This window comes from Solanum stenotomum, chromosome 5, assembly GCF_019186545.1.
Source record: "Solanum stenotomum isolate F172 chromosome 5, ASM1918654v1, whole genome shotgun sequence".
In the NCBI taxonomy this organism is placed as follows: Eukaryota; Viridiplantae; Streptophyta; class Magnoliopsida; order Solanales; family Solanaceae; genus Solanum; species Solanum stenotomum.
This window is the reverse complement of record NC_064286.1, coordinates 28,843,059-28,987,237: the sequence shown is the minus strand read 5'-3', so window position 1 is coordinate 28,987,237 and position 144,179 is coordinate 28,843,059. Positions and strand designations below refer to the sequence as shown.

General features: G+C 36.6%; 1 protein-coding gene across 2 annotated transcripts; it reads right to left on the bottom strand.

The window, feature by feature from the left end:
- Positions 1 to 77,946: 77,946 nt before the first annotated feature.
- On the bottom strand, positions 77,947 to 139,681 carry LOC125864890 (uncharacterized). Of its 2 annotated transcripts, none has more exons than XM_049544984.1 (20): positions 139,612 to 139,681; positions 139,326 to 139,385; positions 139,171 to 139,252; positions 139,006 to 139,083; positions 138,835 to 138,894; positions 138,647 to 138,751; positions 138,245 to 138,355; positions 136,811 to 136,852; positions 127,281 to 127,394; positions 126,987 to 127,162; positions 122,119 to 122,255; positions 121,938 to 122,047; positions 121,790 to 121,832; positions 121,548 to 121,639; positions 104,865 to 104,913; positions 104,675 to 104,745; positions 98,391 to 98,510; positions 86,272 to 86,360; positions 85,405 to 85,450; positions 77,947 to 78,379 (listed from the first exon to the last, which is right to left on the bottom strand). In XM_049544984.1, exons 3-20 carry the CDS (start codon positions 139,237 to 139,239, stop codon positions 78,347 to 78,349), a joined length of 1,545 nt encoding a protein of 514 aa, XP_049400941.1. In that variant the 5' UTR covers positions 139,240 to 139,252; positions 139,326 to 139,385; positions 139,612 to 139,681; the 3' UTR covers positions 77,947 to 78,346. The 2 variants fall into 2 exon arrangements, with proteins under 2 accessions (XP_049400941.1, XP_049400940.1); XM_049544983.1 differs by having other exon boundaries at positions 139,326 to 139,526; positions 139,612 to 139,680.
- Positions 139,682 to 144,179: the final 4,498 nt, after the last annotated feature.

Here is a 144,179-nt window from a genome sequence, read left to right as displayed (position 1 = left end):
ATGGCAGGGTTATATGAGGTGTATATGACTTGGTATCATACATTGGAGATTAAGATTGCAAATGGGTGGCAATATCAAGGAACTAAACTAAAATTTTAGGTCAAAGGGACCCCTCAAACAAAGTTCAGGATTAAAGAAATGGCTCGGGTAGAAGTTCACCCGTTAGAAAGGTTTAAATTATCCCATACCTTGGGGATAAGCCTATGATTGTCTAACATAGTATAAATAGTGTGTTATGAGGTATTATAATAGTACAAGGGTCGTATGTTACGTTTTGAAGTCAAGAAAATTAGTGAAACTAAGGTCGGCAAAAGTTATCAAAGTTTCTTTAATAATATTTTATTAACTTTGGGTCAAATGTCTTAGATGTTTTCTCCCAATATGTAAAGTGTTAGAAGGCCCATGACCTATCAAATCAAAGGCCTACGAGTCTAGTTTGCAACACATAAAACCCCGTATCCAACCGACATCAGAGTTAAAAGTTATGAGGGTTTTAATACAGATTACATGGGCAGAATATGGATTGCGATTTGGGTCGGATCGAAAATGTGGTATGTCGGCTTACTCGATGTTTTAAGCCACAAAAAGATTTTTTTCACTCCCTAACCGGAAAGAAAGATATAAATATGTAGTTAATGGTGTTTCTTCAAGGTTTACACTTGGTTTTCTAAGGTAATCATCTCAGGACTCTTTTATGATTGTTTTTATGAAGTTCTACGGACGTTTCATCAAGTTTTGGCCATATGGCAAATATTCCGATTTAAGCTCAATTATGAATTGTTTATAGGTGCGTACCAGATGTGCATATATAATGTTTGCAAAGATTAGACATAAGGAACAACTTTCGTGACGGAACTACAGGCATTCGAGCATTCATTGGAAAGGTATTTAAGGCTAAGCTCAGTCCCTCATTTTAGCACCACTCCTAAGAAATTCCTAAAACGTCGAATGTGATATTTTGCTATTCTCTTGCTAGAACATTCGGTGAAAGGCATTGGGATCTCAGCTTAATTATTTTCATGATACTATCACTTTGATATTTCACTCATTCGGATGAATAGAGTATTCGACATCTACATGTCATTTTATCGATTTCCTTGATTATATGTCCGCATGTATGAATTCTTAATCTTCTTTGGGTGATGTGACTTAAAATATCATGGAAGACCCTTATTATTTGTAAACAGTCCTCTTTCCCCACTAAAGCTATTATGAAAAATATTTAAGGTAACTCACAATCTTCAAAACTCTCAATATAACTTAAATGTTTAAACTATTAGAACACTTGATTTTTGAAATACTATTTTTATAAAATATGTAAGAACCAAATATAGGAACTAAGTAAATCACCTTAAACATGTTATGAATATCTGCAAGTCTAGGTTATCTTTTTTAAATTCGAATTAACTTTTCAAGCTTATTTGGAATAACATATGAGGTTCCATGAGATGGTTAAATGTCATTCAAAAGTTATTATGGGGTTGAGAACAAGACTAAAAATGGGCCAAGATTGGCAACAAGACAACAATAACATATAGGGGTTATAAGTCCATGACATGACATGTTATGCATACTACTCCCGAGCTATAATCGGGAGGTATGTGGCCTATTGCCTATATTTATACGTATGAGACACCGATTGCCACAGGTTGGCGAATATGATGTTGGTTAGCAACCGAGAAGCACCGCCATTGCTAGCATTTGGTTGGGTATGTCATGCCTTTGAATCTATATATATGTATTCACAACATACGATTGTACGAGCATACTATGCATATTTAAATAGTAGGAGGCCAAATGTAGGCCATGGAGATTATTTGAGTTTCAGTTTCAAGTGGTATCTCTATTATCCTTTTACAGTAATTATTTATGATTCTACTTTCTGCTTTAAATACCAATACATTTATATTCATATTGGCGTCCCATTGTCTGGGGACGCTGCCTTGTGTTTCATGCAAGCAGATTCAGGTAGGGATTCTGATCGACCCATCCACTAGGATTCAGGTTCAGTTGTTAGCTGGTAAGCTCCATCTTATCCTAGGGCTATCAGAAGATGTGTACTTTCGTTTTACAGTTTGGATATAGTCGGGGCCTTTTCTCGATAGTGCTTATGTCACTCATAGAGGCTAGTGTGGACACAATATTATGGGTTTTCTTATGTATGTTTCAATCTCCAGCCACCTAACTTGGCATGTATATATATGTGTGTGTAAGTAGGTATGTCTTCAGTTGTGGCCTCGTCGTCTAGCTAGTACATCTTTATTTTTTTTTGGCTTGACTACCATTGTTTTGATGGTTTATTTTCATTCAGGTCATGATCTTCAGGGTCCAAGCTTCACTTTTTAGAGGTTGTGTTGCCCAATCTTTTTGTCTCACTGTTTGATTAGCTAGTATGTTTTAGTTGGTAACTCGATCTAATAGGGTATCGAGCGGCAGTTACGCCCCTATTTTGGGGTGTGACAGTATACATCGGTCTCAATGTTTAGCTCACATGGTTTATGTCGGTTAATAATATCTCCCACAGTCACTCTTATTTCATTTAACTAGGTTTTCAACAGTTATATCAGTATATAGTCCAATATTTTATCTTCATGATTAGTGTTTGGTCATTTCATTCAGTTTAGTTTTTTTCAATTATATTTCAGTGTTTATATCTCTGCTCAAATTACGTCATTGCTCACTTACGTAATGTGTAGCTTATATATATTTTATTCATCTTAGCATCTATATCATGCAATCTTAGTACATTCCAAGTACTGACGCATACGCTACACTACATGCTTTTGTGATGTAGGTTTAGGTACTTAGCATCCAGATCATGCTTAGATCGATTCCCGGTCCATATTCAGCAGCTTCAGTGGTGTGTCCTCTTATTTCGAGGACAATAGATATGCTTTAATTTTAGTCATTATTTTTAGTTTCAATTTTGTTAGAGTTAGCTGAGGGCATGTCCTAGTAACTTAACTCAGTTAGAGGCTTTTCAGACATAGCAATAAATTCAGCTTGAGTTATTAAGTAATTATCATTTATCACTAAACTCTAATATGTTTTATATACTCAAACTAGTTGGGTTTTTCCCCATTTTCAGATATCCACTATTTTAGCTTCCGCATAGTATATGTTATTCTTAGTTATTTTTAGTATGCTTATGATATGCCAGATTCAGGGTGAGCTTGGGGTCACTCGTGATCCTAGGTCCCGTGTTACGTCAAGAAGGTAGCCTCGGGGCATGACAGTTAGATTTTTACTACTTTTTGTCAAACTCTTTACGAAATGAAATTATTTTTTCAACTCTTTAAATTTTATTATCTTGTATGATGTATGCTAAGTGGCTTGTGTAGGGCCTCTCGAGGTCATATACGTCATGTTACGTCTAGGGTGTACTTTGGGCCGTGACATATATAGGACATGTTATGCCCAGGGTCTACTTTGGGTTGTGAAAAAGTTGGTATTCAGATGACAATGTTTATAAAGGTCCTAGGATGTCTCATAAGCCACGTCAGGTAGAGTCTTGTTAATTAGTGTGAAGCGCGCCACATTTATGAATGAGAAGTTATAAGATGTTTAGGAAATTCCACTTCTTTCATAACTCTAAACTCGTAAGATAGAGTATTACTCTATATGTCTCTCTCCTAATCCTTATCCGATACTTTTCAAGATATGGCCCCTCAAAGAGCATACGTTAGGAGGAATGTGAAAGAGAATATAGAATAAGAAGCTCCTCAAGTTCTGAATGAACCTTTAGCCGAATAAGTGACTAATGCAAAGTTTAGGGCTACTTTTCTACTGTTGGCTCAAGCCATGACGGCTCAAGCCAATAGGGAGGTTGTGGTCCCTGTGAATCCAAATATGGGGCGGAAACTAGAGTGAAGGACTTCACTAGAATGAATCCTCTGAAATTTCATGGTTTTTAGGTTGAGAAAGATTCCCAAGAGTTCATTAATGAGGTGTATAAAGTGTTGATGATCGTGGGAGTGATGCCCGTGGAAAAGGAAAAATTGGTTGCTTATCAACATAACGGTATTGCTCAAGTATTGTTCAACTAATAGAAAGAAGAGACGACGGTTGATGTGGGTCCTCTTGATTGTGAAAAGTTTAAGGTCGCTTTCCTTTATAGGTTATTTACCCTTGATATGAGGGAGGCAAAGGTACTTGAATTCATCAACCTTTGTTAAGGAAATATGAGTGTGAAGGAGTATTCCTTGAAGTTTACTTAATTGTCTAGATATGTTTTTACTATGGGTGTCGATCCTAGCGCAAGGATGAGTAAGTTAGTTTCAGAGGTGTTCGAGATAGTGGTTAAAGAATGTCGTAACACTGTGCTCATCAATGATATGGACATTTTTTGTCTAATTGTTCATCCTCAAAATAGAATATGATAAAATTAAGGAAAGATCTAGGGAGGCAAAGAGGGCAAGGACCGATAATGATGACTTTGCACATTCAAGGACCGATGGACATGGTCGTTCTAAGTTTTGACAAAGCTTTTCGGTCAAGAATTCTCCAATGATTTGGCTCCTAAATTCAACAAAGATAGTGTGTCTAATCATAAGCCTTAAAGAGAAAATTATGGTGGATCTTCATTGACTACTTGTACAAAATGTGGAAGAAAGCATAAGGGTAAATGCCTAGCCGGTTCCAATGCATGTTTTGGTTGTGGCGTGACAGATCATAAGATATGGGATTGTCCCTCAGTTTCTAAGAATAAAGGAGAGAATCATTGATGGGCGCAACCTTACCCTTAGTCCGGTTCTAGTGGGAGCTAGAAGCAAAACAGATTTTATGCATTTCAAACTCGTCATGAGCAAGAGGGTTCTCCCGATGTGGTTACCGGTATGTTGAATGTCTTTAATTCTGATGTTTATACTTTACTTATCCTGGTTCTACCCTATCTTTTATGACACCATAAGTGGCTATGAGGTTTGATGTTCTTCCGGATGTGTTGATAGACCCTTTTTCCATGTCTACTCCTATTGGTAAATCTATTGTGGCTAGGAGAGTCTATAGAAGTTGTCCCATCTCCTTACCTCAAAGAGTCACTCATGTTGATCTTGTAGAGCTTGATATGTTGAATTTTGATGTTATTCTTGGTATGGATTAGCTTTATTTTTGTTATACTTTTGTTGATTGTAGGACCCGAGTGGTCAAGTTTCAATTTCCTAATGATTCGTTCTATAATGGAAGGGGGAAATTCTATACCTAAGAGTCAATTTGTTTATTGTCTTAAAGTTAAAAATGATTTCTAAGGGTTGCATATACCATCTTCTTCAGGTTAGGGATACGGATTTTGAAACCCCTACTTTTGAGTCGGTCTCTGTTGTTAATGAGTTTCTAGAAGTGTTTCCCGATGATTTACCTGGTGTTCTTCCTGAAAGGGAAATAGACTTCAGTATTCACCTTCCACCAAATATGCAACCTATCTCTATTCCCCATTATCGTATGGCTCCGGCAGAACTTAAGGAGTTAAAAGAGCAATTGAAAGTTTTGTTCGATTAGGGTTTCATCCGACCGAGTATCTCTCCATGGGATTCTCCAATTTTGTTAGTTGGAAAGAATGATGGTTCACTTCGTATGTGTATTGACTACCGGCAATTAAACAAGCCTACCATTAAGAATAAATATCATCTTTCAAAGATAGATGATTCATTTGATCAACTACAAGGAACAAGTTACTTTTCTAAGATTAAACTTTGGTCACGTTATCACTAATTAAGGGTAAAGGAAGATGACATTCCGAAGACGACTTTTAGAACACGGAATGGTCATTATGAGTTTTTAGTAATGTCATTTGGTTTGACTAATTCTCTGACCTCATTTATGGATTGATGAATAGGGTAGTTAGAAAATACTGTCATGACCCAATTCCTCGAGCCGTGATGGCAACTACTATATTCCACCAGTAGGTATGCCAACCCGAAACCCAAAACAACTAGTAGTGGGTAAAGGGGCAGAAATAAAGTGGCAGAAACAATAACAACAAAAAGGAATAAGGCAAGCCAAAAGAATACATACATAGGAACGGCATCCCTCCCAGAACCTGGAAATCACAAGTACAGAGCCATACTAAGAGTACAAGTCCCAAAAGTGGACCAACATACAAAAATATACGCAACTACAAATGACCTATCTCAAGTACAAAAGACGAGCCACAAAATATATGTACAGAAGGAGACGACAATCATCAGGATGTTGTGCTCACCCTCGCCTCTGGATGCTGGTTGCTACTGGCTCGTATGGCGGCGCTGATGACTGGTGCTCGATCCTGCATCACGAAAATAGATGCAGAGTGTACTATGAGTACTAGTGAAAAGGTACCCAGTAGGCATCATAGGCCGACTGAGTAAGAAAGGTAAAAGATATAGGAAATGCTAGAATAAACACAGACAGAGGTCACAAACAAGAAAAGTAAAGGTATGCACACGAATGTAAGGCAAACAAACCTAAGGTGAATACTCCAACAGGGCCCATAAGCCCAGAAGGTACACTCGTGCGCAAATTGAAGTAAAAACCTGAACGGACCCCCATAAGCCCGACAGGTACACAGAAAAGCTAAACTAAGACTCGAGGAGATTTGTAATCTCGAATCCTTACAGAAATGTCAGTATTTGTGAGCTATGAAAGAAAGGAAATACAGAGCCTGGAACCTCGAACAGCAGGTGAGTCTTCCTATACTAGATACGCCGATAAAGCCCAAATCTGTAAGGGATAGCACAGAGCCCGGACATCGAACCACGAATGTTGACTACCCGTAGATAAAGTGATATAACCCAAGGGGGGAGGGGGAGAGAGGGACGGATATTGTATGTCGACTCCACTATAGGAGGGTAAATAAGCAGCAGCAGGAAGAACAAAGCCCGAACCTCGAACCGCTGGTGAAACCTCATGTAAAGTTACCACGATAGCATAAAATTTTCAAATAAGCCATCCAAGGATTCCCGCATCAAAAGTCATGGGAAAATCTTTGTAACCATCTTCTATCTCCTCTAACCATCTCACGATGGCAAGAGAACCGAACTAAAGTCGTATCTATCACCAAACGGGCTCGGAGGGCGGCCGAAAATACAGAAAGTTTGGATCATACGAGAATTATGGATGAGGCCCCACAGCTGAGTCACTGTCTAGCTAAGGCTCATCTCTATCAGACCCAAGTCTGCTATATCAGTCTACCAGGACCTACGCCGCTCAAAGTCACACTAGGACAGAAATAATATAATTCATCGACTCTTGAACAATCGTGAGTCTATGGCATCACTATTCTAAGTCTAGACTAAGGCCAAACAAGCTCCAATATAACTCATAAGTCAAAACCAGGCCAAACAAGTAAGCGAGGGTGATAAAATATAACAATTCAAGTACCCGCTGAACCTTGAGACAACCTAAATATGAATTTTATTGAACGTAGCATGATAATCTAGTTCTCTGGCCCAATATTAATGGAAATCCACATATGGTCACACATTCAGACTCAATCTACAAGAAAAGAGAAGTCGTAGCCTACTTGTAGATCGAACACGCGCGCTCCAAACAGGCTCGGATCTCTGCCATACTGTCAAAAACAGAATCACAATGTTGTTACGTTCATTTAGACACTAAATTCACAAGAAATGGAAGCGGACCAATTTTGGGGTCAAAAATGGAGAAAGTGGAACCCGCGTTGGAAATTCTAGAAGTAACCCCAAAAATAGGTTCTAAATATCTCCCCGAACTTGTATTCCAAATTAGAAGACAATTCGGGGCTCGAAACAGTCCCAACACAAACATGCAACGAAAAACTCAAAATTATGCTAAAAAATGAACAACAATGGAAGCTACTATTTAGGAGAACTTACCAGAAACGAGGGCCAAACCGCTGAAACCAGCAACCCCACGACGATCCTCACGAAAAACCCCACAATCTAGGCTCTTGAATCACCAAATTCGGACCTAAAATGATCAAGAAATCATTTTCCAAAATTTCCCAAAAATTGAGCTCGAAAATGAGCTATGGCAGCAGCTAAAACATAATGTTTACCTCCAACGAAGCTTTAAATATAAATTCAACCATGCTAACACGTTCTCCTCGAAAACCCACTCAAGATAGCCCCAAGAATCACCGAAATCGGACCTAAAATGGCTGAGATATCAAGTTTCAAAAATTCACAAAAAGGGTCATGGAAGCAGGTATTTCATAAAATTTACCTCAAATGGAGACCCCCCAAATCAGTTTCCGAGCTCACCAACACGTTTCTTGCAAAAAACCACCACAAGATGGACCTTTGAATCACTAAAATCGGACTTGAAATGAGAGAGTTATGAAGGTTTGAAGTTGAGAAATAAGGCTGAAATGGCCTGCACCAGCTATATATATCAGCTGAAAAATTGATATTTTTTATGCCAACTTTAAAATCTCTAACGAGGTGCTCGGGATTTGTTCGGAACTAGATAAAAATAAAACAGATATGCTACCCTACTAAATTCGATATTCCAGATACAACGGCGCAGTCGAAATTTCCATCAGAGGTCATCTCGATAAAAATGGGTTCCACTCCCAAAGGTCATTTTCAACCAAAATCCACTAAGGGGCTCAGAATGAGTCCGGAGGTCTCAGGAGTCAAACAAAAGGTCGTACTGGACCAAACTCGACATTCTGGGGCTAACCGCGTTGTCAGAATTTTCATTTAGACACGTTTTCCAAGAATATTGACCCAAGTCAACCGCTGGCCAGTCTAAAATGCTAAAATTGTTTAAACTCGCACCGAAAGCCTCGAGACTCTAGTCAACCACGCTTCTTGCCTAATTTGGTCATTTCGGAGCTGATGAAACTGTCATAATTCTGTTCAGAGGCAGTTTTCATGATGAACCGACTAAAAGTCAATTTTGAAGCTTCAAGGCCTCTAAAACACGAAAAGTTGCACAAAATCTAAACGAACGACCAGGCGACCGAACTGCCAGTGCCAGCAAGTCACTGTAGGAAATCTCTAACCGAAGAAAAGAAGGTGGGTACATAGAAATGACTTGGAGGGCATTACAACAAACTTTCGTCCACTAAAGTAAGGATTAGGGTATACTTGAGGGCTCAAATAAGCTGGGAAACTACTCCCGCATCTCCTGATCGGTCTCCGAGAAAGCCTCCTCGACTGGACGGTGTCACCTTTGGACCTTAACTACAGGAATGGACCGGAAACGGAGATGACGAACATCTCTAGCTAATATGGCTACCGGCTTCTCAACAAAGGTCAGGCTGTCATCCAACTCAACTGAATTGTACTGTAGCACATGAGACTAATTTGGAATATACCGGCGTAGCATCGATACATGAAAAACCAGGTGTACAGCTGAAAATGCAAGAGGTAGGGCTAACTCATAGGCAACATCACAAACCCTCCTCAGGATCTCAAAAGGCCCAATATATCTGAGGCTAAGCTTGCCTCGCCTAGCAAACCTCATCATGCCCTTCAAGGGTGACACCCGCAAGAACACTCGGCCACCAACACCAAAACACAAAGGACGACGCTTGTGGTCACATAACTTTGGTACCTGCTCTGAGCTGTCCTCAGCCTATCTTGGATCACCCGAACTCTCGCTAAAGTCTCCTAGAGTAAATTTGTACAATACGGCCTAGGCTCCGAGGACTCAAACCAACAAAATGGAGTGCGACAACGCCTACCATATAGGGTCTTAGACGGGGCCATTTGAATGCTCGAGTGGATGTTGTTGTTGTACGAAAACTCCGCCAAGGGTAAATATCGATCCCACTGACCCCAAACTTCAATACACAAGCCCACAACATGTCCTCCAGGACTTGAATAGTGTGCTCCGATTGGTCATCGGTCTGAGGGTGGAAAGCATTGTTGAGATCAACCCTAGTGCCCAACTTTCTCAGAAATGCTCTTCATAAACTGGATGTAAACTGAGACCCTCTATTTGATATGATGGACACCGGCACACCATGAAGACAGACTATCTCCTGAATAGTAACACAGGCCAACCACTCTACACTGAATGTAGATCGAACTGGGAGGAAGTGAGCGAACTTGGTCAATCGATCAACGATGACCCAAATACTATCAATGTCCCTGGGAGTTCGAGGCAATCCCATCACGAAGTCCATGGTTATACGCTCCCATTTCTACTCGGGAATGGGTAATCTTTAAAATCCCCAACAGGCCTCTAATGCTCGGCCTTCACCTACTGACAACTAAGGCAACAGGATACATACTCAGTAATATCTCTCCTTATGTCGTCCCACCAGTAATGTTGCCTCAAGTCTCGTTACATATTTGTTATGCCCGGATGAATAGAGTATCTGGAATCATGGCCCTCGTGAAGAATCAACTGAATCAAGCCTCCAACTCTAGGAACACACAAACGGCCCTCAAACCAGAGAACCCCATCTAAGCCTATACTAGCCACCATCACCCTGTAACACCCGATCTCTGAAGGCTGCCAATGACTCATCCTCGTAATGTCTGGCACGGATTCGATCAAATAGTGAAGATTGAGCCCCGATAAAGGCCAATACTCGCCTGGAGTCTTAAATATCTAATTTGATTATCATATTAGCTAGAGACTGAATGTCTAAAGCTAGGGGCCGCTCCACGGTAGGCAAGTAAGCCAAGCTACCCATACTCCCTGCCTTTCGGCACAAGGCGTCCACTACTACATTCGCCTTGCCCAGATGGTAGGGAATAGAGAGGCCATAGTCTGCCAAAAGCTCAATCCAGCATTGCTTCCTAGAATTAAGATCCCTCTGACACATAATGTACTATAGGTTGCGGTGGTCGGTGTAAATCTCACGGTGAACCCCATGTAGGTAGTGCCTCCAAAGCTTGAGCGTTAATACTACTGCTGCAAACTCTAGATCATGAGTGGGGTAATTGCGCTCGTGTACTCTCAACTGTCAGGAGGCATAAGAAATAACTCGGCCCTGCTGCATCAAAACACACCCTAGAATAACACCATAAGCATCACAATATATGGTAAAGCCCTCGCCCTCAACTAGAAGAGTCAGGATAGGAGCGATAGTAAGCAACTACTTGAGCCTCTGAAAGCTCAACTCACACTCCTCAGACCACACAAAAGGAACACCCTTGAGAGACAATCGAGTCAAAGGTGCAGCGATAGTGGAGAAACCCTAAAAAAAAGCTTGTAGTATCCAGCTAGTCCAACCAAGCTCCTAACCTCAGTCACAGAAGTGTGCCTAGCCCAACCACGAATGGCCTCAATCTTGGTCGAATCCACCATAATACCATCCTTGGACACTACATGCCCCAGAAATGTCACAGACTCCAACCAAAACTCACACTTTGAGAACTTGGCATAAAGTCGTTGGTCTCTCAAAGTCTGGAGCACAATCCTCGAATGTTGCCCATGCTCCTTTCTGCTACGCGAGTATACAAGAATATCATTGATGAAAACTATAAGGAGGGAGACTAGATAGGGCCTAAATACACAGTTCATAAAATCCATGAAGGCAGCGGGGGCATTAGTCAGCCCAAAGGACATTAGTAGGAACTCATTATGGCCATAATGAGTCCTAAATGTGGTCTTAGGAATATCCGCTGCCCTAATCCTCAGCTGATGGTACCCGAACCTCAATTCGATCTTAGAAAACACAACAGCGCCCTGGAGCAGATCAAACAAGTCGTCAATGCGAGGTAGGGGGTAACGTTTCTTCACCGTCACCTTGTTTAGCTGCCTGTAATCGATGCACATCCTCATAGACATGTCTTTCTTCTTAACAAACAGAACGGGGGGCCCTAGGAGATACACTAGGCGAAATGAATCCCTGATCCAGGAGACCCTGAAGCTAAATATTGAGCTCCTTAAGCTCTGCAGGGGCCATCCGATAAGGTGGGATAGAAATGGTCTTAGTGCCCGGCTCCAAGTCTATAGCAAAGTCGATATCTCTCTTCGGGGTAGGCCAAGCAAGTTAGAAGGGAATTCGTCTAGAAACTCACAAACCACCAGAACTGAGACAACAAAGGGGGCTTCGCTAGATACATCACAAAGATAAGCCAAATTGTCTAAGCACCCCCCAGCTACTAACCTCTAGGATCGAACATAAGAGATAATCCCAATCGGTGTGCGACTAAAAGACCCCTGCCATACCACCTGGGGTATGCCAGGCATGGCTAAGGTAACGGTCTTGGCATAACAGTCCAAAATCACATGATGAGGGGCTAACCAATCCATGCCTAGAATGGTGTTGAAATCAATCATATCAAGCATAATGAGGTCCGCCCGGGTATCCTTACCCAGTAAAGTGACCACACAAGATCTACACACCTGATCAACTACAAAAGAATCTCCTACCAGAGTCGAGATGCGTAACGGCACTGCTAAGGGCTCATGGCTCATACTCAATCATGGAGCGCAATAAACAGACACATAAGAATAAGAGTGAAACAAATGAGATTCATGAAACCAATTTTGACATATGATGCACAAAAATGATACAAAACAAGGAATCTTCCTAACGACATCATGTAGCCTCCCAAAGATAAGTCACACACGTCTCCGTAGTGATCCGCAAGACTCTACTAGACATTAGCTCTGTACAAGTGAGACCAGTGAACCTGAGGCTCTGATACCAACTTGTCACGACCTGATTCCTCAGGTCATGATGGCACCTACTATATCCCACCAGTAGGTAAGCCAACCCAAAACCCAAAACAGCTAGTAGTGGGTAAAAGGGCAGAAACCAAGTGGCAGAAACAATAACAACAAAAAGGAATAAGGCAAGCCAAAAGAATACATACATAAAAATTGGATCCCTCCCAGAACCTGGAAGTCACAAGTACAGAACCATACTAAGAATACAAGTCCAAAAGTTGACCAACATACACAAATATACGCAACTACAAATGACCTATCTCAAGTACAAAAGACGAGCCACAAAATATATGTACAGAAGGAGACGACAATCATCAGGATGTTGTGCTCACCCTAGCCTCTGGATGCTGGTTGCTACTGGCTCGAATGGTGGCGCTGATGATTGGTGCTAGGTCCTGCATCACGAAAATAGATGCAGAGTGTAGTATGAGTGCCAGTGAAAAGGTACCCAGTAGGCATCATTGGTCGACTGAGTAAGAAAGGTAAAAGCAATAGAAAATGCTAGAATAAAACACACACAGAGGTCACGAACAAGAAAAGTAAAGGTATGCACACGAGTGTAGGGCAAACAAACCTAAGGTGACTACTCCAACTAGGCCACACAAGCCGAGAAGGTACACTCGTGCACAAATTGAAGTAAAAACCCAAATGGACCCCTATAAGCACGACAGGTACACAAAAAAGCTAAACTAAGACTAGAGATTTGTAATCCTAAAGCATTACAGAAATGTCAGTATTCCCGAGATATGAAAGAAAGGAAACATAGAGCCTGGACCTCGAACCGTGGGTGAGTCTGCCTATAGTAGATACGCTGATAGAGTCGAACTCTACAAGGAATAGCACAGAGCCCGGACTTCAAACCAGAGATGTCGGCTACCCGTAGATAAAATGATATAACCCAAATGGGGGCGGACTCCGTATGTCGACTCCATTATAGGAGGGTAAATAAGCAGTAGCAGGAAGAATAAAGTCTGGACCTTGAACCGCGGGTGAAACCTTCTGTTAAATTACCAAAGCAGCGTAAAGCTTCCAAATAAGCCTTCCAAGGGTTCCTGCATCTAAAATGCATGGGTAACTCTTCGTAACCATCTTCTATATCCTCTAACCTTCTCACGGTGACAAGAGAACCGAGTTGAAGACGTATGTATCATCGAATGGACCCGAAGGGTAGCTGAAAATACAGAGAGTTAGGATCATACGAGAATTATGGATGTTCAGGCCCCACAACTGAGTCACTGTCTAGCTAAGGCTTATCTCTATCTGACCTAAGTCTTCTATATCAGTCTACCATGACCTACGTCGGTCAAAGACACGTCGGGGAGGAAATAATATAATTTATCGCCTCTTGAACAATCATGAGTCTATGGCATCACTAGTCTAAGTCTATACTAAGGCCAAACATGCTCCAATATAACTCATAAGTCAAAACCAGGCCAAACAAGGAAGCAAGGATGATCAAATATAACAATTCAAGTACCTATTGAACCCGGGATAACCTAAATATGACTTTTATCGAACATATCATGCTAATCTAGTTCCCCTCCCCAATATTCATGCAAATCCACATACGTTCACATATTCAGACTTAATCTAAAAGAAAAGAGAAGTCGTAGCCTACCTGTAGGCCGAACACGCACGCTCCAAACTACTCCGCCAGAGCTTTTCCCTTTTTAACGGCCTTGGATCACTATCACACTGTCAAAAATAGAATAACAACATTGTTACACTAAATTCACAAGAAATGGAAGTGGACCAATTTCTCGGTCAAAAAGGGGAAAGTGGGACCCACGCCGGATATTCCGGAAGTAACCCCAAAAATAGGTTCTAAACAGCTCCCCGAAGTAGTGCTCCAGATTGGAACACAATTTGGAGATCGGAACAGTCCTAACACGAACATGCAATGAAAAACCCAAAATAACGCTAAAAATGAACAACAATGGCATCTGCTATTTACGAGAAATTACCAGAAATGAGGGCCTAACCACTTAAACCAACTACACCACGATGATCCTAATGAAAAACCCCACAATCTAGGTTCTTAAATCACCAAATTCAGACCTAAATTGGCCAAGAAATCATCTTCCAAAATTTCCATAAAATAGAGCTCGAAAATGAGCTATGGCAGCAGCTAAAACATAATTATTTCCTCCAACGAAGCTTCAAATACGAATTCGAACCACGCCATCGCATTCTCCTCGAAAACCACTCAAGATAGCTCCAAGAATCAACGAAATCGAACCTAAAATGGCTGAGATATCAAGTCTCAAATATTCCCAAAAATCAAGCTCACAAAAAGGGTCGTGGCAGCAGACATTTCACGAAATTTACCACAAATGGAGACCCCAAATTAGTTTCTGAGATCACCAATGCGTTCCTTGCGAAAAACCACACACGATGGACCTTCAAATCACTAAAATTGAACTTCAAATAAGAGAGTTATGATGGTTTAAAATTGAGAATGCGCCAACAATATGTATCAGCTGAAAAGCTGATTTTTTTATACCAACTTTAAATTCTCCGACGGGCTGCTCGGGATTCATTCGGAACTTGATAAAAATAAAATAGATATGCTACCCTACTAAATTTGACATTCCGTACTTAAGGGCTCAGACAAAATTTCCTTCATAGGTCATCTCGATAAAAAGTGGGTCCCACTCCCAAAGGCAATTTTAAACCAAAATCCACCGAGGGGCTCGAAATGCGTCCGGAGGTATTGGGAGTCGAACGAAAGGTCATTCTAGACCAAACTCGACATGTCAGGGCTAACTACACTGTCAGAATTTTCATTTGGACACATTTTCCAAAAATGTGACCAAAGTCAACCGCTAGCCAGTTTTCAAGGCTAAAACGCTAAAAATGATTTAAACTTGCACCGAAAGCCTCAGGATTAGAGTCAACCATGCTACTAGCCTAATTTGGCCATTCTGGAGCTGAGGGAACAATCACAATTCCATTTTGAGACCGTTTTCCTGATGAACTGACTAAAAGTCACTTTTAAAGCTTCAAGACCTCTAAAACATGGAATGCTGCACAAAATCCAAACGAATGACCAGGCAACCAAACTATCAGTGTCAGCAAGTCATAAATGACTTGAGGTCACTGTAGGAAAGCTCTAACCGACAAAAAAGAAGGTGGGTACACAGAAATGACTTGGAGGGTCATTACAAATACTTGGATATGTTTGTGATTGTACTTATCGATGATATTTGATTTACTCAAGGAGCGAAGATTTGTATGCTGATCATTTATGGATTGTGTTGCAAGTTCTCAAGGACCAACAACTCTTTACTATGTTTAATAAAAATGAGTTTTGGTAAGATTTGTGGCTTTTCTTGGCCACATTGTTTGCGGTAAGGGTGTTGAGGTAGATCTTAAGAAAATTGATGCGGTTGAGAGTTGGCCTATACCTCTATCCCCTTCGGATATTCAAAATTTCTTGGTTTTGGTTGGTTATTATAGAAGATTTTTTTGAAGGGTTTTCTTTGATTGTCTCTCCATTGATGGCATTTACCCAAAATAAGGTTAAGTTTGTATGGTCTGAAGTGTGTGAGAAGAGCTTCCAAGAGATGAAAGATAGACTTAACACCACTCTGGTGTTGACTTTACCGGAAGGATCCGATAGGTTTGCGGTTTGTTGTGATGCTTCAAGAGTTGGGCTAGGATGTGTCCTTATGCAAAATGGGAAAGTTATTACTTATGCTTCACAACAAATTAAAATTCATGAAAAGAACTATCCTACCCATGATTAGGAACTGGCAGCGATTATTTTTGCCCTAAAGATTTGGATGCATTACTTATATGGTGCTCATTTGATGTCTTTACTAACCATAAAAGTTTGCAATATATTTTTAGCAAAAGGATCTAAATCTTCGCCAAAACATGTGGCTTGAGTTACTAAAGGATTATGACATGAGTGTCCTTTATCACCTCGGTAAGGCGAATGTGATGACGGATGATCTTAATCAGTTATTAATGGGTAGTGTTGCTCATATTAAGGATGGTAAAAAGGAGTTGGTTCGAGATGTTCATAGATTGGCTAATTAGGTGTTCGGTCGATTGACTCCACCAAAGGCGGTATTATGGTACATAATGGTTCGGAATCTTCTTTTGTGCCAAATGTGAAATCCAAGCAAGGTCTTGATATGAATTTTATTGAATTTAAAGGAAGCAGTGCTTAAGAAGTTCGTTGAGACAGTCTCCTAAGAGGGAGATGGTGTGCTTTGGTATCATGGTCATTTATGTGTTCCCAATGTTGATGATTTTAGAGAGCACATTTAATTATAAGACCATAGTTCTCGATATTCCATTCACCCGACAGCTACCAAGATGTACCATGACTTGCGGGAGTCCTACTGATAGATTGGGATGAAGAAGGTATTGTGGAATATGTGGTTAAGTGTCCTAATTTTCAACAAGTGAAAGTTGAGCATCAAAAGTCGAAAGGTTTATCCCAATACATTAGCCTTCTTACTTGGAAGTGGGAAGATTTGAACATGGACTTTGTTGTATTGTTACCTCGCACCCGGTGGCAACATGACTCGATTTGGATTATTGTGGATTGTATGATGAAATCGACTCATTTTATTCTTGTTGAAGTTTCTTATTCTGCGGAGGACTATGCTAAGTTGTACTTGAGGGAAATGGTTAGGTTGCATGGAGGGGCCTTATCCATTACCTCTGATCGTGGTTCCCAATTCACTTTTAAGTTTTAGAAATGTTTCCAAAAGGGCCTTGGTACTTGTGTTAAGCTTAGTACGATCTTTCACCCTTAGACAGATGGGCAAGTGGAACCTACTATCCAAACTTTAAACGATATGTTGAGAACATATGTGACTGATTCAAGGGAAACTGGGATCAATGATCATTTTTCTTTGATTGAGTTTGCTTACAATATTAGTTATCATTCCAGCATAGGTATGCCTCCATTTGAGGCTCTTTATGGTAGGATGTGTAGATCTCCTATAGGATGGTTTGAAGTTGGTGAGGTTGCCTTGATACGCTCTGAGTTGGTACATAAGGCTATGGAGAAAGTTTGGCTTATAATAGAAAAGTTGAAAACGGCTTAAAGTCGACAAAAATCTTAGCCAATGTTAGAAGGACAAACCTTGAGTTTGATGTTGATGATCGGGTCTACTTGAATATTTCACCATGAAGGGTGTGATAAGGTTTGGAAGGAAAGGGAAGTTTAGCCCCCGTTATATGGACTCATATTTGATTTTGAGGCGTATTATTAAAGTTGCTTATGAACTTGATTTGCCCAATAATTTGGCATCGCTACATCTTGTTTTCCATGTCTCTTTTTTCAAGAAATTTGTTGGAGATTTGACACCCATTGTTCCCTTGGAATGTTTTGGAGTTAAATAGAATCTTTCTTGGGAAGAAGTTTTGGTTGAGATTTTGGACTTGCAAGTTAAAAAGTTGAGTAATAAGGAAGTTGCATGCGTGAAAGTATTATGGAGGAATCAAGGAGTTAAGGGTGCTATTTGAGAAGCCGAGGCCAATATGAACTCATGTTATCCCCATATCTTTCCTCCGACCGTACTCTAGCTTGAGGTGTTTAGTTCCTAATGGTCCATCCTTATGTCTTAGTCATTTTCATTTTTCCTCATGCATGCATGCTCATGAAAAAATTGATTTTTGAGAAAATGAGGTAACTTGATTGATTTCTTCATGTATATATGCATTTGAGTATGAGCTGCATATAGGCCTTGAATATGCTTTAGCTTGAAGTCGATTTTTCCTCCTCGGATATGTGCATTTATGTTGGGCAATTAAATAATCTACCTACCCTCCTTACGATGTCTTGAGTTCCATTCGAGGGTGAATGTCCCCAAGTGGGAAATACTGTAACACCTCAGAATTTTGAAAGGAAGGAAAATGCAGATTTTGGCAGGTATTTGTTTCTATGGGTCCTATCTACGGACATAAAAGCTTCTACGGGTCGTAGATGGCAACCATAGGGAGTGGGAAAATATTTGTTTTTAAATTCCAGAACCCTTTTTACGATTCACCAGGATGGCCTATCAGTCCATGTACGAGTCGTAAATAGGTCCCATAGATGACCCCAGACTTAGTGAAATTCTAAAGCTCAAAGTTGGTTTCTACGATTGGCATGTACAGACAGTAGGAAGACCTATGAACCATAGATGGGATCCGTCAAATAGTTGGCAAAGTAAGAGTCTCTAATCATTTTCTACGGCTGACCAGTAGAGTCCGTAGAATGACCTACGGATCGTAGGTCCAAACCATAGATATGGGTCAATAGTTATTTTTAAGGGATTTTTAATCTTTTCCCTAATCTACTAATGCCTAAACTAGGTCGTTCAGATCCTAATCCTAAGCCCAATCCAAGTCTTCTAAGCCTAAAACTACCTTTTTTAAATCACTTTTATAAAATTCCTGAATCCCCTCCAAGATCACCCCTAAATTTCTCTCACGAACTAAGGAAGGAGATAGCTAGCATTTGGCTTGAAGAGCTCCAATTCACCTTTTTATTGTGGGCATTGATTGCTAGGGTATGATGGTATTCACCTATTGAGTCCTAATTTCTCCACTTTTTACAAGTTAGATTCTCCAATGAAAGTTAGGGTTTTATTCAATCTTCATGGATTCTTTTCAATTATGATTCAATTGATTGTTTTCTATCTTTTCGTGCAAGAATTGAAGTAATTACATGGTTTTAAGTTGAATTCACATGAACCCATGCATTATCCATGATTTCTAGACTATGATCATATGATGAAGCTTATGAACTATAAAAGATGAACTTATGAAGATATCCATGTTTCTTTATAAATTGATACTTAAGGTTTCTTTGAGAGTAAAGCATCGATTTATTGTTGTTGTTGTGAAAGGATTTCCCACATACTACTCAAAACATGATTGTGAAAGGGGTTTTTTACAAAAAAGGATTCATAAGGTTGAAAGGTTTTCACACCTAAGTTGAATCAAGATTAAGGAGATATTCTAAAATGAATTATATCTTGGATTGGCTACTTAATTGTGTTCCGTGGGAGTATTGCTTATCACCAACTGGACAAGTGGCGATTACCCATGTCCCATAACTATGTGTCACCATAGTTTTATCCTAGATAGACATTAGCTAGAGGATCCACTTTAGCTCAAGTTTATGGTTATTACCTTGGCAAGTAAGGAAATCTCTTTTCAGGGTGAGATTGACACCGTATTCCATATTATTGCCCTATGGTCTATGTCGATTAAAGGCAAACTTCCACAATAATGAACTTAGGTTACTTTCTAAAGTATCCCATATGTCTTTTATAAGATGTTTAGATTGCATTGTCCATGATTATGACTTATGATTTCTAACATGTTCTTTTATGCTTTAGCTTGGTCACTTTATTTCATATAAAGTCCTTTTAGCATGATTTCATAACTCTTATGTATTGCTATCATACTTGGTACATTTCATGTACTAACACATACTTGAGCCTACATTGTTTCAATAATGTAGGGTTTGACGCTCATATCCCCCATTCGTGTGGCTAGTTGATTCATTTGAGATTTTGAAGATTGGTGAGTCCTCATGATCCGAGGGCCAAGATTCGTTTATTGCTTTCATGTCATTTTTGTTTTCAGACTTTGTATGTGATGTATGAGTTAAGTTCCAATCACTTTCCTTATGTAGTAATAGATGGCTTTGAGATTTGTGTTTGAACTTCTGCTTTTGTCAAACTCTTTTGTATGAAATGTTGTCTTTTAAGATCTTTACGTCTATTATCTTGTATGATGTATGGTAAGTGGCTTATTTAGGGCCTCTCAAGATTATATAGGCTATGTTACGCCTAGGGTCTACTATGGGTCATGACACTGGTGCAATTGTAGTTGGAGCCTAATGCATAACCCGAAGCATGATTAAAAGTTGAGTTATGGTTATTTAGAGATGGAGAGCCATAACAGGTGCAGGTAGCGGTTGGGATAGCCCTGGGCCCACTGGGTGAACAAGAACATGAGCTACTTGAGGGTCCATTGATGTCTCTAGATCCCTCTCTCTATCTAAGGCTATTGTTGCATCTTTGGCCAACTAGACTTTGAATCATTCAAATAGGGGTTATATCAGAGGGTAAATCACCAATGGAAAATTATAATTCCTTGTTGATAGAGTCTGGTCTTCAAAAATAAAGACCAAACCAAAATCCTTCTTCGCAAACGTGGCTACAAGGGCCACGAATATGGAGGATCAACATTTAGATGGTCGTACGAATATGAAAGGTAAGGAACCAGGGTCCCAAGAATACGTAAGGTCCCTGCAAATGTGGAGAGGAGGGAACCAGCCCATCACAAATAAGACACGTATCCCACAAACGCATTGAAATAATTCATTGGTCTCTACAAACGTGGCCCTTTGCCCACTAACACAAAGTAAAAATGTTTCCTGCACCAATTGATGCACATCAGCTAATTTTGGCAACTCAAAATCTCTAACGGGGTGCTCAGAATTCGTTCGAAATCCTATGCACGCAAATACGATATGCAACCCTATCAAAATTGACATTCCAAACTCAACAGAGTTGTTCAAACTTTCATATGAAGTCATGTTGACAAAAAGTGGGTCCCACACCCAAACTTTATTTTAAGCCAATCCACAATAGGGCTCAAAATTAGCTCAAGTATCTGCGCGAAGGGTTGTTCTAGACTAAACTTGACACTCCCGAGCTAACTGCGCTGACATAGTTCTCATCCAGAAACGTTTACTAAGAATATTGATTAAGGTCTAATTTAGGCCAAAGGTTAAAATCTAAAACCCCTAATGACACAGACTCGCACCGAGAGCCTTGGGACAAGAGTCAAGCATGCCACTAGCCTAATATGACCCTTATGGAGCTAATGGAACCATTAGAATTACATTTTGATGCCATCTTCCTGAACTTTTGATCGAAATCAACCATTTAGGCTTTAAAAGCTCCAAAACATAGAACTTTGCAAACAAATGAAATGAATTGACCAGGTGACCGAACTATCAGTTCCACCAAGAGTTAGGTCGCTATAGGAACACTCTAAACGACAAAAAGAAGGCATAAACAAAAAAATGACATGGAGGATCATTAAAATATCATTTACAATTCTATAGAAAATCAACATAAGTTTCATAAATTAATATAATTGGTCGCATTACTGTGTTAATTAGTGTATTAGTCTAGGAGTTGTGCATTTAATGGAAACAACATAAATTGTATATCTGATACAATTATGCCAAACTTTATTACCAAAAAAGGGGAAAATAGCGATATTTCTCATAGTTACTTCAACATCTCTCCCTCACACATAGGGGAATGCTCAAACTCCATCAAGCTTATTAGGAAAACACTCCTTTAAATTCTCTTGCATCATTTCATATCTATATTATTTTAAAATATGAATGTCTTTGGAAATGTTTATTGAACTTATTTCATTCATTAAAAGACTCTACAATAGAAAAAACTGTCCTTACTATTTTATCAAATTATTATTTAATTATCTCTTTGTTTAAAAATTAAAATTAGTTATATGTTCAGATTTCCAATATTTTGGTAGTAACTAGAAGAAAAAAATTTATATTGTAACTCAAATGTCTTTTTCTAAAAGATAGGACTTTTTTTTATTTTTGATAAACAACGTTGAACGATTATAACTTTGTTAAATATAATTGAAGAATTCTTGTTCCTAATTTAAAAATATTTAGCCAACAAAATAACAATTTGACTAGGAATAGGTAATTAACAAATCTACATTAACCTAAGCTATAGAATTTTTGCATAATACATAAATATGCTCTTTAAGCTTATTTTACTCGGTATCTATCCCCTCCAACTTTGGGTGTGCACAAGTGGTCACTTAAACTTATATAAAATTGAACAAGTAGACACACATGTCCTACGTAGCATAATCATGTAAGACGCAACATAGGACACAAAATTGTCATGTAGGATGAATGTGTCTATTAATTTATTCAATTTTATATAAGTTTAAGTGTCTCTTTGTGAATACTCAAAGTTGGAGGGCGTAGATGACAGTTGAAGCAATGTTAAAGGATATATTTATATATCATGCCTATAAGGGTTCAGGGGTGCAGACAAAGGACGAACAAGAAGCCTTTCAGCGAGTCGCTGAGTGCTTTTGGCGACATTAGGCTACTCGCTGAAAGTTACAGAATCCTTCATCAAATGAAGCATGAAATTAAGGGCGAGATGGGGACATTAGGTGAACCACCGAGTGGTTCGGCGAGCTCGACCTAGCTCGCCAAACTTCCCAAAGTGCCTATTTTCAACACAACCTCTCGAATTCGATCCCGCAATCCCCCAAAAAACTAAATCAGAACATGCACAACTCAAATTAAGTTAAGACCCATAGCACCTATCCTCCTAGGATATTCAGATTTCTTCCGGTTCTGCCAAACTAGACAACATGCAAGAATAGCCACATAAAATTTAAATCACTTCAACGCACAAGCATACGGGATTTCAAATTAAAAAAGGCATTTGCACAATCAGATCTTATCAGAGAGGCTCAGCACACGACAATATAATCAGATTATTTGCATACGAGAACAAATAAAAATAAGTTTGGGGTTCATAAGACTAACCTTATTTGCCAATTAAAATGATATTTGAAGTGCTAGGTGGCAATGTAATCCAACTCCAAGCACAAATCAACGACCAAAATTCTTGGAATGCAAAAGTTTTGAAAATACTTACTAGTCGTGAATTTACAATGTTTGTAAACGAGGAAAAATGAAGAGTTCGAAACTTTAAAATCATTGGCTATTAATACCCATCCATTCGACGACGTTAGTCGCAATCGCCGATCCACTCGACGACGCGTCGAGTGGTCACTTACCTCGCCCAGTTTTACCGGACCTTCAGTCAAAGTGAGGGTCCAAACGACGATTTACATCGGGATCACCAACCTAGTCGGTGATTCACCACTAATGTCCTGTGCTCGTCGATTATTACAGACTCTTATGTGAGAGTTTCCTGAGTCTAACGGCGGTCTGGATCGGCGTCGCCGACCTCTTCGGTGATTCGCCGACTGGACTTATAATCGCCAACCTGCACTTTTCAATCACTATCCACACTTCAACCTGCAAAATCAAAATACCATTATTTCTAAAACAAAATTAAAGCATTTAAGGGTTTTAGGTTGCCTCCCAACCAGCGCCTTAGTTAACGCCGTGGCATATAATTGTAACTCAAATGTCTTTTAATAAAAGATAAGACTTTTTTTATTTTTGATAAACAACGTTGAATGATTATAACTTTGTTAAATATAATTGAAGAATTCTTGTTCCTACTTTAAAAAGTTTTAGCCAACAAAATAACAATTTGACTAGGAATAGGTAATTAACAAATCTACATTAACCTAAGCTATAGAATTTTTGCATAATACATAAATATGCTCTTTAAGTTGATTTTACTCGGTATCTATGCCCTCCAACTTTGGGTGTGCACAAGTGGTCACTTAAACATATATAAAATTGAACAAGTAGACACACATGTCCTACGTAGCATAATCATGTAAGACGCAACATAGGAAACAAAATTGCCATGTAGGATGAATGTGTCTATTAATTTATTCAATTTTATATAATTTTAAGTGTCTCTTTGTGAATACTCAAAGTTGGAGGGCGTAGATGACATATGAAGCAATGTTAAAGGATATATTTATATATCATGCCTATAAGGGTTCAGGGGTGCAGACAAAGGACGAACAAGAAGCCTTTCAGCGAGTCGCCGAGTGCTTTTGGCGACATCAGGCTACTCGCTGAAAGTTACAGAATCCTTCATCAAATGAAGCATGAAATTAAGGGCGAGATGGGGACATTAGGTGAACTGCCGAGTGGTTCGGCGAGCTCGACCTAGCTTACTAAACTTCCCAACGTGCCTATTTTCAACACAACCTCTCGAATTCGACCCCGCAACCCCCAAAAACAAAATCAGAACATACACAAGTTAAATTAAGTTAAGACCCATAGCACATATCCTTCTAGGATATTCATATTTCTTCTGGTTCTGCCAAACTAGACAACATGCAAGAACAACCACATAAAATTTAAATCACTTAAACTCACAAGCATACGATATTTCAAATTTAAACAGGCATTTGCACAATCAGATCTTATCAGAGAGGCTCAGCTCACGATAATACAATCAGATTATTTGCATACGAGAACAAGTAAGAATAAGTTCGGGGTTCGTAAGACTAACCTTATTTGCTGATTAAAATGATATTTGAAGTGCTAGGCAGTAATATAATCTAACTCCAAGCACAAATCAACGACCAAAATACTTGGAATGCAAAAGTATTGAAAATACTTACTAGCTGTGAATTTTTGAAGTTTGAAATCGAGGAAAAATGAAGAGTTCAAAACTTTAAAACCTTTGGCTAATAATACCCATCCAGTTCGTGTCCATCCGACAATATTAGTCACAACCGCCGATCCACTCGGCGACGTGTCGAGTTGTCACTTACCTCGCCGAGTTTTAAAGGACCTTCAGTCAAAGTGAGGGTCCGAACGACGATTTACATCAGGATCACCGACCTAGTCGATGATTCACCACTAATTTCCTGTGCTCGTCGATTGATACGGACTCTTATGTGAGAGTTTCTTGAGTCTAACAGCGGTCTGGATATTTCCAAGATCAAAATACCATTATTTCCAAAACAAAATTAAAGCATTTAAGGGTTTTGGGTTGCCTCCCAAACAGCGCCTTAGTTAACGTCGTGGTACAACGCAAGTCACCACTCAAACCTCATTGTTGGGGTTGAACCTAGTGCAACAAGGTGACCCCGATTGTTCATTTGGGTGGAGCGGAGGCAATATATGACCCAAGAGAGTTTCAATTAATTGGATAGATCTAGAGTGAGAACTGTTCATCTGATTTTGCACTTCGACATTTTCCTTCATTTCCTTTAACATTCTATCCTGTTCATTGAGTTTTTGGAGAATGATTAATAATGTATCATTGATACGCCTACTCTCATTTTCTGTAGACTTTCTCCACTTTTGAGGGGGTATGTATCTGCCATCTTTTTTTACAGCACTTCTAGTTCCTCAACTTTTTGGGCCAAGGTATCCATCTGACTTAGGAAAATGACCAAGTGATGGTTCTTCTCAGCCTCCTTATTGGTGTTGGCCACAAGATAAAGGAGTTTGGTTGCAGTCTCATAAGAGTATCTTCTAAAATCACCAGGGACAAATTGATCGATTAATCTTTTGTTTTCGGAATTAAGGCTCCTATAAAAGCATTCCAGTAGAACTGGATCAAAAATCTCATGAGTTGGGCATTGTAGCAATAGTGTTTTACACCTCAGCCACGACTAATGAAAAAGTTTTCCTTCTAGCTGCTTGAAGGTCAGGATGCTATCCCTGAACCTCATCACTTCTACCGGGAGGTGCTCTATTGGTTCACCATCTCCACCATGTACACTTATTATTTTGTCTTAACACACAAGCAAGCAAGACAGAACTAAAAATTAAGGAAGTAAACTATGACTAACAAAAGTAAAATTCAACTCGACTCGAAATTATCAAGTAACACCACTCCCCGGCAGTGCCACCATTTTTTATGTTTGTGTAACCAAGACACAACTTCCGATTCAAGTGTCTACGATCGTACAATAGTAATATAACCCAACTAAATGGGTTGGGGTCGAGTCCCAAGGGAATGGTTTTTGAGAATTAAGAGTTAAGCGCGAATATGCTAGAGTTAACCATAGCTAAAAACATTAACGAATAAACACATGATAAATTAAGGGGTTGACACGAATGTCAATTATCAATGGGGGGTTTGTATTCAATTGATGAACAAAAACAGTGAAATTACAAAGGTGCAAATATAAAAGATAGGATTCTTGGGATGTGATAGGAATATGGGATAAACTACACAATCTCGTAAATGTTATTTATAGTCAATTGCTAAAAATTTGTAACTAGGCTAGACTTTAGTAGGGGTAAATTCTCTCTCGAGTAACTTACCCCGAATCCGATTTCACTCGAACACCGAGTTGCCGCATTTAAGCACAGCCTCCACCTTAGCCCATTCACTTTCTCGAGCTGAATGTGTGGGAAAACGCCTAGGATTCACTCTCTCAAGTTGAACCCATGATGACCCAATAACCACCGGCTATGGATTTAGTAGTCTTAGTTTTAAAACCTCTCTCTCAAGCAAGCTAAAAACATTAAGATGAAATCGTATTTGCAACTACAATCCTATTAAGTTCAAACACAACTACTAAACGAAATCACATTTAAACAGTAAATATACTACAAATAAGCAATACCCAATAGGAAATTTAACCCATATTCACAAAATCACACCCCAAAAATTGGGGTTTTAGCTAGACATAGATAAAAGGAAGAAAATGATACCAAATCGAAGTAACATCAACTGGGTATGTTTTATATTCACTTAAATCAAGTCTAAGATGAAGAATCTTCAACACACACTTCCAATTTCTTGGAATTGGAAGTCTTCAAATCTTCAAAAGCTAAGCAAAAATATTCTCTACTTGAAAATTTAGAAAATAAAATATTGTATTTGAAATTGCATGCTAAGATAAAAATTCAAACTAGTATTTAGAGTTGTCAAAAAAATGTGTTGCGAAGGATCACTTGGCTCAGTTAGTCGGGATCGCCGATGCACTCGGCAATCCGCCATTTGGTCTGCTTCATCGCCTTTCAGCTCTTGCCTTCAGCATATTCGCGTTCTAGATCATTGGGCGATATAGTACTGCCTCGCGGAACTGGTCGATGACACGCCGACTGCTCCTTTTCATCACCGACTTGATCTTTTCCTTCAGGGCTCAGCACACTGGAACTTTGAGCGAGGTAAAGGCCCTTCGGCGACTCGCCGAATGCATTAGGTGATCCGCAGGCCTTCTTTTCTTCGTCTTTTCAGCTGTTTTGTTCCTTTTTGCCATGTAGTGTCCATGCCTTATCTCAAACTCCAAATACCTGAAACTTAAGGATTTACATAAATTATTGAGACAAAATATGCATTTGAGGACACTAATTCTATTAAAACGAAGCCATAAATGAGTCCAAATTGTGGATTCATCAATTATATCAATGTATGGCATAGTTTTCACCCTCGCACTAATTGACATTAGACTATTAGATAGTATCACACTAAATCTATGTTAATAATTATGTTCTTATTAACTACCTCCTTGGTCCGGCAAGTAGCAACAAGGCGAGTTCTAATGTGTGCACTGGTTAAAAAGACTTCTAAATGAAAGAATTATCAATGCATGCAATAACACTATTCAAGAATTACTTAGTTACTATTCATACGTTGGTATTCGCTCATGGTTTCCACAATCCTAGTTATAGATTTAGTTACCCATAGTAGAAAGAACACAATTCATATTTTTCGATGAAGAAATCATGAACTTACGTAATGAGAAGAATAAACCCAGAATCTCAACTTGAATTTCAAAGTCAACATTTTTAAAACGAACGTAGAAAATCAAGAATTGCTAAATTTCAAGTAAATCTCCAAAGCCAAAAACTAGAATAAAAGTAATAAAGTCTAACCCCCAAAAATGAGGTTTACATGCCCTATATATAGGAAAACAAGTCCCAACTAAAAAGGAAACAAAATAAGGAAATAAAGTTTCAGGAAGCGGTTTTGATCTACGACACTGACCTACGGACCATGGATTGACCTACGGTCTGTAAGTCCCTTCCGTGGTTTAGGACGTAGGCAAATTTTCCAACTTCAAAAGTGTAACACCCCGACTTTCCGAAACGTCTAAACTTACTCGTATCTCCATGGAAAGACAAGGAGGGTGGATAATAAATTAAGAATGATGTGGTATGTCCTATTTTAAGTGTTCAAGTGTTGCATCTCAAGTTTTGAAGTTAGGTAAGTGGCAAAATAAAAGTTGGCGGAAGTTATCGTAAGTTTCTTCTTAAAGATTTCTCTGAAATTTGGGTAAAATGTCTTGTTGCTTTTATCCCAATCTCTAAAGATTTATGGGGCCCACAAACTATCGAATCGAAGGTATATGAGTCTAGTTTTTAACGCATCAAACCATTTGTTCATACGACTTCAGAATAGAGAGATATTTGCGTTTTCGTAGGACTGCGCAAGCAAGCACGTGAGGTGGGGCCCTAGGTCGGTGGAAAGTTGCATATATCTTCTCCTTCGACATTTTTCTTCATTTTTAAGCTAAAAACTAGAGAAATTAGAGAAACCCATTTCTAGGATCAAATGAAGTATAGATTTTCTCGACTTAAGTCCTTGACGAAAGTTGTTCTACGAGTTGGGCTCATCATCGTGGTATAATTTGTTTTATCGATTGAGTAGCATATCACACTTTAGTGTTGGGACAGTAGGGGTTTGAATATATTTGAAGGTTTTGAGGTGAATTACGAACCTAAGATCGAGCTAAGACCCTTCTTTCATTGACTCTAGCTTTTATAAGCAGCAAATAGCAATTTGCGACGGAAATACATATCTTTTATTGTATTGTCATGGTATCTTTTATTTTGTGTTTTGATTATCGTCCTACCTTGTTGTAGCATCGAGGGAGTTATGAGTTAAAGTCTTTAGGCCACGTGAATTTAGCGAAAAAGGTATGTTAAGGCTATTCTCTTCCTACAGCATATTTCCTTAAAGCTTAGGGGCAATGTAATTGAGTGTTATTGTTGTTATACTTGTAGCCATTATTGTTGATTGTTGGTTGCTCGAGTGCGTATAATCCTCTCTTATCGTGATTCTTATTCAGTAGTAGCATTCGTATGTTGGACACGATTTAGAGGTTATTTGTATAAGTTGCATATAACTAAATTGCTGACTTTTAGTTGTTGGATTGTTATTGTTGCCTTTGGGCTATTGTGGTTAGCTGCAGGAATGTGATCTATGCCTAGCAGGGTAATGTTCTGCCTACAGGGCTATATGGATTCCTAAAAGGGCTATGAGTTGCCTACGGGGCTATATTGATGCCTAGAAGGGCTATAAGTTGCCTACAGGGATATATATTTATATCGACGCCTAAGAAGGTTATGCGTTTCCTACAGGGCCATGTTGTTGCCTAAGAGGGCTATGAGTTGTCTATAAGCTATGTTGATGCCTAAGAGGGCTATGTGGCTGCCTGCTGGGCTAGGAGACTACCGATAGGGGTATACAGGCTGATTGGCACCTTCCGAGCTTATGGGGGCCTGAGTAGGTGGTCTTGTGTGCTGTTTGTACCTGCCGAGCTTATGGGGGCTTGGTTAGGTTGTTGTTTTGTTATTTTTGATAAATTTGGATTTAGAAGCAGGTCAGTACAATTATCTTATCCTTAATTTATTTATCAGATTATTCCAGTATATCAGGATACCTCATCATAGTCTATTGCCTTTCATACACTGTACATTATTTTGTACTGACGCCCCATTGCCTTGGGGGTGTTGCATTCATGCATGCAGGTCATAACAGACGACCGAGTAGACCTCCTTATCAGCAGGATTGACTTTTATCCGGTTGGTCAGCCCATTTCCTCCGGAGCTGCCAGAGTTGGGAGGTTTGTTACCTTTTGTTGTATATATTCTCATGGGTAGGCTGGGGCCCTGTCCCACCAATCTTTACTACTCTTAGGGGCTTGCAGACTAGTTTGTGGGGTTTATAGCTAAGTTATGGCTATGCTGGCCTATGTTGTTGGTTTGCTGAAGCTTGTGAGCTGTTTGATGTATTGTACTGATATTTACCTGCTTTTAGTTTCGGTATAGATATCATGGTGGCCTCGACGGCCCAATCAAGACTTCTGTTCTAGTTGGCTATTTATTTATATGATTTCCTGGGAGTAGTTGTTTCCTTTATAGATCAGTTGACAGGGGCCTTGCCGGCCGATGGCTTAGTTTTAAGCGGAGATGTACTTGTTTGATTTCTTCATTGTGTGTGGCTGTCATGCGCTAGTAGAAAATGGTTCAGCAGGGTCAGCTCAGGCTTGAGTTTTGGCATTAGGAGCCAGTTGCGCCCCTCGAGTTTGGGGCGTGACAAACTTGGTATCAGAGCAACGTCGTATCCTAGGGAGTCTGCAAGCCATGTCTAGTAGAGTCTTGTTTATAAATGTGTTGTGCACCACATTTGATAAGCAAGATGCTATCGGGCATGTTAGAATGACTATCCTTCTTTTGCTCACCTCGTGCTATAGAGCGATGTCTTAAGGGTTGAGGTTTCTAGCTTATAATTGATACTTGTATGCAAATAGAGATGACTGACACTAGACAGACCACAACTAGTTAGGGGCTAGATACAAATGCAAGCGAGGGTACCGACAAAGTACCACAGGTGGAGGTGGCCCATTGCGAGACCCAGGGGGAGACATCTTCTCAGCCCCCTATAGCTTCTCCACAGCTTCAGGAGCCTCTGAGGGCTACAGGACTTCCGGCTCCACCAACAGTACCACCTCTAGTTCCTCTTATTCCATCTGATCAGGATTTCAAGAGTGCAGTATATATGTTAGCATAGTTAGTAGTTGCACAGTGCCAACCAGTTGCGCCAGATATTGCCGGACCTTCTGAAGGGCCCGGAAGTTCGAGAGTTCATGAATTTCTTGCCTTGAATCCTCCACAGTTTACAGGGACAGATCGCAGAGAAGACCCTCAACACTTTGTTGATTAGCTTCATAGGATCTTCAGAGTCATGCATGCCTCAGCGACTGAGTCAGTTGAGTTAGCAGCATTTCGATTGCGTGATGTTGCAGTATTGTGGTATGAAAGTTGGGAGAGATCTAAGGAAAAAGATACATCTCTACCCACTTGGGATAGCTTTACAGAAGCTTTCATAGATCACTATTTGCCTCGAGAGATTAGGGATGGCCGGGTGGACTAGTTTCTGAACCTCCGACAGGGTGGCATAAGTGTCCGAGAGTACAGGCTGAGATTTGATTCATTGGCTAGATATGCACCAGCATTTGTTGATACGATGCATGACAGGGTGCGTAGATTTGTGGGGGGGCTTGACTCAGACTATATCGAGGCTTGTTCTACCGCTGCGCTAAATGATAATATGGATATCTCACGGATTTAGGCCTTCGCACAGGGCATAGAGGATCACCAACATCTACAGTATACGAGTGAGAGGGTCGAGAGAGAGACAGAAGAGGGCTAGGCCGCTGGTTCGCAGGGAAATTTTCAGGGTGGTCCCAAACCCCGATATTTTATTAAGCCACCTAGACCTCCACCACAGCAGTTCCAGGATAGTGGATTTTATAGTCAGGGACAGTCAGGCCTAGGTGAGGGCTCACGAGCATCAGACTCTCATCAGCAGAGAGGCTCAGGCCAGGCTAGGACAGCACCGCCGCGTTGCGCAACTTGTGGTAGGCTGCATTTCGGGAGGTGTAAATAGGGTTCCAGAGGTTGTTATTCTTGTGGACAGGAGGGGCATGTGTGGAGAAACTGCCCGACCATAGGTCAGGGTGGTATAGGTCAGTCGACCAAGTCAATTGTTCTTCTTCATCAGCACAGTCTACAGGGCGTGGACCCCAGACTTCAGCAGGTAAAGGTAGAGGCAGAGGCAAAGAGGGAGCATCTAGTCCTAGTAGTGGCCAAAATCGTACATATTACTAGCCGGCCAATAGGACTCAGAGTCATCACCAGATGTTATGACAGGTACATTGATTGTTTGCTCCCATTGTGTTTATGCTTTGATAGATCCTGGATCTACTCTGTCTTATGTGACTCCATTTATTATGGGGAAGTTATGTATAGTAGCAGAGTCATTAGATCGACCCTTTATTGCATCTACCCCAGTTGGTGAATCTATTGTTGCCAAGAGAGTCAATCGAGGTTGCACGGTAGAAATTATCGACCGCCAGACCTCTGTAGATCTCGTAGAGTTAGAGATGGTCGATTTTGACGTCATTATGGGTATGGAATGGTTAGCGTCTTGTTATGCTAATGTTGAGTGTCGAACAAAGATTGTTAGATTCCACTTTCCAGAAGAGGCAGTTCGGGAATGGAAAGGCATTACAGTGATGCCAAAAGGTAGGTTTATTTCCTATCTTAAGGCGAGAAGGATGATTACTAAGGGTTGTATTTATCATCTTGTTCGTGTTCATAATATAGATGCAGAACCACCGACGCTTCCGTCTATTTCGATAGTTAATGAGTTTCTAGATGTATTTCCAGACGAACTTCCTGGTATCCCTCCAGAACGAGAAATTGATTTTCTATCGATATGCTACCAGGTACACAACCCATATCTATCCCTCCTTATAGAATAGCTCCTACTGAACTAAAAGAGTTGAAGGATCAGCTGAAAGACTTGCTGGATTAAGGCTTTATCAGACCTAGTGCTTCACCATGGGGTGCACCAGTATTATTCGTAAGGAAGAAATATGGATCACTAAGAATGTGTATCGATTATCGACAGTTGAATAAGGCGACTACAAAAAATAAGTATCCCCTTCCGAGGATTGATGACTTGTTTGATTAGTTACAAGGTGCTGAGTGCTTCTCGAAGATTGATTTAAGATCAGCTTACCACCAGATACGAGTTTGGGAGAAAGACATTCCAAAGACAGCTTTTAGAACTAGATATGGACACTTTGAGTTCTTGGTGATGTCTTTTGGATTAACTAATGCCCCAGCAGTGTTCATGGACCTGATGAATAGTATATTCAGGCCGTATTTAGACTTGTTTGTGATTGTATTTATTGATGATATTTTGGTGTATTCACGTTCAAAAGCTGAGCATGCAAATCATCTGCGAGCAGTCCTTCAGGTTCTTCGAGATCAAGAACTTTATGCAAAGTTTTCTAAGTGTGAGTTCTGGTTGAACTCTGTCGCTTTCTTAGGCCATATTCTATCAGATGCAGGTATTGCGGTTGATACACAAAAGATTGAGGCCGTAAAAACTTGGCCTAGACCTATGACTCCAACTGAGGTTCGTAGTTTCTTGGGGTTAGCTGGGTACTACAGAAGGTTTGTAGAGGGGTTTTCTTCACTTTCAGCACCATTAACGAAGCTGACTCAAAAAGCAGCTAAGTTCCAGTGGACTGAGGCTTGCGAGCATAGTTTCCAGTAGCTAAAGGACAGGTTGACATCAGCACCAGTTCTAGCCTTGCCAGAGGGTTCAGAAGGCTATGCGGTGTACTGTGATGCTTCTGGGGTTGGGTTGGGATGTGTTCTAATGCAACATGGTAAGGTTATCGCATATGCTTCAAGACAGTTGAGGAAACATGAGAAGAACTATCCGACCCATGATTTAGAGTTAGTTGTAGTTGTGCATGCATTAAAGATCTGGAGACACTATTTGTATGGTGTTCATGTTGACATTTTCACAGATCATAAAAGTCTTCAATATATATTTAGACAGAAGGAGTTAAATTTGCGACAACGTCGATGGCTTGAGTTACTGAAAGACTACGACGTGGATATTTTATATCATCTAGGAAAGGCAAATGTGGTAGCCGATGCCCTCAATCGAAGATCTATGGGTAGTTTATCCCATTTAGGTGTTGAGAAGCGGGAGCTAGTGCGAGAGCTGCATCAGTTAGCTAGCTTAGGAGTCAGATTGTTAGAGGCAGAAGATAGTGGGGTAACAATTCAGGACACAGCTGTATCATCTCTAGTTGTAGAAGTAAAGTCACGGCAATAAGAGGATCCTAGCTTAGAGCAGCTTAGAGCCAAGGCTCAGAATCCACAGTCTTTAGCATTTGATATATCAAAAGATGGAGTCCTCAGATATAGCAGTCGATTGTGTGTTCCAAATGTTGCAGGGCTTCGACATCGAATTATGGAAGAGGCACATCATTCCCGTTATTCTATTCACCCTGGTTCGACGAAGATGTACCATGATATTAAGGAGATCTATTGGTGGCACGGGATGAAGAAGGACGTTGCTGAATTTGTGGCACAGTGTCCTAATTGCCAACATATGAAGGTTGAGCACCAAAAGCCCGCTGGGCTAGTTCAGGAGATAGTCATTCCTTTGTGGAAGTGGGAAGCAATTAATATGGATTTTATTACAGGGTTACCTCGATCGCGTCGCAAGTTTGACTCTATTTGGGTAATTGTTGATAGACTAACAAAATCAGCCCACTTCTTACCAGTCAGGGCTACATTTTTAGCCAAAGACTATGCAGGGCTCTATATTAGAGAGATTGTTAGGCTACACGGTGTCCCAGTATCTATTATCTCTGATAGAGGAGCACAATTTACCGCCAATTTCTGGAAGTCCTTCCAGAAAAGATTAGGGACATAGGTTAATCTTAGTACCGCCTTTCACCCTCAGACAGATGGTCAGGCTGAACGAACAATTTAGACACTTGAAGATATGTTACGGGCGTGCGCGCTAGACTTCAAGGGAAGTTGGGATGACCACTTGCCTCTTAGTGAGTTCGCATACAATAATAGTTATCATTCCAGCATCGGGATGGCACCTTATGAGGCTTTGTATGGGAGAAAATGTAGATCCCCCATTGGATGGTTTGAGGTAGGTGAGTCAGGGTTGATTGGACCCGACTTAGTCCAGCAGACAGTGGAGAAAGTTAAGCTCATTCAGGAGAGGTTGCTAACAGCTCAAAGCCGACAAAAGTTATACTCAGATGTACGACAAAGGGACTTAGAGTTTTGTGTCGATGATTGGGTATTCTTAAAAGTCTCGCCTATGAAGGGTGTTGTGCGATTTGGCAAAAAGGGAAAGCTTAGTCCAAGATTCATTGGGCCATACCAGATCTTTCAGAGGGTAGGACGTGTGGCTTATGAGTTAGAATTGCCTTTAGGGCTAAAATTTGTTCATCCAGTTTTCCATGTATCGATGTTACGGAAGTGTGTAGGAGACCCTTCATGGGTTGTACCAATTGAGGATGTTCAGATCACAGAGGAGTTGTCCTATGAGGAAACTCCAGTTGCCATTTTAGATTGGCAGGTCCGTAAATTGAGGACCAAAGAGGTGGTTTCGGTTAAAGTATTGTGGAGGAACAAAAATAGAGAAGAGGTGACCTGGGAAGCTGAGGATGGCATGAGGTCCAAATATCCTCACTTGTTTCATACCCCAGGGTGATGACATATCAGTTTATATTAGGGCAGTAAGGTCAGATACCTATCTGATTTATTTTTTTATATGTACTATTGCTTATTATTATTATGGTTGTCATTGTATATCTGCTCGCATGGTTATGGTGGAGCTATAGTGCTTAGCTATTTATGTCATCATATAAGACGCCTAGGTTAGAAATTTTGCATTTCAGGTTCCTGGATAGTGACATTTAAAAAGGTTACCTGCCTAAATTTTGGCAACTCCTAAGAACTGAACCGCGTGACTCAAATTTTTCATTCGAGGACGAATGTTTCTAAGGGGGGAAGAATGTAACACCCCGACTTTCCGAAACGTCTAAACTTACTCGTATCTCCATGGAAAGACAAGGAGGGTGGATAATAAATTAAGAATGATGTGGCATGTCCTATTTTAAGTGTTCAAGTGTTGCATCTCAAGTTTTGAAGTTAGGTAAGTGGCAAAATAAAATTTGGCGGAAGTTATCGTAAGTTTCTTCTTAAAGATTTCTCTGAAATTTGGGTCGAATGTCTTGTTGGTTTTCTCCCAATCTATAAATATTTATGGGGCCCACAAACTATCAAATCGAAGGTCTACGAGTCTAGTTTTTAACGCATCAAACCGTTTGTTCATACGACTTCAGAATAGAGAGATATGTGCGTTTTCGTAGGACTGCGCAAGCAAGCACGTGAGGTGGGGCCCTAGGTCGGTGGAAAGTTGCATATATCTTCTCCTTCGACATTTTTCTTCATTTTTAAGCTAAAAACTAGAGAAATTAGAGAAACCCATTTCTAGGATCAAGTGTAGTATAGATTTTCTCGACTTAAGTCCTTGACGAAAGTTGTTCTACGAGTTGGGCTCATCATCGTGGTATAATTTGTTTTATCGATTGCGTAGCATATCACACTTTAGTGTTGGGACAGCATGGGTTTGAATATATTTGAAGGTTTTGAGGTGAATTACGAACCTAAGATCGAGGTAAGACCCTTCTTTCATCGACTCTAGCTTTTATAAGCAGCAAATAGCAATTTGCGACGGAAATACATAGCTTTTATCGTATTGTCATGGTATCTTTTATTTTGTGTGTTGATTATGGTCCTACCTTGTTGTAGTATCGAGGGAGTTATGAGTTAAAGTCTTTAGGCCACGTGAATTTAGCGAAAAAGGTATGTTAAGGCTATTCTCTTCCTATGGCATGTTTCCTTAAAGCTTAGGGGCAATGTAATTGAGTGTTATCGTTGTTATACTTGTAGCCATTATTGTTGATTGTTGGCTGCTCGAGTGCGTATAATCCTCTCTTATCGTGATTCTTATTCAGTAGTAGCATTTGTATGTTGGACACGACTTAGAGGCTATTTGTATAAGTTGCATATAACTAAATTGCTCACTTTTAGCTGTTGGATTGTTATTGTTGCCTTTCGGCTATTGTGGTTAGCTGCTGGAATGTGATCTATGCCTAGCAGGGTTATGTTCTGCCTACAGGGCTATATGGATGCCTAAAAGGGCTATGACTTGCCTACAGGGCTATATTGATGCCTAGAATAGCTATAAGTTGCCTACAGGGATATATATTGACGCCTAAGAAGGTTATGTGTTTCCTACAGGGCCATGTTGTTGCCTAAGAGGGCTATGAGTTGTCTATAAGCTATATTGATGCCTAAGAGGGCTATGTGGCTGCCTGCGGGGCTAGGAGAATACCGATAGGGGTATACAGGCTGATTGGCAACTTTCGGGCTTATGGGGTCTTGAGTAGGTGGTCTTGTGTGCTATTTTTACCTGCCGAGCTTATAGGGGCTTGGTTAGGTTTTTGTTTTGTTATTTTTGATAAATTTGGATTTAGAAGCAGGTCAGCACAATTATCTTAACCTTAATTTATTTATCAGATTATTCCAGTATATCAGGATACCTCATCATAGTCTATTGCCTTTCATACTCTGTACATTATTTTGTACTGACGCCCCATTGCCTTGAGGGTGCTGCATTCATGCATGCAGGTCCTGACAGACGACCGAGTAGACCTCCTTATCAGCAGGATTGACTTTTATCCAGTTGGTCAGCCCCTTTCCTCCGGAGCTGCCAGAGTTAGGAGGTTTGTTACCTTTTGTTGTATATATTCTCATGGGTAGGCTGGGGCCCTGTCCCACCAATCTTTACTACTCTTGGAAGCTTACAGACTAGTGTGTGGGGTTTATAGCTACGTTATGGCCATGCTGGCCTATGTTGTTGGTTTGCTGAAGCTTGTGAGCTGTTTGATGTATTGTACTGATATTTACCTACTTTTAGTTTCGGTATAGATATCATGGTGGCCTCGATGACCCAATCAGGAGTTCTGTTCTAGTTGGCTATTTATTTATATGATTTCCTGGGAGTAGTTGTTTCCTTGATAGATCAGTTGACAGGGGCCTTGCAGGCCGATGGCTTAGTTTTAAGCCGAGATATACTTGTTTGATTTCTTGATTGCGTGTGGCTATCATGCGCTAGTAGCAAATGGTTCAGCAAGGTCGGCTCGGGCTTGAGTTTTGGCATTAGGAGCCAGTTGTGCCCCTCGAGTTTGGGGCGTGACAAAAAGTCTTCAACTCTGACACAATCAACGGATCAACAGTACGGACCGTGGTTCAATCCACGATCCGTAGATCTTCCTCCGTAGCTCCATACTTAGACTTGTCGAAATCAGGTACTGGAACCCCCTCTCTGAATCATTTGACAAAACTGCAGGACGACCTGTAGGTCAACCTACGATCCGTCGTTTGTAACCGTGGTTCCACACTTGGTCAAGAATTTCCTGATTTTCCTTCAAGCCTTGCCTGCCCATCTATGTCTACCATCTACAGGGCGTGACTGGACCTACGGTCCATAGGTCATGTACGTAGATGCCCTTTTATGCACATTCTTCAGTTGTGTCTTTCAACTTCCACATCCGAACTTATTTCCTACAAACATGATAAAAACACATTAATACCAATACAAAATGTCCCTAGACACACACAACTCTTAAGTAAAATGTATTAAAAATATTGTAAACTCACGGTATATCAACTAGTTGAATAGATACATGTGACAAGTGAAACTATGAATACAGATGATAACTTTACAATGTCTACAAAGCCTCTACTGGAATCCATGATTGTACCACTATGAAAATACGCATAGTAAAGACTCGGCAAAGCCCCAAATCAACCTGGAGCTCACCGACAACCGCTGAGTATCTACTAGTTGAGTACTTGTACCTGCAGCATGACATGAAGCATCCCCAAGAAGGGACATCAGTACGAAAGAATGTACTGAATATGTAAGGCATAATACAACCATATGTAAAATGAGAGCTCAAGTGAAACCAAATACCAATAGATAAAGATTAGAGACCACCTCTGCTTATACTTGTGGAATCGTGTAGGTTACATTCTTTTCTTTACTTTTGGTGCATTATAATATTTATAAGACATATGATACAAATGACCAGCTGATCAGTGGTATAAGAGGATGACCCATGCTAGGCATTTAAACCCCTGGGATGCTATCCTCATAATTCCAAAAATTGGGATCAGCCTATGCTAGGCTTTCGCCCCTGAGCTTCCACCCTTCCATACTAATTGGGATCGACCCATGCTAGGCATTTCCCCTGGGCTGCCACCCATAATTATACAGATTGTTTCACTTAGATTCTTTAATCTTTGAGGTTGTTGTTTTGATGTTCATAACTATTTTGAGATTGTTCTTTTGATGATCATAACTCTTTTGAGATTGTTGTTTTGGTGGTCATAATCATTGTTGAGATTTGGAACTATGGACCAGTTGTAGAAGACATGAATATGGACTTACGATAATAGCAATGGCATGGGAAGCAAATGTGACATGAATGTGTAATACTTAGGAGCTTATATGACTCAGTAAGCATTTTGACATTTCAAATTGAAGCACATAACAAGTGAAGACATTTAACATTCAGCCAAGAGATTTGAACTCTATATGATAGCCAAATACTCACTAACTAAAATCAAATATAAGGTATACATGAACGTGGAACCAAGGGAGAACGTGGGCAGATTCAACTTAAGGACGGATACATATTCCAAGTAAGTACATAAAAAATGTACAATAGAGAAAGTGGGGATCTTGTGAGGTAACATTATAGTCTAACACAATGGGAGTAATAACCAATAAAGGGAACATATGAACATGTGAAAAAATGACATATATGATGGAATAGACAATTGAAGCAAGTTGGCAAGATATGTGCAGATCATATATCCAACATATGAACATATGTACCATGTGTAATCTAGGATCATTTTGATTTGTATACGGGGAATACGTGCCAAGGGTACTTTGATGATGAAATAAGTTTAAATCCTGCATGCTAATACTTGGCAGAGTAAGCACGTACATTTAGTAATAAACTCGTATTAGAGTACTCACTTTGATGCTCTAGAGAGTAGGAACTGCAACTATGGATCAGTCACTACCAAGGGCACTTAGAAAGGTTACTTTGTAATACAGGTGTTGGATTCATGCCAAAGAAATAGGAAATCGAATAGCCTTACATACCTCAATTCCCAATTCATATAGCTTATGAAGTGTCAACCTGTCCTTTAACGTCACAGTCTTCATCTACTACAACTAATCATTAAGGCTAATATTAGCAGCTTACCAACCAACTAGGGATATTTCAACTCATCAAAACAGTAGCCGGGCAGCCAGCCCATAATCCTTCTAATTGACTGTTTTCTTTGACAAATTCTGTCTATTATAGTTATTTACACGAAACAACCTTCCCATGGAACGGGCAGTGAGCTTTCCAAAACTTCAATTTAATAGTGCATCACCATAGCTTATAAATTTGCCCCTACAGCTTTTCGCAATCATTCTCTAAGTACATCCATGACCTCCTATAAACAAATCAATACAATAGTAGTCCTTAACACTCAAAAATAATCAAAAGACTTGAATTTATGATTTTCAATCACCATCCCACGAGTTGCAATAAACAAGTAAGTCTAGAATTCTCAAATAAACTAGTAATTTGAGGTTGTGGCAGCACCCTTACCTTGGCTATCTAAATCTGTTATTCTCCTTAAATTACTGTTTTTGTAACCTTCTCTTAATCTTTGGAAGAGAGTGCCAGAACCTTGGTTGCCAACACATATAGCTATCTCTAGTTCACTCCCCTTGAAGAACTGTCCAATATACTTGAAACAATAGAGGAGAGAAGGTGATCTTGTGGTTGCTTTGGAAGAAACAAGATGAAAAATAGTTAGAACCCTAGTGGGAATATTGGGTGGCTGTTTCATCTTGAGAGAGAGAAATATATGAACTTGAGAGCTTAAAATTTTGATAAGAGGAAAATGAGATATTTGTATCATATTTTTGGCCTTAATATGTTCTCTTTTGCCACCTTTCTTGTACTTCATTTGCAACCAACATGTGTCTTTAATTTAGGCCACACATTTAAGTAGGTGATGCACCTACTTTTCCATTCAAATTATTTCTTGTGGGCTTGGAAAGATTGGGCCCTTGGCTGTCCATTTTCCCCTTATTTTTCTATTCAACTTGGGCCAGATAAATGCAAGTAGGTGTAGTGTACTTGGCCCAATAACATGGTCAAAAGAGTCTTAGTAGGTGATGCACCTACTTGGTCCTTTGGCTGGTCAATAAGTCAAAGTAGGTGATGCACCTACTTGTCACCTACTAGCTTAGTTAAGTCAAGCAAGCACCTCAATATTTTATTCCATTTCTAGACCTTAATACCTTTGACTTAACTTAAAACTTATATACACTTTGTCACTTTAAACTTTAGACTTAAATACCACTTTATGATCTCAAGTTTAAATACTTTCATCGACGTCAACTTAATCGGGTCGCGTCAAAATCTACAGATAGTTCACTTTAAACCTATTCTATTGTCACTAGTCGCATAGGAACCGAGTCCATAACTATACCACAAGGCAATTTATAAGCATCATATAAATAAAACTAATACACGTAGAATACGGGGTGTTACAATTACGCAATTGAAAATGAGGGCTGAAAACTGAAATGGGGCTTTTAAAAGACAAATCTAGTCGCTAAAAAGACAAAATATGGTCGTTAAAAGCCCAAAATCTAGTCGCTAAAAGGGCTGCACCAGATTTCAGCTTTTTATTTTAAAGTCTCCCACGGGGTGCTCGAAATTCGTTCGAAATCCCGTGCGCGCAAACGGACTATGCTACCCCCACTAAATTTGACGTTTCGGACTCAATGACAAAGTCAAAATTCCCATAAGAGGTCATTTTGACTAAAAGTGAGTCCCACACCCAAATGTCATTTTAAGCCAAATTCTACAATGCTCCTCGGGAAGCGAATGAAGGGTCGTTTTAGACCAAACTCGACATTCCGGAATTAACCCCATTGACGGAATTTTTATTCAAGCACGTTATCCAAGAATGTTGACCAAAGTCAACCTTAGGCCAAATTTCAAAGGCTAAAACACCAAATGGTCCCAAACGCTCGTCGAAGGCCTCGGGACTCGTTCCGACCATGCTTCTAGCCTAATTCGATCATTTCGAAGCTGATGAAATAGTCAGATTCCATCTTGAGGTCATTAACCTGATATTTTGACTAGAGTCAACTTTTCAAGGTTCAAAAGCTCCAAAATAGGGAAACGAGCCTACAACCCAAATGAACGACCAGGCGACCGAACAGTTAGTGTCAGCAAGTCATAAATGATGTGGGGTCGTTATAGGAACGCTCTAAACGCCAAAATAAATGTATTAACTCAAAAATGACCTGGAGGGTCAATACAAAAAGACACCTCAAAAAAATTTCGACTTGCACCAATGACTTTAGAATATCAAAACGAAAAAAATATCAAAATTTTACTTCTCTTTATAATTGTCCGAAAAAGATAAAAATCAAGAAAAATACATAAGAAGTACATAAAATACCTCAAAAAAATTTGACTTGCACCAATGACTTAAAAATATCGAAACGAAAAAAATATCAAAATTTTACTTCTTTTTGTAACTGTCCGAAATTTTTTTATATTTCTTCATAAATGTCCGAAAAATATATAAATCAAGAAAAATGCATAAAGAAACAAATCACACCTCAAAAAAAATTCGACTTGCACCAATGACTTTAGAATATCAAAATGAAAAAAATATCAAAATTTTATTTTCTTTTCGTAATTATCCAAAAAAAAATTATTTTTCTTTGTAAATATCCGAAAAATATAAAAATCAAATAAAAATACATAAAAATTATAAAAAATATTTCAAAAAAATTTCGACTTGCACCAATGACATTAGAATAGCAAAACAAAAAAATATCAAAATTTTACTTATTTTGTATTTGTCCGGAAAAAAAAAATATCTTCGTAAATGTCCGTAAATTTTAAAAATCAATAAAAATACATAAAAAAATACAAAAAAAAAACTAATAAAAATTTTGACTTGCACCAAAGACTTTAGAATGTCAAAACGAAAGAAATATCAAAATTTTACTTCTTTTCGTAACTGTCCAAATTTTATATTTTTTATCTTAAATTTTGGAAAAATATTAAAATCTATAAAAATACAAAAAATAACTCAAAAAAATTTCGACTTCCACCAATGACTTTAGAATACCGTAACGAAAAACATATCAAAATTTAACTTCTTTTCGTCACTCTCTGGAAAAAAATTATTTTTCTTCGTAAATATCCATAAAATATAAAAATCAAGAAGAATACATAAAAACACCTCAAAAAAATTTGACTTGCACCAATGACTTAAGAGTATCGAAACGAAAAAAATATCAAAATTTGAATTATTTTCGTAACTGTCCGAATTTTTTTTATATTTCTTCGTAAATGTCTAAAAAATATAAAAATCAGGAAAACTACATAAAAATACCTCAAAAATTTTTGACTTGCACCAATGAATTTAGAATATCGAAACGAAATGAATAAAAGAATTTTACTTCTTTTTGAATCTGTACGAATTTTTTTTATTTTTCTTCTGAAATGCTCGAAGAATATAAAAATCAAGAAAGATACATAAATGATATCAAAAAAAAATTGACATGCACCAATGACTTTAGAATATCGAAACGAAAAAAATATTCAAAATTATACTTCTTTTTGTAAGTGTCCGTAAAAATTTTATTTTTGTTCGTAAATGTCCATTAAATATAAAATTCAAGTCAAATAAATAAAAAAGATAAAAAACACTTCAAAAAAATTCCGACATGCACCAATGACTTTAGAATATAAAAACGAAAAAAATATTATAATTTAACTTCTTTTCGTAACTGTCCGAGAAAGATTAAAATCAAGAAAATACATAAAGAATACAAAAAAAAACAACTTTAAAAATTTTTGACTTGCACCAATGACTTAAGAATATCGAAACGAAAAAAATATCAAAATTTGACTTCTTTTCTAAATGGACGATTTTTTTTAAAATTTCTTCATAAATGTCCAACAAATAATAAAATCAAGAAAAATATAATAATACAAAAAAAACCTCAAAAAATCTTTGACTTTCACCAATTATTTTAGAATATCGAATCGAAAAAATAACAAAATTTTACTTGTTTTTGTATCTATCCGAATTTTTTTATTTTTCATCGTAAATGTCCGAAAATTTTAAAAATGAAGAAGAATAAATAAAAATTATAAAAAACATTTTAAAAAAAATTCGACTTGCATCAATATCATTAGAATAGCGAAACAAAAAAAATATCAAAATTTTACTTCTTTTCGTAATTTTCTGAAATTTTTTTATTTTCAAATGTCCGTAAATTTTAAAAATCAATAAGAATACATAGAAGATACAAAAAATACCTCAAAAAATTTTGACTTGTACAAATGACTTTAGAATATCGAAAAAAAATGAAAATTTTCTTCTTTTCGTAACTGTCCAAAGTTTTTTTTTTCTTCATAAATTTCGGAAAAATAGAAAAATCTTTTAAAATATAGAAAAATAAAAAAAACACCTCAAAATTTTGAATTTCACCAATGACTTTAGAATATCGTAATTAAAAAAATATCAAAATTTTCTTTCTTTTCGTAACTGTCTGAAATTTTTTATGTTTTTTTGTAAATGTCCGTAAAATATAAAAATCAAGAAAAATACATACAAAAAAATACAAAAAATACCTCAAGAAAATTTTGAATTTTACCAACGAATTTAGAATAACGAAACGAAAAAAATACTAAAATTTTACTCCTATTTGTAACTTGCCGAATTTTTTTATATTTCTTCGTAAATGTCCATAAAATATAAAAAAAATAAACAAAAGATACAAAAAACCACTTCAAAAAATTTTGACCTGTACCAATGACTTAAGAATATCGAAACGAAAAAAAAATATTAAAAATTTTACTTCTTTTTTGTAAATGTCCAATTTTTTTTCTACGTAAATTATTGTAGAATAAAATAATCATGAAAAATACATTAAAAAAATACTAAAAACGCCTCAAAAAATTTTGAGTTTTACCAATGAAATTAGAATATCGAAACGAGAAAAATATAAATTTTACTTCTTTTCATAATTGTCCAAAAAAAATTATTTTTCTTCTTAAAAGTCCGTAAAATATAAAAAACAAGAAAAATACATAAATAATACAAAAAAAACATCTCAATTTTTTTTTGATTTGCACCAGTGACTTTAGAATATCGAAACGAAAAGACTATCAAAATTTTACTTCTTTTCATAACTCTCGAAAAGTTTTTATTTTTTTTCATAACTGTCCTAAAAATATAAAAATCAAGAAAAATACATTAAAACTACAAAAAACACCTCAAAAAAATTTCGACTTGCACCAATGACTTTGGAATATCAAAACTCAAAAAATATCAAAATTTTACTTCTTTTCGTCCGAAATTTTATTTTTCTGCTTAAATGTTCGAAAAATATTAAAATCAAGAAAAATACATAAAAATACAAGAAACACCTCAAAAAAAATTTGACTTGCACCAATGACTTTAGAATATCAAAACGAAAAAAAATATTCAAAACGATACTTCTTTTCGTAACTATTCTAAAAAAATTTAACTTTCTTCGTAAATGTCTATAAAATATAAAAATCAGGAAAATACATAAAACATATAAAAAAACACCTCAAAAAATATTTGACTTGCATCAATGTCTATAAATTATCAAAATTAAAAAATATCAAAATTTATTTCTTTTCATAACTGTTCGAGAAAGATGAAAATCAAGAAAAATACATAAAAAAAAAAATACAAAAATCACCTCAAAAAAGTTTCTACTTGCACCAATGACTTAAGAATATCAAAACGAAAAAAATATCAAAATGTTACTTCTTTTCTTAACTGTCCAAAAAAAATTTATATTTCTTTTTAAATTTCTGAAAAATAAAAAATTCAATAAAAATACAAAAAATACCTCAAAAAATTTTTGACTTGCACCAATAACTTTAAAATATCGAAACGGAAAGAATATCAAAATCTTACTTCTTTTGTGTAATTGTCCAACATTTTTGTATTTTTCTTCGTAAATGTCCGTAGAATATAAAAATTAAGAAAATACATAAAATATATAAAAAGACATTTCAAAAAAAAATTCTACTAGCACCAATGACTTTAGAATAGAGACACGAAATAATATTAAAATTTTACTTCTTTTCGTAATTGTCTGAAATTTTTTTATTTTTCTTCGTATATGTCTGTAAATTTTAAAAATTAATTAAAAAAAAATACAACAAACACCTAAGAAAATTTACACTTGCACCAATGAATTTTGAATATCGAAACAAAAAAAATATCAAAATTTTACTTCTTTTCGTAACTGTCTGAATTTTTTTTATTTTTCTACATAAATTTCTGAAACATAGAAAAATATATAAAGTTACAAAAAACACCTCAAGAAAATTCGACTTTCACCTATGGCTTTGGAATATCGTAACGAAAAAAAATTTAAAATTTTATTTCTTTTCGTAACTATCAGAATTTTTTTTATTTTTCTTCGTAATTATTCGTAAAATATAAAAATCAAGAAACATACTTAAAAATAAACACACAAAATAACCTCAAAAAATTTCAACTTGCAACAATGAATTTAGAATATTGAAACGAAAAACATATTAAAATTTTACACCTTTTTGTAATTGTCCGAATTTTTTTTATATTTCTTTGTAAATGTCCATAAAATATCAAAATTTGACTTCTTTTCGTAACCGTCCAAAAATAATTTATTATTTCTCTGTTAATTGTTAGCTTCATATAATCGATAAGTTTTAATAATGACAACACTTAATTGACTCATCACTTGGTGCAGGAAAAGAACGAGGTACAAGTCAAGCACAAACACTCTTAATAAAGGAAAGTAGATGATTTGCTGATTGAGCCACTTAAGAAAGGAAAGTACATATTTGCTCAATCAATCAAGAGGAACAACTTGCGGGAATCAAAGGATGCATTCAAGGAAACAAGATCAGCCAAAGAGGAAGTTATCCTCTAAATCAGTCTAGTAGGACAATACGCATAAATCAAGGGACACAATCAAGGAAGTAAGATCAGCCAGAATTCAAGATCGCTTAAGGAGAAATCAAAATCAAGGGATAAAGTCAAGACATGAAGATCAGCCAAGATTCAAGATCATCCCACAAGGAAGGATTTGATTTGTCATGCACATATCTGACATGGACATGACTCAGCATATCAATCACGATCGAATCAAGGATAAAATCAATTATCCTTGATTCAAACATCATTGGGTTTCTGAAAAGAGAAAAACTATACAAACCTCTCTTAGACATAGTTGTGGAGTACGAACTTCACTTGAACTTGTACTATTCTCTTCTACCATCTTACATAAAAGCATTGTATTCTTGTGAGCATGCAATCGAAAAAGAAAAGAGAGAAGAAACTGAGTGTAGGTTATACTAGTTGAGGTTGCGTCACAGTAGAGGTTCTGATTTGCATACCAGACATGCTTTTCATTTAAAATACCTTGTAACACCCAAGTTCACTTCAAGATCTTAAGGAAACCCTTGAAACCCAAGGGGACTGGAAGTAGGCACCATGTCGGTGTTCCGAACCAGTATAAAACTGTTGGTGTTATTTTCTTAGTGCTCTTACAATCTTTGTTTATCTATGTTGCTAACGTACAGGTGCGTCGACTGACCAATATAGGAAGTCAACTGAAGAACTTTTAATTCACCCCCCCCCCCCTCTTCACTTTCAATTGGTATTAGAACAGGTCTCACTATTTCAGTGTTTAACCACACGTGAGCAAAGATCCAATGACATACTATCAGATCCTTGATACTTTACTTCAAGATGGACATTCTTCACACCGATCACCATACTTCAGTGGACAACATTACTCTCACTGGAAAGACAGATTCAGTATATTTGTCTCTTCAAATGATCATCAAGCATGGATAATGATCAAGAAGGGCCCAAAGCCTATTTCTAGATTGACTGAAAAAGATGACACTGAAAAGTCATTTGATCCTAAATCATTTGATATCACTAAGGAACAACAAGAGGTAATTCAAACTAATGCTAGAGCTATAAGTTTGTTATATTGTACAGTGAGTGGAACCGAATATGACAAGATATCAACATGTGAAACTGCAAAAAAAATGTAGGACAAACTAGAAGTGATTTATCAAGGAACCACTAAAGTAAAGGAAGCTCGGATCAGTTCACTTGTAAATGAATATGAGTTGTTCAAAATGGCCGAAGATGAAAATGTTGAATCCATGTTCTCGAAATCACTTGGAATGGTGTATTCAAGTGCACTACAAGTCGGGAAACTCGTTAGAAATCTTCCCAAGGCTTGGGAAACTAAAACTGCCATTCTTGAAGATGGAGATCTGCAGAAAATGACATACGATGAACTTCGAGGCAACTTAATGGACTATGAACATAATCATATTAATAGGTACAACAAGGATGATAAAAAGAAGAATGCGGCATTTACAACTGAAACATCTGAAATTGGAGAAGAAGTTGATGAAAATCAAGATGAAGGAATGGCTCTTATAAATCGAGGAGTAAGATAAATGCTTAGACAGAGACCTCAACAGGACTTCAAGAACAATGATTTCAAAAGGAATGATGATCGTTGTTACTACTGCGGAAAACCAGGACACATCAAACAAAACAGCCCAGAACGGAGAAGAAGAAACAATCGAAGAAACGAAGATCCTAAAAGTCTTGAAGCATGGGATCAAGGAGAAACAACTGACGATGACCATGATGAAATGGAAAATCTATGTTTCATGGCATTAGGTGAAACAAGTGAGGTAAGACCTTTTAACTATCCAAATTGTAATGACTTACAAAATTCTTTGGATATGGTTGCCGATGAATTACAGAAGGTTATTGATGAATACAATAAAATTGCTCAAGAAAAGAAATATTGGCAGATTCTTCTTGAAGCAAGTCAGATTGAAGTCGACTTACAAACAGAAGAACTAGAGGAAGTAAAACTATAGTTGAACAACATCAGAAAATCTCCAAGTCACAGTTCTGTCATATCTAACAGAACTATGTTTTATAAGAGAAACTCTCCTAATCATAGTTCCAACAGATCAAACAAATCTATATAAAATTCTCATTCTCCTGATAATTCTGTTAAAATTACTTGTTATACTTGTGGAGAACTCGGTCATAAATCCTTTAACTGTAGAAAATATTCTTCTGGAAAGTAGATTTGGAGACCAAAAGTCACTAATCATCAAGGACGCAAAAATACTTTGGTACCTACAAGAAACTAATCTTTTTTGTTTTCAAGAGCAGTCTAAGAAAACCTACAAAAAGAGAATGTAGGTACTTGACAGTGGATGCTCTAGACACATGTGCGGAAAGAAATAAAATTTCAAAACCATAAAAAGGATTGATGGAGGTTGTGTAAGATTCGGGGACAATGCTAAAGGAGAAGTAACAGGAGTAGGAACCATTACTCTTAGCTCTTCATGTGATATAGTTGAAGTGTACTTAGTTGAAGGACTAAAGCACAGCCTTCTTAGCATCAGTCAACTATGTGATGTCGGATTTTAAGTCACGTTCAGCACTTCAAGCTGCATCATCAAACATCCTGAGAAAAACCTCACTCTCATTGGAGATCGAGTAAATAATATATATGTCCTAAATAATGTTGATTTCAGAATTATTTATAACTTGGAAGGGAGGTGAGATATATACATATTGGGATATATGTATACTTTTGGGCAACAAACTTTTTACTTTTGGGCAGCCAACTTTGACTTTTGGCTATATCTAGTAAGTGATAAACATCACTTTGATAATATATATTTTCACACCTCCTCTATAAGAATTGGGGGGTTCCTTAACTCTAAGAAAGGGGTAGAACTTCCTCTAACGAGATTACTCACAAAGTTTCAAGAAAACCTTGGTCCTTTGGCTGGAATTCGAGGCACACCTTTCTCTTTGGTAAGTGATGAAATTTGTTTCTGAGTTTGGTAGTGTTTGGTAATTTATGCATATCTATTTCTCTATAATTTTGTTTACAGTGAATAAATATGATTTGGAAAGCTGATTCGTATACCTACAACTCATATGTTTATGTAAAACTCTAATTTAGCTGTTCTGGATTCGGAATATGGGACGCAACATAGGGCCAGTTCTGTCAAGATTTTGAAAATTGAAATCCTATATAATCAACTGTTACTGTTTTGAATATATCTTTTTGTACAAAATATATTTTATGATGATTCTTGTTTATTTGAAACCTTTAGAGATGTACCTACATCTTTCATGAAGGATATAAAGTCCAGTTTTGCGTTTTTCCTTTACAAATCTAAGTTGCGACTTGAGGTACCAGGTTGGACAAATTCACTGTTTTGGGAGAATAGTTGTATTTGTACCTGCCAGGCTTACTTGTGATGATGATCCTGTTTTACATCAACATTTTTGACCTAATAGAAGTTAAAGAAGTTATTTAATTGTATTTTTAAGGTTATATATACTCTTGTACAAGTTGAGAACCTTGATACGTTGGTCGGGCTACGGTTTGAATTATTGAAGTTTTGTTGGACTGTTTCTATGCTAAAGCCAGAGGTTTGGGTATAAACTTGTACTCTTGTTATCTGCTTGTATAATTGAAGGGTTATCTCGATACCTTAGTTACTTCTTGTCACATTGTATTGTCGTATTGATATTCTCTGAGACTTTCAAGACACTTGTGTAACTCGCCCACTTGTACGGATTGCTTGATCACTTGGCATTCTTTTTGGGACTTTGTCCTTCTTGTGGATTTGATTTTGCCGCTATTGGCATGCCTATTGATTCGGATTATTTGCCATGTTGACTCTGGATTTTTGGTTCGTCTTAAGTATGGAAGTTGTCCATTTTAACTATAATCTAGGAAGCCATTTTTAATATGGTTCTTGATTCTCTTAATTATTGGGCTTTGACCCTTGTTGATACAGGGCTTCGGTCCTTCTTGATACTTGGTTATGCTGGGTGTGACGGTATGTTGTATATATTGGGTGAGCCTTGGTATTGGATCTCTTGGGAAATGGTGCTATGAGTGTTCTTGACACTTGGATCTTTAAGTATAGAAGTTGATACCCTTAATTCATTGTTTACTTGATTTATTTATTATGCTTCAATTGTGCTGCCCATGACTTATGAATGGTAACTTGGTGAATCTAGCGGCTCCACGTATATAGTTTTTACACCACTAAACTTTATGCTTAGCGATAATTGTTTCTATCGTAGGGAACGTTCAAAGGGATACTTGAAGCTAGCCATTAGAGACGGATTTTTTGTAAGCTTTATGGGAAGATCACATTTGCATATAGGCATCTATAGTTTGCATAAATTGGGATTTGTACATGATCTATATGTAGTACATTTACATGAAATTTTGAAGGCTAATTTGTTCATGTCCCCATGGGTTGTAAAATAAGTATGACTACATGTTTTACTGTATTAGGGAACCCAAGTCTTGTAATGTATTAAATTTATAGTTTATTTTGAAGGTTTGTATGAAGCATGAACCAATCAAGCTTTGGTACCCCGAAGTTGGTAATGATTTATAACGTGTCTTGTTGTAATATAGATAATACATGAAAACCTCTTAGCGTATTTTTTTAAAAATTATTTTGAAAGATTCTTCCGCCATAAGTTTGAACTTTTGCCTTGTTAAATTTGAGATCAACCAAATTTCTAAATGACAAGCATTTATACCTTTCACTTGTTATTTTGGGCTAAATTCCTCTATTGAATTATAATCTATATATCTTAGATTAATCCTTTTTAAATGGGCAAGTATTATATTAGCTTTCTTGTTAAGTAGTGGCATCATTCCGAGAAGGTTGTTACAACATGTATGAAAGGTTTAAGTCTCGACCCATTGTTCCTGGCAGGGTTGTAAATCTCAGCCAGTTGTGAGACTCCCATTATCCGGTAAGTCCTTTTCTTAAGGCTAAAAAATTATCTCTGCTTTTTACCCTATGTGGTCTTAAATTGTTTGAGGAGGCTGTTCGTTTATTCTATGCAAATCTTTGTGTGTCAAACGATAGTGGTGAGTTGTAAGCTCTTATTTTAGGAAATCGTCTTATCATTAATGAATTGTTGTTTGAAGATGTTTTTGGAACAAAATTTTATGGGGTTATTCCGTACATGAATAGTTCTTGGCCTGATGATTTTGAGGTAACCCTGGAGGGTGCCAAGACCGCCGTGGCTGAACCCGGGGCACAGATATCTGAATTTGGTCCTTTATCTATTTGTTTTGAACATCGTATCTTAGCGCATATTATTGCTACCACTTTTTTGCCCGGGAAGGGCTCTCTGAGAAACATCTCCAACAGGGATATGTTTGTACTCTATTGTCTGCTTAAGAAATATCAGATTAACTGGGCAAATTGGTTTAAGGAATATATGTGGGAAAGCGCTGAGGAATCAAATCCATCTACAAGTTTACCATATGGTTTTGTCATCTCTCGAATACTGGTGGACAGACTCATTGACCTCTCCATGTTCAAACCTATTGAAATGAGTGCCACCTATGACTCTCATACGTTTTCCAGCATGGGTTATGTGGAAGTAGGAAACATATGGGTTAAAAAGGACTCCGTTCAAGAACAGGCTGCTGCTGCCAAGCCAACCAAGATCTCTGCAAAGTCAGTTGCTCTCTTTCTACAAGACTCTGATGAACTGAAAACTCGCATCATGGCTGTGGAACGAGGATTGGAAACTCTTCATGATGCCGTTGAGAAGGTGTTTCGACTTCAGAAGGAAACTAGCACTGATATAGGTAAGCTTCGTATTGCAATGACATGGATAAAACAAGAAGGCATCACAACAGTTCATAATTCCTACTCCAGCCTATCCAGGAATGTGGAGCGTTCCTACAACTCTTTTAGTGAAAGGGTTATCAGCACCCTGAAGTACTTTTGGAGTTCAAATCGATAGATCTCTGGACTTTTTGCTACTTATGAACAATTTCTAACAGGGGTCTGTCCCTGTGTCTTTTGGATGGTATATTGAAGGATCATAGCCTTCCTATATTGCTTTTCTCCTATTTTGTTATTATCTAGTCTATAGTTTGTGCTTTCCATTGCTCTTTCTTTTTTATTATGCCAAAGGGGGAGAATGGTCCAGGTTCACTTAAACAGAAGGCAGTCAAATCAAGGGGAGCTTCACACGAACTTCAACATATCAGGGAAGTCTTATTATATCTCTATGTTTATAAAATTAGTTGTCATTATCAAAAAGGAGGAGATTGTTAGCCTCATATAATCGACAATTTTGATAATGACAATACTTAACTGACTCATTACTTGGTGCAGGAAAAGAACGAGGTACAAGTCAAGCACAAACACACTTAATGAAGGAAAGTAGATGATTTGCTGATTGAGCCACTTAAGAAAGGAAAGTACATATTTGCTCAATCAATCAAGAGAAACAGCTCGCAGGAATCAAATGATACATTCAAGGAAATAAGATCTGCCAAAGAGGAATATATATCCTATAAATCAGTCTAGGAGGACAATACACATAAATCAAGGGACACACTCAAGGAAGTAAGATCGGCCAGAATTCAAGATCGCTTAAGGAGAAATCAAAATCAAGGGATAAAGTTAAGACGTGAATATCTGCCAAGATTTAAGATCATCCCACAAGGAAGGATTTGATTTGCCATGCACATATAGGATATGGAAATGACTCAACAAATCAATCACGATCGAATCAAAGATAAAATCAATGATCCTTGATTCAAACACCCCTGGGTTTCCAAAAAGAGCAAAACTATATAAACCTCTTTTAGTCATAGTTGTGAAGTACAAACTTCACTTAAACTTGTACTATTCTCTTCTACCATCTTTCATAAAAGCATTGTATTCTTGTGAGCATACAATTGAAAAAGAAAAGAGAGAAAGAAACTAAGTGTAGGTTATACTAGTTGAGGTTGCGTCACAATAGATGTTCTGATTTGTATATCAGACAGGATTTTCATTTAAAATACCTTCCAACACCCAAGTTCACTTCAAGCTCTTAAGGAAACCCTTGAAACCCAAGGGGACTGGAAGTAGGCACCAGATCGGTGTTCCGAACCAGTATAAAACTGTTAGTGTTATTTACTTAATGCTCTTACAATCTTTGTTTATCTGTGTTGCTATCGTGCAGTTGAGTCGACTGGAGAATTTTTAATTCACCTCCTTCCCTCTTCACTTTCATAAATGTCCAAAAAATATTTTAAAAAATACATAAAAATACAAAAATAACTTTAAAAACTTTCGACTTGCACCAATGACTTTAGAATATCGAAACGAAAAAATATAAAAAATTCACCTCTTTTCGTAACTATGTGAAAAATCTTTATTTTTCTTCGTAAATGTCCGTAAAATATAAAAATATCAGGAAAAATATATAAAAATAAATACAAAAAACACCTCAAATTTTTTTGACTTGCACCAATGACTTTAGAATATTGAAATGAACGAAATATTAAAATTTCACTTCTTTTCGTAACTGTTTGAAATATTTTTATTTTTCTTCTTAAATGTCCGATAAATATAAAAATCAAGAAAAATACATAAAAAATACAAAAAAACACCCCAAATTTTTTTTGACTTGAAACAATGACTTTATAATATCGAAACGAAAAAAATATCTAAATTTTACTTCTTTTCGTAACTGTCCAAAAACTTTTAATCTTTCTTCGTAAATACCCGTAAAATATAAAAATCAAGAAAAATACATAAAGAATACAAAAAACACCTCAAAATTTTTTGACTTGCACCAATGACTTTGGAATATCGAAAGGAAAAAGCAACCAAATTTTACTTCTTTTCCTAGCTATTCGAAATATTTTTTTCTTCGTAAGTATCCGAAAACTATAAAAATCTAGAGAAATACATATAAATACAAAAAATAGTTCAAAAAAAATTCGACTTTCATTAATGACTTTAGCAAATTAAAACGAAAAAATATAAAATTTTTACTTCTTTTCGTTACTGTCCGAATTATTTTGTTTTTTCTTCGTTAATGTTCGTAAAATATATAAAAAAATACAAAAACACCAAAAAAAATTCAACTTGCACTAATGAATTTAGAATATCGAAACGATAAAAGTATCAAAATTTTACTTATTTTCATAACTGTCCATTTTTTTTTCTTCATAAATGTCTGAAAAATATAAAAATCAAGAAAATATACGTAAAAAATACAAAGAAAACACCACAAAATATTTCGACTTGTACCAATGACTTTAGAATATCGAAACGAAGCAAAATATCAAAATTTTACTTTTTTCGAACTGTCCGAAATTTTTTTATTTTTCTTCGTAAATGTCTGAAAAATCTAAATATCAAGAAAAATACATCAAAATACAAAAAACACCTTAAAAATATTTTGACTTGCACCAATGACTTTATAATATCCCAACGATAACAATATCAGAATTCTACTTCTTTTCGTAACTGTCCGATTTCTTTTCTTCGTAAATGTCCTTAAAATATAAAAATCAAGATAAAGACATAAAAAAAATACATCAAAATACAAAAAATACCTTAAAAATATTTTGACTTGCACCAATGACTTTATAATATGCCAACGATAAAAATATCAAAATTCTACTTCTTTTCGTAAATGTCCGTAAAATATAAAATCATGAAAAATACATAAAATATACAAAAAACTACTCAAAATTTTTTTTACTTGCACTAATGACTTTAAAACATCGGAACGAAATAATATATTAAAATGTTACTTCTTTTCGTAAGTGTCCGAATTTTTTCTATTTTTCTTCGTAAATGTCCAAAAAATATAAAATCAAGAAAAATACATAAAATAATACAAAAAACACCTCAACAAAATTTCAACTTGCACCAATGACTTTAGAATATCGAAACGAAAAAAATATCAAAATTTTACTTCTTTTTGTAAGTGTCCGGATTTTTTTTATTTTTCTTCGTAAATGTCCGATAATCTAAAAATCAAGAAAAATACATCAAAATACAAAAAACACCTTAAAAATATTTTTATATTTTTAATTTTAATACATTTTAATTAAAAAATAGAAAAAAATTTAATTTATTTTAAAATAAAAAAAATATTATACACTTTTTAAAATTCTGGCCAAATTTTCTATCATTTAGCTTTACCCTTTCTTGCAACTCCTTAATTATAGAGATAATGGAATATTTAAAAAATAAAATTAATCCTATTAGAAACTCAAAAGATTTTATCACAATTTGTAACATATAAAAAGAGGTTTAGAGTAAATTGAATCAACATTGACTGAAGACCCAAATAAAGAGATAAGAACGCACTGAAGGTGAATCTTTGTATCAATATGTTATGCAATAATAGAAAATACGGTTTCATTTTCATTTTTATTACTTTAGCTGCTATATCCATATTATGGTATAACTTTTCATTTCTTTTAATTACTTTCTTATAATATCAACATAAAATAGAGGAAAACATAGAAGTGGTAAACTTATAATCAAGAACAAAATAGTATGGTTTAACATTTTATTTTTATTTTTTTGATTTTCCACTCAGTGTACATTATCCAATTGGAGTTTGACTAAATTCAAATTCACACCGAAAAGTTCCACATTGGAGGTAAAACGCTTCCTAACAAAGACGACTTCATATCTAACATTTCGATAATTGATTAGTAGACATTGTACTCTTCTTTTAATTAGAGTTTATATATTTTTGGTCAAAATTTGGATCAAGAAATAACATTTCCATGTCCCTTTTTAGGTACAAAATGTAAGCCAAAAACCTTTCTTTTAAGTAAGAATATAAGAGAAATTAAAAAACTCTTTTTTCCTCATTTTCAAAGTTCTTTATCTAAGTGAAACTTTTATTTTATTTATATTCTTGATTTTATTTTGAGATTATAAAAAGGTAAAAAATATATTAGAGCATATAAGACACATTGATCTTTTTATTTTATTTTATTCTAACTTTTTAATAAGTCATCATTTCTTATCTTGTGGAATTAATTTTTATTACAAAATTGAAATTGCACTTAAATTTGTGATAATTTCTAAGTTCTTTGATTTGGATGTTAATACAAACTCATATTTCTAAATTTAATTCTTATGAAAGAATTCTTATTTTTATTTAAATTCATTTATAGAATTCAATTTATATGTACACACATGAAAAATAATTAATCCCCTTCTATCTAAACTAAATCTACAATAACAAAAAGAATATTTCAATAATTAACTTATGTTATTTATGCAGAGTATGAAGCATGAAAAATATATAGCCTAATTTAAGAATAGTTAAGAGTAAATTAAAAGACGTTATAAATGTGGTGTGAATTATTTGATAGAATATTCTCCGAGGAAGTAACATATGATCTAATTTCTCAATTTCAAATTTGAATTTACATACTCAACAACTTTCTCTTTTATTAGGTATAATATGCATTTTGTAAGTGCTTTTTTTGTTTTTTGGTTTTAGCTTTGGGAGTATGTTTTTAAAATTTGTAAGTAGTAAATCACTATACCCTAAATTCTTTGTCCACTCTCTCCTTCTCTTTAATACAATTCTTTTAATCAATTTGTAAATCTATTAACTTCAAAAGACATATTTTTAAATTTTAATTAATTTTATCATTGTAATGACCCTCCTGGTAATTTCAGTGGTTTGCTTTTTTGTGTCGTTTAGAGCGTTCTTGTAGCAAATGACTTGCTGGGACTGACAATTCGGTCACCTGGTCGTTCGTTTGGTTATTGTGCGAGTTTTAGTGTTTTTGGAGCTTATGAACCTTGAACGATCATTTTCGATCAAAAGTTCAAGAAGATGACATCTGAATCCAATTCTGACGATTCCATCAGCTCTGAAAGGGTCATTTTAGGCTAGTAGCATGGTCGTCATGGCTCCCGAGGTTTTTAGTGTGAGTCGGTGCAATTAGACGTTTTAACTTTAAAGTTTAAGCCTAAGTTTGACTTTAGTCAACATAAGTACAATTAATAATAAGATGCACAAATGATAACTTTTTTTGTTGATATTCTGATAATTAAATTTTGAATAACATATATTTATTTATAAGTGTCATGACCCAAAACTAGTCATGAGTGGCACACACACTTAACCTCCTAAATGAGCGAACCAACGAATTCAACCCCAAACTATATCAATTGTTCAACTACGAATAACAACAGTAATGCGGAAGCTCAAAACTTATTAAAGCAACCAATCAAATAAACCTCTAAAATCTATTACATATTGTTGGGTTTTAAAATGTGTGAATGGAAAATGAAGAGTTGCGACTTTTATGAAGAGTTGTGACTTTTATGAAAAGTTGCGACTTTTATGAAGAGTTGTGACTTTTATGAAAAGTTGCGATTTTTATGAAAGGTTGTGACTTTTATGAAAGGTTGTGACATTTTCGAAAAATTATGACTTTTCCAAAGGTTTGTGACCTTTCTAGTAAGGCACAATAAGAATCTTTTCACACTACCCTTTGTTTTCTATAAATTGAGGATTTCCTCTCATTTTAAAAGAACGATTTTTTCTAGACTTCTTCTACTACTACTAAATCTAGTATTCTAAGTATACTTTACTGTCGTTGAGTGGTTCACTGACACCATGGTTTTAGGTACCGATACACCGGTGAGTAATATCGTTCTATCCTTGGAGGGAATATTCCATTAACCTCGAGTACTTGTGGGGAATAATTTCCTTAAGGGGACACTGTGCATTCAATGGGCTCAATTTTCTTCTTTGAGAAAAATATTTTGTGTATTGTTTCTAATCTGTTTCTGATTCTATTTTCTCTACTAGTTTTTAATTTTCTAATTTTGAAAATACTCTTTAAACTTTTTTGTTTCTTTCCAAGTTCTTCACAGTTTTGTTCTAAGTATCTTAGGAATACAGGATGAACAACAATCTTAAGGAAATTTTTATATTGTTGGTATTTCTTGTATTCTACTGATTGAGAGAAACAGATCATGGAAGTAGACGATTAATACATTACTTCTCCAGAATTCGGTGCTTTGTTTAGCAAGGTCGAAGTGATAATGTACTAAAAGAATTGGTGGTATTTTGGTTAAAAATTACACCAGGTAACCTTCTTATTATTTATCTAAGGAGAAAAATCTAAAAGTCAACAATTTGTATGTCTTTGGAAAAAGATCTGCAAACCATATGATTTTTGAATGAATTTTCTTTGGCAAAAAGCGTTGCCTTTAAAATTCTTTAGTTTGCAGAATGAGAGATGCACATTTTTGTTTGATAAAATAGTATGTCAAAATGTTATAGTTGGAAGGCTATTTGAAAAGAAAAACATATATATGTGATAATCTAAGATATGCTTAATTCTATTTGGAGACAAAAAAAAAACTTTTGTAGTTTTGTACTCCATGTGAAATTTGATTGTGTGTGATTTTTGTAGACTAAAAACTTTTGTAGTTTTCTACTCTAGATAAATTAGACTATGCTATTGGTTTGAAGAACATGAAAACTTCATATAATAAGTCAATGTTATTGTTTTTGACTTTCTATAAACTTCACTGTTATATATAAACATTTTGTACAAAGTTTTTTTGTCTTTATTATTAGTATTCTAAATACTAAGTGGTATGTCTATTTGTGATAGAGGAAATATACTAGTGACTTAGAGTTTGTGATTTTGTGCCTCTATATATGGAATGAACTTTGACATTGTGTAAAGATTGTCAAAGAGAATTGAAGCACTATAATTCTTTTGTAGAATAATATTTTCGAAAGAGGTTTCATGTTGCCAATCACACTTTGATAGCATGAGAAAAAAAATGTGGAAAACTATTTTCAAATACTTGAAAAATATTTTTGAGATCATATTTAAAATGTGGGGAGTTCTATGCTTATGACAAAGATAAAATTAGACTTAGTGTCAAATTTAAATTTGGAGCACAAGATACGAAATTTGATGATACTTTTGTATTATGCTAGACCCACAAAATTCTTGAAGTATATTTGATATTGTGGTCATTGAGTTTCTCTTTTACTAGTATATGATATGACTAGTATGAAACTACCAAATTATATGTATACTTGTTCAAAATGATTGAGTTCTTTTATGAAAAAGTGACAATTAAAATGTTGTGATTTTTCATGAAAAGATATGTCTATAAAATATAACTATTTGTATAGACGTGAATATTGGTGAATAGTCATTTGTCATGTTTTATAAAAGAAGCATTTGGACTATATTGCCTTTATTGGATCCGATGAAACTTTGTTCATGGGTAGTTCTATAACAATCAATTTGAAAGTTATGGAAGGGTCTTCTGAAAAGGACATTTGACAAGGTGATGACTCTAAACAATGTTTGTATCACACAAATTGTAAGAAATGGGAACAAATATTTGTGAGAAAAAGCTACCTCGCGGAGAGCTTTTCAAACTCAATATTTTTATTTGTTCTTACTTGCTTGAGTCAAACTGTTTGTGACATGAACACTTGGGACATGTCAATTACAAAACCTTGTAAGGAAAACTGATCAACTTAGGAGATTTGTCTAACTTTGAGTGCAATAAATAAAAATGTCAAGTTTGTGTGGAATCTAAGTATGTTGAGCATTCTTACAAATCTTATGAAAGGAATTCTAATCCCTTAGAGTTGATTTACACTGACATTTGTGATATAAAGTCAACACCATCTCGTGGTGGAAAAAAGTATCTCATAACTTTCATTGACAATTGCATTAGAAACGACTATGTCTATTTGCTGAATGGTAAGGATGAATCTATAGAAATGTCTAGACAATATAATATTGAAGTTGAAAATCAGTTGGAAAAAAGATAAAGAAGTGATAGGGATGGAGACTATAAATCTCCTTTTGTAGAAATATGTTTGGAAAATGGATTTATCCATCAAAACTATTGTCCTATTCACCTATATCTAATGGAATTGCAGAATGGGAAAAAAATAACCGAACTTTGAAGAAATGATGGTTACATTACTTATAAGTTAAGGTTTACCACAAAACTTACGTGGGAGAACAATCCTTACTGCAAAAGGAAATGACAAAAAGTTTTGTCTTTTCAGAAAGAAAGCAATTTTGTTTGTTCAAGACACAATCTATTCCATATGAGAAATGGAAAGGAAGGAAATCCAACTTGAAATATTTCAAAGTGTGGGTGTGTCTAGCCAAAGTCTAAGTTCCTATTTCTAAAATAATTAAAATAGGACCTATGATCGTGGACTATAAAATTAGACTTGAGTAGTCTAGTGAAGGATCTAAAAGACATTGGAAAGAAAAAAATGAGAATGTACTTAATAAAGAGATTCAAAGGTGTAGAAAATGTCAAAGGACATCTACTTCCTTCGAATATGATTTTGTAACATTTCTTGTGTCTTCTGTAGACTCATCCTTTTGGAAAGATGGTGTCAATAGTGAGATTGATGCAATCTTGAGCAACCATTTGAAAGTTAATTGATCTTCTTTTAGAAAATAAACCTTTGGGTTCAAAGTGAATTTTCAGAAGGAAAATGAAGGCCGATGGAACTGTTGACAAATATAAAGCAAGACTTTTTGTCAAAGGCTTTAGACAAAAACAAGATCTTGATCTTGTCGATATATACTCATCAGTAACTAGAATTACATCCATTCAGATGCTAATATTATTAGTTGTGGTATATGACCTCCAAATTCATCAAATGAATGTGAAAACAACTCTCTTAAATAGAGAATTGGAGGAAGAAATTTACATGGAACAGCCCGAGGGTTTTGTGGTTCCTGGTAAAGAAAAGAAACTGTGCGAACTTGTTAAGTCACTTTATTGACTAAAACAAGCACCCAAACAATGACATAAAAAAATTGACCATACCATGTTGGCAAATGGATTTAAGAATGATGGAAGTGATAAATGTGTTTACATTAAAATCACACGATCATTGTTTGTTTGTATATTGATGACATGTTGATCATCAGTAGAGACACTAATGGCATAAGTGCTACTAAACGTATACTAAAAAATAAGTTTGATATGAAAGATCTTGGAGTTGCTAATGCGATCTTAGGTATAAGAATCCTTAGAACTCCATAATGTTTAGCATTGTCACAGACTCATTGCATCGAAAAGGTACTTGACTAGTTCAAATATTTGAATTTCAATATTTTCAAGACTCCAATAAATGTGAGCTTTGCATTCCAAATGAGTGAAGGCGAAAGTGACTCACAATTGGATTGGGCTAGAGTATTGGAAAGTATGATGTATATCAAGAAGTGTACGCGATCAGATATAGTATGTGCTATTCGTAAACTAATTTGATTCACGAGTAATCCCAATCAAACTCATTGGATGGCAATAAAAAGAGTTTTGGGGTATTTAAAACATACTCAAAATTATGTCTTGTATTATAGCAATATCCAACAGTATTGAAAGGATATAGTGATGCAAATTGGATCACCGGGATCAAATGAAGTAAATTTCACGAGTGAATATGTATTTACTCTTGGTGGAGGAGCAGTCTCTTGGAAATCTTCCAAAAAAGACACATATTGCTAGCTCTACAATGATCTATGAGCTAGGTGCTCTAGATAAGGTCGGTGAATAAGTTGAAAGACTCTGGAATTTCTTGATAGATATTATTTTTTGGTCCAAACCTTTGGCATCAATATGCATACACTTTGATAGTCAAGATGCAATAGGTAGGGCATGGAGCATGATGTATAATGGAAAGTCTTGTCATATAAGAGATAGACATAATACCGTTAGAAAACAACTATGCTCTAGTGAAATTATCACAATTGACTATGTAAAGTCAATGGATAATGTGTTGGATCCACTTACATAAAGGCCTAACTAGAGAGAAAGTTGAAACATCATCTAAGGGAATGGGTTTACGGCTTAGGACAAGTCATCATGTCGGTAACTCTATATAGTAGACTGGAGATCCCAAGAGCTAGATTCAAGAAGAAAAATAAAGTTGTGAATGATGGTTCGACATTGTCAATAAACTCAATCCGTTCTCATGATGAAGACAATGTTCAGGAACGAGGTTAAAGCATTAAGACTTGTTAATGAGTTAATAAAGCTTAATTTTTTAATGATTCGCTAAGTTGGGCAGACTTGACCAAATAGTGTATCTACACGATGGCACGGTTAGAAATCACCTATGTGAGTGTGAAGTGTAAGCCGCTTCAAAGAGAATTATTGTCAAAAACCTATTCTTTATACACTCATGAAACCAGGAGGTGTTCATGGTTGAAACGAACACAACCGTAAGAACCATAAATGGTAATGGGTTAATTGTGTGACATATGGTTGTCTAGGTATACACTAAAGCTTGACAGTTCAAAGATATAATATCTACCGATTAACCGAGTATATCCGACATATGTTCACTATGGAAAGTCCAAGGGGAAACCTACTTATCCAGATGCAATTAATTCTTGCTTGTAAAGTACACATACTTGTCCGTTTCTTTGTCTTGGAGTAATTCCCCATTCATGCGGGGGATTGTTGGGTTTTAAAAGGTGTGAATGGAAAATGAAGAGTTGCGACTTTTATAAAGAGTTGTGACTTTTATGAAAAGTTGCGACTTTTATGAAAAGTTGTGACTTTTATGAAAAGTTGCAATTTTTATGAAAAGTTGTGACTTTTATGAAAGGTTGTGACATTTCCGAAAGATTGTGACTTTTCCAAAGGTTTGTGACCTTTCTGGTAAGGCACAATAAGAATCTTTTCACACTACCCTTTGTTTTCTATAAATTGAGGGATTTCCTCTCATTTTAAAAGAACGATTTTTTCTGAACTTCTACTACTACTACTAAATCTAGTATTTTAAGTGTACTTTACTGCCATTGAGTGGTTCGTTGGCACTGTGATTTTAGGTACCGATACACTGGTGAGTAAGATCGTTCTATCCTTGGAGAATATATTCCATTTAACCTCGGGTGCTTGTAGGGAATAATTTCCTGAAGGGTATACTGTGCATTCAGTGGACTCAATTTTCTTCTTTGAGAAAAATATTTTGTATATTGTTTCTAATCTGTTTCTAATTCTATTTTCTCTACTAGTTTTTAATTTTCTAGTTTTGAAAATAGTCTTTAAACATTGTTGTTTCTTACCAAGTTATTCAAAGTTTTGTTCTAAGTATCTTAGGAATACAGGATAAACAACACATATTACCCCCAAAACCTGAAAGTCATCATATCAAGGACATCTATTATCAAAATACCAAGTCTAAGAGTATTAAAGACAGCAAAATAAGTAAATAAGATGGTTTATGTCCAAATTTAAGGACATCATGCCATGATCGAGAGAATCCAGCACGAGCTAGAAGAAGTAGCTCACCCTGAAATCTGATGAGCTGGAGACTGGCTAGAGCTGAGAACGAGTCGAAGTCGATGGTACACTTGTTGCACTCCACAAAACAAAACGAAGAAAACACAAGTAGGGGTCAGTACAAGGAACATGTACTGAGTAGGTATCATCGGCCAACCCAAAATAGAAAATAATATGCAATGAATAAATAGTATAAAATCAACTATGACACTTAGCAGGTGGCAAGCAACAAACAACATGAATCAGTGAGAACAACATTTAAGTAAGTACATAATCAGTCAACAATATCAAGAACAACACTTGAGGACTCATGCCTCCAAACCAAGCAATTTTGGGAATTGGGTTCTTTGAGATTGAGTACATTATGTTGTTTATATATGTTTTTCTTTAATGTTACCGTGCCGGAACATGACACTCAATCCAATAATACCGTGCCGAAACGTGACACCCGATCCAATAATACCATGCCTAAACGTGACATCCGATCTAATAATATCATTTATTTTCACCACTTTTCACTTCATTAACAATAGTTCATCAAGCCTTCTTTATTCAAGGCATCACTTCGGTAGAGAGAGTTCACAGTCTCAGGATTTCAGAGCAATAATAAATCACACAACCAAGCCACACAACCACACAATCAAGTCATAGAGAACTTCACAATATCACTCAATGCATATCAATCACTATTAAGAGTCTATCTATTAAATAGAATAAACCATAACCTACCTCCACCGAAGAACCGAAGTCAAGCAAACTACTTCTCCAATGTTTTTCCTTTTCTCAATGCCTCCGAACCTTTCAAATCTATCAAGTATATATGCATAATTTGTAAGTTACCAAGCCTATAAACATTCATATTATTCTATGTCTAGCCTATACCCAAAAACTCAACTAATTCTATAATCAATTTCCTAAAGTTCAAATCTAAGGGTAAGTCTTAATTCCTCTCATTAGCATAACTTTAATGTAATTCATATAATATACTACACCTTATACTTAATTAAATATCTCAATATATCAAATTTTAGTTTATAATATGGTAAAACTGAAGCCACTGGTCACGATACCAGTGGCAGCCAACACATGAAACCACAAATTAAACTAACCAAAGAAAATACACGAAACCCATTTCAAAATTATAAGAACATAACAGTGACAATTCAATTTTATAAAATTTTCGCCTGCAATCCACTCACTAAACTCAGTAAACAATAATTTGCCATCTATTGTTTTAGTACTTCGCAATAATTTAATCAAATAATGGACAGGAAGACAAGTTTGTCTCCACCAAAGTTTTCAACCAATTATTCAACCCAAGGCAACAATAATCAATACCCACAATTTCCCTTACAGTTTAACGACAATCCATCTCCATATTACTACACTTGCACTTCATAATTTCCTTATATCACCACTCAGAAACTAATCACAATTCAACCACCTACGTATAATACATATAACAAGAAATATTGAAGAGAACTCCAACCTAAAGTCGGCCATGATTTTCCTTCGTTATTCCCCTCTCCTCCTCTTTTCTTTTCTTCTACACATTATCTACTACCCTAACTATTTAAAGACTAATTATAAAAGAATGAAAGTGACCCACTATTAATTTTTATGTTTCTTCTTTAACCACCAACTAAATTAATTATTAAAATTACCCCAATAAATTCATAAATGTAGTTACGAATAGTCCAAAATATCCATTTAGAATCTATCGAAAAGTATTTTATGAAATAAAAAGCTCTAGTACTCAAAACGACTAAAAGGGTCATTACATTAGGTACCAATTTACCCATCGTTCGTCCTCGAACGATCAAAAGAAGTCAGGTGAGAAAGGGTACCTGAATCGATAAAAAGGTGTGGATATATTTCATGCATATCAGCCTCACTCTCCCAAGTGGACTCTTCAACCGGCCGATTCTTCCACTGAACCTTGGTAGATGTAATCTCCTTCGACCTCAACTTGTGGACCTCCCTATCTAGAATAATTACAGACTCTTCCTCATAAGATAGATTCTGATCAAGCAGGACTGAATCCCAACGAATAATATAGTTTCCATCACCATGGTATTTTTTCAACACGGACACATGAAATAACAGGTGCACTCCTGACAACCTGGAGGCAAGGCCAATTCATAGGCTACCTCCCCCTCACGCTTAAGAACTTCAAATGGCCCAATATACCTCGGACTAAGATTACCCCGCTTACCAAACCGCATCACACCCTTCATGGGTGAAACCTTCAGCAAAACTTGCTCACCTTTCATAAACTCGAAGTCCTTGACCTTCCAATCTGCATACTCCTTCTGCCTGCTCTGAGCTGCTAGAAGCTTCCGTATGAATTTCACTTTCTCTAACGATTCCCTCAAAAGAACGGTACCCCAAGGTCTCACCTCGAATGCATCAAACCAACCAATGGGATCGGAGACCTACATCTTCTCCCATACAATGCCTCAAATGGGGCCATATGAATACTCGAGTGATAGCTATTGTTGTACGAAAGCTTTGCTAAGGGTGAGAAATGATCCCAATGACCACCAAAATCTATCACGCACTCACGAATCATATCCTCCAGCACTTGAATTGTTCGCTCTGAGGGTGAAATGCGGTACTAAGATCAAATCTAGTACCTAATTCAGCATGCAAAGTCCTCCAAAAGTTAGAAGTAAATTGCGTACCTCTATATGATATGATGGAAATTGGAATTCCATGCAATCGAACAATCTCACGGATATAGAGCTTGGCTAACTTCTCTGCATTGTAAGTCATCTTGACCAGAATGAAGTGAGCAGACTTAGTTGACCTGTCAACAATTACCCAAATAGAATCAAACTTACCCAATGTCTTTGGAAGATCAACCACAAAATCCATTGCAATTCTTTCCCACTTCCATTCAGGAATGGTCATTCTCTGAAGTGTCCTTCCAGGCCTCTGATGTTCATACTTTACCTGCTGACAATTCAGACATTGGGCAACAAAATCAACAATGTCACGCTTCATTCTACTCCACCAATATTGTTGTCTCAAATTACGATACATCTTGGTTGCACCAGGATGTATAGAATACCTCGAACTATGAGCCTCTATCAAAATAGTATGAGTCAAATCATCAACACAGGGCACACACACCCGCCCCTTAATTCTCAAGACGCCTTCCTCATCAATCACAACCTCTTTAGCCTCTCCCCGCAATAACATATCTCGAATTCTGTTCAGCTTCTCATCATCAAACTTCTTTCCCTTAATCTTGTCAAGAAAAGAAGATTTTGCCTCCACACAGGCCAATAATCCTCATTTTTCAAGTACTTCCAGCCTCATAAAGTCATTAGCTAAAGTTTGAACCTCTCTAGCCAATGGGCGTCTAGAAACTTGTAAGTGGGCTAAACTTGCCATGCTCCCTACTTTTCTACTTAGGGCATCTGCCACAACATTAGCTTTTCTCGAGTGATTAAAATAGTAATATCATAGTCTTTCAATAACTCCATCCACCTCCTCTGCCTCAAACTGAGTGAACACATATTGTAAACTATGATGATCTGTATACACTTCACACTTGACCGCATATAAATAATGCCTCCACTGCTTCAAAGCAAAAACAATTGCAGCCAACTCCAAATCATGGGTTAGTACATTCCTCTCATGCATTAGCACTGCACCCAAACCAGAGTAAGATGCATCACAATAAACAATGAAATTCTTACCTTCCACTGGCAAGGCAATAATCAGTGCAGTAGTCAACAAGTTGTTGAGTTTCATTAAGATTTATTCACAATCATCTAACCATACAAATGGAACATTCTGCTTGGTCAAATTGGTCACCTGGGAAGCAATGGAAGACAATCCCTTGACGAATCGGCGGTAGTATCTAGCTAGACCAACGAAGCTCCTTACCTCAGAAACATTAGTAGGCCTTACCCAACTCTTCACTACTTCAATCTTAGTGGGATCCACCATCACTCCATCCTTAGAAACCACGTGCCCTAAGAAGGACACTAAATCGAGCCAAAACTCCTACTTGGAGAATTTGGCATAAAACCTTTTCTCCCTTAACAACCCCAATACAATTCTTAAATGTTTCTCATGTTCCTTCATGCTCTTTGAGTATATCAGTATATCATCAATAAATACAATAACAAACAGGTCCAAATATGGCTTAAAAATTTCGTTCATCAGGCTCATGAAAGCAGCAGGGGCATTCGTAAGCCCAAAAGACATTACTAAGAATTCATAATATCCATACTTGGTTCGAAAAGTAGTCTTTGGCATGTCTGTTGCCCGCATCTTCAATTGATGATAACTAGACCTCGAATCAATTTTAGGGAAGACACAAGCACCTTGTAACTGATCGAACAAGTCATCAATGCAAAGAATAGGGTACTTGTTCTTAATAGTTACCTTATTCAGTTGTTTGTAGTCTATGCACATCTGAAAACTACCATCCTTCTTCTTCACAAATAAAACTGGAGCACCCCAAGGAGATGCACTCGATCTAATAAAACTTTTACCTAACAATTCCTGAAGTTAGGCCTTTAACTCCCTTAACTCAGCTGGGGCCATTCTATAAGGTGGAATGGAAATAAGGCGAGTCCTCGACTCCAGGTCAAAACAAAAATCAATATCTCTATTTGGTGGCACACTAGACAGGTCTGCAGGAAAAATATCCACAAAGTCACGAACTATCGAAACAGACTCAATCGAAGGCACTTTGAAAGTATCATCCCTGAGATGTGCCAAGAAAGCTAAACAACCCTTACTCACCAACTTCTTAGCATAAAGAAAATATATAATACGAACTGGGTGGAAATATAATCACCCTCCCGCACTAGTTGATCTATCCCAAGCTTGGCCAATGTCACAGTCTTAGCATTACAATCTAAGATAACAAAATTTGGAGAAAGCCAAGTCATACCCAAAATTACATCAAAATCAACCATCTCTAGAATAATCAAATCTACATAAGTGTTGCTCCCCACAAAAGTCACAAAGCAAGACCTATCCACCTTCTCAACTATCACAGACTCACCAACAGGAGTAGAGACACGAATAGGCATGTCAAGCAAATCACAATGCAAATCAAAACCAGTAGCGAACGAGTAAGATACATAAGAAAATGTGGATCCAGGATCAAACAATACAGAAGCCATGCGATCACAGACCAGAAGAGTACCTGTGATAACAACATCAGATGTCTCTGCCTCTAACCTCCTGGGGAAAGCATAACAATGGGCCCTATCACCTGTATGTCCATTGGCCCTTTCGGGCTGCGCTCCAGTAGTTCCAACCTGCCCTCCACCCCGGCTGAACTAGTGACCACCATTACCTTGGCCACCACGTCCTCCAGAATGACGGCCTCTACCATGACCACCTCTACCTCTAACTACTGTGGACCTGTAATTCTGATTGTACCGAGCCTGACTGCTAGGGAAAATATTTCATGTTATGTCTGGCCTCCCCACATCCATAACAAGTCCTGGGGTCGAGTGTAGGTCTCTATAAAGACAAAGAAGACTGAAGATAACTCCCAAACTCAGAAAAAGGTTGGCTGGTCTGTGACTGACCCTTAGCTGAAACCTGCAATGAAGACTGAATAGGACGGGGTGGATAACCCCCTGTACTCTGCCCTCTGGAGTAAGAACCACTAAATTCACCTCCCTTACGGAACTTCTTAAATGTTAACACCTTAGTGAACTTATTCGACTTAACCCCCTCTACCTCTATCACAAAATCAACCACTTCCTAAAAAGATTTTGCAGAAGCAGCTACCGGTAAAGCTGGAATATGCAAATCTGACCTCAATCCCTTAACAAGCGGCGAATCTGCTCTTGCGGATTGAAGCAAAGCTGAGTGGCATACCTGGATAATGCACGAAATTTGGCCTCATAAGCTGCAACAAACATCCTTCCTTGCTCTATGGTCAGGAACTCATCTCCCCTCCTGTCCCTCAACGTCCAGGGTATATATTTTTCCATGAAGAAGCTAGAAAATGTTGCCCAAGTCATAGGTGGTTCCTTTGTTGGTCGACACTCAACATGAGACCTCCACCACATTTTGGCATCCCCTTGAAACTGGTAGGTCACAAATTCAACACTGAATTACTCCACTATCTCCATATTATGTAACAACTCATGACAATCAACCAGGAAATCATAAGCATCTTCAGATTCAGTACCCTTGAAGACTGGAGGTTTCAACTTTAAGAACATAATAAAGAGGTCATGTTGGTCACTAGTCATTATAGGCCCTGTAGTCAATCGGGTAAACGTATCTGTTTCCAAGGACGCATCCATGCGGGGAGCCACAAATGTTTCTCTAGTTCTGACCATCTGCTAAATAGAGTGAATAAGGTCAGATACCAGTTTGTATCACGTAGATACCAATTGAATTCAAGTAATAGCACGAAAGAATGAGTTTTCCTGAAGTCTTATAGCCTCTCGAAAAAAGTATAGGCGTCTTTGTACCATTCCGCAAGACTCTACTAGACATGTCCTTGTGTGATGAGATCATCGAACCTAAGGCTCTGATACCAAGTTTGTCACGACCCAAAACTAGTCATGAGTGACACCCACACTTAACCTCCTAAGTGAGAAAACCAACGAATTCAACCCCAAATCATATCAATTGTTCAACTACGAATAACAACAGTAATGCGAAAGCTCAAAACTTATTAAAGCAACCAATCAAATAAACATCTAAAGTCTATTACATATTACCCCCACAACCTGAAAGTCATCACATCAAGAACATCTATTCTCAAAATACCAAGTCTAAGAGTATTAAAGACATCAAAATAAGTAAATAAGATGGTTTATGTCCGAAATTTAAGGACATCATGCCATGACCAGAAGAATCCAGCACGAGCTAGAAGAAGTAGTTCACCCTGAAATCTGATGAGTTGGAGACTGACTATAACTGAGGGCGAGTGGAAGTCGATGGTACACTTGTTGCACTCCACAAAACAAAACGAAGAAAACAGAAGTAGGGGTCAGTACAATGAACATATACTGAGTAGGTATCATCGGTCAACCCAAAATAGAAACTAATATACAATGAATAAAATAGTATAAAATCAACTATGATACTTAGTAGGTGGCAAGCAACAAACAACATGAATCAGTGACAGCAACGCTAAAGTAAGTACGTAATCAGTCAACAATATCAAGAACAATACTTGAGGACTCATGCCTCCAATCTAAGAGATTTTGGGAATTGGGTTCTTTGAGATTGAGTACATTACGTTGTTTATATATGTTTTCCTTTAATGTTACCGTGTCGGAACGTGACACCCGATCCGATAATATCATGCCGGAAAGTGACATCCAATCCAATAATACCATGTCGGAACGTGACACTCGATCCAATAATGTCGTTAATTTATCATTTATTTTCACCACTTTTTACTTCATTAACAATAGCTCATCAAGCCTTCTTTATTTAAGGCATCACTTTAATAGAGAGGGTTCAAGATTATAAGTTCACGGTCTCACGATTTCAGACCAATCACTAACCACACAACCAAGCCACACAACCACACAATCAAGTACATAGAGAACTTCACAATATCACTCAATGCATATCAATCACTATTAAGAGTCTATCTATTAAATAGAATAAACCATAACCTACCTCCACCGAAGTCAAGCAAACTACTTCTCCAATGCTTTTCCTTTCCTCAATGCCTCCGAACCTCCGTTTCAGTCTATCAAGTATATGCATAATTTGTAGGTTAACAAGCCTATAAACACTCATATTATTCTATGTCTAGCCAATACTCAAAAACTCACCTAATTCTATAATCAATTTCCTAAAGTTGAAACCTAAGGGTAAGTCTTAATTCCTCCCATTAGCATAACTTTAATATAATTCATATAATATACTACACCTTATATTTAATTACCTATCTCAATATATCAAATTTTAGTTTATAATATGGTAAAACTAAAACAACTGGTCACGATACCAGTGACAGCCAACACATGAAACCACAAATTAAACTAACCAAAGAAAAGGCGGAATGGTCTGATATACTTGTATGAGTTTGTATTCTGAATCATTCTACTTGATCATTTGTCAATTGAACACTTAAACTCAGTGAGACTAAGTATTTTAAACTCCTTTTCGTTGTGTGTGAACTTTAAAGGCTTGACAAAAATGACATATCATCATCCACATCACATTTTAAATGACACATCACTTATTATTTCATTCCTCCTTCATCCTTTCACCTCTCTCCAATTTTTAGTACATTAGAGATACCACAATCTTCCATTCTCATGAGTATCATTACATTCCTAAATAACTAACAATTATCATTCAATTTTTTTTTTCGAAATTTCCTTCATTCACAACTTTTAATCGTATTTCTTTTACTAACATTTACATCTACCGCTTGAACCACCATAACTCTCTTTTCCCTATTGATCTTAACGAATAGCCATTAAAATACATTAATATACTCTAATATTTGCACACAATTTTACATAACACATTTTACTTGATTTCACAAAGACATTCAACAATCACTTTTCATCTTTCAAGACTATTGAATCTTATCACTTTACGAGTTATAAATTACCTTGAAAATAAAAGAAAAATACAGATAAAAAACAACAATACAATTTTGTTTCTAATTCCGGGAGGAAGAAAATGTGGAAAAAAAGAAAGAGAAGCAAGAAATTGAAAAGGGCTGGAAAGGGGAGAAAGAAGAGAAGTGGGGGTTGAGAGTAGAAAGAAAAAAAGAAATGGGAAGGGGTGAGGTGGAAAAAGAAGAAAGAACTGAAAAAAATAATTAATTTTCTTATTTTTGATCTTTTTATTCTTATTTTAAAAAGAAAAAAAAATTATTTTTAGTCTAAAATTTGATCTTTCACGCTCCTTCTACGCGTGCTATCACGCATTCATGCCAACTTAATAATTAAGTTGCCACATAAGCTTGGTCAACGGTCAGAAGGGCTTAAAATGTAAAGTTTCATTTAGTTTAAGGGTTCAATTGATAAATAGTCAAATAAAAGGGCCCAAATACAAACGCATACAAGTAGAAGGGTCCATCAACCATTTTACCCAAAGAAGATACACGAAACCCATTTCAAAATTATAAGAACATAACAGTGACAATTCAATTTTATAAAATTTTCGCCTGGAATCCACTCACTAAACTCAATAAACAATAATTTGCCACCAATTGTTTTAGTACTTCACAATAATTTAATCAAATAATAGACAGGGAGACAAGTTTGTCTCCACCAAAGTTGTCAACCAATTATTCAACCCAAGGCAACAATAATCAATACCCACAATTTCCCTTGCAGTTTAACGACAATCCATCTCCATATTACTATACTTGCACTTCATAATTTCCTTATATCACCACTCAGAAATTAATCACAATTCAACCACCTACGTATAATACATATAACAAGAAATATTGAAGAGAATTCCAACCTAAAGTCGGCCGTGATTTTCCTTCGTTATTCCCCTCTTCTCCTCTTTTCTTTTTTTCTACACATTATCTACTATCCTAACTATGTAAAAACTAATTGTAAAAGTGTGAAAGTGACCCACTATTAATTTTAGTGTTTCTTCTTTAACCCCCAACTAAATTAATTATTAAAACTATCCCACTAAATTAATAAATGTAGTTACGAATAGTCCAAGATACCCATTTAGAATCTATCGAAAAGTATTTTATGAAATAAAATGTTCTAGTACTCAAAACAACCAAAAGGGTCGTTACAATAAGAAATGAAAAAAATCAATTGATTAATAAAAACATAATTAACTTTTAATATGTTAATTAACTCATTCATAGAAGTTTGAAACTTGTGGGATGTTTGAAATATAAAAATCGTACTATAAAAATTGAAAGTCACTTAAAATTTTCATATTAATTTTTTAAGTAGAATTATGAAATATTTTTATCTAAATTAAATATATATGGTTATCATTTCTTAAATTTAGTGAAGTTAAAATTATTTACCAAAGTAATTAATAGCATTTATTACTATTAATACCAATAAATACTATTTTTGTGATTCTTTTTTTCTCATAAATTTGTTTAATTTGTATTTTAAAAATGAGATAAAAAGACAATAAAAAATGACAAAAAAGAGAAATACTAATGCCGGTGGGCGGTGACCTCACCTCTTCTATTTCTAGCTATACTATTTTATAAAGATTTCGTAGAAATCAAGTTTTAGGTGATGAAATTTTAGAGGAAATTATAAAATAATTAAAAGGGAAAAGGGTCAAAAATGTCCTTAAACTATGTGAAAGGAATAAAAATGCCCCCGTTTATAGTTTGGCTCAAAAAATCCCTTACCAACAATACTTTGGCTCAAAAATGTCCTTGATGTCAATACTTTGATCCAGAAATGTCCCTATAGTTACAAAATAGGTCAAAAATGCCCTTTTCCGAATAAATATATTATTTTTTTCTTTTTAAACACAAAGAACACTATTCTTGTTTTCTTTCTTCTAAAATCACTTTAACAAATAAAAATGTAGGAAATATTTTTTTTCTTCTTAATCTCTTTATATCAATTAAAATAGAATAATTTCATGTACCCTTTCGACAGATAATATATGTCATATATATAAGATCATAGTATATTCATCATTAATTTATATTTATATAATGATAAAAATAATGATAATAAAATAAGAAATATTTTTTTTTATGTGTTGAAGTAAGATAAACATTTACTAATTTTTTTTAAAAAAAACATTAATTGAAAAAGAATGTGTCAAAAGAAAATAATAATATATTTATTTGGAAAATGAACATTTTTGACCCATTAAATAATAATGACATTTTTTACCAAAGTATTTACGGCAATGACATTTTTGGACCAAACTACAAATGGAGGACATTTTTGTTCCTTTCGCATAGTTTAAGGGCATTTTTTAACCAAAGTATTGACGGTAAGTAGGGGTGTGTATTGGTCGGTTCGGTTCGGTTATAAATATTATTGGTTCTGTTTATCGGTTTTTGGTTTTTAAATATGCTAAACCGATAACCAAACCAATAAGATATTTGTTATCAGTTTTTGGTTTATTGGTTTTAGGTCTTTAACGGTTCGGTTTTCGGTTTAACCAATAAGAAAATGCTTTCAAAACAAATATATGACTTTTCCAATAATTTGACGCGATACGCATACATCGAAATAATCATTCCAAACGGGACAACAAGGACCAACTTGTTGTATTTTGGTCATCACATCAAAGACTTGGTTAATTTTCGATCACCATAATATATATAAAACGAGGTCCCCTTTATGCAATAAAGAGAATCAAACAAAACCAAATCATAGGCAAAAGTCAAAACAGTAGCAAATGAGGTCATGCTTATGGTAACTAAATGAAGTTCTTACGTTATTTTTAAAAAAACACACACACACACATAATTTGAATTCATGACGTTAATCAAATTGCAAATATTTACAATCGTGCAAAAGCTAATATTAGTTAATTATAAACTAACTAAAGTAAATAAGTAATACTAAAAAGTAAAACCTAAAGGTTAAATAACTAAAAGTAGAGAGGAGAGTTAATTGTTAAGTAATGTTAATTATTGCGTAGGGTTTTATATTTTTAGTCTAATATACTACTAATTATATTAATATTTTTTTAATATATTATATATATGTATAACTAAAAATTAAAATAGTAAATTATTATATTCATAATGGGTTATCGGTTAACCCAATAACCCAATATTAAAAACCAATAACGAACCGATAACCCAATAATTTTTTTTGTAAAATCATTAAATAACCGTTATCCCAATAAACCAATAACACTTTTTTTCGGTTCGGTTTATCGGTCGGTTCGGTTTTTGCACACCCCTAACGGTAAGGGCATTTTTGAGCCAAACTATAAACAATGGGCATTTTTATTCCTTTCACATAGTTTAATGACATTTTTTTTTACCCTTTTCCCTAATTAAAATGTTAAATAAAATGAATGAAGGGCTAAAATTAAATATATTTTCAATTTTCACATGTAGAAATTATTTTGTAAATTTAGTGAGATCTCTCGTAATTGTGCGAGCGCGGCCTTTTTCACTAGTTATATTGATAAGGTTAGGTTGGTCGATGTTGTTGATTACACATATTTTTCGTACTCACTTTATTTACACCTTTTACGAGCAGGTTTTGTTCTAAGTAACTATAGTAATTAGTAGGTAAGTTGTAGTTTGTTGGACTTTATTGGAGTGTTTGAGGTAACTTCTTGGTTGATTCCGTGGCACAAAACTCCTTTCTAGTTTTTATTTATGTTATTTTTCGATGGTTAGTGTATTACTCCAATACTTGTAGTGGTATTCTAGAAGCTCTTATATTTGTGACACCGTATTTTAAAATGGTAATTACTATTCTTACTTAACATCTTCAAAGTTCAAATGGGGTGAATGGAAAGGATGAATTAAGGGGAAGGTGTGGGTGCTCCAACACCTTATAATAAAATTGTTAGTTTGTCGTCAACTTTCTATTGTTAGGCGTGGTGCACCCAACACCTTGACCCATTTTGGTTTCTTCTAATTTTTGTTACCTTTTTGAAAATTTTGATTAAAAATATACAACTTTAGGCTTCGGAGTCTCAAAACCACACGTGTTTTTAAACAAAAAATGAATTGTTTACCGCTATACAATATACAAGATGAGTCCAAGTGAAATAATTTTCGAACGTAGATAATACATATATAAAAAATTCTATTAGACCATAGTAATCAAGTATTTCTTTTATGCTTATCTTTTTCATTCCACAAATGCTCTACACCATGCTTAGGGGAACCATGACATTAACAACTCATTTCATTTGCGAAACAAAGCAATACCAATATGACAATATTAGTGGTGTCAAATGGACGGATTGAATTGAAATTAAAGATATTAAAATGGATTGAAATAAAAATTAGGTTGGGTTTTGACCTACCCAAGTTTACTTTAAGCTCATATGGGCTTAAAAACGAGTTGAGTCTTGACCCGCCAAATTTGACCGGCATAATTTCAATAATTTTAATATATTGTTATCTTAGTTTTATAGCCACAATTTGAATTTCAACTCAATTTTTTTTAAAATGTAATAAATTGATAGATAAGTTCTAAAATATATAGAATAGATAGTAGTTCATACCTTCAATATATGAACATACATTACATCAATGCAAATAAAGATCTTTAAAACGGGTTGAAATTGAAGATGAAATTGGACTCAATTGAGGATTATTTTAAAATGGATTAACACTTGAATGTGTTAAAATTGAACCCAATTTAAAATATCTTAAGCTCAACCCTTAAAATTCTGAGCAAGTTAGGCAGGTTACCTATAGTTGGGCTCATTTTTGACATCCCCAAGTAATATCATGACCTTAAGAGATGCTATTCAACATGCAAAGTGAACAAGTCATGTGTAGGTAAACCACCCCACCCCCACAAATTCAAAGACTCTATTCACCAGTACTGCTGTCTGTCTGCAAAAGTTTAGTTTAATCAAATGGTATGTACTCTTTCAATGTTGCAGTCAATACCAGAATTTCAACTCAGGCATTAGTTAGTTTGTGTCCACCAGATGACCACTTATACAGGCTAAAGAGAACAACATAATCATATTTTCTTGGATATCAATAGCATAGAGCCTCTTGATGAGACTTATGGGTCAAATCTACAGGGTTGTATTCATTCAACAATGCCCTCACATTAAACATTCATTAGTAACTTTGACAAAAGATATTAGCACAACTATTGACTTTGATATGATTGATTTAATTAATAAAATCAACCAGCCACTGATTTTGATTTCTCACAAGTACAACAAGGGATACAATTAGATAATTCACGCCAAAGGGGCAAAATCTAATACAATGATACAACACATGGTGCAAAGATAAGTACCGTATAAAGTTACAAGTTTACAACTACAAAATTTAGAAAGGAAAAAAAAAAGAGAGCATCTTCCTACTTGCCCAAAAGCTTGCTGTTTATTGTTAACTTTTTTATTGGTTCATATAAAGAATATCAATGGCCATAAATAATGCACCTATACAGAAAGTAAAGGTTTATATTTTTCCCTTTCTCTTCTCATCCAGTGCCTGCACAAAAAGTGGGGTAGAACTTTTAGGCTCACCTTAACCAAAAAAATTGTAAGAAAAATATCAGACATCTTTTCTATAGTAAAGTAATCAATATATCAAATTTATTACTTCAAGCTAAATCATAAGAGTAAAATATGATCACCACTCTATAAAATCTTGGTCAGTCAGTACTCATGTTTTTTATGTATGCAAGCTTTTATATAGTACTTCCTCCATTCCCTTTTACTTGTACGAGTAAAAAATTTCCTGTTACTTGTCCATTTTAGTAAACCAAGAGACAACAAATTATTTTTCTCAATTTTACCCTTATCTTTAAGTGAATTTCCCAAATGTATTGGAGTACTAGTGGTCAAATTTAATTTTCAAAGCATAGTTAATACTAGGGAAAAGGGTCTGAAAAATACTTCTACTTTGGCCGAAATTACCGTTTTACCCCTCCCGATAGTTGCCCCGAGTCATTTCTGATGAGTCTGTGAAGTTGATTTTGAAATTTGAGTAAAAGATTGTGATTTTGGAAGTTTTGAATTTTTAAAGATTTAAGTTGTTTAAAAGTGGTTTTGGGTAACAATTGGAGTTTTGAGTCCCGGAATGGAATTATGTCAATTCCATCAGCCCCGAAATGTGGAATTTGATCTTGGAGAGTCGTCGATTTCAAATTTGGAATTTTTCATGGATTTGAGGTCTTAAGTTGAAAGTTGATGTGATTTTAGTCTTTTAGTTGACTTTGGTCAACATTTGGAGTTCAAATGCTTGGATCGGATTTCTGACGGTTCCATTGGATTCGGAGGATGATTTTAGGCCTAAGAGAGATCTTGGTTGAATTTTTAGAGATCTCAAATTTTAGGCGTTATGTTAGTTTGTTGCAACAAAGTCTATTCTCAAAATTTAGGCGTTATGACCCCTCGCCTCGCCTCGCCTTGTCGCCAAAGGCGAAAGGCGAGCGCCTTTCATAACACAGGTTGAATACAACTCCATTTTCGAAATGGTTTTCACCATTAGTTTCCAAATGTTTTGGGTAACACAATTATATACTAAATTCTAGATTTACCCCTCATTTTCGAAATCGGGTTTGTGGGTCAATTTGACCCGATTTTCCAAAGTAGTTGATATGGGTGTTGTTGGATTCAAATTCTTATTTTGATTCCATTATTGAATAGACTTTGTTGATTTGGAGACCCAATGAAGAGCAATGGATCAAGTTACAGAGTGATTTTTTGACTAAATTGAGGCAAGTGTACTTCTAAACCTTTGTTAAGTATGTAGAATCTTGTATTTCCTTATTATGTGTATTGGGGAATAATAGGAATTGGCTATGGGTTTGACTTGTTCCTATTGAATGATCCTAATGATGATAAAAGGGGTGATAAAAAGGCAATTTGATTACTATATTGATGTGCGTTGTGTTGTTCATGATTTGATTGGTGATATTGACTCATTATTGACAATGTGTCGTGATTGTGTTGATATGTTGTGTGTTGCTATGGACATCATCATACTCTCATGAATTGTGTGAACATGCCTATTTTGCATTGGTCTAGAACATTGAGATGAGATTTATTGTGATGATTATGCCAAGGGGAAATGGTTTCGGTTGATACATGGACCGTGTGCGTCCGACATGGGTTTCGGTTGATAAAAACTATTGCAGTAACTTAAAGCAAATTTCAACCCTCCTCCTTTGCTTTAATTACTGCAATATTAAAAACTGCTCCTCAATTTTTGTTCTAGCAATTGATGTTGATTTTCTCTTGAATATTGTTGAAGTTGCATATTTTTCTGGATATTGATGATCTTTCTCTCTTTCTTTTTTCTTCTTTTGATTCTGATCTTCAAAAACACCTTCCATGACATTATGTTTTGTGGAAATTCTTCAGAAAGTGGTTTTATTTGGACAATTGTAGGATTCTCAAAGTATTGTTGCAAGTATTTTTCTTCCACAACAACACATAAGACATAGGTTATAAAATATGATTTCATTTTCATTAACCAAATCTGATAGTTTGTCCGTGAAACTTTTTTGGCATTCAAAGAGAGTACTGCTTGCCATTTTTTTAGGTTAAAAAAGCTTGTGCTAGAAAAGAATACCAATTGAAAATAGTAGCCCTGACGGGTTAAAATGGGTATCCCTAACAGGTTAAAAGGATGGCCCTTACGGGTTAAAAAGAGTAGCCCTTACGGGTTAATATTGTATGGTAGTTCTTTGGAAGATTTCACAAATCCCCGTAAGATCAATGAAACTTACCACTATTGGTGTTTTATAAAAATGGGGCAGCAAAAAGAATTGATTGAAATATCTCTCAATGGATTGAAATGGCTTTCAATAGTTTTCAATAATTTTATAAAGCATTGAGGGGCTTTAAATAGCCAACATAAAACACTTCCGCCCTATTCAGTCTTCATTTAGCGCCGAGAGGTTAGCCCATATCAACATTCGTGAAGTGGTTCGTCTTCATGGTGTGCCGGTTTCCATTTTATCAGATCGGGGTGCTCAGTTTACTTTTAGCTTATAGAAGACTTTTTAGGATGAGTTGGGCACTCGCGTTGACTTAGCACACTCCCACCAGTAGACTAATGGTCAGTTGAGGCATACTATCCAGGTCCTTGAGGACATGTTGCGGGCTTATGTCTTAGAGTTTAGAGGTCAATGGAACCAATTCTTTCCTTTGGCGGAGTTTGCGTACAACAACTATCATTCTAGCATCTAGATGGCCCCGTTTGAGGCTTTATATGGTAGGCGTTATTGTTTTCTGATTGGTCGATTTGAGTCTACAAAGCCTAGACTGCGTGGTACAAACTTGATTCAGGAGGCTTTAGAGCGGGTGAGGGTGATTCAGGATAGACTTCGAACGACTTAGAGCAGGCACAAGAATTATGTTGATCATAGGCGGCGACGGCCTTTGAGATTTGCAGTTGGTGATAGAGTGTTTCTCAGGAAGTCACCCATGAAGGGCGTGATGAGATTTGGGAGGCAGGGAAAGCTTAGCCCCAGATATATTGGGCCATTTGAGATCCTCCAAACAGTTGGAGAGGTTACATATGAGTTACCTTTGCTTCCGATGTTCTTAGATATCCACTCAATCTTTCATGTTTCGGTGTTGCACTAGTATGTTCCAAATGAGTTTTATGTGCTTCAGTATGATGTAGTAGAGTTGGATGATCACTTGATCTTTGTGGAGGAGCCAGTTGCTATTCTTGCCAGAGATGTGTGACGATTGCGTTCAAGAGCAGTTCCTGTGGTTAAGGTCTGCTGAAGGCATTATCCAGTGTAGGAGGCAACCTGAAAGACCGAGAAAGATATGCAGGAGCAGTTTCTTGGCTTGTTTGAGCTTTCAGGTACTACTTGACTTTTACTTTCGCTAACGAAAGTCCTTTTCAGTAGTGGATGTTGTAATGACTTCCAGGTCATTTCTGTGTTTATGCCTCTTTTTCGTCGTTTAGCGCCTTCCTGTAGCGACACCAAGTCATTTATGACTTGCCAGGATTGACAGTTCGGTCACCTGGTCGTTCGTTTGGTTTTTATGAGAGTTTTGGTGTTTTGGAGCAATCAGTTTTGATCAAATGTTCAAGAAGATGACCTCATAATCTCATTCTGACGATTCCATTAGCTCCTAAAAGGTCATTTTAGGCAAGTGGCATGGTCGAGACGACTCCCAAGGCTTTTAGTGCGATTAGGCGTTTTGACTTTCAAGTTAAAGCCTAAGTTTGACTTTAGTCAACATTTTGAGTAAACGGCCTCAAATGAGAACTAAGTCAGCGTGGTTAGCTCTGAAATGTTGAATTTTGTCTCGAACGACCCTTCGTTTGGATCCCGAGGCTTCTGGCTTATTCCGAGCCCCTTTGTTAATTTTGGCTTAAAATGGAGTTTGGGTGTGGGACCCACTTTTTATCGAGATGATCTCGTATGGGAATTTCAACTACTCTGTTGAGTCCGAAATATTGAATTTGGTAGAGTTGCATATCCCGTTTGCGTGCATGGAGTTCCGAATGAATCACGGGCACCCCATCGTAGAATTTGGAGTTTAACAAACCAGCTGAAGTATTGAAGTGTTGATATCTGGTGCAGGCTTTTAGCGATCAAATTGGACTTTTAGCGACCAGATCTCGGCTATTTATATAGTGAATTTGTAGCCTCATTTCTTATTTTCAAAAGGCGATTTCTCCTTCATCCGAGCTTCAATTTGAGTGATTCAAAGTCCTGTATGATCGTTGGGAGCGTGGCTACGTGGTGGAGTGATCAGGAGTTGTTGAAGGACATCCGTTTGAGGTGAATTTCTTGATTGAGCTGCTGCCCCGTCTCTCTTTGTTGTTTAACTAGTTGATTGTCTTCATGTGTTGTAGTGGGCTGTTTTAGGCCTCGGATTGTGTCCATCTTTGGAACACATGTTCGAGGCATAGTTTAGGACCTCTTGACGGAGTCAATTCTGGAAATTCCGGCATGGGTCCCACAATTTGCATTTGACTTCAAAATTGATCCATATCGATTTAATTTATTTTAGTGTTTCAACGGTTGTACTTATGTTGTGATCCTATTTTTGAAAGTATGGCAGCGTTTGGAGGCTGTTCGGAAAGAAAAAACTCTGGCCTTCTGAGTTGGAGCGCGTGCGGTCGACCTATAGGTAGACTATGACTTCCTTTCTATTTAGATAGAGCAGGAAAGTGTGAATTCATGATGATTAGCGTGAATTGGGGGCGGGTACCTAGTTATTTCTGTTTTTATTTTAAAGACCATATTTTAGGATTGATCAGCTTTATTCTGAGGGTAGTATCATGATTAGTTGGGGGTTGTATGTGTGCTGCAACATGCTATGTGATTTACTTGTATTATCATGTGTGTTTTGAAGCATGTTTAGCCTTAGTCTAGGATAGGCTAGTGATGCCTTAGACTCTTCCCCCTTGCATTTTCATCATGTTTCCGACATTGTTTCGGACGGACTAGGTCCCTGTAGAATGGAATAGGAGACTTGAGTCTGGTAGTATGAGCCTTAGTTTAGGCGTTTGCGCAACTTGTTAGACCTTCTATTCTCTCTCCCCGTCTTTGCGTCTCCGATGCGTTATCGGAGGTTTGTGCTATCGCGAGGATTGGAGATTGAGTCGTACTAGGCTGGGAGCCTTTTGTTGATACCTTTGGGTGGGCGGCGTTCCACGATGACTTAGTATTGATATTGGAATCCTCTTCGGAGTCAACAGGCCTTTTTGTCACTCTTACTAGCTGGGCTGGGAGTTGACTGGACACTATGATTATTTCTGGTTCGAGGTTGGTGTCCTACGGTTCGAGGTCGCAATCCCAGTTCAAGGCTGATGTTCTACAGTTGGAGGCCATTATTTCCAGCTTGAGACTATTGTTCTATGGTTCGAGGCAGTTACTTCTTTAGGATACTATCACCCTTGGGTTCGAGGCCCGGTTGACTCCTTTTGGACTTGGAATTGGGTGCTTTATCTTTTTGGTCATAGCTATTCTGTGTACCTGTCGGGCTTATAGGGTCCGTACGGATTTTTGTTTAAACTTGCGCATGAGTGTACCTTCTAGGCTTATGGGGTCCAGTTAGGTTTAGTTTAGCTGTACTTAGATTTACTTACTGCATGCTCCTGTGCTTTCCTTCTTTGACCTTTGTTTGTGTCTAGATTCTATCTTCGCAGATTGTTTTTACCTTTCTTGCTTGGTCAGCCTGTGATGTTACTGAGTACCTTTGTTTTGGTACTTATGCTACACTCTGCATCTTTTTGTGATGCAGGTCCTTTTACCAGCTACCAGCGATGATCGATCGTGCCGTCTTTTGTAGCTTGTGGATATAAGAGACAAGGGTGAGCACTTGGCATCGTAGACCAGTCTGCCTCCTTTTGTTCATATGTTAGCTTGTCTTTTGCCTTTGAGACCGCTTGTTGTGGTCCACTTTTGGGACTTGTATTTATCTTGTTAGACAACTTTGTATTCGTGACTTTATCTATTGTATTTATTGTTTTTGGTTTTTCTTCTGTTTCCGTCTTTTCTTATTATTAGTGTTATTTGTTGTGTAGTTCTATCCTTGTACCCCACTACTCGTTCTAGGTATGGGTTAACTTACCTACTAGTGGGTTTATGTGCCATCATGACTCGAGGGATCGGGTCGTGACACAAAATTAGAAAAGATTAAAAAAATGACCATATTGGTCAAAAGGTGAAAATAGCACAGATTGAAGATAAACAAAGAGAAGATTGCTTGACATGATTTTGTCTTGTACAGCTTCTCCACTAGTCTATAAATATGATACCATGGCGAGTGAAGATGTTAAAAGGAGACAATGTAGACCTAAAATAAGATGAAGGAAGTCATCTTGAAAGACCTATAGTTTCTTGGAATCCATGCAGCGGAAAGCCACAACTAGAAAAGATCTATACAGGTGATACCAATTAATTCAGGAAATGTTTATCATGTCAGTACATTCACTTCAAGTCCTTGTGCTTTCTAGGAGTTCTTTTAACCTTATCTCAGAACTTTATGGCGATCAGCAATATAGAACTTCTAATATGATTTTTCTTTATTTTGTATCAAGTTGGCCTAAAATGAATTTAAATGGAGAACATGGTCATTAGCATTCATATAGCTAACACCAACTTGTGTGGGATTCAAGTGTAATTGTTCTTGTATACATTAGAGAAAAAACTTTAGCAAATAATAAAAAGGGTAGTAGTTTAGTGCAGTCCAGGAAATCAACACAAGTGTCCATGGATGACAATTCTGTTTATATTTTCAAAGATTCTAGACTTAGATAGATTTGCGCTAAAAACTGTCCAATTGGTGTCAGCATCGGACTACAGTAAGACTCAAACATGTTAACAATGATTTGATGCCCACACTTTCTAGAATTTCGCTAAGCATCAATATACAGGAAGCTTCGTAGTTTAAATTGTACGATACAAATATAGATGTGCAAAATGATTAGAAAACCGAGAAATAGTAGCAAATCATATGAGATAGCTAATTAAAAAGAAAGAATTTAAGTTTCAAGCCTCATATTTCAGAATATCGTAAGGAAAACAATACCTTGCTCTGGAAGATTCTCATCGTCAGCACAAGAGTATCACGCATTCTACAAAGCAACAAGAAAGCAGCAATTTAGGTTTCAATAATCAAAGAACAAAGAGAATTAAAATCTGATTCAACAGTAATATAGTAACTAAGGAAACAATATGTTCCCAATACCAAATTCTTGGTCAACAAAAATGAACCCAAGAACGCAGCACCAAAAGTGATAACAGCTGAATCCGCTTTTTTTTAAAAAATGATTAATGAAAAGCTTCCCCTCCAAAGAAGTTTACAAATCAATACCTTATCCAAAAATAAAAAATAGAGTACACAACTTAATATCATGAAATTACTAAATATAAGATGAAATCTAGGTGTTTCTAATACTCTAGCTACAGATTATAAGAGATGGAATAATTAGGTTAAGTGTAGTAGGATTATACATATAGCCGCTGACAAACAACTTACAACTGGAACAATCATTGCAAAGAATCATATCTGGAACAGCACTTGCAGAATAATTAATAAATGATTATACATATTATGTGATCCTAAAGCACTTTTAGAAAAGTAACTTATAGATGAGATGACAAAATCCTAATCTCTTCAACACAATCTATCAGTGTTTACATATGTTGTTGATGTGGATATTACCCCTGAATTAGATATTCTCCTAAACCAAGAATTTATGATTCAATACCATTTCAATGGCTTTCTAACAACTTACGTTTTGTGTGACTAAGTTGAACCTATTAAACAAAGAACTTACAAGAAGTTATATGCCCTGCGCTTGATTACATTGTTATAGGACAACTGACAATTTTTAATCTCACATGATTTCAACCCCCCAAAAAAATGCCAAGTCAAAAGGAATAGGTTTAGTACCTTATATCGTTGTTTGTACTGAAGGGATGTGAAGACCCATCGGAACATGTGATAACAAACTGCGTTGATAGCCCACTTGGAATTTTGATCTGCACATAGAATATTCAGAATTACACTCAAATGTTTGACAATAAATCAAGTAAATAGTACAAATTTCCATTCTGTAGATTCAAGAACTTTACCACCAAACTGTTAAGCCTATATTCTATATATTTGCTTCAATTTGTGAAAATTGATCCCCCCTCACACCCACCTACTTTAAGAACGAGAAACTTACCCATCCTTTGATCAATAATGGTGTCTTCAACATTTTTAAATTACTAATTATTGCATCATATGATTTATTTTTTTTCTGAAATCATATTGCTTCATATGATTTTCATTAGGAAATTCAAGAACAATATGACTAAACCACCATAAAATGAGCTTCTTATGCTTGCTTCTACTATTTATTACTATAGATTTTTCCATTCCTCTTTTTAGTATGAGCCATATGAACCTATCAATTGTTAGTTAATGTCCCACAGAACACAATTAGTTGGTTACATCCTCTTCCTCCCTACAACAAGAAATCATAATCTAATGTGTTAATCGCTCCAACTAATGGAATATTACGACACAGCTAGTTGGTTACATCCCCTTCCTCCCTACAACTAGAAATCATAAACTAATGTGTTAATCGCTCCAACTAATGGACTGTTACGACAATCAACATCATTGAGCCCCAGCAGTTTATATGATGATTCAATTAATAAAGCCGAGCTTAATTGTGTTATTACATTTTTTTCAAAATACATGAAAGAGAATAAAATCCAGGATGCAACCAGGCTTCTTTCCAATGGAAATTCGGTGAGCTAACCGGAAGTCAAATGTCAAGACAACATTCTACCAAGTCTAGAGCTTCACATGTTGAACCAGTCCCTTTTTTGCCCTATGAGAAAGAAAAAGCCCATATTGTCTTTCAAGCTGACAGTGATCACTTCAACAGTATTTGTAAATCTCACTTAGATGAGGCAAAATTAACCCATAAATATAACCAATAAGGCTTTATTAAAGACTTCTAGATGTTTTGTTGAATGAGTTGGCAGATTTAGTCATAATCTGCTCCACCATTTGAGCTGGCAGATTTGATTATAATCTGCTCCACATATAAAGCTGGCAAATTTGATTAGAATCTACTCCTGTAAATATGCGATTAGAATATATTATTCTAGGAAAACAGTTTAGAGGAAATCCTTGATTCAAGGATTTCCTAAGAATTAGGGATTGATTAGATTGATTAGTTTGTTTGGTCTTTACTTGTTCTTATAAATACCATACAAACACTATGAATAAAATACACTTTTGCAGTATTTGAACTTTGATGGTATCAGAGCGGGCCTTTTTTCCCCTAATATCATAGGGATAAAACAGCCTTTCACGGAGAGCATCTTTCTGAAACATCAACAGAAGAACTTTCTTCTCTGGAAGCTCCTGCAGAAAATCTGATGACCCAAGGAGGCAATGCTTCTCACATGCCCTTCCAATTAACTTCTCATCGATTAAATGGGGAGAACTATCTAGAATGGGCACAGTCCGTAAAGCTTGCAATCAATTGCCGTGGAAAGCTGGGACATCTGATGGGAGAGACGAAAAAGCCGGGAGTTGGAGACCCAAAGATGAACTCCTAGAGATCAGAGAATTCACTCGTGATTGCTTGGTTAATAAATTCCATGGAACCAGTCATAGGTAAATCTTATCTCTTTTTGCCACAGCTAAGGATGTGTGGGAAGCAGTTAGGGAGACATATTTTAACGTAGAAAATGACTCTCAAATTTTTGAGTTAGAAATTAAACTATGGCAAGCTAAGCAGGTGAGAATGAAGTCACTACATATTATAATGAAATAGTGTCCTTGTGACAGGAGTTAGACCAGTGTTACAATGATGAATGGGAGTGTTCTGTGGATAGTGTGAAAGCAAAAAAAGGGAAGAAAATGAGAGAGTTTACCTTATTTTAGCAGGTTTAAACCGAGAGTTTGACGAGGTCAGGTCGCGAATCCTAGTAAGAAATCCTCTGCCCTCACTTCGTGAAACCTTTTCTGAAGTTAGGAGAAAGGAAACTAGAAGGAAAGTTATGTTAAAACCTGATTTAAATGTTGAACTAAAACCTGTAATAGACTCTTCAGCTCTTGTTACAATGAAGAATGGAGAGGACAAAAACAAAAGGCCATGGTGTGATCATTGCAAAAAATATTGGCACACCCGTGAAATGTGTTGGAAGATTCATGGGAAACCACTAAACTGGAGGAAATAGGGAGTTGATAATCGTGGCTTTCAATCTCAAAATGGTCGGGCCCTCCAAACACCTTATTTTGATCAGGGGCAACTACCTTCTCTAGAAACGTCTCCATTTACAAGGGAACAATTGGAAATTTTGTACACACTCCTTCAACCTCCACAATTTCGTCCAAATGCACCAAATTCTTCTAATCCTTCCTGTTCTTTTGCTGAAACAGGTACTGTATCATCTGCTTTTTTAGTGCCAATTCCTACCAAATAGATTCTTGGATCATAGATTTAGGAGTTAGTGACCACATGACTGGAAGTTCTCGTTTTTTCTCTACTTCTCCTTGTGCAGGGAACAATAAAATCAAGATAGTTGATGGTTCCTTCTCTGCGATTGCTGGAAAAGGAACTATTAAACTATCACCATCTCTTGCACTTCATGATACTCTTCAGGTTCCAAAGCTCTCTTGTAATCTAGTTTTTGTCAGTAAATTAACTTGTCCTCTTTATTTTTTTTTATGACAAGGGAAACCCGCAGCCGCTACCCTTTGGGTGCGCACAGGGTAAAACCCCCGCTCCTATGCAATAGCTCGCAAACCACATAGAAGAAGTAACCCGCACTAGGCAAACCCGGTGCGACGAGCTCGACCCAAAAGGCAAACCCCTTGCTTTCGCTGGCAAGGGGTTTCGAACTTGAGACCTCCAACATGGAAGTCCCAAGCCCAAACCATTGGGCCACCCCGAAGTTAAGAGGACAAGTTAATTGAGGAAACTAGATATCAAACAAATGAGGAGCCTGATATTACAATAAATATTGACGTGACAGATGTAGGAGAAGATATAAATAAGTGTGATCCAAGAGATGATAAGGACCAAAGTGACTTAAATGATAAAAACTCAGAAATTGAACCTAAACCTGTAGCGCCTTCAAATGACAAAATAAAAATGGGAATAGAGAACCAAAAACATAAATGCAGGTGTATTCGAGAAGGAACCGAACTCAAGGAAATAAGACCAAAGATTCTCAACACTGCCAAAAATCAGTTCCACAAGACCTTACTGTAATTCAAGGTACTCTTCCAACTGATTCTATTTCTAATTCCTTAGATGTAGATCTACCTATTGCGAAGCACAAAGGTGTTAGAAATACTTCTAAATATCCTATTTCTATGTTTGTGTCCTATAAAAAGTTGTGTCCTAGTTATTCATCCTTTACTTCACAGCTTTCTAGTGTGGAGATTCCAACAAATGTTCAAGATGCTCTACAAGTTCCCGAGTGGAAGGAGGCTATTTTGGAGGAATTGTGAGCTCTTGAAAAAAATGAGATATGGGAGTTACTTGATTTACCTGAGGGAAAGAAACCAGTGGGTTGCAAATGAGTGTTCACCACCAAATTCAAATCAGACGAATCCTTGGAAAGGTATAAGACCCGCCTAGTAGCTAAGCGATTCACGTAGACATATGGCATTGACTATCTCGAGACGTTTGCTCGAGTAGCTAAGATAAACTCAATTAGAGTTTTGTTGACAATCGCAGTAAATCTCGACTGGTCTCTTCAGCAGTTGGATGTGAATGCTTTCTTGAATGGGCACCTAGAGGAAGAAGTCTATATGGATCCCCCACCAGGTTTTGAAGGGAAGTACAAGTCAAAGATATGCAGGCTTAGAAGATCTCTTTATGGTCTAAAGTAATCTCCAAGGGCTTGGTTCGAAAGGTTTACTCAATTTGTGAAAAAACAAGGGTATGTGCAAGGACAAGCAGACCACACTCTGTTTACTCGACATTCACTAGAAGAAAAAACAACAGTTCTTATAGTGTATGTTGACGATATCATCCTCACAGGAGATGATGTGGTTGAAATAAAAAAATCTAAACGAACGTCTTGCCTCAAAATTTGAGATAAAAGGCTTAGGCCTTCTAAAGTACTTTCTTGGCATGGAGGTTGCACGATCGAAGAAAGGAATTATAGTGTCACAAAGGAAGTATGTTCTTGATCTGTTAAGAGAAACAGGAATGAGTGGTTGTAGACTAACTGAAACTCCAATTGATCCAAATCTAAAGTTTATAAAGGAAGGAAAATTGATTGATAAGGGCCAATATAAGAGATTGGTACGCAAGTTGATTTACTTGTCACATACTAGACCTGATATTTCCTTTGCTGTGAGCCTAGTCAGACAGTTCATGCATTCTCCACGAGAAGGACACCAAGAAGTTGTGTATCGAATCCTAAGGTATCTAAAGAGTTCACCTGGGAAAGGTTTGTTCTTCAAAAAGAATGACAAAGAAGTGTTGAGGTTTATACGGATGGCCAATTGAACCTTCTCGAACTGTTTCTTTTTAAGAACCAAAAAGGTTCATCTATTGATAGAAGGTCTACATCTGGATATTGTACATTTGTTTGGGAAAATTTAGTGACATGGAGAAGTAAGAAGTAAAATGTGGTGGCTCGAAGTAGTGATGAGGTTGAGTATCGATCCATGGCACACAAAATTTGTGAAATATTATGGCTTAAGAGATTTTTGGAAGAACTAAGAAGACATGTGAGTTTTCCAATGAAGTTGTATTGTGACAATAAGGTTGCCATAAGCATTGCTCATAATCCAGTTCAACATGATAGAACAAAGCATGTTGAAGTGGACAAACACTTCATTAAAGAGAAGATTGAAGATGGAAGTGTGTGCATTCCTTTTGTTCCAACAACTGAACAAGCTGCACATATTTTCACAAAAGGTCTTTTCAGAACTACTTTTGAGTCCTTTGTGAGCAAGTTAGGCATGTTTGACATTTACATGCCGACTTGAGGGGGAGTGTTGAATGAGTTGGCAGATTTAGTCATAATCTGCTCCACCATTGAGTTGACAGATTTGATTTTAATCTGCTCCACAAATAAAGCTCGCAGATTTTATTAGAATCTGCTCCTGTAAATATGGGATTAGAATGTATTATTCTAGGAAAATAGTTGAGAGGAAATCCCTTGATTCAAGGATTAACTAAGAATTAGGGATTGATTAGTTTATTTGGTCTTTACTTGTTCTCTTATAAATATTGTACAAACACTATGAATAAAATATACGTTTGCAGTATCTAAACTTTCATGTTTGATTCCAAGACCTCCCCATTTTTTAGGAGATGTGACAGTCACTCCACCACACCAAGTGAAATTTCTTGCCCCATCCGCTACATCCCATAAGAAATTTCTTTAAATCTTTTCTAACTTTCTAGTGACAAAAGTTGGAGCATGAAACAGAGATATGTAGTAAGTGGGGATACTAGATAATGTGCTCTTAATAAGCACTTCCTTTCCACCTTTGGAGAAGTATCGTTTCTGCCACCCGCTAGTCTCATTTCAACCCTCTAAAGAACCGCATTCCATACAATATGAACCTCATTCGATGCACCTAACGGTACTCAAAGATCGTAGCCAAAAGAGCCCCAACTCTACATTTCAAAACTTCATAAAGCAATCCAATATCATTCACCTTCCCCAGGAGAATATCTCACTTCCTCAAGTTAATATAAGGCCTGGCACTGTTTGAAACAAAATAAGAACTTGTCCTAAATAATCTTTACACCGATCTTGTCCCTACACAACCATCGCAACATCAAAAATCATCAAGTAACCCCTATGATAGCTATGTCTATCATCCTGCTTAGTGCTTCTATTACTAGAATAAATAAGGGATCCCCTTGCTAAATTACTTCCTTTCTCCTTTTCTCCCCCTTAACTCCTATCTCTTCCCTCCTACAGTCACCTTCCTCCATATCTCTAACCCCTTTAGCCTCCTTTTCAAAGTCTTCGAGTAGTTCTTGTTAGAATAGAAATAAGTATATGCATTTCTACTTAGAATAGGAATAGGGATAGGAATAAGAATAGGAATAGGAATAGGAATAAGAATAGGAATAGGAATCCTAGTTGGAAAAGGACTCCAATGTAGCGTCTATAAATAGGGTCTCAATGTAACAATTTAGATACACAATTCAATAATATTTTTCTCATATATTTCTCACATGGTATCAGAGCATTGGTGAGAACAAATAAGTCATTGTATGTCTATGTCAATTCCGGTGGCTGTTGGGTCTGATTTTTTTTTTTTCCTTACTATGGGTGTTGTACGAAAACCAACACCACCACGAGGCTCGGAAAGCTCCCACGAACAAACCCCAACCAGAATCACCAGAAAATATTACCTCACGCGCCGATCGAAGGTGGTAGTTTCCGGCGAGATCTGGCTCATGCGCCGGTGCGTGAGGGCAGTTCCGATCAAAATTTTTTGAGAAATTTGTTGTCTGTTGGGTCGTCCAGCCATTCCGACCAAACCCATACCATTTTAGGCCATATCTGATCGCCGAAATTAGGGTTCCCGCTATTTCCAGGCAGATTCCGGCGAATTTGCTTCGAGATTTGAATTTTTCGACAATCAGATCTCTATAATCAAGTGTTTTTTTGTTGTTTTCAAGACAAATTTAGCATAATGTCTTTTGAGTGTGATGTTTTTGGTTCCAGAAATATGCGGATTGGAAGTTCTAGCCCTATAATCACTTTAGAACTTTTATTGGGAAGTTGAAACTATTTAGCTTGGGCTTCCTCGGTTGAGTTGTAGTGCATGGTAAAGGTGTCCAAAATCACTTAACGAACAAGACATGTGGTAGATGTAAAGGCAAAGACTAGCGAGGAAGATGCAAAAGCCAAAGCACAATGGGAGAAAATAGATGTTCAATTATGTAGTCTCCAATGGCGTTCTATTGATTCCAAGTTGATGCCCCTGTTTTGTCTATTCCAAGCGTGTATACAGTTTGGGAAAAGGCTCGTGCTTTATACACTAATGACATATCTTGATTCTATGATGTGATATCTCGACTGACCAACTTAAAGAAACAAGAATCTGATGTCTACTTACTTGGGACAAGTACATGCAGTCATAGAGAAATTTGACACGTTGATGCTAGTCGCTACGAATTGGAAAAATAACAAGAACACAGACATTTTTTCTAGTTCTTACTCTTGTTGGACTTGCTCTTGATCATGATTCAGTACGTGATCAGATTTTAGCTAGCCCTATAGTTCCTACAATCGATGAATTCTCTCATCTACTTCGTCTTGATGCACCTCCCAGTCTCAAAGTAGTTTCATCACCCACTGTTGACTCATCTATTCTCACATCTCAAACCATAGAAAAGCGTACATATCAGTCTATGGAGAATTGGTGAGGGGAGGGCGTTTTGGGAAACCTTGATCCAAGTGTAGTCATTTTCATAAACGTGGACACACTTGTGACATGTTATATTTTGCATGGTCCACCACCCAGTTATGATACTATTGTTCTAAAGGAATATAATGAGCTCCTTCGAAATTGCGCAAGTAAATAGACATCTCCACCAGTAGCATATGATGCTCAACCTAATCAACCAACCAATAATGCTCATATTGCTCAGACAGAATATGATGAGTTTCTTCGGTATCGTGCAAATAAGCAAACGTCTCCACAAGTAGTTTTGGGGTTGCACAACCAGATGTTTCTGTTGCGGGTAATTCTTTTGCTGGTGTGTCATAGTCTAGTACCCTTGGATCATGGGTCATGGACTCAGGGGCTTCTGATCATATCTCTAGTAATAAATCACTTTTGTCCGATATTGTTTATTCACAATCTCTTCTGCTATTACTTTAGCCAATGGGATCCAAACAAAACCAAAAGGGGTTGGAAAAGCCAAACCCCTATCTTCTGTCTGTTCTTTATGTCCCTGGTTCTCCTTTTAATCTAGCACAAGTTTTTTTGATGATTTTTTTCTCATGCAGGACCGCAGTACGGGACAAATGATTGGAACAGGACATGAATCACAAGGCCTTTACTATCTTACCTCTTCAAATTCCTTAACAGCATGCTCCATTACAGATTCCCCAGATCTAATTCACAAATGTTTAGGACATTCGAGTCTATCCAAACTACAAAAGATGGTGCCTAGTTTGTCTAGTTTATCCACATTACATTGTGTCGTGTCAACTTGGGAAACACACTCGTGCTACATTTTCACGTAGTACTGAGGGTCATTCAGAGTCTATTTTTCATTAGTTCATTCTGATATTTGGGGTCCTAGTAGAGTCAGTTCCACCTTGAGATTTTGTTATTTTGTTAGTTCATTGATGATTATTCTAAGATGTACTTGGGTTGTCTTAATGAAAGATCGTTTCTGAGTTATTTTCTATATTCAAAAGTTTCTTTGCTGAAATACAAAATCAATTTGGTGTTTTTATTCGTACTTCATAGTGATAATGCCTTAGAATACTTATCCTCCCAATTTCAGGAGTTCATGACTCACCAAGGCATTATTCACCAGACTACTTGTCCATACACCCCTCAACAGAACGGTGTAGCAGAAAGGAAAAATAGGCATCTTATTGAGACCACTCATACTCTTTTCCTTGAATCCGATGTTTCGCTGTGTTTTTGGGGAGATGAAGTTTTTAATGAGGTTCCACATTCCATATTGTTTCCTCAGTCACATATTTATTCTATCCATCTTCGTGTCTTTGGGAGCACATACTTTGTTCATATCTTAGCCCAGGGAAAGGCAAATTAGCCCCTCATGCCCTCAAATGTGTCTTTCTTGGTTACTCTCAAGTTAAAAAAGGGTATCGTAGTTATTCACATGATCTTCATTGATACCTTATGTCCGCTGATGTTACATTTTTTGAGTCAACCTTACTATGCATCTTACCCATACCCCAGGTTTTACTTGTACCAACTTTTGAGGATTCTACGGTTACTTCTACATCTCCAGTTGTAGTGCCACCACTCCTAACTTATCATTGTTGTCCACGTCCAGCCCTAGTCCTAGATGATTCATGTCATGCGTCGGACCCTGCTCCTACAGCGGACTTGCCTCCTCCTAGCCAACCGCTTGCACTTCACAAAGGTATACGATCCACTCGAAATACTAACCCACATTATACCTTTTTTTGAGTTATCATCGTCTATCATCACCCCATTATGCCTTTGTATCATCTTTGTCTTCTATTTCCATTCCGAAGACTACACGTGAAGCACTTTCTGATTCTGGGTGGAGGCAGGCTATGGTTGATGAGATGTCTGCTTTGCATAAGAGTGGTACTTGGGAGCTTGTCTCCCTTCCTGCAGGTAGTAAATCTACTGTTGGTTGTCGTTGGGTTTATGCAGTCAAAATTGGTCCAGATGGTCAGGTTGATCGGCTTAAGGATAGCCATGTTGCCAAAGGGTATACTCGGATATTTGGGCTAGATTATAGTGACACTTTTTGCTCCTGTGGCTAAAATAGCATATGTCCGTCTTTTTCTATTTATGGTTGACGTTCGTCATTGGCCTTTTCATCAGTTGAACATTAAGAATGCTTTTCTGCATGGTGATCTTGAGGAAGAAGTCTATATGGAATAACCACCTGGTTTTGTTGCTCGGGGGAGTCTATAGCCTTGTATGTCGATTGCCTAGGTTACTCTATGGTCTGAAACAATCTCCTCGAACTTGGTTTGGGAAGTTCGGCACAGTAATTCAGTAATTTCGCATGAATCGTAGTGGAGCTGATCACTCTGTGTTTTTATCAGCATCCTGCACCAAATTGGTGTATCTATTTGGTTGTATATGTTGACGATATTGTTATCACTGGTAATGATCGAGATGGTATCACCAATTTGAACCAACATTTCTTTAAGCACTTCCATACTAAAGACCTTGGCAGATTGAAGTATTTTCCAAGTATTGAGGTTGCTCAGTCTAGATGAGGTATTGGTATTTCTCAACGCAAGTATTCCTTAGACATTCTTGAGGAGACAGGAATGATGGGATGTAGACCTATTGACACTCCTATGGATCCGAATCTTGAACTCCTTCCGGGACAAGGGGAGACACTTAGTGATTCTGAAAGGTATAGACAACTTGTTGGAAAGTTGAATTATCTTATAGTGACTAGGCCTGACATCTTTTTTGCAGTGAGTGTTGTAAGTCAGTTTATGACTTCCCCTTGTGATAGTCATTAGGAAGAAGTTGTTCATATTCTGTGATATATAAAGTCAACTCCCGGTAAAGGACTACTCTTTGAGGATCAAGGCCATGAGCATATAATTGGATATACAGACGCTGATTGGCAGGATCACCCTCTGATAGACGTTTGACATCCGGATATTGTGTAAGTAGGAGGTAATTTGGTGTTGGGAAGAGTAAGAAACCGAATGTTGTTGCTCGATCTAGTGCAGATCAAAATATCGAGCAATGGCGGCAGCAACTTGTGAGCTAGTTTGAATCTTTTTTTTTTTTTGTGATCTAGTTTGGATCAAACAGTTGCTAGGAGAACTAAAATTTGGCAAAATTGATTAGATGGAACTTGTGTGTGATAATCAAGCGGCTCTTCATATTGCATCAAATCCAGTGTTTCATGAAAGGACTAAGCACATTGAGATTGATTGTCACTTTGTTAGAGAAAAGATACTCTCATGAGATATTGTTACGAAATTTGTGAAGTCAAGTGATCAACTTGCAGATATCTTCACCAAGTCCCTCACAGGTCCTCGTATTAATTACATCTGTAACAAGCTAGGTACATATGATTTATATGCACCAGCTTGAGGAGGAGTGTTAGAATAGAAATAAGTATATACATTCCTACTTAGAATAGAAATAGGAATAGGAATAGGAATAAGAACAGGAATAAGAATAGGAATCCTAGTTGGAAAAGGATTCCAATGTAGTGTCTATAAATAGGGTCTCAATATAACATTTTCGATACACAATTCAATAATATTTTTCTCATATATTTCTCACTAAAACCCTACTCTCATTTCCCTCAAAAACCACACCCTGAAAATTCCCCGAACTTGAAGTATCTCTCTTGCACCTAACTAGTCCAATTTTTGCCATCCTCAAGAAGGGCTAACGGTGTCACGTCAACTCCCTGGACATCCTTAGAGCCAATAGTTGAACCCAAAATCAACTAAAGAGTGGTTGAATTATGAAAATCAGCTCCTTCCCCCTTAGAAAAGTTAACATTGGAGATATTGCAAGTCCCAAGTTACAGATTTTTGGAACAAAAGGCATCATCTGGCCTTTTTCAACGTTACCCACAGACTTTTTTGGTGACGGCAAGGCTGCCGGAGCATTTCCAGCCTCATACTTTTTTGGCGCTGGCATCTTCCTCCTAGGTCCAAGTTATCCATGCTAAAGCTTTCACAAAAGACATCCTCCCTCTTCCTAGATTCTAGAGAAAAGTAGGAGCATCTCTCTAGAAGCCATATTTATAATCTCAAGTAGGGGTCGTTTGGTAAGGTGTATAAGAATAACGTTGATTTGAGTGTATTAGTAATGCTTACATTAGTTATGCTGAGATTATTTCTTATGCATTGTGATTTGGTGTATTAAAAATAAAATGTGTTGCATAACTAGTATAAAAAATATTTATTTACAAAAATACCATCCACTCTCTTTAGCTTTGGGAATGAGAAATGCCTTGAGAGGTATTTGAGGGGCGTTACGTCATTAATCAATCTAATGCATGTGTTAAAACCTTTGTATTACTAATACATGAAAATCCATGGTATTAGTAATACACACCTCAATACACAATAGAGTATAACTAATACATAGGCTAAAAAAGAGTACCAAGTACTAATAATACACAAAGATAATACATGCATTATTTTTTCTAATACACTCTACCAAATGACCCCGTAGTGTTTAAGACTATGGCTGCATATCTTAACATTATCATATATTTGTAGGAAAATGATGAACTCAGCTTCTCTAGACCTATGCTAGATGAGTACCAATTAGTAAATTCTATTAATAAATAATCCGAATTTTAAGTAATTAATCCATCAAGGGTAAGCACATACCAACAATTCTTTGGAAAAATTTTCCACTATAACAACAGCTTGTGTTCTATGAACCTTTACTTGGAAGCTTGATTGCCGCAAAAATATAGTCACTGGTTCCCAGTTCTCAGAAGAGTCGACCTGTTAAGCAGAACCAAAGAAATAGAAGAGATTGTCCTGAGAACTCTCACATCATATTGACATCCACGATATCTAAGCAAATAATAACATAGTTGACTCGAAATAAAACACTGAACAACACATGCATGAATTCCATCCTAACGAAACATTTTATGAATTCAAGTATATGAAAAAAGTCCAAAACATATTAAATGAGTTAAACCTAACAAGCTTCAGTCATAACCAATGAATTTCTCATCTTTGTACTCATTTCTCTAATCTCTTCTGTTTGATTGGGCTTATTATCCAGGTAGATTAAAAGATATTTCCCCAATAGCCGTTCATATATCTACAACACTAGCTTTGACAGAAAGGATATGTGGTACCTAAGGCTGTCCAGAAAAAGAATTGAAGTAACTGTGAGAGAGGCTATAAGAGAGGTGAAATTGAACATCTCCACCTATCCAGGGAAAGGTAATATCATCAATAAATATTTTGAATAGCCCGTCTGAATATAACTCTTAAGGACTTGAGCAATAAAAGAGGAGGAGACTCATTTAATTGTCTGCTGAGTGCAATCTGGCTAAAAGGATTTGTTAAGCCTGAGAAGAAGTTAATAAGTTTTCTTAATGCACTTCCGGAACCGAATGCTCCCTACATTCCAATTTATATGACATAGTTTGAATCGGTACGAAATTTAAGAAAGAAATGAAGACTTTTGAACTAGTAGTATTAAACATGCTGGAACATTTGTGTGGCTATAAAACTTTTGAAACTTGTTACCTTAAACATACCAGACATTTGATCTTTATAAGGCAAATAATACAATAATACCCCATATGCAAGTTGTATAGCCAAAAAAAGTAGAAAACCTACACCAAAATATGGTTCTCTACGAAAGAAACTCAATCTTCTATACAAAAGAGGAACTTCATGAGTGCACCAAAAAGAAGCTAGGTACAAAAGATTGTTTTGCAATCTTATGATATCTTATTCAACCCCTTCAAAAAATCTCCAATTTTTCTATATCCCTGTAACCAACATAATGGCTAATGGAGAAACAATCCATGCCCGTGGACTCCTCTTCCGCGATCTGAGAGCCCAACTTTGAAAAGCCTCCTTCACTGTGCCAGCATCACAATTATACTCCAATCAGTTAAGGGCCACAAACCACGATTGAGTAGCCACTTTACAATGCAATAGGAGATGATTAACATCTCCGCCTGAACATCTGCCCATGAAGAACCAACTAATATAGGTGATCCTCCGATTCCTTAGATTTTCTACGGCCAAAATCGCTCCCATAGTTGTCAACCACACAAAGAAATGCACCTTCCTAGGCACCCTGGAGACCCAATAGAGCAATGAGAAAAAGAAGATTCCTCCCTCCCTAGTAACTTTGGCAATTGAGTTTGATAGTGAACAATTCATCCCTACTGTCGACCAGGCGCTGAAATTCTCCCATCTCCCAATCCCGAATGGACTTCCCCTTAATGATACCTCCAATTGGACTATCAATTCCTTTTGGCATGAGTGATGAGACTTTGTATAAATGGGAAAAGCTTTCCTCAACTCGCTCTTCCCACACCACCTGCGTCCCCTAAAACAAATCCTTCTACCATCCTCAAAACTAAAGTAAATATATCCCCTTAAGTCTTCTCACTCCTTCTAATACTCCTCTATAAACCACATCTGTACGGGGCTATAATGGTACTGTTCCTCCATCCCCTCCAAGATATCATATTGCCTGCTATCACTCCCTTCCATAGAGCATTCTCCTCCACCCAAAGCCTCCAAATCCACTTCCCTAATAGGTTTTGTTGAAAACTCTGAAATCTTTTTTTTTTTAGACAAGTAACAGTTCTATTCAATAAAACCTTAACCACCCTAGAAAATGGTGCAAAGTTGGAAAATTTACAGGCATCGAAAAGGTACTTAAACCCTGCCCAAAACCCTGTACAATCATATATTGCCAATTTAATATACTAACTCTCCTACTTCCCCCCACATATTCTGTTTATACTAAAAAAAGAGCAAGCTAAGACAATTCATCCTAATTTTCTCGATAGAACTACTAGTGCCTTCAAAATGTCTACCATTCCTTTCCTTCCACACTGTCCACAAAATGCAAGCAGGAATGATCTTCCACCAGTCCTCCTCCCCACCTCTATTCCCAATACTCCACCAATTGCTCAGCAATGCCAGAGTAGAACTAGGTATTACCCAAGTTATTCTCAAAATACAAAAGAACATGTACCACAGATTTATAGTTGATCTGCAGTGTAGGAATAAGAGTTCATTGATTTCACCCTCCTGTTCACACAAAAAGCATTTTGAACAAATCTGAAGAGCTCTTCTTTGTAGCTTATCTTGAGTCAGGCAAGCTTTCCTAATCACCAACCAGACAAAGAATGACACCTTCATAGGGATATTTACTTTCCAGACTTGTTTCCAAGGCCAATTCACAGGACCTCTTTGATTCAACTACCAGTATACTTATTTTACTAAGAAGGCCCCTTTACTGTTTAGTTTCCACTTGAGCCTGACAGTAAAATCTATGCATCCACCAAAAGTTCCCAATATCTGAAGCATTGTGACGAAACTCTCTACTTCCCAGTCATTGAGAGCTCTTCTAAAGATTAGATTCCACCCTTGTTGACTCCACATTTTGTTGATCATGTCATGTTGTTGGAGACTTATAGTATAAAGAATTGGAAACATAGACTTCAGATTACTTTGCCCAATCTAGTGATCGGTCCAAAAATCAGTTTTTTTCCATCTCCCACAATAATCTCCACATATTTCCAAAAGGCTTGCCATTGGTTTCTGAAAGTTCTCCACACACTGCTACCCCATTCCTTTGGTGAAGTAACAACTTTTCAATTTACCAACTGAAACTTTCTTCTTCCCTCCCTAACATCCCATAAAAAGTTCTGTGGAAGACTTTCCAACCTTTATGTCACGCTACCAGGAACCTACAATAGTGACATGAAATGGTAGGTATGCTGGATAGGGTACTTTTTATTAACACTTAATTTCCCTCCATTCAACAGATACCTCTTTCACCACCCTGCTAGACTCTTCTGAACTCTGTCAATCACTAGATTCCACACAACAAGATCTTTGTTTGAAGCATGCAAAGGTAAACCCAAATAGATTGTACGTAAAGTTCCTACCGTAAAATTAAACACCAATACAAGCTCTTGAATATTATCAACTATGCCTACCGATATACTTTCAAATTTCGTGAGGTTAATCTTGATGCCAGAGTTAATCTGGAACCACATAAGAGTTTGATTCAAGTATGACAGATGAGAAGCCTTCGCATCACAGAATACCAAATTGTCATCTACAAACAAAAGATAAGTGATCGACGCAATACTACAACATCTTAATGAGGCAGCGGAACCTGTAAAAGACCTTCAACAACCACCCTGTCCATCATTTTACTCAAGACTTCGATCAGCAAAATAAAAAAGCATGGAGATAGTGGGCCTCGATGTTTAAACCACCTCGAGATACTAAAGTATCAGCAAGGACTACCATTTTACCATAGTAGAGAATCTAGCGATGGAAATGCACCAATTGATCCATGTCCTCCACATGTCCCAAAATCTCATCTTCATCATAAAGAAATCAAGAAAACCTCAATTTACATGGTCGTAAATTTTCTTAAGACCCAGCTTACATAATATCCCCAACTTACCTTTCTTCTTTAAAGAATCCACCACTTCGTTTGCCACAAGATCCACATCAAGAATGTGTTTTCCTTCCACAAACGTGTTTTGAGAGGTGGAGACTGTCTCATCCAACATCTTAGGGATTATATTATATATTCCTTAATGTTTGTCGGTCCTTCCTTATTCGGTATATGGTAATAAAGGACCCATTAAGGTTTCTCGATCTCCTTGGTTTCTTGGAATACTGCAATAGTTTTCATCAACTCTCCCTTCATTGTCCTCCAATACTGCTAGAATAAAGCTAGACGAGAGTATTGTCTTTGTCATACCCATTGGAGTACTTTATTGATAGAACTTAATTTGGAGTAGAATGTATCATTCACAATGGCATCTAGACGGGAATTTTGTTGTGCTTACATAAGTAGGAGAATTTTCAATTTGGATGATGATGTACACGTGTTTTACAAGGGTGAATTTTTTTTATAAGATAAGTGGTATTAATAACAACATCAAGAAGACGCAAGATTTACAAGATATGGCATTTGAGCTTACAACAAAATCTCTGGCTACAAACTATCTAAGCCAATACTAATGAGTTAGTAAAATCCTGAAGTTGTTCTGCATTAACAACAGGATACAAGTTGGACCAACTAAACAAATTTGCAATGCACCTAGTCTTCAAAATGCCTAAGGCAGTTGACTCTCCATCAAAACATCTCTTGTTCCTCTCTAACCAAATACACCAAAAAATACAACCAGGTATCATAATCCAGATCTTCTTGATGGCTTTGTCAACTTTCCATAGGATCCAACTCTCATATGCATCCTTAACTGTGAGGGGTGTGGTCCAATTGATGCCAGAGAGACAAAAAAACATACTCCATAATTTTGAGGCCACCTCACAATGAAGAAGAAGGTTCCTGGGGTTTCAGCCTCTTTTTTGCACATATAGCATCTGTTTGGGAACTGGATTTTTCTTTTCTTTATTTTGTCTTGGGTGAGACATGCCTCATATAGAGATGTCCAGGTAAAATAAACTACCTTAGGTGGTTTGGTCCTCCAAATGAGTTTCCAGGGCTAGTTATCTATCACGGGGTTTCTGGAGCACAACTGTTGATACCCTTCCTTGACAGTATAAACTCTTTTCTGGTGTCCCCATTTCAGCTTATCAGCTTCCTGAAGATTATGTGACAGGGTTGTAATCTAGCAAGAAGGTCTACCAGATCATTCACTTCCCAATCGTGCATATTCCTTCTAAATCTCAAATCCCAATTGATCCCTTCTCTATTAGCAGCAATAACAGAATTGGGATCTTGAGCAATTCTAAACAAATCTGGGAAATCCTCCTGAAGAGTGTTATTTCCAAGCCATTTGTCTGTCCAAAATTTTAGGAGTAGACCATTGCCCAATTCAAAGTAGGCGTTCCAATCAAATGTGTCCCACAACATCCTAATACTCTTCCACGGTCCCACTCCGTAAGGAAGTGTAGTAATATTTGTGCACCATTGATTCAACCTTCCATGCTTAGCTATGATAACCTAGAACTTATGGTGTGCAATTCATTATGCATGTTGTGGGTGTTATGGAAAGAGAAGAATAGCACATTGGTGGTGAAGAAAAACCAGTGCACCAGCTATAGTATTTTCTCCCCCTCAGTTTTTGTTCCAGATACAAGACCTTATCAATTCCCTATATATCCACAAAGAGGATTTTTGTAAATTTTTACGTACATTCTCATCGGGGGCGGATCCAAAATTTTGAGTTTATGAGTTCTGGATCTTACTGGGTTCTTGATATATTATGTTTACATATTAAATGCATTTCTTAACACAAACACGGGATTTTGGCCAAACCTATTCGGTTATGCCGAACCCATAATTAGAACTCTAGATCCGCCCCTAATTCTCATGCCAACTTTCTTGGTGCTGACAATTAATGAAGTACATTATTCTACTAATTTGGTATGTTGTTAACCTTTTGGTCAAAAAGAATATTAACTTAGTATGTTCTCTACTAAGCTAGGGTAAGGTCTGCGTAGACTTCTTCACTTTGCACCAAATTTAACCACATGCTACCCTCCCCACTATACTGGGATGCTGTTGTTGTTTGTCTGTCAAAAACCTCTTTTTTTTTTATAACTGTGGTGTATGGGTTAGCTTGCACACACCTCGACTAATTCCACAAGATACTTGCTTCCTCCCACCAGCAACAGATACCAAGTAACTCTGTCCACCAAGATTAGGAAGAATGGAAAGAAATTAAGTAATGTTTTTGTCTCCACTGGGATTTGAACCAGAGACCACATGATTCTCAACTTGCTTCATTGACCACTAGGTCACACCCCTGGGTATCTATCAAAAACCTTTTTTAAGTACAGGAACCCACAAAGTTATTTCCCGATCATGATTCTGTAACAATTTGTAAAAGGAAAATTTGGAACAAATAGAAAAAAACATGTAAGTTCATGTCCATTAGCAAATAGAAATTTACATAAAATCAACCTACAAGCATTAGAACATTAAATGTGGCCTGGCCTTCTGAAATATGGGTATCTATCTCTGACTGCATGTCTGGGTCTGCAAATACCAAAACATTCATCAAAAGGAGTTGAAGAGCACACAAGAAGCAAGAAGAGAAAAATGTTATTACTCAAAGTGGACAACAGAATCACATATTGACAGTGAAAGCTAATTACCACATGTTATATTGTTTTGATCATTGGCAAAAAGCCTGACAAGCTCCCCCTGACAATAACAAAAATTAGTACAAGATCTACAAGATAATATGCATTAAAAATTATTATACAAACACTCAAAACTAAGAACATATAGAAAACAACTAAGATCAATTACAAGATCATCATTCTGTAATGACCGTCCCATCGTTACGAGTGTACAAAAAGAAATTAGGCGGAAAAAAAAGGTCGTCGGTCAGGACCGGTATAGCGGGATTGAGGGTCTGATTGGGTCACTATAGCGGGGTAAATTGTTGTAAATATAGGGAAAACCCCCCAAAAACCGTTTTGGAGAAGAAAAAGGCGACCTAGGGAAAATTTCAACAGTTTTTCATCAAAAATATTCATAAAGGTCAGCAATCTGATCCTCTACTTTTGTAGTTTGATTTCTAGGTCTTAGAAAATATAATTATGGCCCTATGGATGATTTGAATTCATTCTAAGGTGGGGAAAATCTGGGTTTATGAGGATTTTAGGGTGAAAATCAAGAGTGGTTACAGAGGGGTTTTGAGAGGAGGAAGTGTGGGAGAGCATCACGTCTTGTGCAGTTGACAAGGCTCCAGGCCCATATGGCTTCACAATTTGGAATCTTGTCAAGGAGGATATCATGGGAACATTGCAATATTTTCATGAACACCATGTGTTTGGAAAGAGTCTTAATGCCACCTTTGTGGCCCTTATTCCAAAGAAGGCAGGAGCAGTAGAGTTAAGAGACTTTAGGCCTATTAGTCTGATCTCTGGGGTGTACAAGATAATTGCCAAAGTTCTAACAGAAAGAATGAAGAGAGTAATGGACAGCCTAGTAAACAAACACCAAATGGTTTTTATAAAAGGGAGACAAATTATTGATGCAGCTTTAATTGCAAGTGAATGCGTAGACTAAAGATCTAAAGGGGAAGTGGCTGGCCTGATGTGCAAATTGGACATTGAAAAAGCATATGACCACGTTAACTGGGGCTATCTTTTAAACACTCTCAAACAGATGGGTTTTGGAGACAAATGGCTGAAATGGATAGACTTTTGTATCAGAACTGTTAGGTTCTCCATTCTGGTAAATGGAGAACCCACTGGTTTTTTTCATCCTGAAAAGGGACCCTCTATCCCCCTTCCTGTTCATTTTTGCCATGTAAGGTCTTAGTAGTATGATAAGAATAGCACTACAAAAAAACTAGCTGAGGGGTTTCAACGTAGGAGGAGATGGGAGAGGGTATCAGGAGATTTGCCACTTATTTTTTTTTGAGAAAGTTAACTGGTATTATAAACATAGAAGTACACCAATAGTGAACTCCTGTAGTAATTACATCAAAAGTATAGAGGGTTTACCAAAAAGAAACTAAGCACCTATCTCCCTCATAAACTATCTAAGAATAGGGTGATGTCCCCCGGATCCTTGGGAATAGAATGGATACACCAAAAGTAAAAAGTCACTAAACAATTCATTTTAATGCTTTGGAAAGGGATGCTCTTGTTCTCAAAACATCTCTGATTTCTCTCACTCCATATTGTCCACCAGATGCAGGCAGGGACAATCTTCCATCTCTCCTTGTGTCCTGACTGACTTCCATCTCTATTCCAACATGCTAGGACTTCTGTAGTATTTCTAGGCATGGTCCATGTGATACCTCTTCGGTTAATGAAATACTTCCATAGCTTCTCAGTCACTTTACAATGCAAAAAAAGATAGTTTATTGTCTCTGTCTCAGATTCACACAAAAAACATCTGGAGCATAAGTCCTTTCCTCTTTTCATTAAGTTATCCTGAGTCAGAACAGATTGTCTTGCAACAAGCCATGTGAAGTAAGCCACCTTATGTGGTATTTTCCCTTTCCAGATCATCTTCCAAGGCCACAACTCCTTTGTTTCAGTTGAAGTGTCTAGTAATTTGTAGGCTGCTTTCACCTTGAACTTGCCATATTTCTCCAGCTTCCATGTCAATTTGTCTTCCTCACAAGTGAGGTTCTTGGCTTGTTCCAAGGTATTATAGAACTGAGTCATTCTCTCCACTTCCCAGTCATTGAAGAACCTTCTAAAAATCAGGTTCCATCCTTGTTCATTTCTGACTTCTACAATTGTAGCCATTTTCTGCTGATTGAGAATATAAATGTCTGGGAACTGCTGTCTCAAAGGTGTTTGTCCCATCCATGTATCATTCCAGAACAAAGTTTTCCTCCCATTTCCCACATTAATCACAGAGTTGTTCCAAATTCTTGGCCACTGATTTCTAATAGTTCTCCATAGACCCATACCATAAGGAGTATTGACCTCCTTAGTAGTCCATGATCCTTCCTTTCCATATCTTGCAAAGATAGCGTCCTTCCATAAGCTCTGATCATCTGTTGCTAGTCTCCAGAGCCATTTTAGTAGAAGGCTCTTATTGTGGGCTTTCAAATTCTTAATTCCCAGACCTCCCTCTTTTTTGTTGGAAATAACAGCATCCCACTTGACCAAGTGAAATTTCTTGACCCCTTCCCCATTACCTTGCCAAAGAAAATTTCTTCTGACTGTGTCCAGCCTCTGAATGATCTTCCCAGGCATAGGAAAAAGGGACATCATATAGGTTGGCATGGCATCAAGAACACTGTTGATAAGTGTGACTCTACCACCCGAGGATAAGTATTGACTTTTCCAGTTAACCAACTTCCTTTCACATTTTTCTACCACAGACTTCCAGATGCTCAAAGATTTACTCTTTGCTCCCAAAGGCATGCCAAGATAGGTGGTGGGAAGTTCCCCTATCTTGCCACCTAAAATGTTTGCCAGGAGGCTGATCTGTGGTACTTCATTCACAGGATAAATAAAGCTCTTTCCCCAATTGATATGGAGTCCAGATATTGCTTCAAACATAATGAAAATAGCCCTTAAGTGTTTCAGTTGTTCACTTTTTGCATCACAAAATACTAATGTGTCATCAGCATATTGTAGATGGGAGATAGACACTCCCAGTGAATCCCCGACTCACTTTGAAGCCCCTAATTTTGTTATTAACCTGAGCAAACTTCAGCATATCACTTAGACCTCCCATAGCTAGGATGAAAAGAAAAGGAGAAAGGGGGTCTCCTTGTCTCAATCCTCTCTCAGAGGAAAAGAAGCCAGATGGTGAGCCATTGATCAAAACAGAGAACTTCACTATGGTCAGATGATACTGTTTCATCTTGTGAACCTAAAGTGGAACAAGTTTGCTACATTAGAGTCTTGCTAGTAGTGTTTGAAGTTGTATCTGGTTTAAGAGTGAACTAGAGGAAGAGCAATATCTATCCTGTCAAAGAAGTGTCTAACATTCAGACCTTTGCTAGCATTCTTGGGTGTGGTGTGGGTTCTTTGCCCACAGTGTACCTAGGGATGCTTTCAGGCAGGAAACACGAGGAGGTGGAAATCTGGGACAGCATTCTAGAGAAAGCTGAGAAGAGGTTGGCTAAATGGAAAGCGCAGTACCTTTCATGAGGAGGAAGGGTCACACCAATCAATTCAGTGTTAGACTCTCTTCCTACCTATGTGATGTCTCTATTCCCTATACCTGCATGTGTAATCAAGAGACTAGACAAACTGAGGAGAGATTTCCTATGGAAAGGCAACAAGGAAGAAGGGTGTTACAATCTGGTCAACTGGAAGGTGGTGCAACAAAGTAAAGATCAAGGGGGTCTTGGTATCAGAAACTTGAGAATCCACAATAACAGTCTACTGATGAAATGGCTATGGAGAATTAGTGCAGAAGAACCTACTCTATGTAAGGAAGTCATATCCCACAAGTTTGGTCAATCTAGTCCATGGTACTCCAATGAGGTGAACTCCACTTACGGGATGGGGGTTTGGAGGACAATCAGATCATTATGGCCAAAATTACATGGCAATTCTAGTATTAGGGTTGGGAATGGTACAAAGACCCGATTCTGGAAGGATATTTGGATAGGGCAAGCCTCTTTGCAAGTAGCTTTCCCTGACCTTATGATATTTAGTAGAAATCCTGAAGCAACCATCTTTGAGAGTTGGTCAAACCAAGGGTGGAATCTTAATTTTAGAAGACATCTATATGACTGGGAGAGAGATAGGTTGACAACTCTTTTGTGTGAAGTGGAGAATTTCCCTGGCACTGCTGTTCAATCTGATACATTGAGATGGAGACATCAGGGGATGGCATTTTCTCTGTGAATAAAATATACAAGAAAGATAACAGTGTGATGCAAGGAGAATCCTCAAATATCTGGAAGAACATCTTGAAAAGCATGGCTCCCACCAAGATTAAATGTTTCACCCAGTTAGTGGTGAGGAGAGCATGCCTTACACATGAAGTTCTACAAAAGAAGGGGAGAGTAGTAGTGACAAGATTTTTTTGTGCAATGAAACCAGAGAGACAAACAACCATCTTTTTTTGCATTGCAAGTTCACCACACAACTGTGGAATCTGTTCCTCAGTCTTACAAAGACGGAATGGACAATGCCTGAACATACTGTAGATCTGATGAGCTGCTGGATGAGAAGACAGGGTAGAAAGAGTCAGAAAAAATGGTGGAGGATAATACCCTCATGCATATGGAGGACAGTATGGAAGGAAAGGAATGGAAGATGTTTTGAAGACAAGATCAAGTCCATTCATGATGTGAAATGGAACTGTTTGGTGTCTCTTTTTTCTTGGTGTAAAGGAAATTGTATAGAGGAAGTAGATGAGATGATAGATTTCTAAGGTGCTTTGTAAAAAGCCTGAAAGTTTAACCTTACTACCTTGTAACTTTTTGGAGGTGGCCAGTATTTCTTAATGCTGAAGAATATAACAGTACTAATTCTCAAAAAAAGACCTTGGGAAAATCTTAAGAATGTTTGTTCATGATTTATTTACCGCAATTCTCCAATGAGATAACTCTATTATCGAAATTTGAGGCAACTCTATTGGTGACCTGGGTTGAAGAGAGACATGACATTTCAGGTTGAGGAACAAATTTTATTGAAGGTGTTACCAATGAAAGGGGTGATGAGATTCGGTAAGAAGGGTAACTTAGCCCTCGTTATATTGGTCTATATTTGAGGTTCTTGACAGTATGAGGCCAGTAGCATATAGGTTAGCCATGCTGCCCAGTAGTCTAGAATCCATTTAGTTTTCCATGCATCGATAAGAGGCACCACGAGGATGGGAGTACATTATCAAGTGGGACTTCATAGTGCTAGACAAGGATCTATAGTATGAGAAAGAGTCAGTTGATATGCTTTATCGGATATCCAAAAGTTGAGAACAGAGGAGATTAGATTGGTAAAGGTTTTTTGGAAGCATCGTCTGGTTGAGGAAGCTAACTGGGAAACCAAGAAGAACATGCGAGACAAGTACCCTCATTTGTTTGAGAATTTAGGTACTACTTTTTTTTACTTAGCCCATCTTTTACTTGCTTGATTGCTCAGGGATGAGCGACGAGTAAATTGGTATTTATTATAACAATATGTCCTGTTGTTACGAGTGTACTAAAAGAAATCAGGCAAAAAAAAAGTAGTCGGTTCGGGCCACTATAGCGGGATCTGGGTTGGGGTCCGATTGGGCCGTTATAGCGAGGTAAATTGTTGTAAATGTAGGGAAAACCTGCAAAATCGCTCATTATCACCCAAGAACGTTTTGGAGAAGAAAAAGAGCGACCTAAGGCAAATTTTTTTGAGATTGGTAATTGTTTCTATTTCTTTAAGTCAGGAAACCTAAGGCAAATTTCAATAGCTTTTCATTAAGAATCTTCATAAAGGTGAGCAAACTGATCCCCTACTTTTGTATCTCAATTTCTAGACCTTAGAAAATATAATTATGTCCCTAGGGGATGATTTGAATTCATTCTAAGGTGAGGAAAATCATGGTTTATGAGGATTTTAGGGTGTAAGAACTTGGGCTTATCTGAAGAATGTATTTTTTGGGATGATTTGAATTCATTCTAAGGTCAGGAAAATCCTGGTTTATGAGGATTTTAGGGTGTAACAACTTGGGCTTATCTTAAGAATGTTTTTTTTTTTTTTGAATAAGTAACATTAGTATTATAACTCAGCACTTAGGTAGTGCTAAACCCCTTTACAACAAATCAAAATATAGCAATATGTCAAAGGACTCCCAATCCTAGCATGATTCTAACACATCTAGGATATTTTCTGCATCTATTGGGGAGTTCCTTGTACACCAAAAACACAAAAGCAAAATACAATCTGTTTTGATTTTCTGTACTGTTCTACTCCTGTCTTCGAAACACCTAGCATTTCTCTCCTTCCAGATGGTCCACCATATACAAGATGGTATGGTTCTCCAGTAGCTCCTGTTTTTTGTTCCCTTCCCAGCTTCTTCCCAACTAGATAGAGTGTCAACAATCTTGCTAGGCATTGTCCATTGTATGCCTCTAAGATTAATGAAAATCTTCCATAGTTGGTCAGTGATTCTACAATGCAAAAACAAATGTCCCACTGTCTCAATTTCCTCACCACATAAACAACAGCGCGTGACTAAGATAATGTTCCTCTTTCTTAGGTTTTCATGTGTCAAGACAGCTTCTTTTGCTAGCAGCCATGAGAAACATGCCACCTTCAAAGGTGCTTTGGTTCTCCAGGTTTGTTTCCATGGCTATATGGAGTTCTGTGCCACTGTCGAGTTCAGAAGTTGTACCCTGAACTTACTTTGTATGCCCCTTTGTTTTGCCCATTCCACCATAGCCTGTCCACCCCATTCTTCAGACCTTGAAAAGCTTCAAGGATTTTGAAGAACTTAATCAGTCTAGGAATTTCTCAATCATTCAAGTTTCTTCTAAAATTTAATTCCCAGCCTTGGAGCTCCCACATGTCAGCTATTGTTCTGTCCTGATGGATAACTAAATCAAACAGATCAGGGAACTTCTCTGCAAGACTCCAATTACCTAACCACCTATCTTTCCAGAAGATGGTTTTATTACCATCACCTACGCTAATGGTAGTGTGGTTACATAAAATAGTCCACCAGTTTCTGATAGATCTCCAAACAGTGACACCATAAGGATTCTTTGCTTCTTCAGTCATCCACCCATCCAATTCTCCATACTTTGCTGTAATCACCTTTTTCCATAGAGAGTGTGTCTTATGGGCATATCTCCATAACCACTTCATTTTCAAAGCTTTACTTTGGTTCTTGAGATTTTTGATACCAAGGCCCCCCTATCTTAAGTATGTTTGTTCTCAATTTATTTACCGCAATTCTCTAATGTAACCATGAAATTGATAGGTTTAGCTGAATTAAGGGGGGGAAAAACTCTAGTATGGTGGAAAATTCATGAGGTTGACCTAGGGTTTGAGATTTGGCTATGAACTGAAAATATTTAGGTCAATTGATATTGATTTTGTATTATACTATTATTTTAAATCAAGAACAAGCTAAAATTTACAAAAAGAGTCAAGGTACACGATCAGACTTCGACAACAATTGCTTGGCGCCTAGGTAAGTTAGATTTTCTTAATTGAGTAATTTAGACCTATTTCCAGTTGCATGATATTTTGTAGATTGACGGGAGGTTTCATGCCTAGGCCTCCGGGCACGGAGTCTGGATGGTTAAAGGTTGTTGTTTATAGATGTTAAGGCGGAAAAAGATAATGACTATGGGAGTGGTTCTCTAGTTCTTGATTGTTAACCTTTAGTTTTCTTCTTGAGATGGTTTGGTGGTAATTGTAAGGTTAAGTGTTATAAAATTGCTAGGTTATAGCCATTTCTGGGACTTGTGATAATCTAGAGAAACTAAGTAAACAGGAAGAGTATAAATTCATGGGACTAGCCATTTCTGGGACTTGTGGTAATCAAGGGAAACTAAATAAACAGGAAGAGTATAAATTCATGGGACTAGAGAGGTATTTCTCGGGGAACAAATGTGTACTCATAATGGGGTTCAGTGTTGGGCTATTGATATATAGGTGATGGTTGTGTGTTGTCCAATATATGTATGTATGCATACCTACTACGTCGTAGTATTACTTGTGCAATGCATGTAAAGGGATTAAAAGGCTAAATGTGAAATGACACCATGTTGATAATCTCATTCAATGAACCTGTTTATTTACTTGTGTTTCAAGTGTGATTGATTGGTGCATGTTGGCTTGGTTGGCTTGGATACCACGCCTAGTATGAATCATTTATGGCTGACTCAGATATCATGCCTAGTATTTACTAACACTGGTTGGTTCGGGTACCGCGCCAGTGAACTAACAGTAAGGGTGTGGGCTCCATAGGAGAACCGGATTCACATGTTGGTTCCATGAGTGAATCGGATTTACTTCTTCATAATGTGATTGTTGCATGTTGGTCCATGAGTGCCCAAGATTTGTGTTTAAATGTAGGGATGGTTCTAGAGACCAGGTTTGCATGTTAAACATTGTGGATGATGTTTTAGGGATCCTAAAGTGGTCCTGGTTACTTGGAAAATAAGTGAGACTTAGGTATGGGTTGCATGTGATCATGTGGGACATGTTTCACGTGAATGTTAGCTCAAGGAAACGATTGGGAGTCTGGGCTATGTTATACTTGTGATTATAATGGTATGTTATTTGTTTTATGAAATTGTGGTTACTAGGTCAGGCTGATGACCCAGGATCTGGTGCATAGTGTAAGTGTTGAAATTGGCTATGGTTATTCCGTGATTAGAATAAATCTGATATTGGGTTTTGAAGTCAAGAGGGACAAGTAGGTCTAGGATGCCCATTTCAGGTATTGGTGTGAAAGGGCCAGGGTGTTTGCACGAGAACTTGAGGGAGAGTAGTAGGTCGGTTAAAAAAGTTAGTGCCTAGTGGTGGTTTGTATTCGCTAATCTCTATGTGATAGAAGGATTAGGTTATGATTTGATATGAGGGTGGCATAACAGGTAGGCTTGGGAAGCCTTAGGGTGGTATAACAGGTAGGCTTGGAAAGCCTTAGGATGGTATATCAGGTAGGCTTGGGAAGGCTTAGGGTGGCATGACAGGTAGGCTTGGGAAGCCTTAGGGTGGTATAACAGGTAGGCTTGGGAAGCCTTAGGGTGGTATAACAAGTAAGCTTAGGAAGCCCTAGGGTGGTATAACATGTAGGCCTAGGAAGCCCTAGGGTGGTATAACATGTAGGCCTAGGGAGCCTTAGAATGGTAAGACAGTCGAATGTTTCATGGTAAAGTTAGCAGCGAAAGGAGGTACGAAATTGGGATAAAGGTGTATTAGTTTATGAGCATTATACCTACGATGGTAGAAGCAGGTGGATAGAGGCTTGGGGTTGTAACTATTATATTGCATGTTTCCTTCTAAATGTCTACTTTATATTATGTGGTAGGTCCGAGTCAACCGATGATGCCTAACAATACATGTTTGTATTGATACTGATTTTGTTATGTCACTTGGCATAGCGTGGCTGTAGGATTCAATGATGTTTTATAGGTGAAGGCGATAGTGATCTCCGACAGCTTCTACTCCTCGTTTCTTTTGGTGGGAGCTATGTCTTATTTCCTTTATACATTGTATGATATTAGTAGCTCTTGTACTTGTTTAGATTAGTTCCTTGGGGAGTGTTAGTGTGTTTCTTTTGCAAATAACATTGGTTTAAATCAAGTTAAGAGTTTTTCAACATATAAGTAGGGTGCTAGATTATTTTTTATTTATTTTCCGCATGGTCTAATTTAAATTGGGTGGAAGGGCTCTCCTATCTAGGTGTTAGAGTAGGTGTCCGCATGGCCTGGTGGGTTGGGTCGTGACACTTTGAATTAGAAATAACTAGATTGACATGCTACTCAATAAAAGCCACAAATTCAAAAGGATAATAGCTTAATGGTTAAATACTTATGGCGTTATGTTATTGTAGAATCCCTGGTGATGTGCTTATAAAATAAAATATATCAACCTAGATGGCTTGTTCATTCAGGTACCACTAATGAAAAGAGTAGATCAGGAAACACTAAATGAAGAAAGGGTATAACATCATTTTCTTGGAAGGAAAATCCATCTAATTTAATATATAATTGGGAAGCTAAGTCAAGAGACGAACAAAAAGTGGATAACCACACAGGTTCAAGGCATGAAACTGAAGGCAACTTGGGTGCCCATATGAACCTGCTCCGGATATGGGGGTTGAGCAGCAAAGAGCAATTAGATAATAAGGAGAGTGCAATATCTTCACATTGACAATAAGTCTCATAAGATCTGCTTTGGTCAACAACAAAGTTATTTGCCTTCATCGTTAAACATTTACCCGAAAGTACAAAAACATTGCATCCTCCTTCCGAATAAATTGCATATTGTTCTTCATGCAAATTGGTTGAAATCCGTTCCATTCTAAATGCCCCTAAATTATCTTCTTATATCATGCATCTCAGAACATTGGAGAGCTTGATTATTTTATTCAACAAAAACACATAAAAACATAATCGTTGAAAAACGAATCTACTAAGGGAAAATTCAATTCAATATATGCCCTCAAAAGAAACATCCTTAGTGTTTCAAATTTATGATTATGGTACTAGCTATAACAATTTGAACTTCGAAGGCAATTGATACAAACATACAGTGCTTCAACAAGCATAATTAAAAAGTGGCATCCTTTCTGCAAAAGTGATGTGTTTTGTTAGAGCACATATGTCTTTTACTTAAGGTTGTACCTATTCTTATGCTCGTTTTTATGTATTCTAATACCAAAGTACGAAGAAGAATACGGCCGCATGTCTGATGTACATCCGTAAATGAAGAAGTGTCAAGCAGTCAAGAGAACCTATGACAAAACTTGTGAATAACAGATAAACATACTGTCCATAGAGGCAATTCACGTTGTGAGTCTAGAAAGTCTAGAAAGCAATCAACGGTTATTTTAATGGCAATCCATGGGCCGCAAGTCAATCGACGGTCATGGATTGAGTCATAGATCACATTTTTTTATTTTTTTTTTGATGACAAGGGAAACCCGCAGCCGCTACCCTTTGGATGCGCACGCTCCTATGCAATAGCTCGCAAACTACATAGGAGAGGTAACCCGCACTAGGCAAGCCTGGTGCGATGAGCTCGACCCAGAAGGCAAACCCCTTGCTTTCGCTGGCAAGGGATTTCGAACTTGAGACCTCCAACATGGAAGTCCAAGCTCAAACCACTGGGCCACCCCGAAGGGTTGAGTCGTAGATCACATTGCAGAATAGTTTGTTATTTTTAGGATTAAAACTTTGTGGGTCATTATAAATAGACATATTAGGTTTTTTAAAAAAAAAAAAAGAGTCGACAGTTTATTTTAGTTTTAGGTTTAGTTGCACGTTTTCGGACAAGTTCCAAGGTTTTTCTCTTTCTAACTTCTTGAACAAAGAACACCATTATTCTTTTGAGCTTTAAATATTCAAAGTAAGTTTATGAATTCCTTTTACTTATTTTCTTTTTGTTTTACTTTCAGAATGAGTAGCTAAATCATCTACTCAGGTTGTGACTTCACTTTTACTCCTCTATATCTAAACACACACACACACTCATATACTCCTCCTTAAATCCCCATTATGCTCCCTCTATTTCTCTTCACTATCCCGCATGCACACACCCCCACCTCCAAATCTGCTCATGTTCTCAAGGATCTAGGTAAGATCTTGGTCTAATCTCTATGCTCAAGTATAAAACCAAGGTGCTAATCCTCTTGGTAATGATCTACAGCCATCCATGGCATCAAGACAAGGGTGAAACCCCACGAGTCTTCAAACCCAAGGGATGCCCAACCTAATCTCAAGTATAAAACCAAGGTGTTAATCATCTTGGTAATGATCTACAACCATCCATGGTGTCAAGAGAAGGGTGAAACCCCATGTGTCCTCACACCCAAAAGAAGGGTGAAACCCCATGTGTCCTCAAACCAAGGGATTCCTGACTATGAAAAGGTGAAAACCCTTTGTCTTCATGGATCTTGACAAATCTTGAGGGCAGATTAACAATGGTGTGGTGGGTAATAGTTGTGTCTGTCAAATCTAGGGATTTCACTTGTGGGTGTGTTGGGTGTGTTGAAGAAGACAACTTTTTATGGCTCATAGATCCCATCTACGGCCATAAAAGTCGTTCTCCTTGATGGACACTGTCATAAAAAATAGAAAATATGATGAATGTGGTGAGATCTTGAATCCGCGAAGGGATTTATGGCTATGGGGTAACTCACGGGTCATAGATCCCAACATAAACAACTGCAGCGAACTAATGTTAGGGTTCTTCTGCTCTACAAAGTCATTCATTGTCGTGATGTCGTTCACGATCCGTAAATCACTTCGCAAGAAATTTCAGAAGAATAATTGACATAAGACAATCTTGACTGACTTCCTCCTTAGTTGAAGATATGTTTGTACACTCAATTGTTGCACCACCCTAATCTTGAGAAAATCTGAGAAGATTGCAACTTTAATGTGTACCTTATGGTATACTTCTTTGTCATTGAATAAACTGCTCAAGTACTAAGGGGTCGTTTGATAGAGTGTATTAGAAAAAAACAATGCATGCTTTAGCTTTGTGTATCATTAGTACCTTGCTTGGTACACTTTTTGAGCCTATGTAGAACTAATGCTTGCATTAGTTATATGCTCTATTGTGTATTGAGGTGTGTATTACTAATACCATGGATTTTCATGTATCAGTAACAAAAAGGGTTTCAACACATGCATTAGATTGATTATGACACAACCCCTCATATCCCTCTCAAAACACTTCTCGTTTCCCAATGCTAAAGAGTGTGGAGGGATTTTTGTAAACAAAAACTTTGTTATAGAAGTTGCAATTTTTATTTTTAATACGCCAAATCAAACACCGCATAAAAAATAATCTCAATATTACTAATGCATGCATTACTAATACACTCTATTAGCATTATTCTTATATACCCTACCAAACGACCCCTAACAGTGAATGTCATAGGTAATGGCTCCAAAATATATTGCTAATGGAGGCTGGCAACCAATGTCCAAAAAAGAAACAAGGGCAACTCTGCGAAACAAATCAAGGATGCAAAGATGAATATGAAAAGACAGAATGCAGAATGGAAATGCAACAAAACTAAGGATAAGCGATCACAATATCTTTTCCTCATACTATGAAGGGAAGGATTTGCATGTTGCTCATTAACACAGTAGAGTGCACAAAACATATGATAACAAACAAGCTCGCAGAGACTTTGAGCTTGTTCACTATTGGTGCACTCGCTCAACTTCACTGCATCACTGCTATTCTCGAGGGCATGACATCAAACAGGAAAAATGGCAATAGCAGCCCTAGAGGACATAGATGTCCCGATGAAATTGACAGGACTCCATTGCAGTTGATCAAGTATAGCTGCCAAAATGCCAATGCACGCTATTAGTGCTAAGCACATAAAGCAACATACTACACGCCGAATACAGACTAATGCGCTTAAAGCGACATAGGAAGTTGTCACCCCTCTTATTACTTCTTTTGATGCATTGGGAAAATGCAATGTTATTAGCTAGGGTGGAAGAGTAGTAGTAGTAGTAGTAGTAGTAGTAGTAGAGTAAATGACAAGCCTTTTAGTCAATCGCGAGGCTTGCCAATATCAAAATTAGGTGTTAGTCTCAATCGAGCCACCTCCTAATTTTTCTTATCGATGGTTCTTTCCAAGGAGTTTACTTTAATGTTGAACTAAGACAACTGTTTTTGTTTAAATTAAGTATAGAGGCAACTTTGCCCGATGATAGATTGTTTGGTACTTTCTTAAGGGGATAAGTTCTACTTAATTCAAGTAAAATAGAGAAAAACAGAGAGAGTTTGACTTATATGGTGATAGTTTATTTGCCCAAGGCATGAAACTCATTTTGTTTGAAAAATGGACCCCTCATAAAAATAATTGTATGAGCTTCAATTACATAGATTGACATTGGTATCTCTTTTTGTGACATTGAAAAAAATGTTATATGCTTAGAGTACAAGTTTGGAACAAAAGTTACTAGCCTATGTGATCCTTCCAAATTATGTTAATATCCTAGTCTCCCGTTTTGAGCTTTTAAACCTTTTTATTGGCTAGTTGTAACTGAAAAACCGTATCTCTTGTTTGAAAATAATCCTGCGTAGAAAACATGTATCTACTTAACACTGAAAGTGAAAGATGAGGCGTAAAAAGCCTAAGTTTGGGGTGAAGGGTGAAAAGAAAAGCTATAATTGAGGCTTCAAGCCTAAGTTGGAGGTTGGGAAGCAGTTATGATTAGACATGACCTGGTGCGGAAGAAAAAAAAAAAAGAAAATCACTTGTCACTTGCTTGAGGACAAGCAAAGGCTTTAAGTTGTGGGTGTTGATCTACCTTGAAATTAAAGCACATCTTATGTCTTTTACTTAAAGTATTACTTGTTGTTATGCTCATTTTTACGTACTTTAATGTTCAAATGTTGTATTGTAGATTTTTGTAGACAAAATGGCCAGAAGGAGGAAAAGATAGTAAACAGTCAGGAATTGGGTGGTTGACAGTTCTATATACAATTGCAGACTAAAACACGGACCATAAAGCAGATTAAGATGCAAAAGAGACCGTGCAAAGCTGGCCAAAGTACGAAGAAGAATATCGATGAACTCATAGATGACCATACGGTCCATAAAGGCAATTCAGGACGCAAGTCTAGATACACCCTAGAAGGCAATCGATGGTTAGCTTAAAGACAATCTACGAGCCGCAAGTCAATCAACAGTCGTGGATTGGGTCGCAGCTCATGTCGGCAGAACAGATTCTTATTTTTAGGATTCCAACTTTGTGGGTAACTATAAATAGACATTTTAGGTTTCTTTTGAAAAGAGTTGACAATTTAGTTTAGTTTTTGTCGCACGTTTTTGGACAAGTTCCAAGGTTTTTCTCTTTCTAGTTTCTTGAACGAAGAACATCATTATTCTTTCAAGCTTTAATATTCGAAGTAAGTCTATAAATTCTCTTTACTTATACTCTTGTTGTTTTACTTTCAGTATGAGTAGCCAAACTATCTACTGAGGTTGTGAAATCCACTACGGTTGTAAAATTAATAAGATTTTTGTGTGTTTTATGATATTACGGTTGTAAGATATCAAACTTTTTCTCATTCTTAATTAATTGGTTGGTGGTTGCAAACATTAACATACACCATAATATCTTAGTTTTGCTTGGGAAAGCCGATCAGGATTTGTTAGAAGAAGTTCTACATTTTAACTTGAGGTGCTAACCCTCATTTGACAAATTCCCATTAGGGATAATAGGATTTACTTGGCTTAATTGATCGCATTTACTTAAATAATTCAAATAGTTGTGGGAATATCATATGGAGATAAATTGTTTAACTCTTGGGAGAAATTGAGAGATGGTGTAGGGACTAAGTGCATATGGGTAAAAAAACTCACTCCTATACAATAGCTCGCAAACCACACATGAGAGATAACCCGCATAAGGCAAGTCTGGTGCGACGAGCTCGACCTAGAAGGCAAACCACACAGGAGAGGGAACCCGCACAAGCCAAGTCGGGTGCGACGAGCTCAACCCAGAAGGCAAACCCCTTGCTTTCGCTGGCAAAAGGGTTTCGAACTTGAGACCTCCAACATGGAAATCCCAAGCCCAAACCACTGGGCCACCCCAAAGGGTGGGATTGAGAGCATATCTAGAACCTGAATATCTAAAATTGCATGAAAATCGACAAACAAAGTTTCTCATTGTGGGGACACAACCTTAGCATCTTCATATCATAAGTTTACAATCTTATTACTTACTGCATTTTTAACTTTAGTTATACAAAATCTCGTAAACTTTACGGAATAGAAATCGACTTTTAATCTTGTATTCGTCCGAATAGTAATAAGTTTTCTCCCTATACCTTAAGGGGTCGTTTGGTGTGAGGGATAATACCATATAGTCTCGGGATTAAATTATAGTACCACTTATTTTGTTGTTTGGTTGGCAAGTTCGGGATAACTTATCCCGGGATTAATAATTAGTACCGGGATAAGTTATCCCTCTCTTTGGGTGGTATAGTAATCCCGGGATAACTTATCCCGGGATAAAATAGGTAAATGACAAAAATGTCTCTTTCAACCCTTTTGTTATATCAATTTTTACATTAATGAAGGGCATTTTTGTAAACAAATAAATTGTTCTTAAAATTTATTATTTTGAATACAACAAACCAAACACTCAATAAAAAATAATCTCAACACAACTTATCCCATCATAACTAATCCCAACATAACTTATCCCATCATAACTCATTTTCAAACCAAACGACCCCTAAAGGATTCAACCCTAGGTTACTATATTTGCATACAACCGTGTTACATCATCTGAAGGTTTATCTTGTGCATATCAAAAAACATCCCACATTAATACTGCACAATGGTATGCTCTTTATTGTTACAAGTATACTAGCATACCATAGATCAGATTTTCTTGTAAACTAGATACAGTAAACTTGAAAATCAATTAGTGGGCCACAATCCTATGAAAGCGTGCTAGAATAGAACGTAAGATGCAGCCCAAGATTTTGGGTGAATAGCTTAGTGAAAAGTAACTAATTTCAAATTCAAAGCCCCTTGAAATCTGTGGACCAAGCAGTTTCAACAGTCAAATATTTTCCAGAGAGAGATATAGTACAGCAAAGAGGTTGCATGATTTCTCCACTTTAAGTTGGCAGCATACAATTTGCTTTTAGTATAAATCAAAGTAGAAAAGAATTTAAGGACAGAAGAGCAAGATCAACTACCTGATGTCCCTGATCATCCATGGGTATGCATTCGACAGCTATAAGCTTATCAATATCATCAGCAGTAACTACATATTCAGGATTTGTGGCACCTGAAGATTATGAAAGATGATAGTCGAGTAGGTGTTGAAGCTAAACAAGGGTGGTGTTTAAGGCAATCTCTTTATTGATGTACAATAAGACGCATAAAATAAATAATAAAAACGAGGCATGAGAACCTCGGCATAAAGTTTTAGACTTACCCTCAATGTACTGCCTTGTACCATCAGGATAATGACGGACCCACTGACATTTGGAACCGAAAGATCGGAAAAATATACTTTAGATATCAGTGGGTAAAGTTCCTTTTAGGAATTAAATTGCATACTGAATAGCATTTAGACTCGCTACCTGGAACATGCAAAGAGAAGTTCCACGTACAGGAAACCCACAACCCAAAAGTTTACATCCTGGTTTAGCTTCTCCGATTATTTGAAATACTTCTATTCCAGGACTTTCCCCTGTGATAGGATTTATCATTAGGATCCCTACAAGTTTATGTACCAACTTTAAAGACAGATAACTATATTACCTTCCGAACTAAAAGAACCACCAATCTCATTTCCCACTGTAGGAGGATTATGACGGTTTTCATTGTTGCTCTCTTCAAATCTCTCATTCACCCCATTTCTATCAAACAAGTTATCTTTAGTGGGACCTGGAACATCCCTGCAGTGTCAAACTGTCAGAGCAAGAAAAAATTGTGAACTGCAGTAATAGAAAATACTCTCAAGTCACAAACTCATCAACCATCGCTTAGCCATTGGTCAACTAAAGTTCATCCCAGCTTGTGACTTCAACCATGGTCTTAAAGAGGGGGGTTATATGGGTACTATTTAATACGTAGGGCTGAGGGAACTGGTACATGGATACCTCTAGATTCACATGCCGGTTTCTTTGGGCCAACTAGTTATTGAGAAATGCAGTAGAGAGTTATCACTTGCAAGAACAGGGTGTATATGAAAGTTCAATTAGCAATGTAAGAGCAGACCCTTCTTTTCCTTCTTATAATGTTAATGAGTGCAAGCCCTAATATGGTGTCCATATGGAGATTGCTAGGAAGGGAAAGCATTCTTTCGAGAATTATCTGCCTCCTCAAAGATGATAGCAGAAAAATAGAATTTAGGAAACATCAATGTTAGATGTGCAGGCCATCAGGGTTTACAAAGAATGCTCATGATATAAAAATGGACCAAGTGTCTTAATTCTTTCCATTGCTTTATTTCCTTGATCTAAAACTGGGGGGCATACTATTGTTTTGCAGCATGGAGCAGTTGGCTTTTCATGTGATGACCAGTACCAGACTACCAGTTATCCATTAAAAATGAGTTACAATTTCTAGCAAAATGGCCTGGAACTGGAAAGTGATCATCCTGATAAACCAATTTTTTTTTTATCCTATTAGTTATTTATTTATTTCCTTCCAGGTTGTTCTTGTGGGAGATAATATGAGGATGAGAAGGACAACCAACAAAAATAGCTGTTTAATTTGCTCATTTGCGGAAAAAACTTTTAGCACGTCATGCACCAATGGACGGAAAAAAGGCTGCTGAACCCTACTTGTTTTGCTAAGAGAGGTGTTAATTGAATATGCATAAAACAATAAGTTATTGTTAAGATGGTTTTTGGTAGGCAAGATGGCTAGAAGTTTTGGATATTCAGTTTAATGCCTGTTATCAGCATGTGTCTTGAAGGTACATGAGTACAAAAGGACCTAAGGAGATATATATGATTCATAGTTTAATCCACTTTATGGAAGAACCCCTGTTATGGTCTTAAAGATGTTACTCTTGAATGACAGATCTTTGATACTGTACATCTATTTTGCATTAGGAGGACCATGTTTACAAATGTAAAAACAGATGCCCTTGTCCTTGTAAATGAATGTAGACCGTGATTGCCTAAGAAAGAGGATGTATGTGGTTTCATTCATAGTCAAATCCTTGTTCATCTATTAGTTTTCGCGTCTTATATTTGGCGCAGAGTAGAACAGTTTGGTACCTCAGAAGGCTCATAAAACTTGAGTTCATGAATTCAAATCCTCTCCAACAACATGTTCTATTTCGATTAGCACGTGAATCTTATAGTACAGACCAAGACGAAAACTGAAGTCTCTCGGAAGGAGACAAATTTAGACTTCAAGTAAATGAAGACCCATCGTTCCAGATTCAAAGATATGTCATTGTTCCACTCGCATTGATTAGTTTTTATCCCAGTGAGATATCCAAAATATTATACTCTCTCCGTCCCATTTCTGTGAAGGTATTAGAGTGGGCACAGTGAAAAGAGTTTTTATGCTACCGATGTGGCTTTAATCCCTAATAAGGCTGGTGCAGTAGAGTTAGGGATTTCAATCCCGTCAGTCTCATAGGCTTATGTTGCTCGGACTCTTCAGATATGCCCCCTGGTGTGTGTCGGATCTTCCAAATGTAGTGCATTTTTGGAGGATCCGACACGGGTGAAGCAACATTTTTGGAGTGTTCTAGCAACATATAAGGCATAGGCGGTGTGTACAAAGATTATTTCCAAGGTGCTGATAGAGAGACTTAAGGTAATACACAAGCTGCTAGACACCCAACAAACTGCCCCATACATCCATTAAAGGTTGACGGGCTTCAATGGGAAATTAAAAAAATGCTTATCGTGGAAGAAGAGTACAAGAATGAGTCCAAGAATTATGGCAAAAATTCAGCAAAGTGCTACATGTATTTCATGGTCCAAGTCCAAGAAGAGGAAGATTGGGGCCACATGGGGCCCAAGTTGAGGGGCCCACATGGAAGGACCCAAGAGGAGCCCAAAAAGGGATGCATGACATGTGAGAATCAAGTCCAACAAGAGCTAAATCATAAGCCCAAAAATGGGCTGAAAACATGCCAACAATTGGCGTGTAATTTTGGCTGTAAATTTGCCACATCTTCTCTTATTCTTGTTACGTAATTTTTGACATTAATTTCTATTTGTTTTCCTAGTTTAAATGTTTCCAATTTGATTTTAATATTTATTATTTTCATAGAAGTAGGTTTTGAAACTCATGCTATTTGGGAAAGATTTCCCCTATATATAGGGGTAGATTTTGATATTTTTAATTACAAAATATTTTAATATTATTAGAGAGGTTTCTCTTCTATACACTTCGTGTGTGGTGACTATGAATTTATCTTGCAACCTTATCAGAAACATTCTTTAGGAGGTAAGATTAATTTTTAACTTGATATATTTGGTTTTGCAACCTTATACGAAACATTCTTTAGGAGGTAAGATTAATTTTTAACTTAATATATTTGGTTTCTAGTAAAGTAAATTAAAGAAGGTCATTAGTGTCTCTAATTTCTTTGAAATAGGGGTCTAGATCACCTTTTGATCTAAGTTCTTGAATTTACTCTTTTAGTATTACCATTAGTATAATCCGCAAATTTTGAATACTAAGATCAATTAGATTCTTAGCACTTAATCTTGAATGTTGGGGGTTTAACTCTGAAATTTCACATATCTTTAAATTCCGTCTTTAATCTTTGTATTTTCACTTCCACATTATTTTTTTGTTTCTTTCAAGTAACCTGATTCATATCGAGTGATATCAGCGTGACTCTATCAAAGTTTTGTTCTTGCTAATCTTCCGACGTTCTTGACCAAAAAAAATAATTATTGTAGTAGCTTAAGAGGTAAGCTACATAACAAAAACAAAATACAAAAAAAGGGAAAAATTCAATTTCTCGAGAATTAAGGTATTTTCAAGAAACTCCGGATTTGCGTTGATTCTTTGTTTCATACATCAAGTAGGAAAACCAAGAAGATGGAGAAATACGGAAAATTTTCTTGTTACACAAATTGGTTTCTTTTCTCAACTCATCAAACTCAAGTCCTCAGGGTGTCAAAAAGTTCTTTTTTCTTTCTACATCTTACTTCTAAAGGGTTGTTACTAGTAGGATCTATATATAAATTCTAAAAAATCCAGCCAAAGATAGTAATTTGAGTGGAAAAAGACAAGAGAGAATGAGATCAATAGAGAAAAAAAAGAAGCCAAGTTGAGAGATCTTTGTTTTCTGTGATTTTTTTTTAGATGTCTCAAATAGGTAGTGGTGATGAACAGAGGACTCATAGGGAGGTTGAATTAAGAGACCAAAGTGATACCAACTTAGCTAAAGTGATCAGTGTGATGACCACATATTGGAGGATATGAATGTCACCGTAGCTGATATAAGGAGGGAATATATTTTTCATACAAGGCGTGGGGTGGGATAAAGGGTAAAATTTGCTCTATGATTACTGATAATGAAAGTGGTGCAAATGTGGTGAGATCATACGTGATAGAGAAGTTAGAACTAACATGCATCAAACACATCACTTATAATCATAGTGGTTGAATGGATTGGTGAGCTTAAGGTGACTAAGCAATGCATGGTTTCTTTCACCGTTGGGAGGTATTCCGATAATATTTTGTGATATAATTCCAATGCAAGATTGTCATATCATGCAGGCATCCATGGTAATTTAATAAGAATGCAATTGATGATAGGAGAAAGAATAGACTTTCTGTTGAGTCAAATAGAAGAAATTATATACTTACAGCTTTAACTCCATCCCAAGTTTATGAAGATCTGAAATGTGTGAAGGAAACAATGAAAAATTTTGAAAGAGAAGAATGAGGGGAGTAAGGGGTGCATGTTGACATCCCAAAAGAGGAAAAAGGAGAGGTTGTATAGTGTGGAGAGAATGGGATGTAAAGTGACAATGTGAGATCGAGGGAAAAAAAGGAGATGACAAGGAGAATAAAACGGAGAGGGATGATCGTGAAGTAGAGAGACAAAAACAAGAGAGTTTGAGTGAGGTTTCTTTTTATTCTAACACTAACATTCCTACGTCTTCTAGTTGTTCTCACTCTCTTGTAGGTACTCATGGGAAAATTTACATTGAAAACCCATCATTGGATGAACTTAATCCTAAGGTAGTCAAAACAAAATGTTCCATGTGCATGTTGATGAGAAGGATAAAGGTAAAGAGAATTATTTTGGGCCTGTCCAAGATAGGACTTGTTACAGGAAGTTCAACAAGATAGTTGTGGATCTAACACCAATGAGCAAGGAAAAATGAGGTGATGTTGTTCCTTTGCTACATAAGATCAAGTACGCTATGTATAATTGGTTTATTCATATTCTTGGTAGTTCTACAACACCTAAAGTTTTCCTGTAGTTAATGAACTACAATCCTTATGTTGGTGACTTCATTAATTTTGAGGATGAAGAAATTTTGCCATATTAAGTCGTTACATCCTAGCAGTGGGATTGGCAAGCATTCTATGACTTTAGCCCATACATAGCAAAAAAAGGATTTCCACAGATATAGGGACATGGAAAGCAACAGGAAACAACCATGAAAAGTTCGTCAATTTTGCAGCCTGACCTATCAGTATTAGATGAGATTTCCAAATGACTTGCTTGCTGATGCATCTCACGATTGAACAGCAAGCTTTCAGCTGGCAAATGTTTACTGGCTTGCACATCTCCTGATCCAGTTGCAACTGCTTCATTATGTTGTCCATCAATGTACTGTTTAAAGGCTGGATATTCATTCATACCCTGAGAGAAGAAAACAAGACAATTCTTTTACCAAGAAGAAAGAAAAAAATGACTGCTTATTGTTGGAATAAGAAGCAAATCCAAGCATCTAAAAGATGAAACAGATTGTAAACAATACCATAGAACCACTTGGAAGTTGATTGTTTATGGAACTAGAATGAGGTGACTCCATATCAAAAGATCCACCTCTAGCATGATTAGTCACCATGGAATTTAATTGTGCAATTTTTGCCTGTTAACCAACATTGACTCATTGTCATTGTACTTAAAAATAGAATCTCCAACATGTAAGTTTTAAACTTCATAGCAGAAAAACAAAGTTAATAACCAAAGCAAGCCTTTCAGGTAAGTACTACAGCAGTAAGGCATCCTTTTTTTTATGACTGTGGCGTCCGGGCCAGCTTTCGCACCTCGACTAATTTCACGGGATACCTACCACCTCCCACCATCAGCAGGTACCAGGTAATTTTGTACACCAAGGCTAGGACCGTGGGAAGAATCACTTAGTGTTTTTTGTCTCTACTAGGAATTGAACCTGAGACCTCATGGTTCTCAACCACTTCATTGACCCATACCCTCGGGTGCAGCACTAAGGCATCCTACCAAAAAATTTAACCGAATAAAGCTTCCCATCTACAAGAGCAGCTTTTAAAAGTGCTAGACCCAAAAATTTATGGTATTTATCAGAAGGTGGTCTTAGATTTCAAAAGTTCAGTGTGGCTTTCCGTGTGTGGCCTCCCCCAATTGAAAAAGGTATTTATCAGAAGGTTTGTGTTGAAGAACTAGTTAAACTTATAAGAAATCTCATATGGAAACATGTCTCTCTCTTATAGGGAAAGGATAACACACCAATACAGCAAACCATCTGTCATAGATAGCTAACGGGAAGTAACACAAAGATCAGTCATTTTACCGGGAAGGAATACATCAATATACCAAACCATCTGTCATAGATGGCAAATGGAAGGTAAACACAAAAATCACTCACTTTATCAGGAAATGACATCATGGCAATGCAACAAACCATCTGTCATACACTGCTGCTTAGTGCATTCTGCTTTGGCAAAAGAAGAATGTTGTGGATCACCTTTAGTTAGCAATTTTTAAGACTGACTGAGTACCATTAGTTGGTATACTGGTGTTCTCTGCATGGGAACCTACATTAGCCTATATCAATATAGGCACAGGTTTTGCAGACGAACAGATTATAGGCTAGGACATTCTTCTCACTGCTTCAGTTGAATGGTGAGCTCTGCATGCATCCTATGGAAACTCCTGTTATTAGTTATCACTTATTATTTATTCATTTATTATTTATTTATATTGAGGATTAGCCAGTGAGCTAGTGTCATGTGCAATCCGACAGTTCTTCATACTTGGAGGCTTCATAGACATGTTTTAGCATCGGGTTTTGTAGAGAGAAAGATGAAGCAGGAAAACCATATCTGGAGGTTGTTAGAATAGGAATAGGTATATACAATCGTACTAGGAATAGGAATAGGAATAGGAATAGGAATATGAATAGGAAATAGTATCCTACTTGTTAAAGGATTGTATTGTAGTGTCTATAAATAGGGTCTTTGTATAATAATGTAGACACAACAATTCAATAATACTCTTCTCATATATTTCTCACATTGTATCAAAGCCTCAACGGACTTGGTAAGAGAATCAAACATCTTCCACTGTCGGTAGGTGGCTATTACCCATATATTGCCGCCTGTTTGGCCAACGATTATGTTAGCAAAAGTTGGATCACCGTGTATCTTTCGTGACTATTTTCTCATATCTAATTTGTGTAGCACTATGTCATCATTCCGGTGACTACTTTCGTATATCTAACTTATGTAGCACTGTGACATCTTCTAGTGACTACTTTTTCATATCTAATTTGTGTAGCACCGTACCATCTTTTCGGTGACTACTTTTTCATATTTAATTTGTGTAGCACCGTGTCATCTTTCTAGTGACTACTTTATTTCATATCTAATTTATGTAGCACCATGCATCATTCCGGTGACTACTTTCTCATATCTGATTTGAGTAGCACCGCATCTTTCCGGTGACTACTTTTTCATGTCTGACTTGCGTAGCACTGTTCTTTTTGGTGACTACTTTCTTATTTGTGTAGGGTTGTGCAATTATTCTGACCCTACCTATATAATTTTTATTTATCAGTAGGGTCGTGTCACCATTCCGACCCTACCCATATAATTTTATTTCACAGATTGTGACCACTTTCAACCTTCAAATCTAATACTCCAACGCATGAGCATTTTCCAGCCAGTTTTTCAGTGACTTTCCTATTTAATATCGACTCATCTATTGATTCCAAAGACGATCCATATACTTCATACCAGATTTCGGGCACTTTCGGATGACCGTTGCATTGTGAAGAACTCTATATGGAGCAACCACCTAGTTTTGTTGCTCAGGCGAGTTTCTTTTCTTTTTTTTTGAGAAAAGGGTAACTTTATATTCACGCCAAACAATTCATCATCCAAAAAAATGATGAATTGGAAACTTACATCACCCAGGAGGGTATTTTTACAAATTTCCTATAAAATCAACTAAATTTTCTATCTCCCCTACCAGTTTCTGTTCACACCAAAAATACAAAAGGCTTATACAATTCATTCTAATCTTCTGTAAGTTTCTGTTGTGACCATCAAAACACCTTCTTTCTTTCCATAAGGTCCACCATATACTTGTTGGGATAGTTCTCCACCGGTTCTCTTTTCTTCCTCTGTTCCCAATACCTTCCCAGCTGCTTAGAAGTTCCATTGTTGTCTTAGGCATCACCCAATTAACTCCTAGCAGACACAAAAACATGTTCCATAAACTCATAGCTCATCGGCAAGCTTCAATATTTAGGCATCACCCAATTAACTCCTAGCAGACACAAAAACTTGTTCCATAAACTCATAGCTCATCGGCAAGCTTCAATATTTAGGCATCACCCAATTAACTCCTAGCAGACACAAAAACATGTTCCATAAACTCATAGCTCATCGGCAAGCTTCAATATATATCCTTCAGTCGCCCAGATATTGCATTTACTGTAAAAAAGCTTGCTCAGTTTATGCATTGTCCTAACCAAGATCACTGGAAGGTGGTTAAACGCTTGCTCAGGTACCTCTATAATACTTCCTCCTTGTAGTATTCGAGTGCCTAAAGAGCAAAATTCAAGGTTGGTTGCTTATTTTGACTCTGACTGGGCAGGAGACCCTATTGATCACACCTCCACTACTGGTTACGTGGTTTATCTTGGCAGCACTCCTATTTCTTGGTCCTCCAAGAAGTAGCGGTCAGTTTCACATTCTTCTACAGAGGCTGAATATCGTGTTGTAGCATTTACTGCTACAGAAATTAATTGGCTAGTCAATCTCTGTCAAGAACTTCAGTTTCCTCTCACTAAAATTCCCAAAATCATGTGTGACAATGTTAGTGCAACCTACATTTGCCAGAACCCCGTGTTCCACAGCAAAATGAAACATATTGCGATTGATTCCACTTTGTTCAGGAACAAGTGCAGAACAACACTCTTGAAGTTAAGCATTTACACTCTGCTGAGCAGGTTGCAGACATACTCACCAAGCCACTTCCGCGTGCTTCCTTCGAACAAGTTTTCAACAAGTTGGGTGTTGTCAATGTCACCACCAACTTGCAGGGGCATAACAGCGGAACAGACCTACTGTAACTACTTTTTGTTATTTGTTTCCTAGATTTTAGGGGTCTTTTACTTCTTTTCTAATCGTAGGACTCTGTTCAGATACAGAGAACAATTGAGACTTATAGGGATTGTAGTTAGGGTATCATCTTTTATATACCCTATCATGTATCACAGAATAAACGACGATCATTCAATTAGCTATTCCCTTTTAATGTGTTGAGTTCCCAGTAACAAGATTTCACTGTAAACACTCCCTTGTTGTGTAGTTTCCATCTAAGTTTGTCAGGCCTCGTGGATGAAGTAGGGTTTGAGTTAGGTACGTCCAGCAGATTGGCCACTTCTCCAATTTCCCAATCACTTAGTGCTCTTCTAAATACTACTAGGTCCCATCCTTGTTGGCTCCAAACATGGGATACTCTGGCATTCCATGTCAATTACATAAGTCACTCTATGGTTTGAAATAGTCTTTTCCAACTTGGTTTGGGAAGTTCAATACTGTAATTTTATCACTTTGTGTTTGTCGGCATTATGCATCAAATTCAGTATTTCATGAGAAGACTTAGCAAATTGAGATTGACGGTCAATTTTGTGAAGTCGAGTTATCAACTTGCAGATATCTCACCAAGCCCCTCATCGGTCCTTGTATTAATTACATTTATAATAAGTTAGGTATATATGATTTGTATGCACTAGCTTGAGGGGGAGTGTAAGAATAGGAATAGATGTATACAATCCTACTTAGAATAGGAACACGAATAGGAATAGTCATAGCAATAGGAATAGTAAACAGTATCCTACTTGTTAAAGGATTGTATTGTAATGTCTATAAATAGGGTATTTGTGTAATAATGTAGACGTAACAATTCAATAATATTATCCTATATTTCTCACAGAGGCAATTTTAAGGACACGTAATATTATGTGGCAGCCAAATGGTTAAGCAAAAGATTTTGCGGCTGCGCGTTATAGTTTCCGAGGAGAAATTTCAACAGGCAAAATCAGCTTTGTGCAGATTGCAATAACTTGCCGCAAAAAAATCTGAAGAGTTATTTCTGCAAACTTTTGCTAGTTTTGTATTGGATTATAAATAGGTTCTTTCTTGTATTTTTTAGATATCTTTTTTTTTTTTTTGATTAAGAAATGAATTGTATTTTTTAGATATCTTTGAATTAGAAAATTCTGGAAAGAGAATTTTGGTTACTTGGGATGTAAGCTACAGCGATTCCGGAGGACTGCACCAAGCTTGTTTGTCATTCCAATTCAACTACTATCAAATATTCTTACCCAATATGAGTTCTATCTTAATTTTCTTTTTTTGTGCTTTATCATGAGTAGCTCGACTCATATCTAGGAGTGATCCAAATCTATGTTGTTTGATTAATGGGTGTTCAATTATTAGCTTTATTTTGATTAAGTCTATTATTTTCTAATTGAATCCATGCTTATTGTACAAATTGTGTGAAAGTATACACTTGATCACTCCCTACTCACTTGATCTCACTCGAGGAAGTAGGTTTAAGTTAGGGTTTAATTCATTCAACAGATTGATCTAGTTACCCTGGGAATTGGTGTGCCGTATCAATAGAGAATGCTAGGAATAGTCAATCTCATCTCATATTTTCACAAGGTTCATTCATAAATGCTTTCTCGTTAACTAGGAATGACCCCATTAATGTAGGGATGTATTAGTGGGTCATTACAGTTGGACCATAATAATTTTATTTTTTTTATGACAAGGAATACCCGCAGCCGCTACCCTTTGGGTGCGTAAAGGGTAAAAACACCGCTCATATGCAATAGCTCACAAACCACACAAAAGAGGTAACACGAACTAGGCAAGCCCAGTGCGACGAGCTCGACCCAGAAGGCAAACTCCTCACTTTCACTGGCAAGGGGTTTCGAACTTAAGACTTCCAATATGGAAGTCCTAAGCCCAAACCACTAGGACACCCCTAAGGGTAGTTGGACCATAATAATTACCAAAAACAAGTAGGCTAATTAGGCAAAAACCCATTAATTAGGCACGTAGAGGTGACGGACAATCTAGGTTTTCCATATTTGAAGTAAATTACTCAAGTACTTCATTTAATATTCTCTAGTTTAATCATTAGTTTCCTTTTTCTTTTTTTTTCGTTTTGAAATTAGTACATTTTAATCCCCAGCATTAAGGGGTCGTTTGGTGTGAGGGATAAGAATAAATAGTCTTGGGATAAAAAATAGTCATGGGATAAAATTTTATTGTCTTGTTTGGTTGACATGTTTGGGATAACTTATCCCACCATTTATATCTCATAGTAATGGGATAAGTTATTCCATATACATGGTGGGATAAGTTATCCCAGAATAACTAATCCCAAGATAATTAATCTAGGGATAACTTGTTCCCAACCAAACGACCCCTAAGGGTATGTTGGTCACCTCCAAAAAGCTTCACAAAGAGGTACGGCCTCTAGATTTACAAAGCACCTATAAAATCTATAAGATCGACTACTTCCTCTATATAATTCTCTTTACAACAAAAATATAGAGAAACTATACAATTCCATTTCAAATCATGAATGGACTTAATTTTATCTACAAAGCATCTCTTATTCACTTGATCTCACTTGAGGTAATTAAATCCTTCTTAAACCAAGATATTTGGCATTGTATAAGACTCTAGTATATAGACTTTGACTTATCTACCTCATACTTACTCAATGTGGCTTATGACTTGGACATTCTCCAGGTATTGTGACAACGCTTTGTTCTTTTATAGAGCTTGGTTGGGCTTTATCACAATTGGTTGTCATTGTGGGAGCAATTGGTGACTTAGACATAGTCTATTACTTTTGTTGCATACTTTGGACCAATGTTTATTTTGTGTTCATGTGTTTTAAGTACAATGGTTGAAGATTTAAATCCTTTTGGTCTTTTCGCAAAAGAAAATGTGATCCCTGTTAACTATGCAAATGTAATAGTCCCACCAGCTATTGGGGCCATAACTTTCTCCATGACACCATTGATGTTTCAATTGATTGCAAACAAAGGTCTGTTTTGGCAAGCTTGAGCACAAAGATCCTCAAGTTAATGTGGAAAAAGGTGACCCAAATTTGTACATTGTCCAAGCAAAACGCTATCTCAAATGATCCTATGCAGTTAAGGTTATTTCCATTTTCCCTTACGAGCAACATGGTTGAATGATCTACCTCCTAGGTCCATTCGAACTTGGGATGAGCTGCTTGAGAAGTCCTAATTCACACCCTTGCTCTAATAACAAGTGAGAAATGAGATAAAAAAAATACAGAATTGAAAGAATATGCAAATGATTCTTACTGCATTTAAATAGTTAATGTGCAAGTGCTAAAATAGAAAAAAAGACTTTCTAAGGACCTAACTACAAGAACGAATCAATCTAATTAATTCTGAAAATCCTAATCGATACACAGTATCATTTACAATATTCTTAACAAAATCCCAAATCATATTACCATGCATTCAGCATATCATTATATTGTTTCTTCCACAAGAAAGTTAGTACACAAAGGCTTTAAGCTTTGGTGACCTTTTCCCTCATTTGCATACGAAAATTTTAGGCCCATTAAATTATTTCACTTGATACATGCTCAATAGATGATCTTTTTATATTTGCAAAAGTCAAGCCATTGTCGCACCCAAGGATGTGGCCTAGTGGTGAATGAAGTGGTTGAGGGTCATGAGGTCTAAGGTTCAAATCCCAGCAAAGGGAAAAAAACACTAGGTGATTCTACTCATATGTTTGAGCCTAGGTGGACAGAGTTACTTGGTACATGTTGTTGGTGGGAGGTGGATGGTACCCCGTGGAACTAGTTGAGGTATGCAAAACCTAGCCCTGACACCACGATCATCAAAAAAAAGCCATCATGATAAAACTACCAAACGACGCATTAATGTCTCGCTAGAGGTGCATTTATCGCAATTAAGAGGTGCAATAAATGCATACACTTGAAATCAAATTTACACACATCAAAAGATTTTTGAATTGTATTTTTTTTATCATCTTAACTCAGTCAACCTTCTTTCCACAAAAAAAAGGTAGGTATAACAGTACCGAGTACACATGTTAAAATGCAGCATGCCAAATAAGATTGGCATCTCTAAACAAGGAGAAACATGGCCCAACAGGTAAAATTTATCCAAAGCTCAACCTAGCCTTTTTAAGCAGTTGTAGCTGATTGAGCTCCCATCCTCTTCTGAGCCTCTTCAACCAAACTGCACTGATCAAACCTTACAAAGTTTGAACTTGGTTTGCTTATCCCTGAGTGAGTGGAGATGGAAGAGACGCTTAGTGTCATAAGGAAGTTGGAAGTTCACATTTGTCTTTGGAATCGAAACAACATCCATGAAATCAACAGGGTAAGTCCTATCTGTCCTAACTTTCCCATCAATCATAACTTGCCATTGCATCAAGATAGGGATGACCTCATGGTATGTAAAAACATATTTCAACCTATTTATGAGGTTAATAATCAATGGAAATCATTCCCTTGACTTATGTGGACCAGAAGAAGGCTTGGGAGCAAAAGCACCTCCAAGCTTATCAAGCATCCAATACTTCGGCCCATTGACTCTTCAAATGTTTCTTCAACCCCTTGCCATTTAGGCTATGGACTCTTCAAAAATGTCAACGGTTGCGTGTCAAATTCTCCAAAATTAGTGTATATTTGGAGAACCGACACGGGTTGGACAATCAAAAGTGAAGAGTCCCTGCAACTTTGTATTTTTTTTTTGGAGAATCTGACATGGGCGCAGCATCGAAAGTAAAGAGTCCACGCAATTTTGCATTTAGGTATACAAAGCATTTTAACTCATCATATAAAACATTTAGGTTTGTGTTTGGTTGGTCAAAATGTTTTGAAAGTTTCTTTTCTTTTGAAAATGATAATTGGTATATGGGTTGTACATAAACCATATTCACAAGTGAACTCGAGAAGATAACCTAATCTACATCTAATTTGACTCTAAACATCAAAATAGAATCAATATCAAAAGACTAATAGACAATTCAACTTGATCTTTTGCACAAAATTCTCTGTAACCTCAAAGCATCTAAAATTTCTCTCCTTCCAGATTGTCCACCAGATACTACAAAGGACAATTCTTCATCTACTATTATCCTTTGCCAGAGATTCTGGTTCCACCCAACACTGTAAAGCTTCTGTGATCTTACCAGGTATAATTCGGGATATGCCTTTATGATTAATGAAAATTCTCCAAAGTTGTTCCATTACCTAGCAGTGTAGAAATAGATGGCTGTCTCTAGTTTAACTCCACATAAAAAGCATCTGGTGAGATCCCTCTTCTCATTAATTTGTCCTGGGTAAGGAACACTTCTTTTGCCAAAAGCCATTATCTCTTTCTTTTCTCATTCTGCACATGGTATCAGAGCCAAAGAGTAAGTCCCTCCTCTAAATTGTTCAATTCTTCCCTTCATTGAGCTCCTTTTATTTGTGTCCAAAAAAAACCGAAGTCCAAATTAGGGAAACATTATACAGGCAAAACCTAGGGTTTCAATTTGTTTCCAACTCCCCCTCCACTTCAGTCTACTCCAGACAACTTTGACCAAATCTCTCGCTTGTTAATTAAGTTATTTCTAGTCATGCAAGCCAATTACTTTGTATTTCCTTTCTAATGTATTTTCATAGATATCTCAACTCAGGAACTGAGTACATAAAATAGTTCCTCAAACCTGAACTCGTGATGCTGGTCATTCTTTGCATTTAAAGAATTCTGAATTTTGGAAAGCCTGCTTAAGTAAACATAGCACAATTTGCAAAAAAAAAACCAGTATAATGCTTTTTTTTCATTTATATTAATCTGATAACCTACTGAAGAAAACATCCCGCAATTTGTCCCCAAAAAAACCCAGTATAAAGCATGATTGAAAAGGTTGCTCCGTATATACAAAATCGTAATTAATAAGGTTGTAAATGATTTAGACAATGTCAAAACTTTACATGTGAAGTTCTGATCTTCATCTCCAGTTGATCGTGCAAGTGCTGCAATACATTAAGGAGAAAAAAGTTGAATCAGAAGTGATACTCTAGGAAGGAAGACTACGTTGCAATATTCGTTGATGCTATAAGATTAGATTCGAAGTGGAAGGAAGAGGAGAAATTTGGTTAATTCAGACTAACAATGATGGTCCTTTGTATGTTGACTCTAAAGGAAGAGACACAAAGGATTCATAAATTTCCTCAATGTCTAACTATGATGATCCTCTGAATATTGAAAATAGCATAATGACTGCAAGGATAAAGGTTTCCTCAATTGGTTGGGACTAAGAAAAGTTATTGATTCATCCATTTGTAGATTTTGCAACAACCAGACCTCCATAGTATAATAAGCTCATTTAACCGAAAAAGTTCTAATAACATCAAACTCTGAACCAGGCAGATTCTAAGTAGCACAGAATTCAAAAGATTACACATGATGTAAGTCTAGTTTTCCTCAAAGCACGGAAAAGGAAACTGAAAATACAACATTCAGCCAGACCTTCAGATTAGTCGGGCATAATAAGACCTCAAGCAATGACCCCCATCAACACATAGCAGTGCTACTAGCATGTCAAGCATGATTTACAGCAAAAAGAATAGATAATGATGTTTTACAGAATGCTTTTGGGATTAGAGATGTTTTAACGTTTATTGCATATTTGCATGCACGACTTAAAATTAATTTTTCAGGATTTGAAAAATGATGACATTTTTGTGGGTAGCACTCTTGCCAAAGTAATGTTTTTCCAACCAGAGCAATGTGTCAAATACAAGTGCTGTGCCATATGCTTTACAGTTTTACTTTAGTCAGGCAGCATGATCAAATAGACAACTTTTCTAAAATAGTAATATGATATGCTTTGCCTATCAAGACTCAGAAGATCGATAAAACTGTATATCATTGAAACTTGTCATAAAAAGGATGTGCAGTAATTCAATATCTTTTCTTCAATGTATATCATATGCTTTGCCTATCAAGACGCAGAAGATCGATAAAACTGTACATCATTGAAACTTGTCATAAAAAGGATGTGCAGTAATTCAATATCTTTTCTTCAATGTATATCCATTAAATTAATGGCTAGCTGCTGGTCAAGATGGTCAATATGAATATAATCCATGTTAGAATGACAGAGAAGAAATGAAGCAAGGAGCCTTAATAAAGAGTTCAACAAGTTCCCTAAAGAACTGAACAAAGAAGAAGAAGAAACTCATAAGATACTAAAGATCCGAACAATCTGCATGTAAATATTAATATCAGTTAATATATGAAAACATACTGGACCTTTTAACTCCTCAGAGATTATTATACACCTCAAGGACTGTAAACAACATGATCTAGAGAGAGTCAGTACTTCTTACTAAAGCACTACCCAAATCCTTTGTAATCAATACCTTCACATTGTTGGTCAGACTAGAGGCACTGGCCACACGAGGAAAGACACCATATTCAGCCAATAATCCAAGCATGGATGACATAAAAATATATTTGTCATCCTCCGTATCCTGAAAAAAGAATAAAACATCCAATAAACAAGATCCTAGAGAAGATGCAGATAGACGATACAACTACTATTGCTCAATCACAAGCTAGCTGGGGGTGAGCAGTATATACAGTTCTCCCAAGAAATATATTTCTCAGAGAAGCAACCAATATTGTGCAGTTGCATCAAGAACCACAAGTAGAGAAATATTTTTAAAAAATTGAAGCTTATATTCCCAAAAAAGGGTCAAGAATTCACAGTCAACCTAGGTTGAATGCGACTCTACCAATACCTATTTCCTCTGATTGCTTACCTTTAACTCATTCACCAATCTTAAGTTTTCTTCAAGATCACCTTTCCTCCGAGTCAGTTCATTTGAGGCGGATATTATAGCTTCGTTCTGCTTCTCATCTAGTGCCTATGAGTACAAAATAATAACTCTAAAATAATGTATAGAACAAAAATATTAAACAAGTAAATTCAATCACAAGAAAGACAAACCATGCGTAGTTCAGAAAATTTCTTCTCAAGTCCATATTTCTCATTCAAGAGATGTGATTCCTGATCACACGGTGACAACGAAATGTTCTTAAGTTAAAAGTTGAACCATAAGTATATTAACTCTGAAGTGAAAAGCAAAAAAGTGCAAAAGGCCAAAGGAAAATGGCACACCCGAACACTGGCAAGAGCAATCTGTTCCCGAAGATATAGAATTTCTTCTTGTTGTGCTTTCGCACGTGAATACAGTTCCTGAACACAGATTTATAGAGCAAATCAACAAACTGTAGTCTCCGTTCAAACTGAAAATTGTATTCTGTACAAATTTAGAAAAGCTACCATAGCTTCAGGATCCTGAGAGTCATTGATGGTGTCATTTCCCTTCAAATTCTTCGGTAAAGAACTCATCCCAGAATTTTGCCTGCAACTGTCATGAATTAGTGGCCGTACACACTCAACCGAAAATTCCCAACATAATCTAGCTCATGGATTACCTGTTTGCCAAATCAGAGCTTTGCCCTTGAACTCTTACATCTTTTTGCCCATTAATAGAGCTACTAGGGGAATACATGTTAGCCAACTATTTTCAGGAGAGGAAGTCAAATGAAAAGTAATCAACTAGGTGCGACATCATCGACCAGTTCCTAGCATATCACAACCTATTCTGATTCACAAAATGCTGAAGCACTTCCTCTCTTCCAGAAATAATAGTCAGATATAAAAGGCAGCAACTAAACTAAAAGAATACACAACTGAGACATGTGATACGTTGGTACTCACTGATACAGAGCCTTTTGGCCTTATAAAGCTATGCTGAAGGAGTCTTCAACGAGTAAAAGTGATGGCCCTCAATGTCTTCTACTCAGGCTAGCTTCCTCTTGGACCATGAGGTGATCAAGATCTGGAGTTACAGCTGCCTCTTTAAGGAAACTGGCGCAAAGTAAAAGAATTATTAGAACAAAAATTCAGGCAGAATTAATAAAATTTAAATTAGATTGAGAATCCCTTATAAATCACAACAAACTGAAATACCAATTGGGTATGCTTACCTTTTTTATGTGGAAGAACAAGTCGTCAAGGCTTTGAATCTCCGATCAATCACTGGGAACGAAAGAGAGAAGAAGGTCCCCAAACGTTTTAATTCTCCACAAAGTCAAATATAGGTCATTGGAAAATTTCTCTATTTATTATTATTGGCTCAACAATAATTTTTTAACTAATCCAAATTCAAGGAACAAAGAAACCGTGTGAACATGAGACCTCCCTTCATTTCTCTTTTGACCAAAAATATTAAGGGTCTTCAAAATGCAAAATAATTAAGGAAAAAGATAAAATCCAAAGATTATCAAAGGAAAATAATTAAATGTATTTGGTGTCATGGTATTTATAAGATAACTAGTAAACTTAGCCGCACTATGTACGGTGTGAAAAAATTATTAAATTTATGATTATTTTTTTATAAAATTAAAATATTAAAAATGTTTTAAAGATTCTTTTCGAGGTTCAAATCCAAATATAAATGAGACTAAAAATTATTGTACTTGAATTTGTAATTTTGATTTGATTCTTGAAATATTTATTTTATCCGAAAGAAAAGAATAAGAAAAAGAATCTTTAAAATTTATAACTTTATTATCCATTTTAATGCATTTTTTAATAGAGTTATGACTTGGTAAATGAAGGAAAATATACATTTACAGTAGATAAATAAAATAAAGATCGGTAAGGATTAACTTGAAGTTTGCTTCCACTAAAATCATGTTATTTTTTTCTAATATAAATGCATAAAATGTAGAACTAAATGTAAATTAATATAAAAATAATAGATCTATCAAGAAAAAAATGAGATAATTAGAATTTTCATTCCTAGCCTCCTACAGATTTTGCTTTATAATATTCACCTTTTAAAATTTATACTATTACATTTTTCTTTCTTATTTTAATTATTTTAACACTTCTTTTGACCTAGTTAATATAAATATAAATATAAATTATCATCCCATTTATTTGTTTGGATAAATCTAACTCAAAAATCTCGATTAAAGAATCTTCTAAGTAACATCACACATATAAATAGAATTTTCACTCTAGCCTCCTAGATATTTTCAATGAAATATTTGATGAAGTGAATAAATGAACAATCTTTAATCTCCATATGAAAAGTATTATTATAACTCTCTTTTAGGAAGTGTTCTAATTTCAACCTATTACATTAGGTGGTTTTATTGTGGGAAGAAAATAATGCTTTTAGTTGTTCATCACTTTTTTTTTCTTTTGCTAATCATCAAAGACAAAATTATTAGATTATTTACCATAATAATGCATTTATAATTTTTGAAAGGCCTTAATAAATCATACTCACCGAATTTTGAGGAAAATGTGAGTTATGGAGTTAGTTTTTTTAAATAATATAATTGCAAAAAAGGTCAAGAAAAGAAGGGAAAAAAAGTTTGATCATAGCAAGGTGTCGCATTACTTTATTTATACATAACTTTATTATATAGAGAAAGATTATACAAATATTAATGTTCAATTACGTATCTTTTGTGATTCTGACATCTCCTATGATTGTTTTTAAAAACATTATATGCAAAAACATTTCAAGTTAAGTACATAATGACTGAATTGAATAATGTATGTGAATTTAATTATGAAAAAACAGAAAGAGAAAAAAAAATTTACAGAAGAAAAGATCATGATATAATATTTTGAGAATGTAAACTTGATATATAACCGTCTTTGTGTATTTTATTTTTTAGTATAAATTGGCAGCATTTATGTTTGATAATGTTGATATATTTTCTCATTTTGATAGAAAAAAGAAAGTTTTTTTTAAAAAAAGTTATAAAATGAAATTGGAAATAATGAAATGAAAAATAAGAAAATAATTCTTTGTTAGCTCTCCTCTTTTTTATTTAATTTAAAATATTCACAAACATAATTACAATGTGTCAACAATCATTTTAATCTCTAATTAAATTGAACAATTAATGCATATTAATGACTATGCATTTTATTTTCTTTCCTACTCATTTGCTATCACTTATCTCCCCTCAAATTTGTTATTTGTGTGCCATCATGATGTCATTATATGTTATCACATTTTTTTTGTTTTTTCTTCTCTCTATATATATAATAAAGGAGATGCCCAAATTGTTCTCAAGAGTCAAATTAGTTTAAACATATTTTGATAATAATTAGTAAATAGAAGTTGTTTCAATAAAATTAAAATAAATGAGATAAGGTAATATCATAAATCACAAAAACATGAGAATATTATGAGACAAACATGAATAGAGATCTTTGAAATTATTCAAAGAAAAACGTTAAAAAAAAGAATAAATAAATACACACTTATTGTTAGCTACGAACCTCTCCCTTAAAACAACCTACTAAAATAAAAATAAAAGAGCAAAATCTAAATTTAAGAAATTAGGAGTATAAACAAATTGCACATTACATGTATATAGAACAAAGGTGTAACCATCTAGAAACGAAAAGATAACCCACTTAAAAATAAAACTCCACAATTATATTGAGATCTTTATTTTCACTTCACTTAAACTTTATATGACAATATATAGATTTTTTTTCCCACCAACAATGTGTATCGTGCATTAACAACAAAAAAGAACAGATCAACAACCAAAAAGAAAAAAGCAAAATAAATTAGTATTTTTGAACTACATATAAGTGTTATATATATATATATAAAAAAAAAACTGCAATAAAATGTTATTTGAGAAAAGTAAAAATAAGATTATGCAGAATGATATCTTCTCATCCATTGATATATAAGTAAGAAAAGGAAGGATGTCCGTTGGACTTTCATCATTGGAAGGTGAAGGGGTGTGTTAATTAGTAGTTACTTATTTTTTTTAATGACTTTAAAGGTTGTTAAAGACTTAATTTAAATAAAATAAATAGAGAGATGAGAAAGAAAAGCAAGAAAAATTACAAAAAAAATGATATTCTTGATCTATGAAGTGTGCCACATCAGCAGGCTTATGTTCTTGCTTTATATTAATATATAGATTTAATATTTTTTGCTGAAAATTATTTTATGTTCTTTTGGTTAGAGAGTAGAAAATATTAAATTATTGAAGATTGATTAAATAAAAATGGTAGCAAATAAAATAGGGGTTCTTTAATGGAGTATTCACATGTTTTATGTGTAATTATTATGATGAGCTTATATATATATGATTTAGGTTAAAATGATAAGCATTGACCCAAAAAATGGACTAGAACTCAAAGTGAAGCATCTTGGATTGAAAAGCACCAAAACATGTTGAAGAAGAGGAGTTCGTTGTGTGGGGATTGCATCACACATTGGACTTCGCACTGAGCCTCGGGCTAAACGAGATTCATAGATAAAAAAATTCTTGTGATGGACTTGTGACGTATGGAAAAGAAGACAAGGTATCTTAGATAGATCTCGCGGCGCATGACTTCTGCTCCACAATGGGGTTCACGCTGCATACCCTTATTTTACGGATCGGAGATCAACAAAGTCAAAGAAGTGCATGTCCAATTGGGACTAGGATCTCTGTTCTACCATTATAAGTAGATCATAGAGACGATATTTTTAGGGTGACACACAATCATTAGAATATAATGTTTGTCATTCTTTGATATGAACTGCTCTAGAATTGTTCTTAGGTTTTAGTTATGGATTTTGCTGAAGATTATTATGGTACAAACAAGATATGAAAAGCTAATTTATTTTCATCTTAATGCTCTTTGGTTTTTTCAATTACTTTTATTATTATTCGTAACCAATTATGAGTAGCTAAATTTCATTACTAGGGCTAGGGAACTTAGAGTAAGGATCAGGATAATGGATTATTTATATTAAAATCTTCGCATGAATGTGTGATAGTTTTGTATTAAGATTCTTCCGTAAAGATTACATTTTTAATTGTTACAAACATTAAGAACTCGTTTGTATTCTGACTTGCTTGATAAAAGAGGTTAACATTATGTAACACCCCAGAAACTAGTAGGCTAAACTAGAGCTTAACATGAGGGTTAGAGTCTTAAATAACTCCCAATACTTAAATAAAGAGTTTCGTGTTATAACTTCAAGGTACGACCCCCAAGGATCAACCATTGGTCCTTGAGGAAAGACCCTAGAAAATTTGCTTGGACAGACTTACGAGGGGACTTACGCCCTGTTGGTCCACCCACGCCCCGTGGGTGAGGGGTCGTGGGTCAGTGTCCCAAAAGTCAAGCCACAGACACCCACCCACGGTCCACCAGCACGCCACATGGGTCCATCCATGGACCGTGGTCGTGGAGTCGTGGGTGGTGACCTACAATCTGTCTTGAGAAGTTAGTTAGGGGTA

What these genes read in the sequence shown, in the direction of transcription:
- LOC125864890 (XM_049544983.1), bottom strand. Translation starts at nt 139,402, where the DNA reads ATGTATTCCCCTAGTAGCTCTATTAATGGGCAAAAAGATGTAAGAGTT. An exon ending in TTGCTCTTGCCAGTGTTCGG is followed by an intron (nt 138,895 to 139,005) that starts GTGTGCCATTTT and finishes CCGTGTGATCAG; the next exon opens with GAATCACATCTCTTGAATGA. An exon ending in GTCTGACCAACAATGTGAAG is followed by an intron (nt 136,853 to 138,244) that starts GTATTGATTACA and finishes AATGTATTGCAG; the next exon opens with CACTTGCACGATCAACTGGA.